Here is a 144,179-nt window from a genome sequence, read left to right on the forward strand (position 1 = left end):
GAAAAAGCAACTATATTTTATATAATTACATAGTTATTGCCTATGTTATGGGTTATACTTTGTGTTCCAACTTAAATTAATAAAACAATATCTTCTTGGAAGAAAGAAGAGAGGGGAAATTGTGTCCCTGTGCATATAATTTAAATTATGCTTACATGTTTTTAAGAAAATTTTAAAATTTTAAAATTTAGATGCCAAGAAACTCCTTGCTAAATGTATATGACATCTTGTAATTAGACATATTGATGTCTAGGTGAAATGAAGAAATTCACTTATTAACATATGCCATGATCCTGATTTAATATTGGGGGAGAAGGCATGTCCTCTGTTTTTTCCACAGAATGCTGCAGAAGATATGCTGACTGTGTGCTTGCTGAATGCCCAGACCATGGTAACATAAGAGCTATATTGGATATATGTTCTTGACTTACCTCAATTGTTAAATGTCCCAGGTTAGATAAATTGCCTAGCTTCAAGCTTTTAGACTTTGTGGGGCAGAACATGGAGACTGTTATGCTAGCTTAGGAAAAATTAATTAGAAGAGTTAAAATGACCCTTCTCCTTATTGTGCTCAGCTGACTCAACCATAGACTGGTCTAGAAATAATTCCAATTTTGAAGATTCCAATTTTGAAGATGGCTAACAATCTTCAGCCAGCTGTGTTAATTTAACATATAGTCTCCACTTTTCCTGAGAAGTAACAGCTTAATTCTTGATTCACAAGGCTACCTCTCCCACCTCAGAGGCCAAGCCTTGGGTCCTCAAAGTTGTTAATTTACAACTGAATTGGATACTTCTGGGACAAGTTAATCCTATTCCACCTTTAACTCTTGACCTTGTCTGTTAAGCAGACTGGCTGTCTCCACCCAGGCTCACCTGGATGGAGAGATTACATGTCTGTTAAAGACACTTGCAGACCCCCCTGGCTTCAAAACTTACACAAGTGGATCTCCAAAGAGGGAGCCACATAGAACTCAGATCTATGTGTGTTTGTTTTTGAACAAACATGGGTACCAGCGAGACGTGCGAGGCAAAGCACTGCATGGGGAGGTGAATTTCTGCTTCTGAGTCCCCAGGAAGTACACCTAATTGCATAGGGGTTAACGTCGAGAGGCTGTCCTTAAAATAATAAGGGAGCCTATTACCCCTCCTCTGAAAAAGACGTTATACAATATTTAAGAGGAATTACGGTCAATGCTTCCCCTCCTGGTTAAGGCCCGCCTTCTTATGAAGGATATTTATCCACTTGTTTTCTACCTCCTCGTGTTCAAATTAATAAAAAAAGGGAGGACATGTACAGAGCCATATTGGGGCAGTCTTGCACTTGGTCAGAGTTTGACTTTGGTCAAGGTTAACTTCTCCCAGTTAGCCAGGATCCTGCTCCACCTAGGGTGGAGTGCACGTAGTAAAGGTTAAGTTCATTGTTCTTCCTGGTATAGGAATTCCTGAATTAAACAGGTGACCCACCCAGCTGCCGGAGCAGTCAAGACGAAGACCTCCAAGAGAAGCTAGACAACTTCCACCGGAACTCAGCCTGGAGTCTGGGGGGAAGGGTTTGCCCGAACTGTTAAAAGGTCCGGCGCCATTAAAGTTTACGGCTTTGATCAGTGAACATTGACTTAGCCGTACTTTCTTTTCGCCGCTCTTCCCTATGACCCCAAAATTCTCTCAACAGGTAACCCAGTTTACATGTAGCTGCTGGCGGCTACAATGAACAACATGGTTCCTGCTTCAGAGGTTTTGAAAACTCGGGGCAGAATCCTATTATAATTAGTCTGTGGTCTTGAGTAGACAGAATCAGATAGATTGTCTAACATTTCAAGGTGTGTTTCTATCTGCAGTTCAATGGATAACCACTGAATAAATAGCACTGACTACAAATAAAGTATCGTAGTGAAGAAGTCCACCATACTGCTCCTTGCTATAGTCTATGTTCTAACTGTCCCCCAAAGAATCGGGTTTGAAAGATGGCAGCACAATGCTATTGGGTGGTGGGGGCTGGTGGGAGGTTTGCAGATCATAGGGTTGTGGCCCTGAGAGGTACTCCTGTACCCCTTCCTTTACTCTCCGTCTCTTCTAGCCTGTTGCACTTTGCTGTAGATGGTCTCTGTCATTACCAAAAACCAGTCACTCCACCAGAGACAGATGAACTAGAGTTTCTAAAGCCATGAGTCCAAATATACACCTTTTTTTTTTGGTAAGTTGGTTATCATATGCACTTGCTGTGGTAATGAAATGCTAAGTAACTAACACATTCTGTATCCCACCCATCTTCTAAACTTTGGCTGGAATATTCAGAAATATTGGCAATAGTGAGGTTCTTGTGACTTTAGTGGCCACACATTGCAGAATTTTAAAGCTCTCCACTTCCTTCTTTTAAAAAAGCATGCATAATCTTTACATAGTTGAAAGTTGCACATGAAATGTCTAAATCAACGATTTACTTAAATGTCCAAGTCAGGTAGGAGAGGATGAACCATGTAGTTTCTTATCCGGCAGTGTGAAGGCCAGACATCCCATCTCTTGCCTAGCTAGGACCTAATGTGAGACTTTTAGGACTAAACTCAACAGTTTAGCATTATACAAAATCCGTCATGCGTGTGCGTGTGCGCATGTGTGTGTGTGTGTGTGTGTGTGAATATGAGTGCTCAAATATGCATTGACATGATTTTCTTTGGGTTTAATCTTAGACATTAGTCAAATGGCCATTCAGATATTAAAGCTTTTTCCAGTTTGTGGCCTACAGAAAGTACCATCCAAGGGAATTAGTAACAAGGCATCAAAAAAATTAAACACAGAAAACTCCAAAGTTTGGTATCTGAATTGTTAAGTGAAAATGGAAAACTCTCCAGATAGAAATATCCCAGTAAACACACAGTTCAAGTGTTCTTTTCTGAAAGAGTGCTTTCCTCTGACCCCTAGAAAGAACACTTGGCAGGAGGGTTCCTCTAGGCTGAGGGGCTCATAGTACAGATGATAAGGGATTTTCACCTTGCCGGTTCATCTCTATAAATGTTCACAAAATTTCAGAACTTGTCTAAGGCACACTTCATTGTAAGACAACTTACTCTGAGTCCTTCAGCATCTAACTTCCTGCCGTGTAAGGGTGTTTGTGTGTGGAGCGAATGTATGTATGTATGTATGTATGTATGTATGTGTGGGTGGTTCACAAATGTCAGTCTGTGAGTCTGCATACACAGAGGGTATCTGCCTCTATCACTATCCACCTTACTGCTTTGAGACAGCCTCTCACTGATTCTGGAATTGTCTGTTTAGGCTGGTCAGTGAGCTCCTGGGATCTGCCTGTCTTCACACCCAATACTGGGGATAAAGACACTGCAGCTATGCCCAGCTTCTTATGTGGGTGCCAGAGACTTAATCTCAGAGCCCCGTGCATACACATACATGCGCTCACCCACCAAACCATTTCCTCAGGACCTAGACTACAACTCATTGAACCAAAAATGTCATAGGCTCATTTATGACCCAGGCTAATGACTGTGAGTGATTGTTTTTTTAGACTCAAACAATGAGAGTCCATGATTATATGATTATAGTTTTTTTAAAAAAAAACATTCCTACTCCTATATGTCATCATTTTGGCTTATAATTAAGTAAGCATGTTGGGAACTTTTTAATATTTATGCTACCTTTCTAGTAGGACTATACTTCAGTGTAACCAAAATCCTCATTTGATAAGAGAAACCATTATTTTTATAGAATAATGCCACTTATACGAAGAGATATTGGTGATCTCTAATGAAATCACCAATCTGAATCAAGGTTATCAATTATTTTTAGAGGATTATCAACCATTTTTAAAAGCAAAACCACAAGAGTAGTAGAGAATCAAGGATTCCAAACCTCTAAAATCATGCCAAAGATCTTTCTAGTAACAGGAGATGAGTGTACATGAACCATGGAAAAGAGTGGATTTTTTTTTGCACCCTGCCAATTGGGTTCCACTTATGGAAGCCATCAAATATTAGGTCTCCCACTGTGACAGACAATGAGATGGAACCCATCTGCTGTGAAGTGTCCTGCTAAAATGATTACAGTGAATTCAGCAAACTTTTGGGTCTAACTTGTAGTGTGTAAAAAAAAAAAAAAATAGAGGGGAAGTGAAAAAGTCAAATGGAAGTAACAGAACGCACCGAAAGAAATCAAGAAGGTGAATTTTCCCAGTGGGTGATTGGTCTGGTCAGTGCAGTAACCCTGTGTGTGATGGAAAAACCTTATGGATAATGCTGGCTTCCAAACAGAGAAACAATCACATTCAACGTGTGGCCCTGACTTTGACTCTCATTTGGAGACACTAGCCATAAAGGGCACTTGGAGGACAGGTGAAGACTGAATGCATGGACAAGACAACAAAAATAAAGTTTTTCAAGACTTATCTGACTCCAGGATTGATGGCACCCACCTGCAATCCCAGCATGTGGGAAGCTAAGGCATGATGAGGAATCTTAGGTCATCCTTAGCCACACAGTGAGTTCAAGGCCAGCCCGAGCTGAGTAAGACATACCTCCCCAGATCTCTCCATAAAAAGCTTCACTTATGAAAGTGAAGATCATTAATTTAGAAAAATATTGATAAAATACCCGTGTTTTTATTTAAATTGCCTGAAAAGGTAATCAAAATCATATTAACGATCCTTGGATGGTAGGAAAAGAGGTTTATTTTCTTATTTTGCTTCAGTAACTTTCAATTTACTCATTGAACACATATGGTTTTGTAACCGAGGTGGGAGCTCATTAACATTGAGTTTTAGGCCATTCTGCACCTGTAGCTAATTACTGCAGTCATTTTAAAAGACTTTAAATAGATTATTTTTAAAAGCCAGGTGTGATTGCTCTAACCTATAATCCCAGGAGCGAGAAGGCAGAGATCATGGAACTTTAATCCCAGCATGGTCTACCTAGTAGGTCCACCTAGCGCAGTCAAGCCTCATAGGGCTACAAAGTAAAACTTCTCAAGCAAAGAAACAGAAAGAAGTATACCACCTGGAATCGAGTCTCTATGGACTCAACGGAGGTCGTCCAGAGGACACAAATTCGTCTTTGTAGCAGTCAAAGAAAATTCCCTAATCATTAATGTTATATTTTAATGTGTTTATGTGTTCACAAAACTCAAAAACAAATCTTCAAGTGTGCAATATCAGTCAATTGATAAATAAATAAAATTTGAGCTCCAGGGAAGTGCACAGACTACAGGAAATCCATGCTCTACAAAATCATCTCACAGCTTCAGCCAGTCCAACCTCTGGTCTGCTTTGGAGGCATGCGCACAGAGAGCTTCAGAAGTGGGATTTGCTTCTAGGGAAGTTTCGGAGTTCGGGAAAGCTCCAGCCACAGTCAGCAGAGCCAGGGCCCAGCTAGAACTTGACCTTGTGTCTACCACTGACATCATTGCGTTCAAAACAAACATCCCAGCCTCTTAGCAGCTGTCTGACCCTGAGCACAGATTCTTAAGTCTATGGTCAGATAGACATCCTTAAAAGTTTTAATGCTACAGAGCAATAGTGTTAAAAACTACATGGTATTGGCACAGGGACAGGCAAGTGGACCAATGGAATAGAATTGAAGACCCAGAAATGAATCCACACACCTATGGTCACTTGATCTTCGACAAAGGAGCTGAAAACATCCAGTGGGAAAAAGATAGCCTTTTCAACAAATGGTGCTGGTTCAATTGGAGGTCAGCATGCAGAAGAATGCAAATTGATCCATCCTTGTCTCCTTGTACTAAGCTCAAATCCAAGTGGATCAAGGACCTCCACATAAAACCAGACACACTGAAACTAACAGAAAAGAAATTGGGAAAAACCCTTGAGGACATAGGCATAGGGGAAAAGTTTCTGAACACAACGCCAAGAGCTTATACTCTAAGATCAAGAATTGACAAATGGGATCTCATAAAATTACAAAGTTTCGGCAAGGCAAAGGACACAGTCAAAAGGACAAAAACGGCAACTAACAAATTGGGAAAAGATCTTCACCAACCCCACATCTGATAGAGGGCTAATATCCAATATATACAAAGAACTCAAGAAGTTAGACCCCAGGGAACCAAATAACCCTATTAAAAAATGGGGTACTGACCTAAACAAAGAATTTTCGCCTGAAGAAATTCGGATGGCCGAGAAGCACCTTAAGAAATGCTCAACATCATTAGCCATTAGGGAAATGCAGATCAAAACAACCCTGAGATTTCACCTCACACCAGTCAGAATGGCTAAGGTTAAAAACTCAGGAGACAGCAGGTGTTGGCGAGGATGTGGAGAAAGAGGAACACTCCTTCACTGCTGGTGGGATTATAAGATGGTATAACCACTCTGGAAATCAGTCTGCCTTTCCTAAGAAAACTGGGCATGACACTTTCGGAGGACCCTGCTATACCTCTCCTGGGCATATAGTCAGAGGATTCCCCAGCATGCAATAAGGACACATACTCCACTATGTTCATAGCAACCTTTTTTATAATAGGCAGAAGCTGGAAAGAACCCAGATGTCAATGGAGGAATGGATACAGAAAATGTGGTATATACACACAATGGAGTACTATTCAGCAATTAAAAACAATGAATTCATGAATTTTTTAGGCAAATGGATGGAACTGGAAAAATATCATCCTAAGTGAGGTAACGCAATCACAACAGAATACACATGGAATGCAGTCATTGATAAATGGATATTAATTAGCCCTGAAACTCTGAACACTGAAGATACAATTAGCATATCAAATGATTCCCATGAAGAAGGAAGAAGAGGGCCCTAATCCTGGAAAGGCTTGGTCCAGCATTGTAGGGGAATACCAGGACAGAGAAAAGGGAGGGGGAAAGATAGGAGAATGGATGGAGGGAAGAGGACTTATGGGACATATTGGGCAGGGGTGGGGGGAGACTGGGAAAGGGGAAGGCTTTTAGAATGTAAACAAAGAATATAGAAAATAAATAAAAAATTTAAAAAAAAGTTATAATGAAAACTGGAAAGCCCTGAAATCGTGTCTGGTGCCTGACCACTCCATGACTATCGTGACTATCGTGACTATCGGCTTTCTGCAGTGTTTGTTCCCCCACTTGTAAAGAAGGATTCCATCATTTAAGTACTCACAACTGCAAGTCACCCACCAGCGCCCCCACCCTTCCCAGGAAGAAATCAGGGCTTGGCCACAGACGGTTTCATTCTTATGTGTTCAATGAATATTTCAAATTTCATATGCTTAGTGACTGGTGGAAGCAGGGTCTGACTGGGGAGCTACCGTTGACTTTGAACTTGGAATCCTACTGTTTCAGCCCCCTGAGCTGTTGGCATAATAAAAAAACGAAAGATGCAGGTATGAGATCCCGACCTGTTACGCAGCCGGTCCGTGGCTAGCCAGCCATCTAATGCTCACAAACGCCTTTATCTCCTGCTCTCAGCTTAACACCACAACAAACTCTGCCTCCCCTTAAGACCTGACATTGAACAGAAATCTTACAGATATTTAAAAACAAGACAAAGAACAGAGAAAACACTCCTCATCTGTCCCCTTCAGGTAATTATGATATTTAATAATAATTGAAAAGATAGCTGTTTCCAGTAACTGATGACTTAAAATTGTGCCCATTATTGTAAGATTTTGCTACTGAAAATCAACTGAAACTTTTTTAAAACTTAAAATATTTAGGAACTCAATTTCTGATCCACTTTATACCCGCCCAAAGAGTTTTAGTGAAACAAAGTATTTTATGAAAATAAAAACATGGTTGTTCACTAGTTTTCAAGAATTCATTGCTACCAAGGGATATTTAAAAGTGTAATTTCAGCAAACCTTCTGCATAATTTGTGACTGGGGCTCAAAACTGTAAGCATAGTTTGAAACCCATTCCTTATTTCACCTTTTGTCTTGCTTTGAAATGTTCTTAGGGATGATGACATTGCAAAATTAAAATACTTACTAGTGGGATGGAGAGGTGGTTCAGTGGTTAGAGCACAGCTCTTCCAGAGGTCCTGAGTTCAAATTCCAGCAACCACATGGTGGCTCACAACCATCTGTAACAGGATTGGATGCCCTCTTCTGGTGTGTCTGAAGACAGCAACAGTGTACTCACATACATATATACAAATAAGTAAATATTTTAAAAAATGCTTACTAATAATTGGGAAATATTAAAGCATAAAACTCATTAACAGAAAAAAATAAATTCAGAATTTGAAACCAAATTCAGAATACCCTAATGTTAACAAAAATACTTAAAATCATAGTAATTTTTTAGGAAAGAAATATAAACTGTGACATCAAAAAGGTGGGAGTACAAAAGTATAAAATTGTGTGTGTATGTGTGTGTATATGTGTACATGTGTGTGCATGCGTTGTGTATGTAGCTATGTGGCTATGTGTGTGTACATGCACCTCTATGTGCATGCACAAGAGTGAGCATGCTAACAAGAGTGAGATATCCTTCTCAATAACTCTCCACCTTATTTTTTTGACAGGGTCTCTCACTGAACTTGAAGTTCACCAAGCAAGGCTATCTGGCCAGAAAGCCCTGGGGATCCCTCAGCCTTCCCTACACCCCACCCCAGTGCTGGAGATCTGGGCTCAGGTCCTCATGTCTGTGAAAGCACTTTCCTGAGTGGACCATCTCCCTAGCCCAGGTGAGAATTTTTATTTGTCATAAGTATCCACTTGCTGGCCTATTACAATTGCTATTAGATGTTCCGTGTAAGCCTCATGCTAACCACAGAACAAAATCCTGTTGGAGGTTTACTGGAGAGGTCAGCACTGAAAACAAGCCTTTAGAATTTGACCCTGGGTGTCAGTGCTTAGATCACCATCACACCCTGGATTGGAAAAAGAGCAGGAAGCAAGTTGGATTTACATAGCTTTCCTGAAAATATGAGTTTGTAATGTCAACAGTTCTTATTCTTCATTAAGGGCATTTTGTGGGAGAAAAATATTTTTGAATTAATGGATACATAAAAGTTCACATCTATAGTTAAAATACTGTTTAGTCTATCTTTGGTTTGATTCTGTTCTTTCTTTTTGCTCTGGGACTTGAACCCATGGCTTCGCCCACACTAGACAAGCACTCTACCGTTCTGCTATGCCTGCTCTCTAGTTTTGACATTTGAAAGGTTTCCTTTCCCACCTGCTTTAAAAATGTACACAACATATCAGTACAATGATACGCCTACTTACAAACAATTACTAAAGGTTAGAGCAGGTTTTTTTTTTCAGATAAGTATACCATCAAAGGGGTTAGTGGATATTTCCCTAGAGTTATTTTTTTTGTCAGCATATGGCTGAGAAAATAGCCCTCTGATAGTACTGTGCACCCTAAGTTTTACACACACACACACACACACACACACACACACACACACACACACACAACCCAAATGCCTCTGCTGTTTGGGATTTAGTACACAGATAGACACCGTGAGAGTGCATGTGTACATGTGTGTGTGTGTGTGTGTCCGTCTTTGCTTTCTACATTATTTGAGACAGTTCCTTTGTCTCCCTGTATTCAGGTTGACTGGTTCACAAACTTCCTGGGATTTTCCTGTGTCTGCCTCCCATCTCATAGGAACACTGGGTTTACAGACATGCAGTACTGAGGCCAGCCTGACATGGATTCTCGGTCTTTATGCTTATGTGGGTATCACTCATTTGAGTCTCCTCCTCATCCCCCCCACAGTGCAGTTTTAACCCCAACATGTCTTCTTTGTGACTTAACGCCATCCAGACCTCAAGGAAACACTTTTACATGTCACTGGCCTTCCTCGTCCAAACTCAAGCTTGATCACACTCTAATGCTGAAAAGATTTTTGCCACACAACCAAGAATGCCGGAGGGAAGCATGGTTTCTAACAACAGTGAAAAGCAACTCAGTGTATAAAGCCATCTGCATGGACAGTAGGAAGACAGCACACAGCCTTGCCTCATGCAACGTGATTCCCGTGGTAGCAATGGTGGGTTAGTCCCATTGCCCGTCCTCAGGGGTGGGGAGTAATATCATTTTCTTGCTTTTCCAATGCATGTTTCTGGAAGGATGTGGCCAGTCATTGCAAAAGCTGCACCTGGCAACAAAGAACATCAGGTGATGGTGAAGCTGGGGTGTAGCTTTGTCAGTAGAGGTCTTACCTTGTGGGCCCAAGGTCCAGCACTGCACAAGGCGAGCACGGACATGCCTGTAATCCCAGTGCTCCGAGGGAGCACCAGTATCATCAGGCGCTACCATGTGCACTTTGAGGCCAGGCTGGGATTCATGAGATCCTGTCCCCAGAAGAACATGATGTAACTTAAAACATCATCACAAGTAAAGCAGTAAACACTCAAATCTAGAGAAGGAATTCCTGAGCCTGGTATCAATACAATACACCGAAGCCAATTGCTCTTCAAGCAAAAATATTTTAAACTTAAAACAACTAAAGCAAAATAGCATTATTTAAATTATATGCTCATGATAATTTTCCTTTTCTCTGCTAATGTTGTGTATCATTTCATAAATAATACTGTAAAGATAATTTTATTCTAAAATTCTCCATGTTTATCACATTGTCTATTCCTTGATGAAAACTGTTTTCAGATTTTAAACACTTCCTGTAGATTTTTACTTGTTTCTAACCCTTTAAAAGTATTGTTTCTGATAATACAGTTAGTTACTTTGCCCAACGGAAGATTAAAATACATTTCATGATATAAATACATTGTGAATTATTATTTATGTCTTTCAACTTATTCCTCACTTAAAGATTTCAAGCCTAGCCTCAAAATACCCAGACACTCACAGTAACAAATTTATTTGTGTCTTGATATTCTCCCAACAAAAATCTTAATTTCATTTAGATCTTTCCCTGGCATGTTTTATTGGTTAAGAAATATTCTATTTAGTAGTACATTAGTTTGATGTATGACTTGTAAATATTCAGGCATATGGTATATGGGCATTCTATTGCTTTCTTGCCTTGGGCCCCACCAATGTTTAGCCACAGGCCTGAAGGGTCTATAATAAGTGAAAGCAAGACAAAACAAACAAAACAGACAAAACAATGTGAGGGAGACTTCCAAGTTGACAGCATTGCTTGTCAACAGGAGGTTCTGCATCAAGACGAGGCCACTTGTGATGAGGCTGTGTCTGCTCTCACAAGAAAACAACATCCTTGGAGGATCTCTGGGACCATTCTGAGACATACTGCTTTTTATTTTCAGTGGGAAGGATGGTCTTCACATTGCAGGGCCTTGGAATGCTCAGCTATTGGTCTGGAGAGTAAGCTCACAGTCAATGGGAAGCATGTGGTTCTTGTTTCCACGGTGTCAGAGCTGCACAAACCATCCTGCTCCAGGTGAAAATGAGATTCTATTTGCTCTTCACCTATGCAAGATATCACCTGCAGAATGAAGAATGAACTGTGTTAGCGATTTTTCTGCTGTTAAGCACAGAGCCCAAAGACAGGCATCTGCCCATTTACCTGTACCTGTGGAACTGCCCAAGTCCAAATGCCAGCTCCACTGATGACCACCATGGGCAATCCTACCACATAGGTCTAGTGACTTCATGCTCTGAAGGGTGGCTGGGTGAGTTGTATGAGTAGTATTATAGAAGTGTGTGGGAATACAGTCAGTGCTGTGTATGGAAAATTGTAAATTTTACATCACAAGAAGAGTCAACTAACCTGGGCCTATTGGGGCTCACAGAGACTGAATCACTGAGCAAACAGCAGCCTACAAAATGGGAAGAGATTTCACCAACTTCATTGGTGACTTTTAAGTGTGCTATGATGTCATAGGCACAGGAGAGCTCTGGATAGGGAAAAAAAGGTGTTGCTCTAATTAAGGGGCAATTGAAATGGCCTGAAGTCTAGAATAAGTGGAACCAATGAATATCTGAATGTCTGCAGAGCAGAGGTGTCATTCCCATTGCCTGTCCTCAGGGGTGGGGAGTAATATCATTTTCTTGCTTTTCCAATGCATGTTTCTGGAAGGATGTGGCCAATCATTGCAAAAACTGCACCTGGCAACAAAGAGCATCAGGTGATGTTGAAGCTGGAGTGTAGCTTTGTCAGTAGGGGTCTTACCTCGTGGGCCCAAGGTCCAGCACTGCACAAGGTGAGCACGGACATGCCTGTAATCCCAGTGCTCCAAGGGAGCACCAGTATCATCAGGCACTACCACGTGCACTTTGAGGCCAGGCTGGGATTCATGAGATCCTGTCCAAGAACATGATGTAACTTAAAGCATCATCCAAGATGTTTTAAGCAAGAAAGCAATAGAATGCCCTGGACTGAGGCCCCTCCATTTGTAGCAGATTGGACTTCCTGTGGGTTCCCTAACAATTGGAACGAGGGCTGTCTCTGACTCTGTTGCCTGCCATTGGATCACCTTCTCCTACCTTTACTGCTTGGTTGTGCCTCAATGGGAGAGGATGTATTTAGTCCTGCATGGACTGGATGTTCCAGGTTTTGTAAGGGCAGGACTGGGGGTAGAGGAGAGAAGAGGGCCATGATTGGGGTGTGATGTGAATAAAAAGTAAATAATGCGGTATCAAAACAAACATCCTGGAATGACACCTCTGCTCTGCAGACATTCAGATACTCATTGGTTCCACTTATTCTAGACTTCAGGCCATTTCAATTGCCCCTTAATTAGAACAGCACCTTTTTTCCTATCCAGAGCTCTCCTATGCCTATGACATCATAGCTCACTTAAAAGTCACCAATAAAGTTGGTGAAATCTCTTCCCATTTTGTAGGCTGCTGTTTGGGGCTATTGATATGCCCTTTGCCTTACAGAAACTTTCGGTTCCATCAGGTCCCCTTCACTGATGGTTGTTGTTATTGCTTCGGCAATTGGTATTCTGTTCAGGAAGTTGTCTCCTGTGCCAGTTCATTCAAGGCTGCTCCACACTTTCTCTTCTATCAGATTTACTGTTTTGGTTTTATGTTGAGATCTTTGATCCACTTAGATTTGGGTTTTATAGTGATAAATATGGATCTATTTGCATTCTTCTGTATGCAACATCCAATTAGACCAGCACCATTTAGTAAAGATGCTTCCTTTTCTCCATTGTACAATTTTGGCTTCTTTGTAAAAAGCCAAGTGCCCATAGTGGTTGGATTTACCTCTGAGTCCTTTATTCTATTCTGTTGATGAACTTGTCTGTTTTTATGCTGATATTATGCAGTTATTATTACTAATGCTCTGTAGTACAGCTTGAAATCAGGACAGCGATACCTTCAGAAGTTCTTTAATTGTACAGGATTGTTTTAGCTATCCTGGGTCTCTTGTTTTTTCATATGAAGTTGAGTATTATTCTCTCACAGTCTGTAAATAATTGTGTTGGAATTTTGATGGAAAATGCATTGAATCTGTAAACTGCCTTTGGTAAGATGGCTGTTTTTACTATATTACTCCTGCAGATCTATGAGCACGGGAGATGCTCTTCTAACATTTTCAGTTTTGTTCGTCAGAGACTTGTAGTTCTTGTCATACAGTGCTTTCACTTGCTTGGTTAGAGACATGTCAAGATACTTCATATTATTTGTAGTTATTATGAAGGGTGTTATTTCCTTAATTTCTTGCTCAGTCCATTTATCATTTGTATATAGGAGGGCTACTGATTTTTTTAGATTAATTTTGTATCCAGGCACTTTGTTGAAGGTGTTGTTGTTGTTGTTAATAATTTTTTTACAGTACAGTTGTTATCCCCCCCCTGGTCCACCCTCTGAGAGTTCCTTATCCCATTCCTCCTCCCCCATCTCCAAGAGAATGTCCCCACACACCCACACCCCTCCAGGCCTCCCCATTTCCTTGGGTCTCAAGTCTCTTATAAGTTAGGTGCATCTTCTCTCATTGAGACCAGACCAGGCAGTCCCTTGTTGTATATGTGTCAGGGGCCTTGGACCAGGTAGTGTATGTTGCCTGGTTGGTGGCTCAGTGTCTGAGAGATTTTGTTTGTCTAGGTTTGTTGAGACTGCTGGTCTTCCTATGGGGTCACTCTCCTCCACTTCTTCTAGCCTTTTCCTAATTCAACCACAAGGGTCCCTGACTTCAGGCCACTGGTTGGGTGTAAGAATCTGCTTCTATCTCAGACAGATGCTTGTTGGGGTTCTTGGAGGGCAGCCAAGCTAGGCTCCTGTCTGTAAGTAAATCACAGTGTCAGTAATAGGCCTTGGAGCCTCCCCTTGAGATGGGCCCCAATTTGGGCAAGAAAATATACTAGGCCTCCTTTCCCTCAGTCTCTTCTCTAATTTTGTCCCTGCAGTTCTTTTAGACAGGAACAATTCTGGGTCAGAGGTTTTGACTGTGAGATGGCAACCCCATTCCTCCACTTGATGCCCTGTCTTTCTACTGAAGGTGGACTCTACAAGTTCCCTCTCCCCACTGTTGGGCATTTCATTTAAGGTCCCTCCCTTTGAGTCTTGAGATTCTCTCACTTCCCAGGTCTCTGGTACATTCTAGAGGGTCTCCCCAAGCTCCTACCTCCTGAGATCACATATTTCCATTCATTCTGCTGGCCCTCAGGGCTTCACTCCTGCTCCCCGCCCCCAATACTTGATCATTTTCCCCCTTTCCTCTACTCCTCCCTCTCCCACTCAGTTCCCTCCCTCCCTCCCCTTGGCCCTCTTCCTTCTTCTCCCTCCCAAGTGGGATTAAAGCATTCTCACTTAGATCCTTTGTTAACCTTCTTCAGTTCTGTGGATTGTATCCTAGGTATTCTATACATTTTAAGCTAATATCCACTTAATAGTGAGTACATACATCGCATTTCCTTTTGGGTCTGAGATACCTCACTCAAGATGATATTTTCTAGATCCATTCATTTGCCTGCAAAACTCATGATGCCCTCATTCTTAATAGCTGAATAATATTCCATTGTGTAAATGAACTACATTTTCTGTATCCATTCTTCCATTGTGGGGCATCTGAGTTGTTTCCAGCTTCTGGCTATCACAAGTGAGGTTGCTATGAACATAGTGGAGCACATGCCCTGTGGCATACTGGGGCATCTTTTGGTATATGCCCAGGAGTGGTATAGCTTGGTCTTTACGTAGAACTATTTCCAGTTTTCTGAGGAATCTCCAGATTGATTTCCAGAGTGGTTGTACCAGTTTGCAATCCCACCAACAAAGGAGAAGTATTCCCCTTTCTCCACATTCTCAAGAACATGTACTGTCATCTGATTTTTTATCTTAGCCATTCTGATTGGTATAAGGTGGAATCTCGAGGTCATTTTGATATTCATTTCCCTGATCACTAAGGACTTTGAACATTTCTTCAAATGTTTCTCAGCCATCAAGATTCCTCTGTTGTGAATTCTCTGTTTAGTTCTCTATACATTTTTGTGATTGGGTTGTTTGGTTTTTTAGAAGTTAGCTTTTTTACTTCTTTATATATTTTGGATATTAGCCCTCTATCAGATATGGGCCTAGTGAAGATTTTTTTTTCCCAAATTGTAGGTTGATGATTTGTCCTGTTGATTGTTGTTTGCCTTACAGAAGCTTTTCAGTTTTGTGAGGCCCAATTTATCAATTCTTGATATTAGAACCTGAGCCATTGGAGCTCTTTGGGAAATTCCTTCCCACAGGAAGAATCAAAACCAAAAGCTTATTCTTTGAGAAAATCAACAAGATAGACAAACCCTTAGTCAGACAAACTCTTAGACTAACCAGACAGCAGAGAGACAGTATCCAAATTAATAAAATCAGAAATGAAAGAGAAGATATAGCAACAGAAATAGAGGAAATTAAAAAATCATCAGATCCTACAAGTCCCCTTCCTTTGAGTCTTGAGAGTCTCTCACCTGCCAGGTCTCTGGTACATTCTAGAGGTGTTGTTTGTCAAATGCTTTTTCAGCATCTAATAAAATGACCATGTGATTTTTTCTTTGAGTTTTTTAATATAGTTTATATAGTGAATTACATTAATGGATTTCCATACATTTAGCCATCCCTGCATTCCTGGGATGAAGCCTACCTGATTGCGCCGAATGATGGTTTTGATGAATTCTTGCATTCAGTTTGCTAGATTTTATTGAGTATTTTTGCATCGATATTCATAAGTGAAATTTGTCTGAAGTTCTCTTTCTTTGTTGGGTCTCTGTGTGGTTTAGGTATCAGAGTAATTGTGGCTTCATAGAATGAATTAGGTAGTGTTTCTTCTGTTTCTATTTTATGGAATAGTTTGAGGAGTATTGGTATTAGCTCTTCTTTGAAGACCTGGTAGAATTCTGCACTAAAGCCAACTGGCCCTAGGCTTTTTTTTTTTTTTTTTTTTTTTTTTTGATTGGGAGGTTTTTAATGACTTATTCTATTTCCTTAGGGGATATGGGCCTGTTTATATAGTTTACCTGCTCTTGATTTAACTTTGACACACTGTATCATTCTCAAAAAGCATCCATTTCATCTAGATTTTCCTGTTTGGTTGAGTATAGGCTTTTGTAGTAGGATCTGATGATTTTTTTTTTTAATTTCCTCTGTTTCTGTTACTGTGTCTCCCTTTTCATTTCTGATTTTATTAATTTGGATACTGTACCCTCTGGTTAGTATGGTTAAGGGTTTGTCTATCTTGTTGATTTTCTCAAAGAATCAGCTTTAGATTTTGCTGATTTTTCATAATGTTCTCTTTGTTTCTTCTCTTTGTTTCTTCATTGTGAAATGTGGTTGATTTCAGCCCTGATTTTGACTATTTCCTGCCTTCTACTCCTCCTGAGTGTGTTTGTTTCTTTTTCTTCTAGGGCTTTCAGGTTTGCTGTTAAGTTAGTGTATGATCTCTCCAATTTTTTATGAGGCATTTAGTGCTATGAATTTTCCTCTTAGTACTGCTTTCATTGTGTCCCATAAGTTTGGATATCTTGTGTCATCATTTTCCTTGAATTCTAAATAGTCTTTAATTTCTTTCTTTATTTCTTCCATGACCAAGTTATCATTGAGTAGAGTGTTGTTTAGTTTCCATGGATATGTGGGTTTTTCTGTTGTTTTCGTTGTTATTGAAGACCAACCTTATTCCTGGTGATCTGATAGGATCCATGGGATTATTTCAATCTTATTGTGTCTGTTGAGGCGTGTCTGTTGAGGCTTGCTTTTTGGCTGATTATATTATCAATTTTGGAGAAGGTACCACAAGGTGTTGAGAAGAAGGTATATTCTTTTGTTTTAGGGTGAAGTATTCTGGAGATGTCTGTTAAATCCATTTGGTTCATAACTTCTATTAGTTTCACTGTGTCTCTGTTTAGTTTCGGTTTCAATGACCTGCCCATTGGTGAGAGTGGGGTGTTGAAGTCTTCCACTATTATTGTGTGGTGTTCAATGTGTGTTTTGAAGTTTAGTAAAGTTTCTTTTATGAATGTGGGTGCCCTTGCGTTTGGGACATAGATGTTCAGAATTGAGACTTTCTCTTGGTGGATTTTTCCTTGGATGAATGTGAAGTGTCCTTTCCCATCACATTTGATAACTTTTGGTTGAAAGTCTGTCTTATTGTATATTATCCATGGAAGGCATCCCTTTTTCTGAGGAGAAGTGGGGGCATGAATGGGGAGATGGTATGAGGTAAGAGGGTGGGGCTGGGGGAAGAAGAGGCAGGGGAAGCTTCATGAGATGTAAAGTAAATAAATCACCGTGAAGATAAAAATCAAAAGAGGACTGAAAACTTTGGGTCACAGTGTGACTTTACAAGCTACTCAGTATCTGCTGCCTGCTCTGTAGGATTATGGTCCAAACAAGTGGGAAATGGCTAGTATCCTCATACTTGGGACAAATGGAATCATCTCTCCATAAGCTCCAATTGTTTTACTACCATGTTAACAAGTGTGTGCAAACACGTCTCTCTCCAAACCTGCTCTCTCTTCTACTTACAGGTACAAGAGGTTTGTGCTGGTGATAGGGAGAGAGAGGGGGGTTAGAGTTTAGCTTAGACCAGGGAAGAAGAAAAGAAAATCAGGGCCTGAGCTCAATTCATTTCTTGTTACCATACTTTATTTGTATATTTATTCTTTCAAAAGAAACCCTAAAAATTCTCTGTTGAAACCCAGAGGGCTTGGGCATAAAACTTGCAAAGGCCTGATGTGAGAGGTGAAAACACCCTTTCTCAATCAGGGTTAAATTTCTGAAATAATGTTCTCTCTTTGCATGTTTTGGGGAAGGATATTGGTAATATGGTTACAAAATCTTTAGCAGACACAAAATGGCAGTTTATAAAGGTCTCTAACTCCAATTCCAGGGGATCCATTGCTGTCTTCTGGCCTCTACGGGCACAAGACATTCACATAATGTACATACATACATCTGGGCAAAGTACTCAGTTATAAAATAAACACACACACACACACATGTATACGCACTTAAACACCACAACCTGGTTTGGCTCTTAAGAATTGTTTTTACATTTTAACACAGTTGCAAAAAATGGAACAATAATATTTGTGACATGGGAAGATTGCATAAAATTCAAGCTTCAGTGCCCATTTAAATAAAGATTTATGGAAACATACCAACACTCCATCATTGACTCATTGATTCATGATCAAGAGAGTTGGAGGGACAGGAAGAAGGCATAAATGGTTAGACACAGTGCTCAGGAATGAAATTCTCAAAAATAAAAACATTAAAGTTAAATTTTTAAAAAGACAAATTCTGAAGAAGCAAAGGGTCAGGAAGGGCTGCTTCTCTTCAGTTGATGTTCTCCATTGGATACGCCAAGACCAGGAAACAGCGCTGTGTGCTTCCAAGGTAGCCTTCCTACCTCACCTGACACAGTCAACATAAACTAGTCAAGGTGTTAGGAATTTTGTGTTTTCTTTGCCTCCCTCCCCCCCCCCCCCCCGCCAGTTTCTTGAAACACGGTTACTCTTTGTAGCCCTGGCTATCCTGGAACTTCCTCTGTAGACCAGGCTGGCCTCCAACTCAGAATCTGCCTGCCTCTGCCTCCCAAGTGCTGGGATTAAGGTCCTGTCCCACCACCGCCTGGCAAGTAACTACTAGATAAATACTCTAATAGAATTTTTGTGCCATAAGACAAGGAGGACTGTTTAATCCCCCGCTTCCCTCCAACATAAAGGAAGGGCCACCCAGAGATTCTAGGCCAACTCAGTGGGAGAAAATAACCTGTAAGCTGCACCGGCTGCTCTCATTCCTCCACTGATGGTCCTAGTCAGATGTTTTACACATAGATACTGGGCAAAATTATAAAATGGAACCAGGAAGTGCAGACTGGGGAGGTCATACAGAATTTTTGTACATAGTGAATTATAGACACAGGGGTTAAAATTTAAAGTCTTGTTCTCTGGAGTCCATTACTGGGCAGTGGCAAGTTTTTGCTATGTTACACTAAATTCCTTTCTTTCCTTCTTTTCATTGCTCTTTCTTTCTTTCTTTCTTTCTTTCTTTCTTTCTTTCTTTCTTTCTTTCTTCCTTCCTTCCTTCCTTCCTTCCTTCCTTCCTTCCTTCCTTCCTTTCTTACTCCCTCCCTCCCTCCCTTCCTTTCTTTCTTCCTGCCTGCCTCCCAAGAGCACCAAGGGGTTTGACTACATTTTCCAGGTCTTCAACTTTTAGGCTTAAGTAATTCTCGGTGTCCACAGTAGTCAGGACAACCACTTTGACATACGGAAAATTGTTTCTCAAGCTGAAATGCTGTTCTCAAAATCATTTTACTGTTGGAGTCTTTCCAGGTCTCTGAAGAACAGCAGTATGGCTATTTTTCACGTGCATGTATAGCAGGTGCCCAAGCATCTAGAAAGTTCTTAGGTACTTTGATAGCAAGGAGCTGTGATTCCTTCCATCATATTTCAGTAACTATGAAATGAAACAAGATACCCCACTTAGGCCTCACTTTATTGATTGCTCATAATTTGTATTTTTTAAAACACATTATAGCCATTTTTAAATTGCAGTGATAAAATACTTGCATGTTTTCAAAGGGACAGGGTAAATTTGACTCATAAATAATTATTATTGAAGATGGTTATTTTGCCAGACATTGTTGTACATAGCTATAATCCAGTCCTCAGAAGGATGTAATAGGAGGATCCTGAGTTTGAGGCCAGCCTAGGTTACACAGTGAGACTTTGGCTTTAAAAAAAATTAAAAATTATTGGGGCTGAAAGATAGCTCAGCAATTACCCTTGTAGGTCCTGCAGAGAACCCAGATTCAGTTCCCAGCACCCTTATGGTGGCTCACAACCATCTGTGACTCTAGTCTAAAAGAATCTAATACCCTTTTCTGACCTCTCCGGGTACAAGGCACATACTTGGTACCCAGATATACACATAGGCAAATCATTCATACATATAAAATGATAAAATAAATCTAAAATAATAATGATATAAGCTCTTGAATTTATAAGCTGCTTCGTGTGAAAGAAAAGTTAATATCCATGGGCAGTAAGCAGGAAGGCTGCAGCAGAGTCAGTACTGGTATGAAGAACCCCATCTTACCTACCCTTGCTGCTCACAGGAACCAACCACGTCCTTGCTATGAAAAGCTGAGTGTCAGTGCCCCTGGCTCTCAGAAACACACTGCTAACATTACTGTCCTGCTTCTGTGTTGACAGAAGACAAGCCCAACCACCTACATTAGAACCACAGACAGGAAGCATGTTCGAGCTGTGCCCTCGGATTACGTGTAATATTAAAACTCTTTGGAGCATAAGATGGCTTTTGAAATTTGAAGATTAAATGGATTAGAGCATCCTGGTCATTCTGTGGTATTTCTCAGTCTTGTTCGATCAGCCTATACCCTAGATGGGATTTCCCAGAAAGAGAAAAGTTACTTCAGATTTGTGGAGAGAGATTCCCTATTACATTCTGTGGATTAATTAGCTACTCAATTGATAACCTTTAACTATCAATTTTTGTCTCTATATCACAAGACAATTAAATTTCAGAACACTTGAAGAGCCAAGACTAAACAATTTTTAACTTTATTAAATGGAAGGGATGGAGGCTGGAGAGCCTGCTCAGTGGTTAAGAGATCATACTGCAGAGGACCCAAGTTCAATTCCCATGGCCTATTTGGAGTGGCTCACAACCACCAGATCCCCCAGTTACAGAGAATCCAGTACTTTCTTCAGGCCTCTATGAGTACCCTCACTCACTTGTGTACATTCACACACACACACACACACACACACACACCATGTAAAAAAGAGGAAATGAAAGAAAAATTTCTTCAGTAAGAGACAAAACCAAGTACCATGAAAAGAAAATCTGATATAACACACATGGGCCATGTTTAAACTTTCCATAGATAACATGGGTGAATATGGAGCAAAGACCCAGTAAGACATTTATTCTTTGTAAACTGCCCTCAGCCATCCATCCACAGAGTAGAGGCATGCTTGCTGAGGCCATTAATGACCTAAAAGCATATGCAAATGTAATTTGCTTTAAAAAAGTCAAAGAGCTCATCCAGCCACGGTGCTGCATGTCTGTCTTTTTAGCACTAAGGAGGCTAAAGAAGAAGGAGTCTCACAAGTTCAAAGCCAGCCTGAGCCACAAATACTCAAAACACTTCTATTAACAATAATAATAGACTAAGAAAGTTAAAAAAAAAAAAAGCCCCAAACAATGAGACACTTTTCACTCTCTGTCCAGGCAGACTACAAATACTGAACTACAAACGCTGCTTATCATACAAGGAAGGGAGGCCCCTTGAATGTGTGTGTGTCATCAGAGTGGGATGAGGGAGGGGAGGAAAGAGGCTTACACTAAAAACAAAATTGAGAATGTTGATCAGTTTATAATAAGAAACACGTCTCCTTCAACCTAGCCATTCTACTGCCATGTAACTGTTTCTAGAAAAATAGCATGTGTAGGAAGAGACATATACGAGGACATACAGTAATTAATAAGGAAAACCAAAGTAAAGTGCTCATGTGGGCATGACTGAATACAGTAAGGAGCATTATGCAACAGTTTAAAGGAAGTTACAGTACACCGTGTACAGGAAAGCTCTCTATGTTGTCACTTAGTGAAAAGACTATATTTCAGTTTAGTAACAAGCTATGAAGCTATTTTAACATTGGTGTGAGAGTATATGTTCTTGTAATCAATGTGGTATCATTTATTAATGAATCGAAAGAAAACTGTAATGTGTTTCTAATCACATATGTGAAGGCTCTGAGAGAGGTCAAAGGGATGTCCTTATGGGTGGGAGGGTAGCCACATTTTGCTGTGTCCTCTGCAGAACGCAATTTGCCTAGGTGAAGCTGGGTTGTCTGCTATTCTTTCCTTAAGAGTTAACTAACTCTTAAGTTTCCTTAAGAGTTAAAGCTCCTATAATTCCAGAAGTTGTTATTTACTCAGTTAAATTGGAAACAATGTAAAAAGCTTGTGAGAGGCCTTCCAGAACCTGCTCATATTTCCACCTTTCCCAATTGTACTGCTGTCCTAAAACACCAACTTTGGGGCTCCACAGTCAACTTAGTTAACTGTAAAGTGAGCCTGGTCATTGCTCACACACTTGCCGTCTCAGAACATCTGGGCAGAAAGGGAGTCTTTTATACCATTTGCTCATTCTCTGCCCATAAGTATTAACTGAGAAGGTGAGCTTTAAAACGCTTTTTTATCCCCTGCAAGCACTTGGAGCAATAACAATAACAATTCTGAAATGTCAAGGTACCTTGGTTAAAAAAAAAAAAAAATCCAAACACCAAAAGCAACTCCCCACACACTATAGGGGTAAAAATAACATATATCTATAATTATATCATAAGTTAAACAAAATAGATGAAAGATTTTGCCAAGTGTCCTAACAACTCCCTAGCTTCAGAAATAGCAACATGTTACTTTCAGGTTTTTGTGGGGGTTTTTTGTTTTTTTTTAAAGTATCTTAAAAATAGGGTTAGGTAAGCTTATGGAAAACTTATTATTTTTATTTTATACCTTAGTAAATTCAACAAAATCAAACCAAATTAACCAGAATTAAGTTTAGGGCTTTTTTTTTTTTTCTCTGAGCAGGGTTTATTTTTTTGTCCCTCCCCCAACAAAGGTGCCTTCCACACACTCAACAGGAGCTTCCCTCACCCCAAGGCTGCTTCAAAGGGCAACTCCCACATCTGAGGTTGATGCTACAGGTACACCACCACTTCACAGACTGGGAGAGTCTAAGTAAAAATCAATCTAGGAAAAGGTGCAATTTAATATGCCGATAAAGGTGTCTGAGCTGTTATAAAAAATAGATACTTCCCCTCACACACAGGCTGCATCCTGGAACATTTTCTGTGAACTGTTCGGAAAACACTTTCATTTTTAACACGGGCCTTCTACTGTTCTTGCACTGCAAAATAGACCCGAACCATTAAGTCCCCCAGTCCAATGGAGAAGTGATATATTAATTTTCAGTGACCTCATATGAGACTAAGGTGTGTGTGGGAAATGTATATTTGTTTAATTCTGTATCTCTTATGCGCGGCGGTGGGGGTCAGTGGGGGAGGAGGCTGTGAAACTAACGTGCCAATGTATCGCAAGTCCCCGGGATTTTTTTTTTTTTAACGCATGTAAACACATTGAAACACTAAAGATCCCAAAATTCCTTTGTTCTGTACAATAGCATCACTGTAGCACACAGTTCCGTAAAACAGTAGAATATTGTGAAATCAGAATCACATTTGCGATTACTACCTCGTCTCTGGGAAGGGCAGCTGGGAAGGTTGCACCCCAATGCCTACAGAGCGAGCATCTTTACACAGAGACCGCGAAAGAGAATGGACTCTTTCTTCCTACGGATTGTCCCGCCCAAACTTGCCCGCTGAAAATCGACGGTTGAAATGGTCGGATTTGTCCCTAGGGTTTAAGCCGCTGAGGTGGCATCTGTGAATCAGAGCCTACCCACAACCTACTGCCCAAGCGCAGCGCAAAAGGCAGCAAATGCAGTAAGGCCAAGAAACATCGTATCACAGAAACCCGGGAACAGCACAAAAGGCAATCAATCAAACCATAGTGCACATCTGCCTGGAGCGCAAAAATGAAAAGCCAGTCTCCTTGCTGATTTAGATTTTTGCCTTGCTGAGTTTCTTGCTAATTGAGGAGATAGCAATTTTGAAGAATCGAGGGTGAGATTAGTTCTGGAAATATCAGGTTTATTATATATTTTAGCCACTTCTAGACCACGTAAAAGGCAGATTCTTAGGTGGGGCTCTACATCAGCCCTGTGTGGCTATCCTTAAGGGAGAAAAATCCAAATGATGCTAATTCTTTCGAGTATTTTTCGTGTTTAAATCTTCTTTAGCTCTTAAAAGATAACCGGTACCAAGAACAGCGCAGGGGGAGGGGGGGAACCACCGGAGCAGGAGGCTTGGTGCTCCACCTATGTGACCCTCTGAGCTGTCACAATTTCTTGAAGCTTCTCCCATCCAACTGCGCAGTCTTTGGGAGGTTACAAATCACATCCTAGAGAATGTGGTAGCTATTCTTTCTTCTTGCTCCACAGGACTTTAGGCTCTAAGCCTGGGGTGCATGTAGATCCAAGTCTCCTCCTCGCACTCTGTCTTCTGCACACCTGGCATGGCAGCACCGGCACCCGAGCTCGCCTTGCTCCACCTCTGTCTTCCCGCATCTCTACCTCTGCAGTGCTATTCCCGGGAAGCGGAGGCTTGCCTGGCCTTGACCTCCATGGCCTGGACTTCGCTGGCCAGCCCAGAGACACCAAAGGGGGTTCCCAGGTGCAAGAGACTCTAACCGTCAGCTAACCAGGAGGGAAACACCTGGGGTGTCTCTGCCACCTCCTTGCTCCCGGCCTCGCTTGGTGACATTTCCGGCACTAGTCGTAGCTAAGACGCAGGATTTGCACCGCAACCTCTGTACCGGTGACGCGAGCCCCAGGATCCGGGCAGCTTCTCGGATTACTCCCTGGAGCGCAAAAGGAAAAGAAAGAGCAGGTCTTGCTAGGCGCAGCTAGGCGAAAGCATCCGGTAGCGGTGCCCCGCCAGGAGGACGCGACTGCCCCGGGCTCCGGCGTAGCCGGCGGCTGCGTCTACGCGCGAGGGGTTAACTGCAGCACCCGCGGCCCGGCGGGCGCAATCGCTTCCTCTCTCCCCGCCCGGGAACCTGAATACGGCGCCCGCGGGATGTTCGCAAGCTGGGCCAGGCAGTCGGGAAACATGAGAAGGCTTCGGTATTCCGGTTCCCGGGCCGCGCGCGCCCGTCTGGGTAAATAAAGCCGAGACGACGCCGGTGGCCCCGGTGAATGCGTCGGAGCCTGCGCCGAGAACATGCGGTGGGGATGGGAGTGTGCCTAGTCCCGAGCCGGGACAGTAAGCCGCTGGCTGCGGGCTCCGCGGCCACAGGTACGGCCCCGACTCCCCTTTCCGGAGCGCTGAACTCTAGGCTCACTGAGGCTGGGGCGCCACAGATCCTCTGCTCCCTGCATGCTCCCCCGCCCCCGCTCGGTTTTCCCCTCCCCCACCTCCGTCTGAGAGCCAGTTGGGGGGACGCGCCCGGGTGTCGGTCAAAGCTAGAGGGTGGGTCTGGGAAGCAGCTAACAACCCACCTGGCCGCCCTCGCTTTGCTTTTTAATTATCCGCCGGGCAGTTCTGCAGGGATCGCGCCAGTCAGCACTGCTAGGAGCGAATCTGGGTAAGTGTAGAGCACAGGGACTGATGTAGGGTGTTGGGGACCTCCAACAGGACCCCAGGGAGAATTAAGAACCGCAGGTCTCCACTGCATCGTGCCTTGCGCCCGTTGCAATAATTCAGGGCTCCCCAGCCACCGTGCCTGCAGTCGCAGAGCTAGAGCGTTGGCAACGTTTGCAGACTGTGGGAAAGGTCCTAGGTGGCAAAGCTCACCAAGGCTTTGCTTGGAAAAGCGCGCTGTTGAGTTTTCGACCGGGCTGGTGGAAAGAGGTGGAATGGCACCGGGGAAGGGTGCTTGCACCCACTAAGAGGAGTGGACGTCAATCATTGGGATAGGGGCGCCAGGCTCACAAACTTGCTTTGACACTTATCGACGAGGCTGGATGCGCACTCCAGGCCCGTACCTGCCTGCACAGGATCAGCCCTAGGACACAACGCAGCGGCCACCAGAGGTCTGACTTCCCTTTCCACACCAATACTACTGACTGTTGCCTAGTTGCTGTGACTTGTCCTAAATGTTGCGTGTAGCAGTAGCTACACTTCGATGACAAGAGGAAGGGGAGGGAGGCATTGGCGAGTGTAGGCGCTGCATCTTCGAGAAACTGTGTGTGTGTGTGTGTGTGTGTGTGTGTGTGTGTGTGTGTTTTGAGGGGGTGCTGGCAGAGAGTTGAACGAGCTACCGGGAGTTGCATACGGAGCGAGGAGGGTGTTGGAGGGAGATCCTGTTGGTGGGCATGTTCCGATTCTCGCAGCAGTATTGTGGCTGTTCTGCAGCCGCGTGGCCTTGCTCCGGATGTCCGCACCTGGCGGGCTGAGGACCTGAGGCACCCCAGCTCCAGAGGTGAGCCCTGGGCTGTCTCGGAGCCTACAGTCTTAAAGGTGTGCGGGGTCTCTGCCATCTTGGAGGCTTCCGAAATGGGCTCGAATTCCTGCGAACTGTAATCCCCAGAGAATTGGACTTGGCACCTTCGCTAGGAATTCCCTAGCAAGATTGGGGTTCGGGGGGGGGGGGGTGATCCGTGACATCTTTGTCCTTAGACCGTTTAATTTTCAGGTTTGGGGCTCTATTTCTAACTTCCCATTGCCCTTATCCCACCGGGAGAGTTTAACAGAAAGACGCAGGGGGTCTCCGTCATACTGTCCAAGATCTAGAAAACACGAAAACTCGGACGCCAAGATTTGGGGTGCATTGACGCGTCCTTGTGGATGCAATTATTCATTCATGTTGCTTTAAATCGACTCTTCCTTCCAACCTCCGGATACCCCAGAAGAGGCTTTAATCCGTGTGGTGCTTAAAGAACATTTCCCTCACTTGTTTATTCTGCTTTGCTGTCCTGATCGTGTCTCTCTTAGAGACCGAAAGTTCCTTTGGAAATTGCTTTTCCTCAGTAGGTAAATTATTTGTTTGAAGTTCCTAGAGATGTGGGAGCTTGCTTGATCAGAGGAGCAGGGTAGGGAACTGTCCCAAGAGCGCTGTATGAGTGTGTAGGTAGCTAGGTATGGAAGAAGGGTATTCCCTGGTCACTAGCAGCAATACAGCCCCTCCCTTCAGCTCAACAGCCCAGCAGCCCTTCCAAATTCTGGGCTCCTGAGTTGCGGAAACCTGGGCACGGTGGGAAGTAACAATGCTGCGTCTTAATCCTCTAGAACCCGAGCCCTGCTGCGGAGCTCCCGGTGAACTCCGAGGCTCTGCGGCAAGGCCGCGCGTCCCTGCCAGCCCTCACCATGAACACTATCGTCTTCAACAAGCTCGGGGGAGCCGTGCTTTTTGAAGACCGAGGCACCCCAGATCGGGAACGTGGCAGCCGGCCATACGGTGGCGTCCTGGACAATCCACACACAGGCCCGGAGGTGGGCATTCAAGACGGTCCGCCCCTCAAGGACAACCTCAGCCTGAGACACCGGAGGACAGGGTATGCTCATATGCCGGGGCTGGTTCCGAAACGGTAGGGGAGGCGAGAAGCGGGTGGGGAAGTGTAACAAGATCAGGAGTTCACAGCTTCCAAGATTTACCGCCTCAAAACTGGGAGGATTAATTCCTTAGAACAGTTCAAAAGAAGCTTGATAAAAATGTAGTTGGCGCCCTGTCTTCCCGCATCTTGGGGACCCGGTGTAGTTTCGTGCTTCCTCTGTGGTATAGCAGGAGCAGATTGTGCGCTATGCGCTGTGACAAGGTAGAGTCAAACAGATGGTTCCCAGGTGAGACCTCAGGAGCTTCCTTTTCTGTCGCCGGAGGATCTTAACCCGGCCTGGGACTGCGTGTTGGGAAAGTGTACTCCCCAAGGGCGTCCTTGGCGCACACGGATCGGCGGAGCCCGCGGCGAGCCCGGAGAAAAAGGCTGCTGACCTGGAGGCTTTCGGTTCCTCGGGCTAAGAGGGTTGTCGGGGCCCAGGAACTCCAGGGCGAGCCAGTCCCGGGGTGTGCGGCGCAGTGCGTGCCTGGCAAGGTCCTTGCGGCACTTAAAGCAGTCAGCCCTCTTTAGAACCACAGCACCAGATGCTTATTTCGCTGCGCTGCTGCTTAGTAAAAGAGATTAGGCTTTCTCTGGCAGTTACTACCAGTCAGCGCAGGTAGAATTGCATTTCAAAGAGTTTAAAGAGCCTCGCGCCCTTGGGGCAGGGGCTCAGTCGCTAATGCGGGAACTGGAGCTGGGAGTGCGGCGACACCTCCCGGAGCCTCCCGGGAGCGCAGCACCCAGTGCCTGCTCCGGGGCCAGCTGCTCTGATTGTACTTCTTAGGAATCGGCTTTCCTGGGGTCTTTTAGAAACCTTTAGCTGTTGGGACAACATTTTGCGCATTTCACGCTCTTAAAGAGGGAAAGGCCTTAGAGCGCTTTTCAAGGGTCTGCTAATATTCCAGCTTCTCGCATTTTCAGAGCATTAAATGAAACAAACAAGAGTCCCAAGAGCCTAGGCAGCCATCATCGTTTGCTTTGTTTCCGGTGTCCAGTGTGTGTTCCCTGACCACTGGCGACCTACAGCCCCAGGACCCGAGCAAGAGCACTCGGAGGGCTGGCTCTCCTCGGAGGCCAGGGCCACTCAATAGCCCGAAGGAGAGGTCGAAGAAAGTGTCTACTATAGGTCCAGATCTGCAGTCTAGTGACCGGTTTTCCAACCACGTGGCGTTCGTCCCTACCCCTACATCCCTGCCTTACTGGGATCAAAATAGCTGCCCCTTTCAGTATAAATGTAAGGCCTTGCATTTGATGCGTGGCCAGGTGGCTATTCAGAAAGAAGTAAAGGAGCCGGTGCTCACACTAAGAAATAGTGGGGTTTCCTTTTCTTGTTTTGCCCTGACTTTGGAGCCTGTTAGAGTGGACTTGCTTTAGTATAGATACCCTGGGTTGCTGGGAGGTTGTGCATTGGGGGCGCACTGAGGTTAATCCCTGTTTGGGTGCTGACATCACAGAAATGCGATTTATCATGGAGGGCCTTCAGGCCACCCATAAGGTCCCGCTAATATGTCCCTCTCCTCTCCTCACGCCCCAGGGCCCGGCAGAATGGAGGGAAGGTGAGGCACAAGCGACAGGCCCTGCAAGACATGGCGCGGCCCCTTAAGCAGTGGCTTTACAAGCACCGTGACAACCCGTACCCTACGAAAACTGAGAAGATTCTCTTGGCTCTAGGCTCGCAGATGACGCTAGTACAGGTAATCCAGACTCCTCCAAACTGGGTCTCCCCGCTAGCGCTAGCTGGGGAGCAGAAGCGCAGTGCTCCTGGGATTGTGCCTCATCCTTCCTAGGATGGTACCTCTGAGTTCAGAGGCCGGTCCAGATCTTTGCCTTCTGTTGCCACGGAGGATGAAGTCTAGGCACAGGTGCCAGGTCCTGTCGTGGAAAGGGATTTCACCGCTATCAATCATCTCAGTGTGAATGATTGGGTCTAGTAGGAGTTTCCATGATGCATTGTTGCGGGAATGGAAGGCCAGCTACAGTGTGATACAAAAATGGGTAGGAATCTGGATTTAAGAGCAGCGGTGGGTAGGTGGGTAAGAATGGTCTACCTACCGTTATTTTCAGCCATTAATGTGCATCAGTTACCAGGAAGTCTACTTAGAGCGCAGGTTAAATCCTGCTCTGCTCACCATTCCTGATTTTGTAGTTCTGGGGCGGGGCCATAATGTGCATTTCTAATGAGTTCCCAGGTGATGCTGAGGACTCTGGTTTGACTTTGAGAACCCAGGAGCCTGCAGGTGCATATTGGACCCCAAGTTAAAACTCATGTACATACTAAGTAAAATTAAATATTATTCAGAGGTAGGTCACAAAACAGGAAAGGCTGGAAGAGGCTTTTAAAGGCTGCCTCATCCTGGCACAGCTGGAAGCCATAGCACTTTGCTGCTGCTTTCTGTTAGGCTAGGGAAAGAAGGCTCCATAGTTCACAGCAGCCAACCACGCCAGCCTGTTTCTCTTCTAGTGAACAGACACCGCCTTATATTTAACTAGCTTTTTTTTTTTTTTTTTTAAAGAAAAGCACAACCGGTATTTGGTATTCTCCCAAATACATACGTGCTACAGAGTAGTTACTATCAGTGCTTTACCAAGTTGAGTGGAAGCTGCAGGCAGAGGACTCCAATGACAAATCCTGGATTAAACGCTTTCCCATCACACTGCAGTGTTCCTGACTAAATGTAGTGATGCAAACTTTTGTGTAAACAGCAGATTCAGAACGAGGAGTCCACGGGGTGAGCTGGAAAGTACTTTATATTACCGGAGCTGAGAATTTCTTTTATATTACAGTAGCACATGCCTGAAAGTTTGGACATTTCATCAACCGTATGACAAGAGGATACTGTGAGATCCCAGATAAAACTGCACTCGATAAAATAAAAACCTCTTTCCAGAGTATTTAAGAATTACTGGAAAGTCTGACCGAGCATTCGTGTTGGCTTGTAGCAACTATCCGCAAAATTCGACCATTTATTTTTCTGCTTATTTTCAGAATACAGTTTTAGAGAAAAACATCTGCTTTCCTTCCTATTAACAGGAAATTGTAATAGTGGTGATTTGCCACAGCACTGGAGGCAAAACCCAATTCTGTATTCTTGGCTTGGGATCTATTTAGCACAAAACTGTGAACTTTGCAAGAGCAGTTTCTAAATAAGTTATTACATTCAGAAAAAAAATTGACTTATGAAAATAAATGCATATGCTCCGGTGTCAATTTAAACAGGCCTGTTACTTGTTCTGGACACCTGCCCGCTTACGGAGGTGCTTGAATACGAGCCGTGAGTTCAACAATAAGGCAGGACATTATTTTGTTATGATATGGCTCTGCTGCTGTTCATATGTAAAACAAGTCTATTTGACAGGTTTTTAAAAACAGCTTTTAGTGAGAAATTTAAACTTATAACTGTTACCTTGGGAAAACTGCAATGCAAAGTTATATTTTAACCTACTTATGTAGTAGTTTGCCACTTATGATAATTTTAATACAAAGAACTGCTTTCACACTTATATTTTGGTAATGTTACATTTTTAAAAAAATTTATGTGAAATTTTTCTTCAAAATTTCTTTATTCTTTTATACAACTCAGAAAATAAAAATATGTAATTTTTAAATGGAGTAAAGATTGTTTAAAATAATAAATAATACACGTATGACAATGGCTTTTTAAATTATTATCAGTATGGTAAATTTCTTAAACTTTTTTAGAGTGGTAAGTGGAAAAACTTGAATGCATAAAATTACCACCCAGGGACCTTATTTATAATCCAGCTTAGGTTCAGTTATTTTCAACTGTGCACAATGGCATATGTAAAGAACATACGTCATATGCATATGTATACCCACGCATCCACCTATCTGTTTTTATATATAGCAATTTATGTAAGTCAAACATAGATTAAACATCCAAAGCATATCCAATTTTAGAAACTGTATAAATTATGCAAATACTTTACACTTCTGGTGGCGAAGCATGGAACTGTGAATCTGAGTCAAATTTTTGATCCTGAGAATTAGACTCTGAGTCCTGAGTCAGTCTCTCCGGGAGCCACTTTCCCCTGTGGGCCAGCCTTCCGGAGAAGAATGGTCTTCTCTTCCTCACAGGGTTTACCCCATAGCATGGCTCGTTCCCTACGAATAGCTAGCTTTCTTCTGGGAAATGACACTAAAGTCACACATAGCTTTCCAGAATGTCTCTCTGGCCATTCTAGGAACCCTTGAACTCTGGTTGGTTTTGGAATACTGTAGGAAACATGCATAGGGCAGCTTCCTAGATTCATCCTATAGGATGATGACCAAGCTCAAGTCGGACTCACTTGAATTGTCTACAAATCTACGGTGCATCTATGCCTGCAGGCAGTTATGGGAAGCTGCTTTCATTTCTGAGTGCTTGGGTCATGCTCACTGCAGGGCCTCCTCTTGCTTCTTCCTCAAGATTTATAGCAGCAATGTATCCCCCAAGACTATTTTATTCCTCAACAAGATGCTATAAGTTTGGACACTTATTCTGCATTTAACATTCTCCTCTGACTGTGTGCCAGGCTTTTCCTACACAGTAATTTTAAGTTCCTTTGTTCCTCTTACACTGCGGAAGCAGGCTGTGAAACATGCTTTTCTTAATCTCCCATGGGGCCCAGAAGGAAAAAGGTGCAAATATGTTTTAGGACTTTTTCTGCTATACAGAATTCCAGAGGACATTGGTTAATACCTGCAGTGTTCATCCTTGGGAAAATGCAACAGAAATGAGTGGATGGATCATGTGACTCTCATTTATTGTTCTTCATTGACCCTAACTGTTTGGCCCTAATTTGCTAGGAGTCTAACTCCTGTCTGTATGTGGCCTTATCCTCATGACATCATAAGAAGCATTTTGATCAAAATTAAGGATTTTGTGGCATGCTTTGATGTCAACCAAACAAAACACTGGGTGTGATGCCGATCACTAACACTGTTCATGTATGGTAAAAATGTTCTGTGTACTCCTCAAATAGCTTGTGTTGTTTTGTAGCAGTAACAAGTAGTATGACATGGGAAGTTGGTGTTATTATGAGATTTGTAGCTCACCAAGGAGTAATGACTGGGTGTCTGTGCCTCTTCTGGGACTATAATTTCACACTCCTGTGAGGTGCTCCTGTATGCTTTGTAAAATCACAGTACTATAAAAATCTTGCTTCCAACACTGGCATAGCTGCTTTTGCTGAAAGTTTAGTATTTATTCTAAGGCAATACTTGCAATAATCAACAAAATCTTATATAAGGCCTTACACATCATTCCAAGTGTTATAGGTATCGAAAGAAGGTTATTTAAATTAATAACTCAAGCTATGCTTCTTAATGTGATATGTTTAGAACTGGACAGACTCCAGTTTGTTCCTCTGGGTTCACGCTACAGTTTCTCTGTCTACATGACAAACCCAAGCTCCTTTGGTGAAGATGGCAGAAAACAGTTTTCTCTTCTCTTCCAGCTTCTAGATATTTAGTTCTGTAAGATTTCATTTTAAAATATGGAGTTTTAAAGGCATTTGACATTTAAATGCTGTTCCAGAACCCACCCTTGCTAAGAAAATATTTATGAATATGAAGGAATCTGAAGCAGGTGTAAAATGTAGAAAATGTGAGTTAATATTTGTATTTTTGTCAGTGACATATTTCCATTAAGTCATGAGGAAAATTGCAAAAAAAAATGCAAATTCATCAACCACCAGTACCTCTGCTGTTCATGGAAGTCAATATGAAACACCTCATCCTGCACCTCGCTGTTAAGTTGTACTGTACATTTCTATTGATGAATACAGTAGCATATGCATGCTAGTACACTGGCCATCAATTGAACTTAGAAAACCAGTTTCTAAAAGCTTTTGTTAGATAATACAGATAATTTTGGGAATTCTCCAATGTTATTATAATAGTTTAAGTACTATGAGTATATAACACATTAAAAGATAGATGGCTCCTAATTGTGAAAAGCCAATTAAGCCCCACGACATTTAAATATTCTTCCATTTTTAAACATTAGAGTCATACTGAACTAATGTTTGTTTTTGAACTAGAAGGCCATTCTTATTACATGAAGTGTCCTGAGAATTGGGTTTTACTCTGCACTATGTGGGTATAAAGCAAACTAGTGACATTGGTTAGGTCTAATACAGTCTCAATTGAATGCTGTTTAGTAAAGAAGATAACACAAAAAGGTTTGGTGCTGGGCCCTAGGAAATGTGATACAGTCACAGGAGAAGATGCCTCCTCTGTGTGAGAAGTGTAGGCCTAGTCACATGCAAATGGTTTTGAAGCTTCAGCGAGTGGGAGGCAGGCTGCACAGCTAGCTGCAAAATGATTGGCAGATAGACAGTGACAACTGTTTCACAGCTCTCAAAAATGTTAGGAAACATCACATCCATCTTGGAGTGAAGGCATTGCTTTTCTGTTTTGTATTGTTTTCATGCTAAGCCTCAAACCCAGAGCTTCGCATTTGCTAGACAATTGCTCTACCACCGTGTTACATCCCAGCCCCTAGATGTACACGTGAAGGTCAGAAAAAGTTGGAATGAATGAAGTAAGTCTACATGACATGGCATGTTTTTAGAAAATTCAGACCAAGCAGCCCAGGCACTTTTCAGAATTCTATAGTTACAGGAAAACAGGGCATTAATGACGATTTCAGGAAGTGAATTGATTAAGTCAAAATAATGCATCACGATTGAATTTGATAATAGTTGCTAAGATCCATGTAAGAGAACAGAGTGGAGACTAGGGAAGTTTAGAAGAGTGTTTCTAAAGTGCCTAAGCAGTAGTCAGGGGATTGCAGGAGTCTTTGGGCAGCAAGTGAGAGAATGAGAGGTGGGAAGGAAAGTTAGTGAACAAGAGACCAGGTGCTCCTGCTTCCGTGGTCAATGGCTGCCTTGGGTCTCAGATTATCACTTTTATTATAGGGGTTCAGGTGAGTGTGTGATGTTTGTAGATTCATGTGTGTTGGTATGGTAGTGTCAAGGCCTGCACTTCACAGCACAGCTAGTGCGCATTAGCTACTCACTGTCTGTCTGCTGAATGAATGAATGCTCCTAGAAGGTGCCTATGTGTGGAAAAGAAAGCCTGAGAATGTAAAGACACGAATACAGCTCAGCTTGACCTGAATAGAAGCTGATGAAGACTAAGGGTTTAGCTATGGCCTGGTACACAGTGTGAGAGGACGGCCATCTTGGCAGAAGGGACAATATGAGTGTGTCAATGTTGAATTTATGTGAATAAAACAGTATGTGCTAGACATGGAAGGAGAAAAATGTAATTTTGCTTTTTAAAGGAGAAATCACAATAGTTTCATATAATAATTAGGAATCAAGCAATTTCCAAAGCTACTTCTTTTGTATTTATAGCACTTACAATGACTGAGAAAGAAAAAGAACCAATTTTCCAGTGAAAACATTGTCACACAAGACATTGTAATAATAGGAATTTCTGTTCTGGGGCAAATTCACAGAAAAAGACAATTATATTTGTATAGTTTATGTTTTTAAAAGCAACTATTATTCTTTTAGGTTTTTTTCCTCTGAAAAAGTTATATGCTGTTGATATCCTGATATTTTATGAGAAAAGTACATTTTATCCTCAATGGCTCCTTGAAGAAAGTGAAAGTAATTTTTCTTTGCTTTCAAATATCTTTTTGTTGTTGTTATTGTCTTCACTGATGTACATAAGAAACAAGGACTTTCGGTTTCAAGCAGGATGCCTGTTGGCCTCTCTCTTCTCACTGCTCTGACTGCTCTGCCTTTGGTTGGTTTGCTAGCTCCTCTGTGAAGTGTCACGTGGAGCCTTCACCTCCCTCTGAGCCTGTGAGTCTCAAACCTCACCCTCCCTCTGTTTAAGTCTCTTGTGTGCCTTTTGTTCTCCTGTTGGATATTCACCCCCGTGCTTCTCTAGTTCCTTAACTTAGACATTGCCCAAGCAGGACACACCGGCACATCCTCAGAGTGCTCTTCTACGTCACAAAATTTCAAGAAAACAAGTTAGTCCACTCAATATCATTAACTTTTCTGCTCCTTGTGTTTGTGGAGTCTTGGATCATTTGTCCTTCCACTCCATCTCCTCCTCTTCCTCTCTCTCCTTCCCCATCTCTTTTGAGGTGACTCCTCACACTGTTCTCAAACCTGACTCCAAAATGTGGCCTCAAGTGATTCTTCTGCTGCAGCCTCCCAAGTAGCTAAGATCAAGGATGCATACCAGCAACACTGGGCTTGGGTCCTTTAAGAGAAAGCAATTGCATGACTACCATGTTTTTGTTCTCTTTTTTTTAATTGGATATTTTCTTCCTTCCTTCCTTCCTTCCTTCCTTCCTTCCTTCCTTCCTTCCTTCCTTCCTTCCTTCCTTCCTTCCTTCCTTTCTTTCTTTCTTTTTCTTTTTCTTTTCTATTTTTTTGTTTTTTTTTGTTTTTTTTTGGTTTTTTGGATTTGGTGTTTTCGAGACAGGGTTTCTCTGTATAGCCCTGGCTGTCCTGGAACTCACTCTGTAGACCAGGCTGGCCTCAAACTCAAAAATCCGCCCGCTTCTGCCCCCCAGAGTGCTGGGATTACAGGCGTGCATGACCACTGCCAGGATTATTTTCTTTATTTACATTTCAAATGTTATCCCCTTTCCAGGTCTGCCCGAAAACCTCCTAATCCATCCCCCTCCTCTGCTTCTATGAGAGTGTTCCCCCACCCACCCATTCACCCACTCCCACTTCCCTGCCCTCGAATTCATGTGAAGGTCATCATGCCTTCACAGGACTAAGAATGTCTTCTCCCATTGATGCCTGACAAGGCCATCCTCTGCTAGATATGCAGCTAGAGCCATGGGTCCCTCCATGTGTACTCTTGGGTTGGTGGTTTAGTCTCTGGGAGCTCTGGGGGGGGGGGTCCTGGTTGGTTGATATTATTGTTCTTCTGATGAGGTTGTAAACCCCTTCAGCTCCTTCAGTCTTTTCTCTAACTCCTCCATTGGGATCCCATGCTCAGTACAATAGTTGGCTGTGAGCACCCACCTCTGTATTTGTCAGGCTCTGGCAGCACCTCTCAGGAGACAGCTGTATCAGACTTCTGTCAGCATGCACTTCTTGGCATCCACAATAGTGTCTGGGTTTGGTGACTGTATATGGGATGGATCCCCTGGTGGGACAGTCTTTGGATGGCCTTTTCTTCAGTCTCTGCTCCACACTTTATCTCCATATTTTGTCCCATGAGTATTTTTGTTCCCCTTTCTAAGGACTGAAGCATCCATACTTTGGTCTTCCTTCTTCTTGAACTTCATGTGGTTTGTGAATTGTATCTTGTGTATTCCAAGTTACATATTTTGGGGCTAATCAAAATAACCCTGAGATTCCACCTCACACCAGTCAGAATGGCTCAAATAAAAAACTCAGCAGTTTTTTAACTAAAATAAAGCTGAAATTTATTTATTATTTATTTTAAATAATAATAAATAAATAAATTTTAAATAATAAACAAAAAATATTTTTTTTTATTTTAAGCTAAAATAAAAAAGACAGCAGATGCTGGTGAGGATGTGGAGAAAGAGGACCACTCGTCCATTGCTGGTGGGATTGCAAGCTGGTACAACCACCTTGGAAATCAGTCTGACAGTTCCTCAGAAAATTGGAAATAGTTCTGAGGACCCAGCTATAACACTCCTGGGCATATACCCAAAAGATGCTCCAACATATAACAAGGACACATGCTCCATTATGTTCATAGCGGCCTTATTTATAATAGCCAGAAGCTAGAAAGAACCCAGATGTTCCCTCAACAGAGGAATGAGGACAGAAAATGTGGTACATTTACACAATAGAGTATTACTCAGCTATTAAAAGCAATAAATACATGAAATTCTTTGACAAATGCATGGAACTAGAAAATATCATCCTGAGTGAGGTAACCCAGTCACAGAAGAACACATGTGGTATGCACTCACTGATAAGTGGATATTAGACCACCATGTTTTAATGCACTGTTAATTGAAAAACTAATGCCGTTTTAGGTGTCAAATTGGTTCGCTAATGCTAGACGTCGGCTGAAGAACACTGTCCGGCAACCAGACTTAAGTTGGGCCTTAAGAATAAAGTTATACAACAAGTATGTCCAGGGCAACGCTGAACGGCTCAGTGTGAGCAGTGATGACGACTCCTGCTCTGAAGGTTCGATCAGGTTTTTGTTTTCCTGTCTTTGTTTTGCAACAAATTCTAGGTGTGGTCTTAATGACCCACAAGATATGCTAGTCCACAAATTGTTTTCTAGTGCATGAGGAAACTTCATCTTTAGACTTTTATTATGTAACAGGCGTTATAGCCATTTCTGCTGTTTATAGATCTGTCATGTGGGGAGAAAGCATTTTCATTAAAATTAATACTCTAGGGAACAGTTACATAGGTTATTGCTTCTCTTTACCTAAAAATTAATCATATATAAAAATAATCTTACCCATGGCATATATTCTTATGTTGTGTGTATTTTTTAATGACTAAGTGTGACAGTTGAGCAGCTGGGGAAAGTATGCACAAATACTAGTTGGTGATATTTCCCCCCTTAGATGGAGAAAATCCCCCAAGAAATCACATGAACGAAGAGGGCTATAGCACCCCTGCCCACCACACTGTGATTAAAGGGGAGAGTTCAGCAGTGAAAGCTGGCGGGAGACCAGAGTCACGGGCTGCTGAGGACTACGTGTCACCGCCCAAGTATAAGAGCAGCCTGTTGAACCGTTACCTTAACGACTCTTTGAGACATGTCATGGCCACCAGCACTGCAATGATGGGGAAAACAAGGCGAAGGAACCATTCGGGGTCCTTTAGCTCCAACGAATTTGAAGAAGAGCTGGTGTCTCCGTCATCGTCAGAAACTGAAGGCACCTTTGTCTATCGCACAGGTAAGCTCATGCATTCTTGTAATTATGGTGACCTGTTGTAAGACAGATAAAAAGCTGTGGCGTAGAGGTTTATTGTAACAGATATAAGAAAGCTGTGATACGTGGACTGCTATAACTTTCACGCAAAACTTGTTTTAAACTGGCAATAGGTACATTTGTTCATAGACGATGGTGTCAGAGAGCCTTGAGACTTTTCTCTTTAATAGTAAGGATAAGCATCTTCATTCTTACTGATAATTTTAGTCATGATGACATATGAGTATGTCTTTCTTTGTTGTGTGTTTTGTGTGTCCAGCTGTGCACAAGCCCATGTGTGCCAGATGCCTCCTTCCTCTATGACTTTTGGCTTTATTGCCTTGAGACTTGGTTCCTGTCTGAACCTCAATCTAGGCTTGTAGCCAGTGAGACACTGAAATATTCGTGTCTCTGACACACGAGCACTGGTTACAGGCACAAGACCCATCACGATTGACTCTTTTTCTGTTGGGGCCAGGGATCGGAACTCAGGTCTTCATGCTAGTGCAGCAAGTTTTCTTGTGCTCGGAGCCATTCCACCTGCCTGATGAGAGCAGTATTAAAGGATGTATATGTTCCCTTCATGAGTAATCCATACCGTGGAGAGACATGCTGGATCGTGGCCAGCCATGCGAATGTTTCCTGTTTCTTCTCCTCTTTTCCATACTTTGATTGCTAGAAGTAATAGGAAATGAATACAAAGTAACCCGAGGGCCAGGATTTTCAGAGGGGAAAATGAAAGCCTGGATCCAGTGGCTTTGGAAATTTCTCTTTCATTCCTGGAAAGTACAAGTAGGGCTGATAAATAGCTTTGAAGATTTTATATTCATTCCAGAAATAGTGAGCCGGTTCTACCTGTCCAAAGCATCCAGATGGAGTCGCAGGTTGGCAAGAAGTTGTACTCTTGACTTTAAGTTCAGAGAGATTTATATTTAAGAAGTATTTGAGCAGGGTTACTTTGGAAGAAAGGATAGGTGAGATCTACAGCTGGTGTATTTGCCGCCTGGCTTCTAAAAACAACGGTGCATGAGCGTTAATGTTAGATCTGCAGACAAGAAAGCACTCAACCTATCCCAGGTGAGGAAAACAACCATGAACACACAATGATTAATCACTGGCTGAACAGCACAGCTGAGCCTGCACAAGAGGCTCCAGGAGCAGCATCTCTGCCAGTGCTTTGATTGCTTCTACTGCCACCAGTCACTGCCTGTAGTTACCCTTCCATTACTCAATGCCTGTAGTTATCCTAGTACCACCAACCAGTGCCTGTAGTTATCCTACCACCACCAACAGCCAGTGCCAGTAGTCATCCTACCACCAACAACCGTTGTCTGTCATTATCATACCACCGCCAACAACCAGTGTCTATAGTTATCCCACCACCACCAATTATTTTCTCTATTACGCCACTACCATCGACAATCATGCTATTTTCTCCAAGAATTTGTTGAGTACCATGTGGCCAGCAACATAGCAGGTGTGACATCTAAATTGCGTTTTTAGAGAAGAATGAGGTAGGAAATTCCCTGTCTCTGGAGACTTTTCCAGTCAGATTTAGTTCAAGCCCTTTCCTTTATTATAAAACTCATTTTTCAAGGTATGCCATAGGACAGGGACCAAGTCAGAAAGACCACAAGGTGGAACTTGCAGCTGAAGTAAATGACCTAAGCAATCTTCCTGGAGACCAGCAAACATATGAAGATCACAGTCAGGGATGCTACTTCGCCATCAACTCCCATGACAAAGATGTGACTTGTGTGTAGCAAGCTCTTCTCTGTCTCCTGCGCTCCCCCTGTATCTAATAATGGTATTTGTTAGCTCTTAGTGACTGATGAATTCACCACTGCTACTCATTGACTAAGTAGGAATAAAACACTTGGCCCTACAACTAGGACTGCAAACCTTTACACAGCCTGGTGCCACTGAGGGGTCCACATGGCAGCAGCAGCAGAGTGTGAGGAAGGAATCCACAGTTCGCACACGAACTTCAGCCTTCCAATTGGTTAGCCTGAAATCTCAAGTGTGTGCAGATGTCAACAGTGGTCCATTCCTAAAGCGTCAGGACACCCTTTAGACCCAAGTCAACAGTCTTTAGGTTGCATCTCTACCTCCCACATGAAGTAATCCAAAGCACACAGAAATACAAAACCACCCTCAGATGGAGGGACTGGGTCTAGGAAGAAGTTAAAATAAAGAGCCACTTAGCCAATAATGAAAATGAAGAAACAATATGTTAGCATCTGACCGCTATGATCTGAACAGAAGTTGGAGTTAATTCAGAGTTTTAGAAATATTTTCAGAGAAAGGGAAATAAATCTAAAAGAAGAATGAAAGTAAAAGGGGATAAAAATGAAAGAAAACAAGTTAACCAAAAGTTTGAAGGCAGTAATAGATAAACAAAAAAAGTCACAAATTAAAATTGGAGATGACAAAGGGGGTTAGAAACATGCATAGTTATTAAGCAGAATATATATATATATACATATATATGTATATATATTATCATGAAGGGACTGGGAGATTACTCTGTAGCTAGGGCACATTACACAAGCAGGAGGACAATAGTTCAGATCCCCAACCCCACATGATATCAGTTGGGTTTGATGGCTCTCCTAAACTCCCAGCAATTAGATGGCAGACAATTTCCAGAGAAAGCTAGCTACTGAGCCAAGCTGGATCTACAGGCTTGTGAAGCCCTTTCATAACAGATAGGGAGGCAAGTGATTAAGGGTGAGTCCAGGTATTAACCTGGAGCTGTTATATGCACACACATACAGTGCAAACACAGATGAACATGTGCATGCAGACACATACACAAGCACACACATGTACGCACACATGCACACATATCATGGATAGCTGTGAACAGTTGTTAACAGTATACCATCGTTAACTGAGTATGTACATTTATATTAGTCTTAAAAATGAATGATAAAATCATAAATAAGAAAGTCTTACAAATGATAAATAACTCAGGAAAAATTCAGGTTTTTAGTAAATCCAGTGCCCCAAAATTGTGAATTGATGGAACTATTAAGGTTTTGCTTTTTAAAACTTCAAGTAAATGAATTCTCTACTTTACACATTTTTCTGGAACATTTCAAACCATAGAAAATGTTCTCTGTTTAAAAATGTAAATATAATCCTAGTGTCAGACCAGATTAAGAGAAAATAAAAGTCTCTTTATGGTACAGAGCACTGAGCTAGTTGCTCAGTTAACCAAAAGTTTGAAGGCAGTCATTCAAACTGCAGGAATATGGAATACAGCTATGATAATACAAATAAATGTGCATACACAGGTACAGCAAAGGTTTCATGGAAGAAAAAAACAATTAGTGAGGTGAGTTAGGTAGCAACTGCTTATTTAGGGAAAAAAATGTTTCTTATAAATGTGTTTATGTTGACCAAGGCCACGCACCTGTAAATTGTCTTTGGGTTGAGGCTTTGAAAAATGCATGCTTTTTTTCAAAGGTGACAAAATACACTGTCGGAAGAAATGCAGGTGATGCTTTTCAGACTTAGATATTTTGGCTGTTTATTTTTTTAAACCATTCCTAAAGTCCCTGTTCCATATTAAGCACTGTCCATCTGCCAAGCTCTCTTTAGAAATAAAGCCCACCTTTCTCTTATTCAGCCAGTAAGAAAGCAACCTAGACATGTGCATAAACTTTCCATGGATGTGCATAAACTTAAAAAGAGCAATCTGATTTTTCCCTCTTGATGTTCAACCTTGGAGAATTAAGAGAGACTAGGGGCCTAAAAGTGCTGTGCAAAAGTTTTGGGCCAAGCACTAAATGACTGTCTTTGGGAACTAGTGGGGGCAGGGTGGGGGGCGGCTGAGCAATGGCCCTGTCATAGCCAGCTTACCTCATATGGAAACAGAAGCACAGAGCTGCTTTCTGCGTAGGCACTGTGGCTTTCTTCGGCGTTCAACCCTACTCCAAATTCCTTTATTTCCACCTAATTAAATCTCTGTCCTTATCAGAACAGAAATGTTTAAGGTCATTCACTCATTCTCCTAGCCAACCAGCAGTAATCCAAAGACTTTAACTCCATTTTAAAAGACCACTTTAACAGAGATTTGCTCATTTGTCTAGACTAAGCAATTATATCTCCCTGCACCTTTTTTCCTGCTATTTAAGAATATACTTCATTAAGAATATGGAATCAGAAATCAAGATGAAAGTTGGTGTATAGAAGGATCTCAGGGGCAATGAGTTATAGTTCACACTTTAATTATTATTATTATTATTATTATTATTTATTGGACTGCTTTCTGAGTGCTTGGCTTGAACCACTCTTATTAAATCATCAGAAGGAGGAGAGAATCTGTGGGTTATGAAACAAAAGCCATCAGTACAAAGATATTTTGTTGACCCTAACATAAACTTTGTTTCTCTGTATTTTGCAGCCTTGAATATTATGCCAAGGACGTAGTAGGTCTTCAGTAAATATTCACTGAAGTATTTTTAATAAAACTGATTTGATTCCCAGTGTTCTAAATGAATTAAGGACACTGAAGGCAAGCAGTCATTCAGGGTATCCCCAGGAAGAAGTCCTGTGAATTAAAACAGTGATTCGTTTTCATTGTGTTGGGCTGGTGAATAAGAAGGAATGTTCAGATACTTGCTGGAGTGAATTTCTGTTAGAATCTGACACCCGGTGCTGAGGTGTGTCAGAAGCATCAGAATGGAAGTCTCTAGTATCATTTGTCCCTCTATCTAATCTCTTCCTCATATTCTCTACACAAGACCAACTTACACTATGCCACCTTATAAACTAAGTCTTCATTAGGACCTTGCCTAGATGTTTTAATTTTGACTCATGCTTCAAAACCAAATCCACTGAATTTTCTTCTCTGTGGATATAGGGAAAGAAATTTCTCAAAAGTGTGGTGATTGGAAGATATCAGGAAGCCTGTAAATAAAAATTTAAAAACTTCTACTTTCCACTTGGCTAGAAAACAAGGTATGTGTGTGTGTGTGTGTGTGTAGTGTTTGTATGTATGTATGTATATGTGTATGTTTGTGAATGTGTATTTGTGTGTGTCTGTGTCTGTGCGAGTGGTCTTGGCTCACAAATGAATCTCTTTGTAAGTGACTGGGACATACAGACATTTCTCTGAGCTCCACTGTCAGTATGTAATTCATCAGGGAAGCCTGCTCCCAAGAGAATGAACATTTTAACTTACTCTTGTTAAGCTAACTTAATTAGACACATCTGGCCTAGAGAAAACATGTAGGCCACTGGGACTGTGGGATGCAAATCAGTCATGTGTAGCTTTTCCTGTGCTTGACTGAGGTGAATGTCTCCAAATAAAGGGAAACTTTTGATGGAGAGAGAACAAAATAAAGCCATGTTTTGAGGTAGGGACTATGTAGACTTCCGGCCACGGTGGCAGGTGTGGAGCCTGGCACTGGAGTTGCCACAGAAGGACACAAAAGATTGTGGAGGCTAAGGGCCAGCTGCCTTTGCTATTGTTCATCGCCGAAGGTGTCCCTTGAAGGGATAAGATGTTCTTTTCTGTCTCGTTTCCTGCATACTCAAGTAGGTCAGAATCTAAGCTGGTGTCTGTAGCAAGGTCCAGGTGTGCTAGTGAGCCCAGTAAGCCATTGGGTAAGCCGGGGATGTCACCTAGGTTCATACGCTCTGGTTCTGACAACCTATGAAAGTCTTCAAAAGTCTGTCCACCCTTCCCAAGGTTCTCACTTACCTCAGAGGACATGAGGGCCAGGGCCCCTGTGCTTTGGCCCAGCCCACTTCTCAATGGAACTTGTGTCGATGAACCAGAGGAAACATTTTAGAAGACACCTTCACAGACATTTTTCAAGGGCTAAAATCAATTGTATCAGGTCTGCATCAGTAACTTCAAGATTTGTCCTGAAGCATTGGCCAATAGAGGAGTGATGGGACTTTGTGAAGGACAGTGTGTGTGTCTCTGTGTGCACATGAGGTTTCTCTTTGGATCATGTATACCAGAATTTCTACTTTGGGTGCAGCTGGTTTTTTTGTTTGTTTGGTTGGTTTGGTTTGGTTCATGTGTATGTGTGTGTTCATGCATGCGCACTATCATTTGTGTGTGTATGTGTGTGTGTGTGTGTGTGTGTGTGTGTGTTACAGTTTGCCTGCATCTTAGTAAAAGTGTTGAGTTTTGCAATTTTGGATTATTCAGAACAGTGTTTTTCCTGGCAGGGCAACAGTAGTTGATGGAATACATCAGAAAAGGATAAAAACATCTTCCTCTGGTGCAGCCAGTGACATCTAAAGGAGACTTGAAATTTTACTTAGTTGGTTTTGGGCTTGTAACTTACCTATCAAATACCACTTGGGAAGGAGATAGTAAACTATGAAAGTCCAAGGTAGCAGAAATTTAAGTACAAATGTAAAAACTCAGAATTATCTATTCTCCTGGCGTCATAATACTTGACACTGCTTTCAGGATGTGTTCTAAGGACCCTTCTTTTGTCTTCTTATGCTTCCTTCCTCCACTTATTTTCTACAGCTGAGTTCAAACCCAGGCCTTATGCAGCAGGACAGCTGGTCTACCACTGAGCCACACTCCTCTCCCCACATTTCTTTTAAGGACTTTGTAACTTTTTCTAGCCATAACCCTCGGGGTTTATCTCAACACTAAGTGGACTTTACCTTCTTTTGGTTAAAAAACAATGACTTCTTCATAGATTTTGAAAAGGGGAACTTTTTTAGTTACTTATTTCAAGGCAATAATATTTCAAATGAGATTTAAAGACATTCTGACCACTGGGTAAGATCAGGGCAACATGAGAAGATTTGTAGGTTCTCAGTAAAATTCAGTAATGGGCAAACTTGCAAAAATCACAGCACTCATATGAGGATGAAACAAATTGATGTTTGAATTTGCATATGCTTTACAAATTTATTTGAAAAATATAAATAGAGTTATACCCATTGTGCAGAATTGAAAGGGGCACCAGCAGAAGAGAAAGAGGCAGAGACACAGAGTGACAGAGACAGACAGACAGATAGACAGACAGAAACTGAGACTCACTCACTCCCAGAGAGACACATTCTTTGCCATCTTACAGGTGCCTAAGAAAGGCAAAATGAAGGCTTGAGACTCTCAACCTCAGCAGGAGTGTGGCTTGTAGGTGAACCTAGAGCACCTTCTTAGCTTGGAGAATGTATGGATATTTTTTAAGAGCTGGGGTTGATCCAGATGTGTGTATTTTTTTTTTTTGCATTGTAATATACTTAACACATAACAATACTAATTTCATACTTGTCTTAATGTAAAAAAAATGTGTTTTGTGGGGTTTTTTTCTCAAAATTCTTTCTCTGTTTCTGTGGTGTGTGTGTGTGTGTGTGTGTGTGTGTGTGTGTGGTGTCCAGGGAGCGATTTTGTGAAGTTTGAGTCTCTTGACCTTTTTGTGGGTTCTGGAGTTTGAACCAAGGTTACCAAGGGGTGAGGGGCAAGCACTTTACCTGCTGAGCCATCTTGCTGTCCACAAAAGGTGTTTGGAAAGGCAGTCACATTTTTTCTCTCATTAGGTAGTGGTTCCTAGTACCTTGCTTGCTTTATAAGTTCTCAGTAGCCCTGAATGGGTGCTATATTGTTTGAGTTTTACGCTCCCTAGAATTTCAGATAGCAATATATTCACTACATAAATGTTTCTTAAGTGAATGACTTAAGTGTCTGTTCTTAAAATATTGACAGAAATAGTTGTATGTCGGTTCCTATTTATTTGCAGAACAAGAGAAATAAAAAAAAAGACTCTGAATAAGTTTCACTTAATAAAACCCTAGATTTTTAAAGACAGATATGTACAATTTTGAAACCAGAAAAAAATCTTAGATAAAATCAAGCTCCAAAGAGATTGTAAAATGAAAGTAATTAGATTTTACATAAAAGAGAAACTTCCAGGAGATTCATAGGTAATAAGTGGGAGAGATTGGCTAGTCTGAAGAAAGTCCATGGTGAAGGAAGCATGGAGCAGATATGTTTCTTCATCAAGTACACCGTCTTGGAGACAAGGCTTCAGGGACAAAGGGAGACTCAGACCATTCATTAAAGCTCTTCAGCTCTTCTGTCAGTCTCAGGGTGACAAGATCTAGAATAGAGTTTTGCCTTTGTAAGAATGACTGTTGGGGGTTGAGGCTGTAGCATAGAGCACACAGCTGCCAGGTGTGAAGACTTTGGGGGTCTGCGCACGCCCAACCCACTGCAGTTACATCTCAGAGCAGGAGAACGATTCTGCAGAAATCTAACATTTCTCCCCTCTAGTATCTTTAAGAATGAAGAGCCCATGCATTTAATGCATTTTCCTACTAAAAACAGTTTGTGAGAAGGGGGCTTCGATCCTGCAGGGGCATTCTCTCTGTTCATCCTGATTCCTCTCCTGTCAGCAAATCTAGCGTGACTAGTTTCTGATGCTCGAAGCTGCCCAGCAGCCAGTCACCTCCCGGGTCAGTTCCTTGGATGTGCCCGTCCATGTCAGGATGTCTAAGGCTGTGTCAATGTTTCCATTAAGAGACTTTTCATTCCCTGGGGTTTCTAAATAAGTCATTAAAATTCAAGCCAAATTCCAACCCTGGTGTAAAAAGAGTCTTTTCCCCCTTGCTTTATGCATAAAGGATATAGGCCAATAACCCTCACTAATTCTAAGTTTAGCTAGGTGCTTAAACTTTCTGCACACCAATAAGACTAAATAAGTGACATCAATACCACTCTGTAGCCTGAGACTAAAGAAGATGTAAAACACTTTACTGCCTTTGAAAAAAATGTCTGTAATGAGTGAACATGACCCCCCCTCTCTGTGTGTGTGTGTGTGTGTCCTGTCTGTTCCCCTCTGTCTCCCCCTCCCTCCTTCACTTCCTCCTTTCCTCCCTCCTTCTATTTCCTTCCCTGCTTGATCAGTTACACTTCATTTCCCTATTCCTTCTCCCCTACTTTGTTTCTAAAATCCAACAGGTAGTTTTCTTTCTAAACCTAGCATTGCTGTTATGGAGGCCTTACTCTGGGTAAATGTGTGCTTTCTGCCAGCGCTGAATATTTCGATCCTTTGAAGTTTTAGGGCTTCATGTTCTTGTTTTCTATGATCCGTTAGATCATGGATAACTGTGAGTCTCCAGGAAGCAAAGGTGGATAATAAACTTATTTACCCTAAGTAGTATTTTCTTTTCTCAGAACAGTTTTCCTTGTTTTTTAGTGTTGATGGAGGGTGCCATGTTTGAATAGCAGTTATGTATTGAACTGTCCTTCCTCCGTGATAGAAGTTTGTAACAGTTTCTCTCAATGTGGTACACTAAAGAGTCAGGTGGACATGGACTTTCACAAAGGGTCCTCAAATTCCCTCTCTTACTTTATGATGACGAAATGGCTTTGGGTGCTGTCATAGGACCCGAAAGGTGCATTTTTAGATATGAATAGCTTATTGCTTTCAGTGATTCCAAGTACTTGGTATTTCTTTAAGAATTCTTAAATCGTCAGTGTTGAACTTTTGAGAACTTAGAATGAGCAGGCTGTTGTACATTTCTACCAATTTCATTGTAATTAAAAATAATTTTTTATTATTGTGTGTGAGAGGGTATGCGCATGTATTCAAGTCAAGGTGTGTTTCTGTATGTATGTGTGTGTGCACTTGTGTTTGTAGGTTAGAGGACAATTCTGTGGACTAGATTCCATCTAGTTTGTGTGCTCAAGCTTGCCTTGTCAGGAATAATGCCAAATGCTTTGTTCATGGAGTCCTGCTGGCCCTGGTTCTTTCTTTTAATGACTATTGTGGAATGGTCTGTTGACATTATAAATGTAGATTGTGATGGTCTGTCTGTCTGTCTGTCGCTCTGTCTCTACCTTTATGTCTATGGTACCTGGATATGATATTTGGTTAGTAAGAGGAAATAGATCACTCGTAGTTCACAGTGGTGGCTAGAGGTCTATGTGGAGTGTGTGTATATGCTTGCTTGTAGCAGCAATGATACAGAGCACATGGGGGAGTATAGTAGCTTTTGAAAGTGATGCATGTCATCTTCTGTCTACCTTTGCATTGTGGGAGCCTGAGACTGATACTAGGAACAACTCCAATATTAATAGCATCCTAGTTTGTGGTTTCTAAGATGTGGCTTTGTCTCAGGCTTAAGCAATAACACTGCTCTTCTGTTTCTAGTCATCTTGAGACTTCTCAGTCAGACAAATGAATCCTGAACTTTCTCCTGGACCAGTAGGACAGAGCAGCTCATGGCACCAGAGCCATGTAAAGGAATTTCTTGTGGGCACTTCCCCAGGTCATATGGAGAATGACACATCAGGTCTGTCTTAGTCAGGATTTGTTCTTGTACAAAACATCATGACCAAGGAGCAAGGCAGGGAGGAACCACACTGCTGTTCATCACCAGAGGACGTCAGGACTGGAACTCTAGCAGTTCAGGAAGCAGGAGCTGTTACTAATTGGCTTGCTTCCCTGGCTTGCTCAGCCTGCTCTCTTATAGAACCCAGAACTACCAGCCCAGAGATGGCACCACCCATGATGGGGCCTCCCACCCTTGATCACTAATTGAGAAAATGCCTTACAGCTGGATCTCATGGAGGCATTTTCTCAAGGGAGACTCCTTTCTCTGTGATAAACTCCAGCTTGTGTCAAGTTGACACACAAAACCAGCCAGTACAAGGTCAGTTTGTGAACATTTTCTCAGATCAGATTGGGAGCACTCCCTCACATAATATTGGGAGCACTTTCTCGGGTTTGTTTGGGAGCACTCCCTTAAGACAAAAGTGGACCTCAGATTAAAAATACTTCCCAGAGTCAGATTGGGAGCAACCCCTACTACTTCTAAGGGTAGGGTCTAAGAGAACTAGATAATGTTTAAACTTCACTAGCTCAGGACAGTGGGAAGCATCTTATCTACTGACCCTGTAACTTTCATGTTCTTCAGTATCTTCCAGAATTGCTGGACTGCAGATAGGGTTGAATACTGCTTCATTGCTGACATTTGAAACATTTTCAATACAGCGATAGAAGTAAACATCCCTAGTGGTAAAAGTGTGTGTGTGTGTGTGTGTGTGTGTGTGTGTGTGTGAGAGAGAGAGAGAGAGAGAGAGAGAGAGAGAGAGAGAGAGAGAGAGAGAGGGAGGGAGGGAGAGAGTTTTCACTTGTACACATGTGTGTCATAAAATAAATTTTGCCATTGAACAGTTTTCATTCAAAGAAGTGGGTTGTTTGTTGTTTGTTTGCTTAACAATAGCAATGCAGAGAGAGAGGATTTGAGGAATGAAAACACCAAGAACTCAAATGGAAATCAAACATTTTAAAACACTGAAAAGTGGTGGGTGATGCCTTCTGCACAGTGGAATTTCAAGGGAAAGACTGCTCTGGGTTTTCCCATTGCTGCCTGTGCACTAAGAACTCCTTGTCCCTTCAGTCAAGCCAGACTCGGGCGATGGTGGACAAGGCTCAGTCTGCAGAGCTGTTTGCAGTAGGAATGCCCTGTTCTGCCAAAACTCTCATTATGACCCTTTAGCGAAGGGCCAGATTTCAGAGTCTGTCCTTTCAGCCTCCACACTGATTTAGACAGCAGATGCATTAAAAAGCAACTGGTATTTAGAATCATTTGTCACATGGTAAGGCAAAAAAAAAGAAGAGAGAGAGAGAGAGAGAGAGAGAGAGAGAGAGAGAGAGAGAGAGAGAGCTAGCTAGCTATCTGGCTAGAACAAGAATTCCTTAAGTGTTACTAGGCCCCATATTTCTAAATGTGAATTCTGAGGCCAGACGTTGCTGGGTGCCTAGGACCTCTGCTGTGATGTCTTAGCCTAGAGTGAAGGGGACCACTGTGCTGATGTGACTGTTTGCAGCTCACGTGGCCTCCCAGAGTTACAGCGGAGAGTCGCGTCAGAAGCACTGTTGGTTTTATTTCAGTTGTTGCATCTCCTAAGTTTCCTTATTTTAGATCTCTTAAGAAATATGGCCCCAATTCTGAATTGTTTTTTTTCATGTCTTACAGGGACCATGTCTCTAACCTGTATCCTTGCCCTTTCAGATTTTTTTCTTAATATATACTTTTCCTTTTTAAACTCTGCTTGGAAAATGTAAACATAAATATCTGGAATGGTAATGATCAACTATGCTAAAGATATTTGAGAGCTATGTCACTATGGTTGAGACTTTAAGATTTCAGTTATAGATACAAAAACTTTCTTTTCATTAGAAAATTATATATATATATATATATATATATATATACTCAATGCTGTGTCATCTTACCAGCCCTGAAGCACAATTCCTACTCGCACCTGATCACGTGGAGTGTAAGGTTTCCCAGGAGCCCAGGGAGGAGCCCAGGTAGCAGCATTGGCAAGGACCCAGCTTGTACTACCTTGTCCCTCACTTTTATTAAAGTAACAGTATACCTGGCCCAAAGAGGGACTCTACTGACACATTCCAAGTTGCATCAATAATTTTACCATAGTTAAGCACCAGTAGCTTCTGCTGAGCTTTGGAGAACAACCTTACTGGACCCAGACTTTCTCTCTAGCCCAAAACTCCTTACCTGACTATAACAAATGATTCTGTTGAGCCAGAAATGCTAGCAGTCTGTTTGTGTCTAAGGTAAGTCCCATTTATCAACCCAGGCCTCCAGTTCCTTCATTGCGAAGTGCAGGAATGTGATGACATAATCTGTAAGCTGCATCCCCCTAAAAGTCTGTGTCTCTGCGAGAGGAATAGGAGAGAAGGAAACAAACAGCTTGCAGAAAGGCCCAGCTGGATGGCTGCGCTCTACCCAGGATGAGCAGAACTGGGGCTCTGAGCATCAGGCCAGGAACACATTGGAGAATTGTTAGGGCTCATGGCAGAAAACTTTTATGCGGGAGGTAAAGAACTCTCCACTGTGGGAGGATGTTGTGCCCAAGGGTGGGCTAGGGGGCTCAGGGAGCTCAGTTGCCTCTGTCATGGTGGGCTTTATATGATCTATCATTTTAGAAAGGTCTAGTCCACATTTATACACATCTGCTTCCATGCTTTCTCTAACATTTTAAATATTTAAATTGTATAGTACAGCTCATACTCTATCCTTAGAATTTATTTTTGTAAATCACTTGAGGTAATGTTCTGACTTTTGTGTTTTCTTGTTTATTTATTTTCTGTTTCTTTTTTTCTTTTTTATTTTTTTTTAGACAGGGTCTCAAGTAATCCCAAACTCTGCATAACCAAGAATAACCCTGAACTCCTGATCATGCCTCTTACTCCCAAGTGCTGGGATTTAACTTGTATTTTTATTACCCAGTGGATAGGCAGTTGCTTCAACATAGTTGACTTGATTCAGCAGAGTTCCTACCTAACTTGAAAGGCTACTTATATTCTATGCTAACTTCATTGGGATGCCTACATCTAGATGATGTTGTATTTGGCCACACTTGATACAGTCAAGTACTAAGAATTTAGCTGCAGTCTGCTTTCCCAGCTCTGGCTTTAGAGACCATTTTGACATTGAGAAGCATATGTACGTTTTCATTTATCCTCAAGACATTCTCATGTAGATTCTCAAAATCAATTTCCAGCTGAGCTTTTGAGTAAATCTGACAAGTTCCATTACAGAATATTCTTATTAGAAATTAGTTTGGTATCACATTGGATATTAGTCTGACTATTAGCATTACTAATTTGTGGAATATTTTTGTCTTTTAAATATAGCAACTCTTTCCACTAAGGAATATTTATTGTGGTCAACTTTTATGACATTCAATAAATTTTTATACTTTATATATAATGTGCATATTTCTAATGAAGCTAATTACTAGTATTTTGTGTGTTTTTAGTTGCTTTATTAAAAGAATTCCTCAGCCATTCCTACAATAGTTAATAAGGGCACCTGCACCCAGCAAGCACAGGGGTGTGTGTTACACTTACCAAATGCCATCTCTACAGCTTAAGATTCTTCTCTAGTTATATTTTAATCTATTTGTATTGTTATCTTAAAAGAAAACTTGCTATATTTAAGTGTCCTTGAATTCTTGAGGAAATTTCCATTTTCATCACATTCTTTTAACATATTTCTGGATTCAGTTTATATTCTATTAGTGATTTACGTCACTTTGCCTAGAATTTTGTCATTCTGGTGCTCTTTCAAAACTTTAGTCAAAGACTTGGTGCTTATCTTGTGGAAAGTGATGGAAACTATTTTTTTACTTTTGTTTTTTTATTATTCTGGAAACATAAATGATATATTAGTGTTTCTTCATATCTTGAAAGTTTTACCTCTGAGATGGATGACTTTGACCTCTGAGTAACTGAGATGGTCTTGACCTTGAGTCACTGAGATGACCTTGGCCTTGAGTCATTGAGATGACCTTGGCCTTGAGTCATTGAGATGACCTTGGCCTTGAGTCATTGAGATGACTTTGTCCTTGAGTTATTGAGAATACCTTGGCCATGAGCCATTGCTTCTGCTTTTCCTCGTTATTCATATTTCTCCTGTATGTCATGAACAGTTTCATAATTTTATCCTTCAAATCCTATTTTGGGCTTCAATCCCATTCCCATTTATTAAGCAGTGTTATACTGAAGTTGGCCTTTTTTAAATTTTATTTTAGTGTCTTATTTTCATTCTCCAAGAATGTCATCTTTTTATCTTCTGTTTCAGTGAGGAGCTTAGGTATTCCTCAAAACTCTTATGTAAAGGTAGGCTTAACAGGGTAGGGGAAATGATGGGACCTTTGGGAGATGGAGCACAGGGCAAGGAAGTTGGGTCATGCAAGCTTCCCTTGAAGGGACTATTGGGATTCTTTCACTCTATCTTTCTTGCTGCCATGAGGTGAACAACATTGACCCCTCAGTGTGTTTACTGCTGTGATGTTCTCCTTTTCCACAGGCTTCTCTTCCCCCTCCCTGCTCTCCCTCCTCCTCCCTCCTTTTCTATTTGGTGATTGGACCCAGGCTTCATGCATGCTGAGCACACATTCTACCACGACACTCCACTCAGTCCCAGCCCATGTGCAACCACTGAGGATTTTAAAGCCTTTTTTAGAAGTCCTTCCTACCTTTTCAACACATTTACTGACTTGCTTAAAGAATATTTAGTATATTAGGGGTCAGGTGACCCATTAATTGATTGTTGAGTCAAGAAGACAAAAGACATGACCTTCTTCTGGAGGGTGTCCTTTAGCTGGTGCCTCTCATGCTCCCATTTCCTCCCCTCAGTTCTGTGTGTTAATTTCTGGCCTGTGGTATGTTTTGTGTTCTGTTAGGACAAGCAACTGACAGCCTGTCCTCCTAGCTGAGCTGTGAGTCCCTGTCCAGACTTCTATAACAATGTGAATCTGTGCCTCCTCCTCCTTGAATTTCTCAACTTTTCTGATTTGACAATAATTATTTTGATTGTTTTTATGCACTGCTGTGCATATATTTGATTTTGAATCTACATCCTATTATTTTAAAAGACAAATTAATCAAGCATTCAGTACACTAACTTAAACGAGAATTCTGTAATACAGATTTAGTAAATGCTTTTATCATAAAAAGTATTTCCTTTGTGTCGGATAGTTTTTAAAGTGAGACATTGGACACTCTCACAATTGTGCATACATATGCAAGGTCAAAAAATAATAAATTTAAAGTAATTGTCTGAACTATCACAGAATTACTAATGGGAGGAGAGTCAGATGGCTCAGATGGTCAAAGCTCTTGCCAAGCAAGCCTGACACCATGATTGGAGTACCTAGAACTGATGGAAATCTCCGGGTTGTAGCAACTCAGATCTGCCACATGTCCATGATGTGTCAAGAGATGAAGATGGGAAAATCATCCAAGTCTTTAGGCAGTCTAGCCTGGAGAATGCAGCAGAGCAAACAGAAGAGACCCTGCCACAGCAGGCTTTAAAGAGAGAAATGAATCTCTTAAGGTCTTCTGACTCCCATATGCACATCATGGTATATATGTTCTATGGCATACCTCCTACACATGCACAATGACACATTTTTTTTAAAAAAATTAAAAGTTTTCTAGAGAGATAGATGGAATAGTTATTTATAAGGCTTGCTGCTGTTCATGAAGATACATCTTCCATCCCAGCACCTGTGTTGTACTCACAGCTACATGCAACTCCAACTTCAGCGAATATGACACCCTTTTTTTTGGTCACTGTGGAGACACAGACACACACACACACACCACACATGTGTATATATAAATATGGCATATACACACACAGGCACAGAGATAAAAACCATCTTTTAACATTTCTGGTAGAATTCATCTACATAAATGTGGTTTGTTCTAACAACAAAGATTCCCTATGTTACATTTCTCCTAGAAAAATTTTAAGTATAATCGATTGAATTCGATCAACATACCTGTAGTTATGACAGTATGGTGAAGGTTTCTTGACAGCCTCGCTCCATAGACAAACAGTCCTTGAAGTGTCCTGGGCTGCGGGGGCTCTTTACTCTTTAGTTAAGTCGGCAGCACAACGTGTTAGAAACATACAATTCTTCTTGTCTTTCCATGGAAAACTTTAAGCTCTTTAAGAGGAAACCAGTGCAAAGTTTTGAGTGAAACAAGTAACTATGAATTCCACTGCTTTTGCCAACGTTTCGTTCAAGCAAAATGACCAATAAGTAGGGCATTAAATGTCATGGGCTTCAAATGTCTTCTTAGCCTTTTGTACTTGAGTTACTTTTCCGATTTTAGCTGGTGCTGTTAGTGTAGTTGGTGACAGTCACACAGAAGCAGCAGCAGGAGGAAGGGGGTCATAGTGTTTGGAGAGCATCATATTAAATAAAAGGTACCGCACGTTTGATATGTGCACTTGACTTGTTTTGAAAATGTCAAAAATCTATTTTCTTTCCCCCAAGACTTCTATCGTTTCTCTCTCCTTCCTGCCATCCAACAACTGCCTGTATTATGTCTGTGCAGAGCAGCCCTGCTTAGATCTCCCCTGGGGGGGGGGGTTGATTGTGCTGGTCTGAAGAAGGATTCCACAGTAATTCTGTGTCTCTGTGCACTGATAAGCTGACCTCAGGGTATTTTTCTGTGTTTTCTCTCCTCCTTCAGGAATAAGCCCGATTCTCCTTCCCTGTCTGCATACACAGCAGCAGCCCTGGTAACACGGTACTATTTAGACAGACCACAATCCCCAGGTCCTTCCAAGGCTGGCTCTTCCTTTCACTGGAATACCTGATATTTCTTGTGTCTTTCACTCGCTGTGAATTATGGCCATCTTTCTGTGGCATGTGCTTTAGCAAATGAGTCTTTCTCTGCATTGCATAGCTATTTGCTTTATCCTTGAAGACTGGCGAGTTCACTAGCTTTGAACCCTTTCATGACTAGCTGCTTTGGCCATTGGAAAGGAAGCATGAGCACGTGTCTCTCTGGGCGGAGATTGTAGCATTCTCCTCTCCAAAGCTTTTCCTAGGAAAGGGAATGGGAAGTAATTTTTTCTTTATTTTTATGCCCTTTTATTAATTGACAAATAATAATTCCATACATTTACAAAGTATGATGTGTCTGGTACATATATACATGTGGAATGATCAAATAGTGCTAACTAACGCACAAATATTTATCAGTTCGTTGTGGTGAGAGCAGTTAAAATCTCTCATCTCTTCTGACATACACAGCACATCTATTTCTAATCATGCTTGATTCTCAGTTTTGGAATAGCTTGATATCATGGTAATTCTAACCAGGCCTTTTCTGGAATCTCAAGCTGTTTCCTCTGATGGCTTAGGTAACTTACATTCCTATCAACAACACACAAAGGATCCCTTTTGTCCACAGTGTCTCTAATGTTTGTTACTTTTATATTTTCTATAATAGATTCCATAACTGATACAAAGGGACTTCTTATGGGTTTAATTTGCATTTATCTTATGCCTAAGAAACATTGAACATTTCTTAGTATATCTTTGTTTGTTTGTATATCTTCTCTTGAGAATATCCATACAAGTTTTTTATTTATTTTATTTTATTTTATTTTATTTACTGTTTCAGGGAGTGGTTTTCTTGCTGTTGAATAGTTGGTGTTCTTTCTGTGCTTTGGTATCAGATTCTTCTCTGATATGTGATTTGCACTTTTCTTCCATGTTCATCATCTGTCTCTTTACTCTGTTATGTTCCTTGTTCTATGGAAATATAGTATGCTAATACCCCCACTTGCCTAGTTTTCCTTCATTGCCTATGCTCTGGGATCATATCCAAAAATCAGTGCCTTGCTGCGTCACAGAGCCTTCCTGTTATGTTTTCTTCTAGTGGTATGACGGTTTCCGGTCTTTAGTCCTAAAAGGGATTTCTTTCCTAATGATCCCACACACCCTTTGTGAGAGATGCATTTAACAGTGGCATGCCCCAACATTTACCCCATAAGAATAGCAGAGGAGACTCCTAAGCCAAGGAGGGCAGGGACATTGCCAGAGCACGGCTTTAGATAATCACGTGCACGTTACCATGCGTGTGAAATAGCGTGGCATGCATCAGCCAAGGAATGAGGTAGCCAAGGACACGAGGCAGTCTGTGTTATCGTACTAATGATGTGGTGGATGTGAGTCTGGTTACCACCAACCCAGTTCTGTGCCTGTGTATTTGGTTTCTACTTTCATATAGTAAGTTACCATAAGTGTTATATGTAACTCAACTCTGTTGTATGATGTCACAGTTCTGTAGGTCAGAAACCTGGTGCAGAGTCTCTGCCCAGGGTCTCACAGGTTAACAACAGGATGCCAAGTCATTTGGCTCCTACTGGTACCACAAGCAAAGACCCCACTTGCAGATTTACTCGAGCCATGGGCAGAATGTATTTCTTTGTGGTTATAGGACTGAAGTAAACATGGCCTTTCTGGTTCTAGAGAATTCCCTTGCCCCTTCTCTGGCTTTTTGCTTTTTTCAAAGAAAGCCATGAATCTCCAGGGGATGAAGAGGGTGTTTCCTTGGATTCCTTGGCTACTGTGAGCATCATTCCTGAAGATTAGGGCCATGCCTGAGAGCTCCTTCATTTCTGCCCTCACCTTTAGCTTTTAGAATGTATTCCACCCTTCTGTCCTCTGCTTGGCTGATCCTTTCCTTGTAGAGCCCCATGTGAGACTGAAGACAATGCGGTAGAGTCAGCTCAGGACGGACAGTCAGTGGCACTCTGGCCTTAGCATTCCAGTGAGAAGACAAAGGAGTCTTTGCAAAGAGGACTAGGAATTTGGGGACATGAAAAACTACAGGGAGGCAAGTACCTGGAGCAGCGGCTTGTCAGAGAGCTGTCCAACCCCAAACTGAGGAAACCAGAAAAGACAATGAATAAGCTTCAGTGACCTGCTATCTGGGGCCAGAGTACCGGGCAGAGCAGGCCTGGAGAGGCCAGACCTGGGTGGAGCCCGTGACCACGAGCAATGCTAACTGCCCTTGCCTTGTAGATTGGTCTTAAACCTTTCATGTCCTTCTTGACAAATGCACAGACTGTGAAGGCATGCCTTGGTTTCCAAAATAGATTCCCAAGTTTTAGAACGCTTCAATGAGGTTAAATTATAAGGACCGTACAGGTGGTGTTTCCGAATAACCCTGCAGTGAAAGTGAAGCCCTTTGTCCTGTGAACAGTTTTTCTCAATTCTGAAGATTTGGGTCTTTTCTTAGATTTAGGGTAAAGCCTCATGGTCAGCTGCCTTCTCCGAGGTCTGTCCCCATGTCAGTGGTGATGCCTGCTGGCATGTAATGTCCCAGGTTTAAAGTGTGACAGTGAGTGAGATGTGAGTGCTATAGTCAACAGCCACAGCAGGGTTGACCTTATGTGTGCTGTGTGTACTATAGTAAATCTTCCTATATCAGGGAAGTTGGTTAGATTAACAAAAGGATTATTTTTTTTTTAATTTTAATGCTGTCTCCAATGGTGGGACTCAATAGCATTCTTTGGAAACGACTTTCACTCTTAATCCGTAATTAAAGCCAACATATTCTTTTAATTTAAAAGCTTGTCCTTGAAGTAAAATAACACAGAGCATTTTAAGCATGGCTCCAAGCACAGCGGTGGCAGTTAGATTTCTCAGGGCCAGACAGACTGCAAATTATACCTGCAGCCAAATCAGAAGTGAGTGCTCCTCTGGATGCTGTCGGATGAATGGGGCTGGTTGGGATTTTAGCAGTTGTCCCTGCCTTTGGACAGTATCTACAGATGACTTAATCTTTGCCTGAGATCAAGTAGCATGACCTTAGCCACGTTGGGAGGCATGTTCGGCCTCCTCTACCACATCTTGCACAGATGCTGTGCTCCCCTCCAGGGGAGGAAGCCATGTGGACAAAGCTACTAGACAGAAGTTGTAAAGTAAAACCAGAACACACTGAAACACCAAGGCTTGGATGTGTGGTAAAAATGCCATTGAAAGTGAAGGTGATTGTTTACCATGGCAGGAAAAAGGGTTACAATCCATGATTGAACTGTAGAAATATTTTTACTAAGTTCATTTTCATACTTACTATTCTGGTATTTGATTAGCCAATCTCATGCCAGATTAGGTCTAATAATATCTTCCATTGTGTTGCACTGTGTACTGCAGAGTGCATGAACATCTGTTATTCTATTTGATCCTCATTATGACTCTATGAGGTAAAAGTACGGATAATTATTCCCATGTTCTACAGGGTGGGAGGGAGTGACCTGCTGCAGCTACTTAATGGCAGAGACAGAAAGAGAAATGAACTCTATCAGTGCCTGATTTAGGTTCTTTCTGTCCAAATTTATGGCATTTTCCATTCTGGTTAAATGAACTAAAATAATAATAGTGATTTGCAGAAAAATCTTGAAAATAGTGACTGAGTTTATCCGAAGCATTTTTCGGTAAATGCTTTAAAGTTATGTAAGAGGTTCCAGAAAAGGGCATGCTGTCTCCTGCCTGCTCCAGATTGTGTAAGGCAGCTGTGTCAGGGACATCTCCCGGCTGGGTGGCTAGTGGAGGTCAGGTGCTGTTATGGCCTATGGTGCCTGTACATCCTAAGGCACATTCATCTCTGGCTATGGTGGTTCTATACATAAATGGTCTATACATGCACTCCTATTCTGCAGCATGTTGATCCAGACACAGAATGAACCTCTTCTTCCAAGTGTCTGAGGCGTGCACACACGATTGTAGGCTGGATGGAAAATATGGAGACTATAAATGAGGACATTCTGGTCACATGACTTCCCGACTTACAGAAACAGCACTTCCTCTTCCTCCTGCCTGCCATCCTCTCCCACAGTACAAGCACATCCCTACTTCCTTCCTTTCTCTACCCTGTTACCTATTCCAAGGGCCTGGTGTAGTCAGAGAGGCTGGTCTAGAGTTCTGTGAGCATCCGCATTTGTGGGCCTGCTCATTTCCTATCTAGTTAAGAGATAGGGGGAGTAAAAAATTAAAATAAAATAAAATAAAATAAAATAAATCATCCCAGGCAGAAATAACTATGATTTATCCTTACCAGTCCACTTGGTCCTTATCCTCTATAAAAAAAATAAAGTATTCATTATAAAGAAAAGCAAACTTACGTTACAGGAAGAGAAAAATGGTATAAAAACATGACATGGACAGAAAATGGTAAACATAGCTTTATTCTATTTTTATTTTTTAGTGGATATTTATTTTTAAAGTTAAATATAATATTTTAGTTCTTTGAGACTTTATATATTGATGCAGTATACTTTTATCATATGTATCTGCACTCTTCCCTCTGATTCCTCCTAGGTCCACTCCTTACCTCCCTTTCTGATTTCCCTCCCCTTTGTTTCTTTAATCTGAGCCCAATTTGTGCTGCCCATGGGTGGGGAGCCATCCACCGGATCCCAGGTGACCTACCAGGGACCACACCCCGAAGAAAACTTAGTCACCCTCCTCTAGTAGCCAACAACTGTCAATAGCTCCTCAGGTAGGATTGGGGGCCAATACGTGAGCCCTTCTTATCTCTATGCTAGAATGCTGATTGGCTTGGTCTTGCTCTGTTCCCATGAAGGCAATATCCAGAAGACACTCTTTTACTCAGTCTTTCCTGTCAACATCACAAAGAGACTTCTCTGGTGAGGTCTGAGAGCTGCAGTGGTGTATAAGTATAGAGAAATGACATTAGAAGGCAGTTTGATACTGTGCCTACTTAGCAAAATAACAATAGTAGATTGATCCTATGTGCTCCCTAACTAAGAGTTCTTGACCAGATTTACAGTACCAGTGCTTCCTCCCGCAGAGTGGGCTATAAATCCATGTAGTAGCCGGTTGGCTACCTCAGTAATATTGGTACCACTATTGTACATAGGAATATATCTTGCCAGACTGGTCATTGTTGTAGCTCACAAGACTCACAGTTGAGTAGCACCATCAGGTAGTATGGAAGCTGGCCAACAGAGAAGAGCTTTCTGGTAAGTACCAAGTTAATTTCTCTTTGTACCATGGCCAATTTATGTGGTATCTTCAGCAATATAATCTGATATTCAAGTTCTGATAGGCAACTAGGACCAATGGCAGTGACCTATATTTTTTGAGATGGGGTCTCTTGACCAACACCTCAAGGGCATGTATCCCATACTGGTACTGAGTTTTTGTTTGGCAACTTATGACTTCGTAGAGGTATCCTCTGTATAGGTAACTCCAATTAATCTCTTTTAAATATTAGTATACATACACACATATAAATGCATGCATGAGCGTGTGTCACACACACACACACACACACACACACGCACACATATACATCCTACATAATAGAATGTTTCTGTGGGCTCCCTGCAAACTCCACTGCTGACAGTGAATCAATAGAGAGGCAAGAATGAAAACTTGGTTCAGCTAAACTTTGTTAGCCAAGCTGGATCAAAGTTCTGGAATCCGACACAAGGTAGTTTATTTTTAAACATATTTAAGTACAGTATAATCTTGGGAGTAAATGTTGCCTGGTAAATATTATACCAATCCTATGTGTACCATAAAGTTTAAGGCATGGCTACATCAAACCCCTTTTGCTAAATACATGAGATCTCTACTATGAAGATGGGTTTTTTAACTTAGGAATTTAGGGTTTGGTGTAGTCTCTGACCAAGATAGTGTTAATCACAGCAGAATATAAAGTATATTATAAATAAAGTTATGGGATATAAATATAAAGTATATTATAAAGTTATGGGATGCTTTGTTCTGCTGTTACAATACACTAGGGTAGCATAGTTCACAATGACACAGATATTATGAAGGGTTAGAAGACTCTGAAAATAAAGCAATAAAAAGGATGCAAGTACTAATTATCCTGATTTAATCAGAGCAGGCTACATGCATGTGTTACCACTATACAGCACACTAGAAATACATACAACCATATTTTCAGGTATGGAAGGTAGCTATGGAAAAAAAAGATAAAAAATAAAGGTATAGGGAGGGAGAGTCTAATATAAACATTCTAGGTAATTTGGATGTCCAGCTTTACAAATATCTAAAGGTAACCAGGGTACTTAACAACATCCATCCCAAGAAATAGAGGAAACAACTCTTCATAATTAATATTCCTGGTTTCTCCAGTGCTTATCTGTGAGCACACTGCCTTCTACTGGGTTTTTTTTTAAGTGCTGGGCCTGCTCCCCCCTCCCCTCCAGTCCCTCTTCTCACTTAACCACTATTCTCCGTTCCCCTTTCTTATTTCTGTGGTGGATATTGATTTTAATTACATTGAGTTTAAGTGTGAGATTTGTTCTAAGTCACCTTCCTTTCCCAGCAATGAGCATCTGTTCTAAGTGAGACCTGGTCTGTAGCTCCAGGGCAATCTAGCAGCTATGGCTTTAGTTTTAGCAGAGACTGGGCATTACAGTAAGATTACTATCATCCTATTTGAATGACATACTTGACTAGCATCTATCACATTTCTGAAGGAAACATTTAAATACCCAAGACTTACACTTATAACTTGTCCATATGTATTTTTAAAAAACTGTTAAGACTTGTTATCTCACCCTGTATTTCCACCTCCACCTTCCCAACCCCTACTAATAAAGGGTATCAAAATAAGTTATGGGATGCTTTGTTCTGCTGTTACGATACACTAGGGTAGCATAGTTCACAATGACACAGATATTATGAAGGGTTAGAAGACTCTGAAAATAAAGCAATAAAAAGGAAGCAGGCACTAATTATCCTGATTTAATCAGAACAGGCTATATGCATGTGTTACCACTATACAGCACCCTAGAAATACATACAACCATCACAGACATGCTACACTGACAAGAAAACTGGCACAGTTTAAGGATTGATTTGGGCTCCTGCTTTCAGAGTATTTTGGTGCCTCATGGAGAAGATGTGGCAGAATAGCTGTTCTCATGAAGCAAATAGGACACAGAGAAGGTAGCTAGAACCAAGGAGACTATGGCATTCCAAGGTCCAACCCTGATGAGCTACCTCTGCTGGCAAGGCGCCAACCTCCTAAAGGTCCTGCAAGTAGTGCCGTGAACTGGGAGCCAAGTCACAGCATGAGATGAGCATCCCAGATTACATTTCTAAGTAATGCTAATTCAGACTTTTAAAAAAACAAAATCAAGGTCAATAACCTGAAAAGAAGGAAAGAACCAGGGAGAAAGGGTAGAAAGGAAGCAAAGATTAGTAAATTAGGGATAGGCAACAAGCATCACACAATTGTTATCTCTGAAGTCGAGAAGGTGGAAATCGCTGAACTGGAATTTAGGTTCTGACCCCACTGTTCCTGCTTTGCAGTGCAGTCTGGTGCCCTTGAGGCTTCAGTGTGTGTGTGCACTGGATGTGATAGAAGCTAAGTCCGCACAGTGATCTGCAGCATACTTGGCCTTCTCTAGTGAGTTTGTCAAGATCAGAAATGGCTCCCCCCCTCTCAGGGAGACTCAGCCAGGGTCAAGGGCTCTTGACTCTCTATACCACTCAAGTACTACTGTGTATTTGCATCTGGCTAATTTGAAGGATTACTTGTCATCTTCTTTCCTGGAAAATATGGATGTCTTCATAGTGGAGGTCAGGTTAGATAATTCTGCTTTGATATAGGAGTTAGAAGATCCTGCCTGGTGTGGTGATGTAATCCTGGCACTCAGGAGCCTGAGGCAGGACTGTGAGCTCAAGACCAGCCTAGGCTATGTCATCAGACCCTCTCTGAAAAAGTTAACAGAACAGTTGGAAGATCTCATTTTAAGACCAGATGAGCCAGAACAAAACACAAGCGACAAATGCAATTACCTGCCAGTTTAACCCTTGATGGTAACTCATTAATAGAAAGACAGAAGAAACAGAAAAGGGAAAAAATCTGGAGGTGGGGAAAAGTTACAGCCTCTTAGTGCTGGAGAGAAAATACATGTGTTGACTCAATTAAAGTAATAAACTAGGGAAGAAAAGGGGAAATAGGGGCCTAAGCAAAAGAGACTTTTAGAGTTGGTTCTTCATGCTAAGGATTAGAGTGCTTAGGTACAAGAAAGTAACCATTGAGAAATGGGAATGAATGATCTGAAAGAAACTAGATTCCATGCTGAGGAGTTCTGGGCAAGTCTTTCAGTGGAATTCTCTATTGTACCAAAATATAATGTCGTAGTGCAATAAATGCCTCCTTTTACTTCTTTTACACTACTCTTTATTTATTGGGTACTGGGCACTTGTTCATAAGTGTTATCCAGTGTTCTCCCGGAGTCCTTAAGTAAAGTAGTGAAGGAGTGAAATCATGATGAGGCATAGCTTGATTTGGCATTGCTGGGAAGGTCTTAGAGGCCAGGCTGACCCCATCCAGAACCTCTCTCCCCAACTCTCTTACCCTGTTGTCCCCCAGAACCAGCTCCTGCAAGTTATCCTCTTACTCCCACACCCTCACCTTGGTCATGCTGTCCTCTCCCACAAATAAATAAATAAATAAATAAGTAAATAATAAATAAATAAATAATACATCAAAGAACAAGAAGAATCAGGTTTTCCATGATTCATGACAAGCACGGGAGTGTCTGATTCCATGGAAATGCTGTATGTGGCAATGACAGGCCTTCCTGTATGGTCTACATTACAAGACAACGTTTGTGTGGTCTTGCGGGCATGAGGTGTCTAAACTAGTCAAATTCATAGAAACAGGGAAAGTGCTGCAGGGCCTAAAGATGGGGAACCATGAGGAGATAATGTCTAATGGGTGTGTGTTTTGTGTAGATTTAAAAAGCACGCTTGCTCCTTGCCTGCTCAGAATCCGCCTGTCTGCATCCCCTTCTCTTCCTCCTGGAACCTGGAAATCCCACCTTATCCTTAGCCCAGAAGATGGCTTCTGCTGTCTTTATTGACAATCAAGAAACAATTAGGGAACCAGATTTTAGTTAGCAGACCCTCCCCCTACACCTCACTTTTCTGTCCAAAAATAAAAAATAAAACATAAAAAATAAAAACCTCTTCTCCCAGAATAAATTGAAAAAAAATCATGACAAGTAAATTACACAGTAATTTATATATAAATGACATCCAGTCCATCAATTTGTCAATTTACATACTCTATCATCTACCCTAACTTAAAAGGCTTACTATTCTACACCTGAGTTATGGCCTGATTTTAGCTTATAGAACACCTGAAAACCATCCTCTCAAATCTGTATCATCTCTCTCAATGCTTGGGTTAGCTATGAGACTACAACCAGTCTTCAACCCTGCCAGAAATCCAAGAACAACTTAAATATTACCTGAAAATATAGGAAGCACTAAACATAGCTTCCAAAACTAAGTCAACATAGAGACAGCTGGCTATCTGGGCAGTCCCCCCAAATCCAAGAGCATCCATCTCGAGCCTTCTGGCCAAGAATCATCCATCTGACAGAAAATTGAAGGGCCATGGTCCATCTTTACCAAACCAGTAGTCAACTCTTCTGCAACGTGTGTCTTTCTCTGGACAGAACTGTCTGTAGATGAGACAGGCAAAATAATGAGCAAGCGTGTTTTTAAAATTACACACAACAGGTGTGGACAATCAGTTTGGGAAATTGAAAACCTTCGTGAGATGGATGGTAGGTAATGCCACTGTGCTGAAGCTACTTACTCGAACACTTAAAAATGCTTAAAACGGTAAATGGGTTAAGTATGTATTACGCTGGGAGAGGGCACGTTCACCAAAACTCTTCCTGAGCAGTATGCTAAAGTGTTAGTTGTGCCTCTGACTCAGACTTCTTATTCATATTCAACAGGTTAAAAAAATGTCCATCAGTTCGTATTGTGTCTACATATCAAGAATAAAGCGATTACTTTGTTTTCCCTGGATGTAGCAGCAGTACTTGGGGTATTTCTGCATCATGTAAGATGGTGGTCATAGCTTGTCAATCACTGTCTACTCCCAATAAGATTATGGTTTTCACTTTTGAAGTACTGAGTTCTGCTTTTCCATTACCACTTATTAACTGTAATGCATTAGCAAATTCACCTGACTCCCCTAGTTTATTTTTATATAGGTATATAAAAAGAAAAAAAAATCTCACCAAACTCTGCTGAGAGTCAAATGAGGTCAGGCCCTGGACAGCAGGTGCCCCATGTGCTGTGCTCGCATCTTGTTCTTTCTCCTCTTGCTGTAGATACTTCCCACAGTTATAAAAGCTGGATTCTCCTCAGTGGCTCTCAGCCTTCTGTGAATCTACTCACGATATAGTTTCTGCAGATACTCCAAGGGTGAAAGGAAGAAAATATTCTTTGAACAATGGGTGAATTCTTTTGTTGACATTTACCAAGATAAATTCCAACCTGAAGCTTTTTGTAAGGCTAAGGAAACATTGTCACCTTTTTGTAAAAGAAAGTGAAATAAGATTGTTATGTAGCTCAGCCCTTCCTCGATGAGCTGGGGGCAAGAACAGGGGGCTTTTTACTTTGTGGTGTTTCGATTCCAGGAAAAAAATGAAACCAGAAAACAGAGCGGATTTTTCAGATTTTTTTTGGGGGTGGGGGGGGGTTAGGAAACCTTTCTTATTCTTCTTTTTCCTTTTTTCTTTTCTTTGTTTTGTTTTCATTTTGTGATGTCTATGCCAGGATTGCTTAATACAGTGAAAGTCAGAGGCCTCCAGTTGCATACAGATTTTCAGCAGACTAATTCTGGTTAGTGATTCACGGCTCTCTCTTCTGAATTAACGGACTTCAGAGAACGGGCTGCCAACTATTTCCTGTCTGAGACACAGCGCTGAGCACTCGTGACAATCCAAATGAATGGGAAATAATTTGCATGCATAGGATTTTTGTGTTTCCTTCTGTGAGTGAAGATCCATTTCTGAAGTTTTATAGCGTGGTCCAGTTTGACTATTTACTTTTATTTTGTAAGAACCCAGCCAGCGAGGTTCTTCTAAGGAAAGGAGCTTACTTTGAGTTTTGAATATCAGCTGACCCTTCTGGCCCTCTGGCAAGGAGAGCGACTACTCCTTTGCTGCCTCCATGTTTCCTTTCCCATGTTACCTTACTCCCAGGCTGTTCTGCCGAGCTGTAAAACTGAGTTCTTCCAGAGAAGCAGCTTAGGCCCTGCTGCCTGGCCCTACAGTTGACTTTCTCCCATGGCTGGGCCTTGGGAGAAGAATCCGCATATCCCCATTTCCCTAAAATCTGGTACTTCGACTGTAGTTAGAATCTGAGGTATCGCCTAGGTCTCCGAAGACTGTGGATCAGTTTTACATTAAAAGGAAACGAGGCCTCATTGCATTCTCTCGCAGATATGGGCATGAAGACCTTGTTCTCATCTTCCACATGTGGGCAGATTTGTTTGCTGATATCAAAGGCAGGAAAACACATCCCTTCTTTTATACATAGGCATGTATGATCTTATATATTTATATATACAACCTTTTATCTATCATCTTATAAATACCTATTATATAATTCATTTATTGTGAACCATCACGGGGGGAGACAATGTGGGAATGTGCTGGAGAACCTCCTGAGAAGCCTCCAACAACAGCTGTTGCCCCATTGCTGCAGGACTATCACCTTATTAGCTGAATTTACAGAATGCTTATTTAAGCATATAAAAGTCAAACGCGTCAAAAGGAATCCTCAAAACAAATGAGTCTTGAACTCAGAACTCCACAGATGTTGCCTGCATCCCCAGAGTACTATAGTGCCTGTGACACCCTCCTCCCGCAGAAGGGGCCCATTAACTCGATAGGACACAAGTGTCATGCAAGAGTGTAGTTCTGAGGTTCAGGAATTGTCTCTTTATAATATTATAATTAAAGTAAACAAACAAGGAAGTGTCTTCTCTCACTTGTTAGTCTTCAGATACTCTCTGACTAGTTCAGCAGTTCTCAATTTGTGGTTTGTAGCCCCTTTGGGCAACCCTTTCACAATCCTAACACCATTGGAAAGCACAGATCTTTACATTGCAATTCATAACAGTAGCAAAATCAGAGTTACGAAAGAACAACAAAAAATACTTTTATGGTAAGGGACTGTATCAAAGGGTGGCAGCATTAGGAAGGTTTGAGAAACAGTGTCCTAGCTGTTAGCAATAACAATGTGACAAAAAAATGTTTGCTGATTGACAGGTTTGTTGATTGATCCCTGGGGAATAGCGGTGGTGCTTCCGCCTTCTCTTGCTGCTCTGTTTGGAGAGGAAAGTTTGCATAGCTTTTGGTGTGCAAATCTGACAACAGGCAGCGTAAACATGACAGGCTAGAGAAAATTCTCATCTAATTAGGAACAGAGCCTGGGCAAAGGAAATGGTTTATGTTACTGTAAAAGCAAAACTCTGCCCTCAGTGTCAGATACGGCGGTAAGACCTGGAGCGTTTGCCTTCTGCCCCTAGCACACAGGATTCCGAGCCATCTCTGGAAGTCATTTACTCAATTCTTATTTCATATGCATGTTCTGTTCTGGGGTTTGGTGCAGAACTTGATGGAAAGTTATTTTCTTTAAGTGACAGCTTGTTTACAGAAATTCCTTGAAATCTGCACGGTTATTGAAAAGAGTGAAGTGAATGTTGCCTGCAGCTGCCTGTCGCAGAGCTCGGCCACACCTTCCCAAGTGCCCCCATGCCTGCCAGTAAATCATCTAACATCCATAAAGGTCATGGAGACGGCTCCCTTTGTAATATGAAGAATTTATGTTATTATTGCAAAAAAAAACATGGTGTGAATCATTTTGGTGTTTTTAGGTTGATCATACATAGTAAATTATTCCAAAATTATGGGGGCCAAATGCCTTTCCTTCCAGAAGTTTGTGTAATATCTATTTATCTGAGGGCAGATGACTGCTCTGGATAACCAGCCACAGACTTTGTCAAGTTAACTCCAAGTAAACACAGCTGAGCGTAAGCCGTTGGGCTACAAGGGTTTCTTGAGCTTTGCCAATAGCATATGACCTTGCAGAATGTTGATTTTTTTTAACTACAATCTGCTTTCAATGGAAAAAGGAATTCTTTTTGCTTTAAATTAACAAGTGACGATTAGAAGTTTGTTATGTTCTAATTTTTAGATGCAAGGCGAATGAACATGGGCACAGGCACCCAGCAGAGCTGCCCTCCTGGGAAAGCTGTCTCTAGTCTGGGAGCAGAAAATGGCTAGGATGCAAGGCAGAGGCTAGCTAAATAGAGTTTGTCTTAGGCAAAGGGGCAGGACCGTCATCACTTGTTTCCTTCAAGTCTTTGTGCTTTTCAACAGATTGAAATTGTGGTTCTAATGGACACTAACAAATGAGAGTTACTGATTCATCCATTCTTTTTTAAAAGTGTGTGTGTGTGTGTGTGTGTGTGTGTGTGTGTGTGCATATGTGTACATGTGTGTGCATGTGTGTGTATACATGTGTGTATATGTCCATGCATGTGTCACACACAGTGTGTTTCTGGAAGTCAGAGGACAGCTTTCTGGAGTTGTTTCTCTCCACCAATCAGGTAGGTTCTGAGGATGGAGCCCACGTTGTCATGCTTGGCTGCAACAAATTTACAGACTGCCCTATCTCATAGGCCTGGTTTTGTTCTTTAAGAAGTACCTGGCTTTAGTGGGAAAGGAACTGCTAGTTTATAGCAGAAATTCCTGTCATTAAAGATGTTGGTATTTTATTTTAAAAATCACATATTAGGTGAGCACATGACAAATGTTCAGCTCTTTCTACTGATATGTTATATTCTACAGTTAAATCCTTTATTATCTACTTATGCATTACTCCACTCACCTACCTTTCCCGGGATTTCCACAGAGAAAAATGCCTTCAGGAGAATCTTTTGAAATGTGCTGCTAGCCCAGCATCACAGTTGGGCTTAGTACTATCATAGATCTCTAATGGTCTGCCCACACCTGCACTTGAATATCACAGTACATCAAACTCTGGATTACAGGAACCAAATCCTGCATCTTGCCTGCTGAAGAGAGAAACCTAGCCTTCTTCCTCTCCTCTCTAACCCAGAGAATGGCATTACCAGTAATCAATCCTCTCAAGGCAGGGTCTTGAGAAATCATTTAGCTTTTTGCCTCCTACTCCCAGGTCCGCTTGGTCACAGTTCCCCAGTCTGGCTGAGCCTGCCTTTCCATCGGTACTGCTACTTCCAGGCATGGTCTCCTCATTTCTCCCCTAGATCCCTGCAAGAATCCTCCCTGACTCCTTGCTCTTACACCACAGCAAGATGAATCTTTCTAATGATCAGATAGGATCCCATTTAACTATCCGTGCTGTGTCAGGTACCTTTCAAAGGAGAGTCCACGTTCCTTATATTGCAAACAAAGCTAGAACCTTTGGCTTGTGTTAACATCTCCTGATTCACTCCCAGATGCCTCTCTCTCCATCTGTAATTCAGAAAGGTTATCAATTGGGTCATGACACTGCACTTTAGCCAAGCCCTTCTCTTCCTATGGAACGTGCTGTGTTATATTATTCACCCCAGGAGCTCCCTTCTTCTGTACCTTTGCTGTGTCTTGGCACTTGCATAATGACATCATGGGCTGGATACATGGCATGGGGAACTGAGATTGCTTGCTGTGCCGGGTTCGGTGGCATGTTTGTCTGTCTGCTACAAGCTCATCATCCTCACGTGACCCACATTGCTCCACCCACATCTTCGTGGCATCACCGTAAGCTCCTATCATTCCTCCTGGGATTGAGTCTGCCACAGCATCTGGTATGGCGCCTGCCTTCAGAGAGTGTTTGCTGTGCAGTGTCTGGTGTAGGTGTCTGCTGAGTAAGCCATTGACCATGTACGTAGACATGCATATGAAGACAGCATAAAGGAAGTTCTACGGCACTTGAAAGAAGAGTAGGTGCCCAGCCCTATTGTTATTACCAACTGAGACATGGGCCTGCCAGAGAACTTTCCTGAGTAATATTTCCCACAATGGGAAATGGGGCATTTTCCCTCAGAGGTAGAAACTGAGCCTGGAGCCTTGCTCATGCCAGACAAGCACTCTGTCAGTGTGAACCCTCAACCCAAGAATATGTTAAATCATCTCAGTGTGTGCAAAACCAGATTAAATAAATCATGTGGTTGTGATAGGCCATGATTCACAAATGTTGTTATTATCACCATAAATCATATCGATATGTCCTGGTCCTTAATTATTCCAAAAAAAGAAGAAAAAAAGGCAAAATTCTATGTACAAAATATAGGTTTTTTTTTTCCCTTCTGGCACTCAACAAAAGATCATTTGTTTTTCACTCAGGCAAATTCAGATTCATTAATATATGGTTATATATTTTATACCAAAGCACAAAAGATGGAAAAAATTCCAAGGGAAGTCAAACACTATTGATTAGACAAGGTGAGGCAAAAGCAATGCAGACTGTCTGTTTATAAGGTATCAGGAGCACTGGATAAGTGGCACATTCCTGCTCCAGTCAGAAGATCCTGAGAACTAACTGCTTAGCTTAGCACAAAACAATGGCACAAGTAACACTGCTTAGTGGCCTGTGTTCACAGAGGTGGTCTGCACCTGTGCAAAGCGGATGCAGGACTGAATCAGATCCTCAGAAAACCAGGGAAAAGCTGCATTGTTAAAGTGGGAACTCTCAAATGTCTCTCTCTCTCTCTCTCTCTCTCTCTCTCTCTCTCTCTCTCTCTCTCTCTCTCTCTCCTCTCTCTTTCTCCCCCTCCTTCCCTCCCTTCCTCTGCCCCTCCTTCCCTCCTTCCCTCCTTCCCTCCCTCCCTCCCTCCCCCTCCCTTGTAAGGGAGGTCTTCATACTTAAAAGTTGCTGCAAGAAATTAAGAGTAAAACACTCCTGGGTCTATAGCTCAGAAGTAGAGCTTACCAACATTCCCAAGGCCCTGGGTCCAATCCCTAGTGTTTTGGTTTTAAGCACAACCTTCTAACAGAGTGACTGCATTGTGCATGAGCAAGCTTCTGGTGTAAAGGCCACTACAGGTGTAAACCCAGATAGTGAGGAGCAGATTGGCAGCTGCCGTACGCCTGTTATACGCTCCCATTCTTGGGGTCCCTGAAGATTCTTTCCTAATGGACTGTGTATTGTGGCTGTTCACCAACGGAAGTGACCTTCTCCAGGCTGTTGCAAAACTGAAGCTCCCACAGTTATGTATCATGCCTTTTTGAGAATTTTCCACAATGGAGCAGCTGCGTAGACATAACATGGCTTAGACAATTCGAACACAAACTATGAAGAACTGTTGTGTTTCTCATTATCTGTTCCATTTCGAGTAAGTCTTCAACAGTCTTCAACTTTTGCTACAAAAACTAGCAAAGCCGACTGTAGAATTGCCTTTTATCACTATTGGGTGCTTAGCGGCTTACAGAAATAAACGTCTGATTCTTACACTCTTTGTGCTTATTTTAAAAAGAGAGACCAGAATGACTAAGGCCAGCCGATAAGCAGTGGCACTGGGGTGGCTTCCTGGCCTTCTCTGTCCTCCTTTTTGGTGTACCTCACTGTTTCAGGACTAAAGTCCTGTGCATGCACGGGCCTACGCATTTGCAGTTACTATAGGTAAACAGGCTGTCCCATTCGAGGTAAGCCAACAGAGCCTTGGATCTCACTAGGAAGTGCCTTTTGAAATCTGAGTCATTGTTTGCTTTCTCTGCAAAAAGGAAATTAACAGAGTTTCCACTTGGGTATTTCTTCAATCAGTTCTATCTGTAGCTTCCAGTTCTTAAGTGCAGTAAGATTCTGAAACCCTCAGTAGCTGAAAGCATGGGCTCTATATATACATATATACATACACACATACATACACACATACACATTTACACACATATACAGATATATACAAATATAGCAATGATAAAGCTTAATTTCTAATTGCACAGTAAAAGATTAATAGAATAACTAATAATAAAATCAAATAATTATAACAATATAGTGATAAACCATTATTTCACCTTAAAAATACTTAGTCTTTATATTTTTGTGTGTGCCTATGTATATGCTTGCGGTGTTTTTGCATGTGGTGTATGTGTAAGTATGTACTTGAGTGTGAGCTTGTACTGAGCCAAGAGGAGGGACATCACATGGCCTCCTCTACCTTATTTCTTTGAGACAGGGTATCGCATTGAACCTGAAGCAAGGCTGGCAGCCAGCTAGTCCTGGGGACCCTCTTTTCTGCCCTCTACAGTGCTGGCATGGCAGTTGTGTGTGGGCAGTGATGTCCAGTTTCCTTTCCTGTGAGTTCTGAAGTCAGAAGACACATGCTTTCTCCAGGAGCACTCTTCACAGAGACCATCTCTATCCCCCCACTTTACCCTTTTCTCTGAAAGCCAACTTGGAAGTTTCTCTACAAGGCATATCCAAATCCTTGGTGTCAGTACACTTGCACTACATTATAATGTCAAATAAAGGTTCCTGGCCCACATGGACCACACCACTGTGTTCCTGGGTAATCTGACACCACTGCGTGTCCCTGGTAGGTAAAGAAAATGCAAATATCCTAGGAATGGGAACTGTTCCCCCTCAGGTGAAATATGGTGACATCACATATTGTTCAGAACATTATATACTCTGACCTACAAGTGTTTATTTCTGGAATTTTCTAATTAATTTTGGGAGAGTGAGGGTAACTGGACTTGTGGATCGTGAAACCACGGACAACAGGAGACCAATATGAACTGTAATTCATTGGTAGATGCTTTCAATATGTGCCCCATAGAAACTCCTGTTAAGATCTTCCTGTCCTCTTTTATGTTTTAGTCATCTTCCCAACCAATTTGTGTACTAAGCTGTGTCTTCTAAGATGACTTTTATAGACCTCTGAAAATGCACTGTAAATCAGCTGAATGAGGTATCTAGTTACCTAAGGCCTGGGAAAGATGAGAACATGTTTTCTCCAGGAAAGTCTCAGTGTCCACCTTCTCTCTCCTGCTCCTATTCTTGTCTTAGGCTGGCACTGCACAGATGAGCTGAAGAGATGCCCTGGGGCCTGAACATCTGTGGTAGTTTTTAAATGCCTTGCGTGGGACTCCTACTGTGGGTGGGCTGGGAAAGAACCTCTCTCCTGTGTCTGGTAGATGTCTTTGGCTCCAGTGGACCCTTCTTAGCCCATGTGCAAACACTTTGAAGCTCAGTGGCACACTCCTGCAGGATGACAACTAAGGGTACGTTAAATTGGACAGGCATTTAAACTAATGGAGACCATTATGAGCAATGGCTTTGGAGAGTGTTTCTAGGTTTAGGAATCTTCATAGTCCTTGGTTTCTTCCAAGCTATTCAGTCCTTGAATTCTGGCTTATCTGTACAGACAACCCTTGCTTCCATCCTCCAACTGATAGACACATGACTAATATAACCATATTCTGCTAGGAAGGGGGATATGCCTGTAAAAGCTTTGGAATCTTACAAAGAATGTCTGACTTTCATGGTTGTCAGTACACTCAAGCACAAGGACATTTGCTTGTAAATCTGTGACAAAAGTATGTTATCTGCTTACTCCTGTGTAGGAGAGCCAGGCTCAATTGTGTAATGCTTGATCCAAGAAAGTGGCTGTTACTGGCTTCACATTGCACATTCACCAGTTCTGGATGTCTTAGAAAGATGTAGGGATTTGAGATCATGATTTTTAAACCACTCTTCAGTATATCTAGAATGTATTCCACCACCAGACCCCAAATGTCTGATTTGGTAGATATGATTGTCCTGAAAATATAACATTTCTGACTCTCTATGTGTCTTTGTCTCCGTCTCTCTCCATCAATTTTAATTTATTATCTGCCTATACACTCTTGGCTGTGTGCTATACACTGAAGCATATCCAACTTACCAAGAAAATTAGCACACACCCTTTAAAAATTGACTCTTCCTCTCTCAGAAGCTATCAATTGCTGATAGCTCTACAGCTAAGGGTGGAACTTCATTCCAACCTCCCCTCTCCATTTCTGGGATTTTTTTTCTGGCTTGAACTTGTGTAAGCCATGCACATGCTGTCACAGATGTGTGGCTATTTTGTAATGTTTTATAATGTCTTGTACCAACACAGAACTACCCTCATGGATTAAATTGTTAGAGTTGTTTTATGAAGATGTATTAGTCAGAGTTCTCAGAATAATAGAACTTATACAATGGGAATATATTCATATGGAGAAAGGGGATTTATTAGAATGACTTACAGGCTGTGGTCTACCTAATCCAAAAATGGCAGCCTGAGGATGGAAGGTCCAAGAATCTAGTAGTTGCTCAGTCCACAAGGCTGGATATCTCAATTAGTCTATGATGGGATCCTGAAGAAGTAAACTCTAAAGTAAGTGAAGGGATAGACTTGCTGGGGGGGGGGGGGCAGGTGAAAGCAAGCTGGCAAAGAGCAAACTCTTCTTTTTTCTATGACTTCATATAGGCTTCTAGCAAACGATGTGACCCAGATTGGAGGTGGCTCTTCTTACCTCAAAAGATCTGAATTAAAGATGTGTCTTCACACTTTGAAGATATGGATTAAAAATATGTCTTCCTACTTCAAAGATCCACATGAGAAATGGATTTTCCCACTTCAAACTAAGCAAAAAATGCTTAGCATTTAGGTTTTAAATTTAACTCCAGATGCAGCCAAGTTAAGAACTAAGCATAGCCATCACAGGAGCCCTGATGACTCAGGCTTGCACCTGATTTCTGGTAGAGCACTGGAAGAGATGCTGTGAGCACAGGATGGCTCCACTTGCTCTGGTGGAGGCATGAACTCGTCCACCTTTGGACCAACCCTCCACGAAGCACTCTCAGATCTCAGTCTCTGTCTCTAGAATCTTTAATGGGGACTTTGCTAGATTCGATCTCAACAATTTAGTCACAGACTGCAAAGAAAATCAGTGCATTTTTATTATCACAAGCTGGAATGTTCAGTACCCAGGTACTGGCATCTAGTGAGGGCTGTCTTGCTGAGCCACTTCATAGCAGAATCCAGGAGGCCAAGATAATGTCAGAGAGAAAAATTAAGGGATAAACCCATCTTTCCTGGAGAACCCCACACCAACAGTGACTAACCCTCTGACCCATCCATGAGGAAAGAGCTCTTGAGAACTAACCACATCTCAAAAATTCCCATCTCCGAGCAGCGCTGCATTAGCAGTTAAGCTTCCATAGTAGGAACTTGAGGGATCATTCAAACCACACAGGGCTCAACTCTTTGGTTCCAGATGATAATCGATTGTTCATATTCAAAAGTGAACAGCAGCCTGTGTGGGAACCACTCAATCCACCTTCATAGCCTAATTTAGTATCTTGATCCCTCTGTTCCATGCCCATGACTTTAGGCTTGACAACTGCCAAGTTGACATCAGGATACTGCATGAACTTTCCCCAGGGAAGATGTGAACAAAGGTCTACTCACCCCAACATACCAACAAACCAAAGTAATAGTTTCACCATAGTCCAACTAAGTGAGCAATGAGCTAATAGGGGTCACAAGAGCAACCGTTAGGAGGAGGAGTTGGATGACCATAAAAGCAACTGTATCACCAAAAATTCTCACCCTAGTGTGGATGATGACTTCCCTGTAGCTGCACAGGTAGAGTTCCCCCTTCCCTTGATTTTCTACCCTCTATATTTCTGACACATCCTAAGACCACAAGATCATACTCAGCTGGGGTGGAGCTACATCTAGCTGGAAGAGAGATGTAGGGAGGACTAGCCTGCATCTCCAATGAGGGTCAAATGACTCCCCTAGTGCTCCCTCTGTGAGAGAAGGTCGGCAGTGCAGACATTTAAAGTCTCTTGCTCTCTCCTCTTCAGAGACCAGCTAGTCCCAGCTACCTCCCAGGGATGCCATAGAAATGACAGATTAAAAATAACCCTGTTTGGAGATGGGGAGACAGCTCAGTGGTACTGGCTGTACAAACGCAAGGGCCTGAGTTTGAATCTGCAGTTCTCCCGTTAAAAAGTCACATGTTAATGAATATGCTTGTAATTCCAGTGCCAGGACCGACACTGGAGATTAGGAGGATCTGTGAGGTTTGCCTGCCACTTGCTCAGCTCCAGGGCTTCTCAAATGTAATAGATAATCCTTATTCACTTGTGGGCATGTGTATCCACATGTGGAATCTTGCATATACCACACACACAAATAAAAAATACAATAAAAAATTTAAAAATAGTGAAAAAAGAAAGAAAGAAAACAAAGAAAGCAAAAAGGGGGGGGGGAACGTTTACATTGTGCCTTAACTTTGTGTCAGTAGAAAAAGAAACCTGTTGATTAAGTATGCTGTAGGCTAATGATAGCTTGGATTCCTTGATTCTGAAGTTTCTATTACTAATAACTCCCTGTTTAAGATGTCATGGCATAGGAAGATTATAGTAATAGAGCAAAGTTATAAAACTGGAGTGGATTGCTTGCCACCAAGGGAGCATTTTTCTCCATTCCATTCTGCCTATGTCTAATCAAAGACAAGTGGGATCAAGTGTCCTTTTCCTCTCCTAAAAGGGCAACCTTACAGAACTGTTAACAGAGCTGCTGTAGTCAAAACTCTCACTAAAGTGAATTCAGTGTGCTGTGCTCAGCCATAGACTAGTTGATGTTTGTCAAAATCCTGGGAGCCCAATAGTGATTTTTTAAATATCAAAGAAGAGCTGCCTTGTGCTGCCATGTTTGCGTGAAGGCCCAGATGTTTCTGTGTGGTTTAACTAAAAGTAGCATGCATCCCTCTACTAGTGTCCCACTGGGCCAGCCTCTGCCTTCTGTGTCAGAACTCCTGAGATGTTTCTTCCAAGTCAGAACCATCAGTTCCAGACCTAGGATCCAGGGATCTTGCCCTTTGGAGATAACCCCTACCGAGTCCACTCCCACACTCCCAGCCACTGGGGTTTCGTACTCTTCCTTACAAAATTCCCCCCAAAATGGACTAGAGCCCTAAAGAATGGCAGAAGAGTGTCAGAGGTAGTCTGGGTACCTCCAGGGTTGTGGGGCAGCTCCATGCTTCTGAAAAGTAGCTACAGTGTAGCTCAAAAACGGCAAGAGTCATGACACCATGGCCCTAACCCCACCACATCTGCCTGGCATCCTGCTCTCCATGCCTTGTCTTCCAGAAAAATCTTAAGAATGAGATGTTACTGTCACCCTATTTTACAGGTAAGAAACTTGGGCACCGTGTGTGAGCCACCCACCTGATGTCACCTCCTTAGCCAGTCTGATCATTTTTTTCCTATGATCCCAGTTCAAATCTTCTGCCTTACCCAAATTATTGCAAAGAATATGGTTTGTTACCTATAAAACACATTTTCTGAGCCAGCCAGGTAGATCACCTGGTCCCAGAGGGCGACATCTGCCGTAGGCGCACAGGTGTGGCCCATTCCATAGGCATGCAAGGGCGGCTCTCAAATGAGATGGAGGTGACTCATGTCTTCTTTCCTGGGGCTTTCGTTTCTGCCTAGCTTGGAATATACATCGCTGGGCAAAATGTAGAATGAATTCATCTGGTAAGACAGACTTACGGTAGAAAGGATTTACCAATGTTCTTTTGGTCAAAATGGGTCTCAGATGCCCCTGTAGAAGCTGTTTGTCCTCTAGCCACAGCTACTACACAAGGACCAGGCAGGCACTCACCTTTATGCCTGGCTTCTTTTCCCTTCCACCCTTCAATGTGAGGAAGGATGTCTGCACAGCACATATAAACAAAAGGCCAGAGTCATCCCCAGGGTCGGTCCTCACCTTCTGCTTAAAGACAAGTTTTCTGTGTTGTTTGCTCTTCTGTATACCTGGCTGGCTGGCCCTAAAGCTTCTGGGAATTCTCCTGCCTCCATACCACCTATCTAGCCTTAGGGGAGCTGGGATTGCAGATGTGTGCTGCTGTGCCCATCTTTACGTGAGAATTCTAATTCTGATCTTCAGGTCTTTATGGCAAGACAACCTTGGAACCAGCCCTCTATGTTTCATTTCAAGTATACCTTCATTCCTGTTTAAGTTTTACAGTGTTTTGGAATTGTGTGTGTGTGTGTGTGTGTGTGTGTGTGTGTGTGTGTCCCCAAATGCTAGAACACAGAGCACTTCTAGGATAACTTTATTTTTAAGGTTCAAGTTTATCAAGAATGTGCAGTGCATTTGGAATGTAGGAAGGCTGCTGATAGTCCGCCTTACGTCTACAACATGTTTTTTTCCTTTTGTAATAAATATAGCAGTTAAACTGTAAATATAGAGCAACTGTCAATTGCTATTTTCCTGAAAGAGCCAAGATGATTGTGCATGTCATCTTTTTATTGTGTCATTTCTGGTGTTAATGGAGTCAGACAGATTTAACCCCGAGGTCCCACAGTCTGAAGTATCATTTCTGGAGACGGAGATGTGTGGAATTTGAACACCCTGGCAACAGTGCGTGCCAACTCAGAGATACACTGCAGTTCATATATCAGAGGAAAAAAAAACTTTGATGGTTTTTCAGAGATTCTGAACAGTTCGAAAATGCACGGAGGGAGCCAGACGTTCCAGTCCATTACCAGATTATTACAAGTGAATATTTTTCCATTTAAAAGGCTTTTATTTTGCTAAAGAAAGCCATATTAGAAGTTTGTAGCGTAATGTTATTCAGCTGTGTATTTGGTAAACAACATTACCCTTCTGGTTTTACAGTGGGCAGCTATAAGCTTGCTCTTGTGGAGAACAGTGCTGTGGAAGAACACAGAAGACTGGAGACCAGTTCAAATACGAGGGAACAAAATTAAGAGCACGCCAGTTTCAGGACTGGTTGCCCAATTTGTATGCAGAGTGGATGCCTTTATAGACGATGAGTACTTCTGCAACATGTAGTCACACAGAAGCGATTCATGCAGAGCTAGGAAATCATTTTCCGAGACTTGGCTGGAAACCCGGTTTTCATGCATGAAGCATTTTGGGTAGTATCTCCAAAATTCCCTTTGAGAAAATGAAGTAACAAAACCCATCAGACACTCGAGGTCAGGAGCTCTTTAATGTGGCTCCAGGGCTCTGTCCCGGCGTGCTGTGGTGTTCCGGCACACAAAAGCAACAACACCATCTTTGTCTTTGAAGATGATAGATTCCACACACTTAGCTCATTAATCTGAGTTGGTGGGCTTTGCCTGGAGTTAAATATTCTCTCCTTACACGGTGGTTTTCATATTAATCTCTTAACAATACTGCTTTTCTCAGCGACTGCATTCAACTCCACTTTATAGATGTAAAAGAATAAAGTGAGATAGGAAGTTAGCATTTTTTTTTCACAAGGACCCTTGTACTTTGTGTGCGTGTGTGTTCAGATCCTCTTCTGATGTTTTACGAAATGTTGTCATGCAGTTTTTATAACCACCCCACAAATCTGTGATCCATTTTCTAAATGAGAAAGTAGAGATGCAGAAAGCCACACAGCTGGTAATCCCTCAGACAGCAAGAGAAGAGAAGGGTTGTGCTATCAGGTGAGTCCAGACTCTACCTCTGTGTTACCCTTTGTCACTGTGACCTTCTTTAGATCACCTTCATAGCTAATACAAGAAGCCAGGGAAAGTGAGTATTCATCATCTCAGACCCCCTGCCTGGTCACCCCCAGCTTCTCCCTTCCACAGACTGCACTCTAGTCTTCAAAGCAATGTTTCAGACTAGAAGCTTTCAACTTAACAAGGGCGGAGCAATCTTGGAAGAAGAGACTATGCAGAATAACTTCACATCAAGAACATTCCAAATGGTTAGTGGAAAAGACTGAGAGTGAACCAAAACTTTATCATTGGGTGATACTCTGTTTATTTTAAGAAGCTACTTTGAAGTTACAAATCCCATTCCCTGAATGTTCAACCCACCAGTCCAGCTCCCTGAAAGCAGAATGGCTGCACATCTTAAAAGAATAAAGACAACCAGGAATGAACGGAGCCAGAGTAGCCGTACATCTCACCAACACAGAAGCACAGGGGAATGAACCAAGATTTACCTGCAGAATCCCATGTGCTCTGCCCAATAGGGAAAATCCATTAAGGCCAGTGTTCCCCAGTAAGGGGCTACACAGCACATTTACAGGGATATCATGGCATTGGTACTTCCTCAAGGGGAAAGATGCTGTGCATTCTTGTTAATGGCAATACTGTAGACCCTGGAAGTTTTGAAATATCAGTGTCTCTAGATAAAGAGTTCTTCACCACTGGTCCCCCAGTAATGGGTGTGGCTTCTATATTTTATATTCTGACATGACCCAAAGAGGATTGTGCACTGACAAAAAGGCAGCTGAGGTGGGGATCCTACAGACCCAGGACATCTGGGCATCATTAGCCTTAGCTGGAGCCAGCCCACATGAGAGGTAGCAGGAAGGAGAAGAATGTTAGGCCAGATGTGGAAGCTATGCTATGGGAAATCCTGGCTCAATTTTTGGAAAGATTTTTTTCCTCCAACTATTAAATGATTTTGGAAGCCATCTAATAGTGGCCCTGAGATGAATAATTTAGCTAGAATATTGCAAAGGAGGGGAAGGGCTGTAGATCTATCCATAAAGATGAGATTGGTTTCATTTTCTAATTCTCCCAAAGTAGAAGGTTTCCAATGGGCTCTACCCCACTGCTGGCTCACTGAACAGACACCTCATGACTCTTACAGAGGCAACAGACCAGCTAGTGACCCAGTATCACTCCTGAGTTCAAGGCTTGGAGGAAAGCTCACGCAGGAGTGACTCTCAGCAGTTTAGTCCTCTAGGCATGGGAGTGACATTGTTGGGCTTTTCCTTCTTTCTCTTCCCTTTTGGTCAAAAGTCATTTTAAGTGATTTACTTTGACTCTGCAGAAACTCTAGCTGCCCCCAGGAGATAACCACAATTTCTTTTAAAAGTCCTGAGACAGGGGCTGGCCTGCAGTGATGTAGCAGCAATTCCTTCCAAGCTAGAGGAAAGTGATCACAGAGCTAGCATAGCTCTTAAAACATCGCTCTAATTAAAGCCTGGGGGTGCTATGGGGGCTTGTTTACCCTTCCTTTTCTGAGACTTGGAGAGATGCCTTGATCCCGGATCAAATCACAGGGAGAGAAAGAAAGCCCTTGTTGGTGTCCTTGTGTCCCTGGTCTACAATTCTAGAAAAAAAAAGAAAAAGTGTTGAATGGTTGTGTATCTGTCTGTCTATGTATGTTTGTGCATGTGTGTATCTGTGTGTGTGTCTGATTGTGTTTATGTGTCTTTGTGTGACAGGTGGAATCTTGGTAAGGAAGAGGTCTACAATACATGCAGTGATAAAGCTGGAGAGACGGCTTAGTGGTTAAGAGCACTGATCAATCTTCCAGAGGACGTAGGTTTGATTCCCAGCACCTACACCATAGCACACAACTGCCTGTAAATCCAGTACCAGAGGATCTGAGGCTTTCTTCTGGCCTCTGCAGGTACCAACACACACACAATACATCACAAACATACATGCAAGAAAATCACCAATACACACAGAAAAAAAAATACTTTAAAAAATGCATGTACTGAATATCCTGTTTAAAATGGATGAGTACTAATTGCCTAGAGAGCCATCTCTCTTCCTCTCATTTGCTTTCTGTTGCTGTGGTAAACATCATGACCAAAAGCAATCTGGGGAAGAAGAGGTTTATTTCACCTTACAGATTATATAGTCCATCACCAAGGGAAGACAAAGTAGGAACTCAGGGCAAGGCAAGAACCTGGAAGCAGGAACTGAAATAGAGACCATGAAGGAACACTGGTGTCTACCTTGTGTCCACGGCTTGCTCAGCTAGCTTCCCATACACCCCAGGATTGCCTAAGGAGGGGTGATGCCACTCACAGTGGGCTGGATGGACCCTCCCACATCAGTCATTAACCAAGAAAAGAAACTTAGGGCATACATATCCACAGGCCAACCTGGTGCACTCAACTCCCCAACAAGGTCCCCTCTTCCTAGATGACTCTAGTTTCTGTCAAGTTGACAAAACTAACCAGTGCACAAATGCCACTCTTAGGCCTGAATGTCCTGTCTTAGTCTATTGCACACCATTTCTCAGGTTTTACACAGTAACTTTTATTACTATCTTCTTTTGATATATGAATGTTGAATTCATTTATTTTTGTCTACAATAAATGAAATAGAAGTATCACCTGATTCAACCTATTAGCAGTATACACACACACACACACACACACACACACACACACACATATATATATATATATATCCCTAGGAATAACCCAGAACAGAACCATCAGCAGACCTAGTCTGGAAAATCTCAGATTGCAAGAGGGAACTGTCATGATTTGAGTGGCAGCTAGAACATACCTTTCATATGAGTGTTCACACGCGCTGATTATATAGTCTAATAATATAGAATTTTCATTCAGGGATCAATGAACACTATGGCACAGCTGTTCCCTATTGCATTACTTTCCTATTAGGGAAACATAAGAAAAGCTCTTTACTTTTTTAATTACATTTATTTGTGTGTATGTTGTGTGGGGATCAGGGAGCATGAATGCTACTGTGTGGGTATGGAGGTCAAAGGATACGCCAAGCCAGTTTGTGCTCTTCTGGGTCCTAACTCAGACTGTCAGGCTTGGTGACAATCACTTTACCCCCTGAACCATGTTGCTGGCCCAATAGCTTTTATTTTAAAAGAGAAAAAAGTGAAGGCAGCATAGAAGCATCTATGTGGGCAGAGGGGCAGTCATGTACCCTGAGATGTGGAAATAAACATTCCAAGGATCACAGTGCGATGAGACATGTGGGTGGTGGCCGCTGCCTTCCCTAAGGTCCTACTGCTTTGGAGCAGTCAGTGTTTTATGTCTTCACGGAGGGTTTCTGTCCTCCATGTTTGCGGGTCTTCTTTTCTTCAGTCTTCCCATTCCTGTAAGAACCAGAAGCTGTGTCTGGTGTCCCGTGTCTTAATTGTTCTCACCAGCCAGGGCTGCCAATGTGACCACCTTGGTGGAAGCCCGGTTATCAGACACAGGGATTTGTGGCTTGCTTTAGAGCATGGACATAAGCCCCAAGGCTTTAATGTCCCTGCGAGGACATGAGGCTGGGTGTGATAGGGAAGGTGGGTGCCGTCTTCCATCCATCGCCTTAGAACACAAGCTATGGCTTCCTCTCCCTGCCCAACTGGTCCAGTGGCCTGCTTTGCTTTCCTCTGGGCAGCGTTTCCCCCTGGTTCTACTCCCTATATCCCACAGTTTCCTATCTTTTACTCTTTCCATTTTAATTTACGGAAATGTCTGTTATGTGATTTCATATTATTTAATTTGAAAAATAGTCACATGCTTAATCTTCCTTAATTTCATTCACATTGTAGTGGCACAAGTACTATTTTGTGAAATACTTAACAAAACGTTTCCAATTTTAGGATTTATTTAGTCTGTTTGAAAAACACATCCCAGAGAGGAAAGACACTACTTTCTAGGTCTTCAGATATTATTTTAGGAACCTATGTCCAAATCCGAGTGCTTCTGACTGGCATTCATGGAAGATGAAAGGACCCTTGACCACTGGACTCCACACAGAGGCAAGCGGTTGCCCAACTGACATTTCTGTAGGATTGTTTCTCTGCTTAAGTCCAAACTGAGGATAGCCCTTCTTTAAGTTTCAACATGCTTTGTGTTTTACAGCATCCAAGATTTTCCTAACTGCCCACCTCTTTCTTTCCTTTTCTTTTCTTTTTGGTCTTAAAACACTCTCTTTTGGCTGGCTCCGTAAGCAGAGCCTGCCAACCAGTTGCTTTTATGGTAATTGACAGCATAGCTGATTTTTGGAACCTTAGAATCTAAAAAGGCATTTAGCCCAGACTGCGGGGAGGCTGAGCCAAGCTACTTGCAGAGTGAGAGGCTGCTGAGCAAATGTTAGCGGTCAGACCCAGCCCTGCAGATGCTGATACACTCCGCCAACGAGCCTTGCCGCACCACTGTAGCACCGGTCTGCTTTCTTCTCACGCTCAGCTGCATTTGCCCTTCTCCTGTCTGGAGCCCCTGGTACTCTTACCAGAAGGGAGCTCCTGGGACCTGCTGTAATAGGGTGGACAGAAGTTACCCGAGCTTTACGACCACCAATGACTCCTTGAACACTGACTATGGACTGCAAGGCATAGAAACTTGGATTACCCAAGACATAATCCACATATCAAATGATGTCCAAGAAGAGCAGAGGAGTGGCCCCTGGTTCTGGAAAGGCTCAGTGCAGCAGTGTAGGGCAGAACAGGGAAGTGGGAAGGGGTGGATGGGGGAACAGGGGAAGGGAAGAGGGCTTATGGGACTTTCGGGGAGTGGGGAGCCAGGAAAGGGGAAATCATTTGAAATGTAAATAAAAAATATATCGAATAAAAAGAAATCAAAAAAAGGAAAGGAAAAAGACAACATTAGGGAGAAATGGTAGCCTTTAGTAGCAGCATTTCGTGTGAGCCGTGGATTGCAAACTTGTTGAGCATTCCTCGGGTCGTATTAATCTTTAAAATGTCTATGGCATCTCCTCAGACCCCATCACAACATAGTAAACAGAAGCCCACAAACTAGCAGATCTTTAGAGTTCTTGCCGTCCAGAAAAAATACACAAGTATCTCCAAGAAAGGGAAGGTTGTTTATGAACTTCCTTTTGTTGTTCACATGGAAACCAGGTTCACCACTACTCATGGATGGTCCTAGTCATACCGGGAAACCCCGAACAACAGCCACTCAAGCCACCATAGATGCAGAAAAGCTTCTGGGTGCGACAGTCACCTTCTGCACCTGGTCTGAAATCCTCAAGACCTTAGAACACCTTAGGACAGTTTTAGCCTTGATAGAAACACAAGCTGTTTCCAAGATATTGCAATGGGTGCATTGACAGACCCAGTCAGTCCTACTTTACAACACCAAGTGCATCCACAATCCTTAAAATAAAGTGTAAAGTTCAGCCTTGGGACTAGGACCTCAGACCTGGTTCTAGGATTTGTAGAAGTGGGGGCTAGCAAGAGGCCTCATTGGATACAAGTAGAAGAACCCAAGTTCAAATCCTCAGGACTCATGTAAAAGCCAGGCACATAGTGGGAGCATCTGTAGTATTAGTGCTCCCGCAGGGAGGTAGGAGGCAGAGATAGAAGAAACCTTAGAACTGGAAGAAAACCTCGAGCCAGGTGTGCAAGACAGTGAGCAAGCTGTTTTGTTTTATTCAAGGCAAAACCAATATCAGAGGTTAGAGGTCGCCCTACCATTCCCTCTATGCATCATGAGCACATATTCACACCCACAAATATGAGTGTGCATACAGACTCGTTTTACAAAGAGAGAGAGGGGGGGAGGGAGGGAGGGAGAGAGAGGGAAGAAGAAAGGGAGAGACAGGAGAGGGAGAGAGAGAGGAGAGGGAGAGAGAGGGAGGGAGGGAGGAAGAGAGACAGACAGACAGACGGACAGACAGACAGAGAAATGGGATGTTCTGAAACTAATTAGAATGCCCAAACAAGGATATGAATAGGTTTTTACACATCAGAGATGTTTTCATAGGCACATTCACCTCTAAGTAAGCAGAATTTCAGGATTTCATAGCTTGTTACAAGAATCTCTGTTCTCAGAGGCTGTACTTTAAGGAGCCAGCCACTGTAGGTGCCATCAGCATCAACACTGTGGGGCTGCCGAGCATAGACTTCCTCCTCATCTTGAAGATTTGGCATCTTCAGGATTTTGCATCACATTACATGTCTGACAGCAGCAAGCTTCCTTCTTGTCCCCAGTCACCACTCAGCTGACTTGTCAGGTAGGAAGCCATAGTCCCTTGCCTTCAACAAGGTTCAGCTGTGAACCTGAGTGTTAGAATGGAGTCTTTTCTAAGTTTAGTTTTCTCATTTCCCTAATGTTTGCACTTCATGGATCCTAGTCTGCTTTTGACAGATCATTTCATTGACTGAACAGCCCCTAACCTATTGTTGCACTTTTAGGTGCACTCTCTCCCCTCCCCCTCTTCCTCCTCCCTCCCTCCTCTCTGTAAAATTTCCAGTGTTGCTCACTTACCCTCTGAAAGGCTTGACTTGTTCTCTGGTTTTGGTAGCATTTTGTACCTGTCACTACTGAGCGAAAACAGATGACAGGGGAGACTCCATGGGCACCAAAGAGACCCGGGACCCTGTCCAGAGTCGCTAATTCTGAAAACCTTGGGCTGGAGATGCTGAGATAGCTCAGTGGCTAAAGGCACAAGCCATCTTGCCGGACAAGTTGGCTAAGATCCTGGGATTCCAGTGGTGGAAAAAAATAAATATCTGTCCTCTGACCTCTCTATATATGCCTCATTAATAAATAAATGTGATTTTTAAAAATGTTATAAAGCAACACTGAAGAGAATCGACTCATAAAAGAATCATCTACAAATCAGGATTATTGGAGTTCTATGGGCCAAAAATTATTTCAGTTTTACTATACTTTAAGTCACTTTCAACCCCAAATTATCCAACACAGCAAGCAGGGTGGGGCTCTGACTGTCCAGGCTAACCCAGCATGATCAGAAGATCCCAAGCTGAGGGCACTCCAGACCCAAGCATTTCTCCCAAGCCTTGTTAAATGCTACGTGAATGTTCAGTGGATGCACCAGGAGCTAAGGCTGTTCCACAGTCCTCTGTACACAGGTCCTGCCAGGAGAGAGCTGGTCTCCCAGGAGTGCTCTCGCTCCAGGGCTCAGTGGTGAGATCGCGACTTTCTCTCCAATAACTGTCTAAAGTGAGACCAGCCAGGAGGACACAGGGCACAGGAACAATGTAGCAACTGAGAGTATTCTTCCAGTCTCCATCTGCACCCAGGAGCTGGGGCTATTCCACAGCCCTATCTACACAGGTCCGGTCAGAAGAGAGCTGGTCTCCCAGGAGTGCTGACACAGGCTTACAGGCCCACAGGAGGGACAAGCTCCAGCCAGAGACAGCAAGAACAACTAACACCAGAGATAACCAGATGGCAAAAGGCAAGCCTAAGAACCCTACCAACAGAAACCAAGGCTACTTGGCATCATCAGAACCGAGTTCTTCCACCACAGCAAGCCCTGGAAGTCCAACACATGAGAAAAGTTGATTTAAAAATAACATTTCATGATGATGAAGGACACAAATAGCTCCATTAAAGAAATACAGGAGAACACAGGTAAACAGCTAGAGACCCCTAAAGAGGAAACACAAAAATCCCATAAAGAATTAGAAGACAACACAATTAAACAGGTGAAGGAATTGAACAAAGCCTTCCAGGATCTAAACAACAGAAGTAGAAACAATAAAGAAATCACAAAGGGAGACAACTCTGGAGATAGAAAACCTAGGAAAGAGATCAGAAGTCATAGATGCAAGAATCACCAACAGAATACAAGAGATAGAAGAGAGAATCTCAAGTGCAGATGATACCATAGAAAACATTGACACAGTCAAAGAAAACACAAAAAGCAAAAAGCTCCCAACCCAAAACATTCAGCAAATCCAGGACACAAATGAGAAGACCAAACCTAAGTATTATAGGCATTAGAAGAGAGCTAAGATTTCCAACTTAAAGAGCCAGTAAATATCTTCAACAAAATTATAGAAGAAAACTTCCCTAACCTAAAGAAAGAGATGATCATAAATATACAAGAATCCTACAGAACTCCAAATAGAGAGGACCAGAAAAGAAATTCCTTATGTCACATAATAGCAAAACACCAAATGCACAAAACAAAGAAAAAATATTAGAAGCACTAGAGGAAAAGGTCCAGTAACATATAAAGGCAGACCTATCAAAATTACACTGGACTTCTCCCCAGAGACTCTACAAGCCAGAAAATACTGGGCAGATGTCATACAGACCTCAAAAGAACACAAATGTCATCCTAGGCTGCTAAACCAAGCAAAACACTCAATTACCATAGATAGAGAAATCAAGGTATTTCATAACAAAACAAATTTACACAATATCTTTCCACAAATCCAGCCATTCAAAGGATAATAAATGAAAAACTTCAAAAGGAGGGAACCTACACCACAGAAAAAGATCAAGAACCAAGAAGATAGCCACATAAACGTAATTCCACCTCTAACAACAAAAATAACAGGGTGCAACAATCACTATTCCTTAATATCTCTTAATAACAATGGACTCAATTCCCCAATAAAAAGGCACAGACTATCAGACTGAATATGTAAACAGGACCCAATATTTTGCTGCATACAGAAAACCCATCTCAGTGACAAAGACAGTCACTACCTGAGAGTAAAAGGCTGGAAAGTAATCTTCCAAACAAATGGTCCCAAAAAACAAGCTGGAGTAGCCATTCTAATATCGAATAAAAATGACTTTCAACATAAAAGTTATAAAAAAAAAAAGATAAGGAAGGACACTTCATACCCATCAAAGGAAAAATCCACCAAGAAGAACTCTCAATTCTGAATATCTATGCTCCAAATGCAAGGGCACCCACATTTTTGGTTTGTTTTTTTAAGACAGGGTTTCTCTGTATAGCCCTGGCTGTCTTGGAACTCACTCTGTAGACCAGGCTGGCCTCGAACTCAGAAATCCTCCCACCTCTGCCTCCCAAGTACTGGGGTTAAAGGTGTGTGCCACCACTGCCCAGCTTGCACCCACATTCTTAAAAGATACTTCACTAAAGCTCAAAGCACACATTGCACCTCACACAATAATAGTGGGAGACTTCACCACCCAACTCTCATCAATGGACAGATCATGGAAATAGAAGCTAAACAGAGACACTGAAACTAACAGAAGTTATGAAACAAATGAATTTAACAGATATTTATAGAATATTTTTTCTAAAACAAAGGAATATACTTTCTTCTCACAATCTCATGGTATCTTCTCCAAAAATGACCATATAATCAGTCACAAAACAGGCCCCAACAGATACAAGAAGGGATTGAAATAATCCCATGCATCCTATCAGACTATGCAGACTAAGGCTGGTCTTCAATAACAACAAAAACAACAGAAAGCCCACATACACATACACATAGAAGCTGAAGAACACTCTACTCAATGATAACTTGGTCAAGGAAGAAATAAAGAAATTAAAGACCTTTTAGAATTTAATGAAAATGAAGGCACAACATACCCAAACTTATGAGACACAATGAAAGCAGTGCTAAGAGGAAAACTCATAGCTCTGAGAGCCTCCTAAAAGAAACTGGAGAGAGGATACACCAGCATCTTGATAGCACACCTGAAAGCTCTAGAACAAAAGGAAGCAAATACACCCAAGAGGAATAGATGGCAGGAAATAATCAAACTAAGGGCTGAAATCAACCAAGTAGAAACAAAAAGAACTATACAAAAATTCAACAAGACCAGGAGCTGATTCTTTGAGAAAATCAACAGGATAGATAAACCCTTAACCAGGCTAACCAGAGGGCACAGAGACAGTATTCAAATCAACAAAATCAGGATTAAAAGGGATACATAACAACAGAAACAGAGAAAATCCAAAAATCATCAGATCCTTCTACAAAAGCCTATACTGAACAAAACTGAAAAGTCTGGATCAAATAGACAATTTTCCAGACATATACCAGGTAACAAAGTTAAGTCAGGATCAGATAAATGATCTAAACAGTCCCATAACCCCTAAAGAAATAGAAACAGTCATTAATAGTCTCCCAGACAAAAAAATTTACAGGAGCAGATGAGTTTAATGCAGAGTTCTATCAGACATTCAAAGAAGACCTAATACCAATACTCTTCAAACTATTCTAAAAAAAAAATTAGAAACAGAAAGGACACTGCCCAATTCATTCTATGAAACACAATTACTCTATACATAAACCATACAAAGACCCAACAATGAAAGAAAATTTCAGACCAATTTCCCTTATGAATATTGATGCAAAAATACTCAATAAAATCTTTGCAAACCAAATCCAAGTACACATCAAAATGATCATCCATCATGACAAAGTAGGATTCACCCCAGGGATGCAGGGATGGTTCAAAATACAGAAATCCATCAACATAATCCACTATATAAACAAACTCAAAGGAAAAAATAGATTATCACTTCATTAGATGCTGAGAAAGCATTTGACAAAATTCAACACCCCTTCATGATAAAAGTCTTGGAAAGAACAGGAATTCAAGGCCCATACCTAAACATAGTAAAACCAATATACAGCAAACTGGTAGCCAACATCAAACTAAATGGAGAGAAACGTGAAGCAATCCCACTAAAATCAGGAACTAGACAAGGCTGCTCACTCTCTCCCTACCTATTCAATACAGTACTGGAAGTTCTAGCCAGAGCAATGAAACAACAAAAGTAGGTCAAAGGGATAAAAATTGGAAAGGAAGAAGTCAAAGTATCACTATGTTCAGATGATATGATAGTATACCTAAGGGACCCAAAAAATTCCACCAGAGAACTCCTAAACCTGATAAACAACTTCAGCAAATGGCTGGATAAATCAACTCAAACCAATCAGTGTCTTTCCTCTACTCAAAGGATAAACAGACTGAGAAAGAAATTAGGTAAAACAACACCCTTCACAATAGTCACAAATAATATAAAATACTTGGTACTAACTAAGCAAATGAAAGTTCTATATGACAAGAACTTCAAGTCTCTGAATAAAGAGACCAAAGAAGATCTCAGAAGATGAAAAGATCTCCCGTGATCATGAATTCGCAGGGTTAATATAGTAAAAATGGCCATCTTGACAAAAGCAATCTATGGATTCAATGCAATCCCCATCAAAATTCTAACTCAATTCTTGATAGAGTTAGAAAGATCAATTTGCAAATTCATCTGGAAGAACAAAAACAAAAACCAAAATCCAGGATAGTGAAAACTATTCTCAACAATAAAAGAACTTCTAGGGGAATCACCATCCCTGACCTCAGGCTATACTACAGAACAATTGTGATAAAAACTGTTTGGTATTGATACAGTGATAGGCAAGTACATCAATGACATCGAACTGAAGACCCAGAAATGAATCCACACACCTATGGTAACCTGATCATTGACAAAAGAGCTAAAACCATCCAGTGGGAAAAGACAGTATTTTCAAAAAATGGTGCTGGTGCAAAGGTGGTTAGCATATATTAGAATACAAATTGATCCATTCTTATCTCTTTGTACAAAGCTTAAGTCCAAGTGGATTAAGGACTTCCACATAAAATCAGATACACTGAAACTAATAGAAAAGAAAGTGGGGAAGAGCCTCAGGTGTATGGGCCCAGGGGAAAATTTCCTAAACAGAACATCAATAGCTTATGCTTTAAGATCAAGAATTGACAAATGGGACCTCATAAAATTGCAAAGCTTCTGTAAGGCAAAGGATGCTGTCAATAGGACAAAATGGCAACCAACAGATTGGGAAAAGATCTTTACAAATCCTGCATCTGATAGAGGGCTAATATTTAATATATACAAAGAACTTAAGAAGTTAATCTCCATAGAACCGAATAACCCCATTAAAAATGGGGTACAGAGCTAAACAAAGAATTCTCAACTGAAGAACACCTAATCACTGAGAATCACCTAAAGAAATGTTCAACATCCCTAGTTATCAGGGAAATGCAAATCAAAACAACCCTGAGAGTCCACTTCACACCAGTCAGAATGGCTAAGATCAAAAATTCAGGTGACAGCAGATGCTGGAGAGGATGCGGAGAAAGGAACACTCCTCCACTGCTGGTGGGATTGCAAGCTTGTACAACCATTCTGGAAATCAGTCTGTCAGTTCCTCAGAAAAATGGAGATATTATATTACCTGAGGACCCAGTTATACCACCCCTGGGCATATACCCAGAAGATGCTCCAACATGTAATAAGGATACATGCTCCACTATGTTCTTAACAACATTATTTATAATAGCCAGAAGCTGGAAAGAACCCAATTGTCCTTCAACAGAGGAATGGATACAAAAAGTGTGGTTCATTTACACAATGGAGTGCTACTCAGCTATTAAAAAAATAACAAATTCATGAAATTCGTAGGCAAATAGATGGAACTAGAAACTATCATCCTGAGTGAGGTAACCCAATCACAAAAGAACACACTTGGTGTGCACTCACTGATACGTGAATATTAGCTCAGAAGCTTGGAACACCCAAGTTACAATCCACAGACGACTTGAAGCTCAAGAAGAAGAAAGATCAGTGTGGATATTTCGGTTCTTCTTAGAAGGGGGAACAAAATACTCATGGGAGAAGATACAGAGACAAAGTGTGGAGCAGAGACTAAAGGAAAGACCATTCACAGACTGCCCCACCTGGGCATCCATCCCATATACAGCTACCAACCAATACTGTGGATGCCAGCAAATGCTTGCTGACAGGAGCCTGATATAGCTGTCTCCTGAGAGGCTCTGCCAATGCTTGACAAATACAGACATGGATGCTCTCAGCCAACCATTGGACTGAACACGGGGTCCCCAATGGAGGAGAAAGAGAAAGAACTGAAGGAGATGAAGGTGTTTGCAGCCCCATAGAAGGAACAACAATATGAACTAACCAATGGCCCCAAAGCTCCCAGGGACTAAATCACCAACCAAAGAGAACACATGGAGGGACCCTTGTCTCCAGCCACATATGTAGCAGAGGATGGCTTTGTCAGACATCAATGGGAAGAGAGGTCCTTGGTCCTGTGAAGACTCAATGCTCATGTGTAGGGGAATGCCAGGACAGGGAAGAAGGAATGGGTGGGTTGGTGAGGTAGGGGAGTGGGGATGGGATAGGGGGTTTTCCAGGGTAAAACGAGGAAAGGGGATAACCATTGAAATGTAAATAAAGAAAATCTAATGTGTGTGTGTGTGTGTGTGTGTGTGTGTGTGTGTGAGAGAGAGAGAGAGAGAGAGAGAGAGAGAGAGAGAGAGAGAGAGAGAGAGAGAATGCTCAGTGGAAGGAAACAGAGCTAACATGAGCCCGGAGTGACAGATCATCTCATGTGTCCTGCACAGCGGCCTTGAAGTACCTTCATCAAGTACTTTTGCTTTCCTGCTTGTGTTTTATTTTCAACTTTGCTGATTCCTCAGATTATAAGTAGCTCAGAGCAAGCTATCTCCATATAGAGACCTTCCCTCTTAGCAGGCTTCTATGCAGAGGACCTTGAATCTGGCCCCAGTTCATGGCCATGCAGTTATTTTCTTGGGCTCTCTTCCTCGTCCTGTGAACTGCTGCCCAGGTTAGACTGCATTGTAACCTCTCCTCCCTCTGAGCTTTCCTGGGCTCTGACGCTTAGAGCTCTTCGTTGGGAATGAAATTGCAATGCCTGGCAGATCTTGAACATGTCAGAGAAATTGCAGGAGGTCTAAAGAAATACTGAATAGGAAGAGGAGAAGGCAAAATGAAAGACTGAGGCCAAGAGGGACAGTTTTTCAGAGATCATAGGAAGAGGACTTTGAGTACATTGTGTGCATTTTCTGCTCCCTTTCTGTCCTGAGATGCTTCCGTAAGTAGATCGTTTATTGTGTCCTGGTTACTGCAGACGGTGGTGGCAGTGGCTGTGGTGACCAAAGCTTATCCACTACCTAGATTCATAGTTTTCTGAGTTTATAGGGAGACCCTGTTCATTCCCACTCCTGACCTACACATTTTTATCCCCAGGCCATATCCCTTAAACCAATAGAATGAATCAGCATCCAGAACCCATTTCAGTCTTCCATCATGTTTTCATGGTGGTGGAATTAATTAGTGATCAGGGAGCAGATTTGCCCATCTCTGGCATAAGCCAGCTGTCTCCCTTGTTTCTCACGACAGCAGGATGAGGAGTTTTGGAGAGTGAAGACTGGTTTCTTCTGGTGGACCAGGAGCTCCATACAGTGTCAGCATTAGGTCTGTTACTCATGTATTGGCTATCCAGACTATTAGTCTCACCTGCCCCCCACCCCACCCCCCAAGGCTGGAGTCTCAGGAAATTGCAGAATATGAAGGTTGAAGGAACCCCAACAGCTTCTAGGAAAGTCCTTGTTCTGGAGTTGAGGAAAAACGACATCTACCTTGTGGGGCATGGTGATGTGCTGATGGCTGCTGACAGCTGAGAAATGAACAAGAACGTTGATTTACCAGTCTCATCACCACGCCTCCCTGTACAGTCTTTGCAAGGCTTGGCTTCTTAATAATCTTAATAACTCATGGGATGTCTGTAAGAAAAATAATATCAGTCATTTTCTGGATAAAATTTTATTCTTATCAATAATGAAGAAATTCCTAAGATTAAACAGGAGTGGAGATGTGGCTCAGTGTTCAAGAGTGGTGTCTGCTCTTTCTGAGGACCTGCGTTTGGTTCCAGCACCCATATCAGATGATTCACAGCTGCCTATATCTCCAACTGTTGGAGATCTGATGCCCTCTTCTGTCCTCTCAGAGCAACTGCATTCGTGGTACATACACACACACACATACACACGCATACACACACTCACACACACACACAGAAGGAGAGAGAGAGAGACAAAGACAGAGACAGAGACAGAGGAGAGAGACAGAGAGAGGAGACAGAAACAGAGAGACAGAGAGAGACAAAGACAAAGAGACATAGAGAGAGGAGAGAGACAAACAGAAACAGAGACAAAGAGAGAGACAGAGAAAGGAGACAGAAACAGAGAGAGACAGAGAGACAGAGAGAGACAGAGACAGAGAGAGGAGAGAAAGAAAGAGAGAGAGGAGGGAGAGAGAGAGACAGACAGACAGAGAGAGAATAAATCTTAAAAGACAAAATCCAAGAAAGAGACGAGTGACTGAATTTGTGCTTCTTTTACAGACACCCCGGACCTTGGATCTACTAAGGGTGACAGGTGAGCAAAACGAATTTCCTTTGCCTGGATGCTGACTCCGGGGCACGTAGTGGTGGGTCTGATCTCTGATCCTCCCTCTTCTTTTTTGCACACATGCAGTGCTGTGAACAGAAGAGGGCCAAGCAAGGATGACACATACTGGAAGGAGATCAACGCAGCCATGGCCTTAACAAACCTGGCCCAGGGGAAAGATGAGGTGCAGGGGACGACCACCAGTTGCATCATCCAGAAGTCTTCCCACATAGCGGAAGTAAAGACAGTCAAGCTGCCACTGGTGCAGCGCTTCTAGAGCAGCCAGGGAGTGCTGCCTGTGTCAGTGGGTTGCTTTGCTTGTTTTTTGGTGTTTGGTTGTTTTTTTTTTTTTTTTACCTAAATCCTCATCCTAAGAGCCAAGCAGAGGTGAAGAGGACTTCCATTCAACTATCTTAAATATATCAGTTGCTTCTATAAAAAGACATATAAGTTATAAAAACTTATTTTAATCAAAAATATTAACTTATTTTATGTTACTGAAACTATGCATAAAGCGTCTGCATTACCATTACAATAAGTGCCTTGCTCCCTGAGGTAAGCTCCAACGTGGGCACAGAGGAGAGCTGTGCCTCAAACCATCACCACCAACACTTGCTGCACTGCATCATTCCAGACTGGTCCAGGACTGAAGCCAATCGCTGAGAGCCCCTGAAACAAATTCAATCCGTCACACGTTCAAACTCGGAGATCTGTTCAGCCCAGATGAGGTGATCTTTTATTTTTATTTTCTTCTTTTTTTTTTAATGCCTACAGGACTGGAAACTGTTCTTTGTGCCTTCCAGGGTGATGGTGAGAATTTTCTGTGTGGGTTTTGTTTGCATATCTGTTAGTGCATCCAAAATGAAAGGTGCAGCAGGACCACGTGATGCATACATTTAAAAAGAGACGCTTTCCAACTAGTTTAATATTGCAATGTAGTCAGAAATTGTTTTCCCAAGCACTGTTGGAAAGTATGCCAATGCCCTTTACAATTAATTGGGATTTTTTTCCCTGAAAAAAAAAATGTGGGTCATGGATTAGGACTGCCACAGTTTTTAAAAATGCCTTATTATATAAATCTTTGACTTTTTTCCTGTGTAAAACTAAACCTAAAGTTTAGTTTTAAATCGTAATCTTGTTTGCATTAGAATTCAGGGTTCCTTTGTGATGGAAGCTGCTTTCATATGGAGTGACTAAAAGCCTTTTATTTGGTTCATTTCAAACCCAATTCAGATGGACAATTTGTATTGCAATGAGAACAAGACAATGAAGGAAAAAATCTGTGTGTGGATATACGTACACATGCAAAAAAATTGATTTTTAAAATTTAAAACGTATGGGTAGCAAAACACATTCATGTAGCCTACACTGTTCAGTCTCTGATTTTTTTGCCAAGTAGGACATCCAAGTAAAAATCAAGTGAAGTCTTGCATTGAAAGAAAGAAAGTCTTGTTTCTAAATGTCACTACCACAGAGTGAGAGTAATCACTATCAAGGAAGAAGAGTATCTTTTCCATCCAGCAATAACATCCTACCCAGCTTGGGAAGACTGCAAACCAAAGGAATGTGGAGACGCCCAATAGAAAAGGAAATCTGGAGATACCCAACAGAACAGAGCAAGCGTTCAAGAGCAAAGTGAAAAGACTAGGCTATGGGGGGCATTTTTTTCTGGTTGTATAATGTATTTTCTAATTGTTCTAAGCTGGAAAGCATTTTTGCAAGTGTGAATGACAGACATCTGGGTTCACAGCACACGCTGACGTTTTATCTTTATTTTACAAAATGCTTTAAACACCGGAGGTTAATCTGGTTGCTGAGCAGACGTGATGGCCTTGATGGCCATTGTAGGATACTTTCTCCTGTATCATAGCATAGTGGGGTGGGAGTTATCTAGTGTAATGAAGATAATTTGATATGAAAATATTTTGTATGTATATTTTTACTTTGTTTTCTTAAGTACCATTGGCAGTTGCAGTAAGCCCTAGGAGAATGTGCTAGAAGTGCTGACTGTATGAGTGGATGAAGTATTGGGTTCTTCCGCTGCGTCCCTGATACGCTGAGATCCAGGATGCAAAGCGGGAGTCACTACAAGACAAGCCTGCCCAGATGTGCTCGAGGCAGCGAGGAACAAGAACAAATACTTCACTCTTTTTCATACTATTATAAGTTATTCTGGTATTAAATATTTTAATAAAAGTGTTCTTGTTTTAACATGTTGCAATTAGACAAGTGAACTCTGGGTTGTATTTTATTTGAAATTGTCATGTTTTATTTTTTCCATCCTTTGGGGGGGAAATATCAGCTAATTTGTTCTGTATTATGAACACAAACCAATGATAGGATACTATCCACATAATTTCTTTAAAGTACCAAAGCTTGGAGTCTGGCCTATACACACATGAAAAGTAGATAATTAGCATATCCTGAGCAATGTCTCCAATTACAATCATTTTAATTTATTATTCTTCTTGTGTTACTGTTGTTTTATCTGGAAATCAGAGCCCCCTGTCTCTTAAAAGCACTTTGAACAATCCAAGCCAGCAGCCGAGAGCTTGACTGACATGTAATTTATATTGACGAGAAAGAGACTCACTTTTATTTTACAGTTGTATTTTAATAAAATTAAAGTCTGTCAAGAGTTCTTGACAGATTTAAAATAAAAGTTCGTTTCTAGACTTCAGTGATCAAATGGATTTGTTTGCCTTTGAAAGCTGGCCAGGGCGAGGGAGCAGGAGACAGGAACAGCCTCGCATGTGGGTCATGGATTGGGCGTGCCACAGTTGGACCAAGTTTGAATTCTATCACTTTAGGCCACCAACCCACCTGTTAAGACCAAGGACAGGAACACAACACAGACTGTTCAAATACTGGGTTGTGCTAAAATCTTTTTCCATGGATAATACAATAAGCATTCCTCATCCATATTTGCACATTCATGGATTTTAATTGCCTTAAAAAGAAATTTTTATTAGCATACTAAATAATGGGTATTGTCATGACATTTTCATAGTTATGTATCTTTAAATTTTGTTCATACAGAGCCTTTGTCCATTACCAATGTGTTCTGTACAGGCGAGGAGCTTAGCTTGGAAGCCAGGCAGAAGTGCACTGCACCTTCCCTCCACACACAAGTGCAAGATTTAGACACAGTCTTCAGGTGTTCTACATGCAAAACATGAGGAAGGAGCTAGACCTTGTAGACTCTGAGGGATTGAAACAATGCATGAGACACAAAATGCAGGGGCCAGCAAGATGGATGGGTGGGAAAGAGCGTTTGCTGCTGAGCCTGACAAAGTTTGCTCTTCATCATTGTGAACTTCTGCAGCAAAGCATGAAGTAGGGCAGAGAGAGGAAAGCAAGACAGCGTGCTTGGTGGTGTCCTTTACTCAGATGACAAGAACTGCTTTTGCTCCTGTCCCCTCCTCACAGTGCTCAAGATGCCTACACTCAGGCTGTTGCCTGTGTTCCTTGAATGCTCTAAATAGTGCCAGCGGTCACTGTCCTCTTTTAAAACTCATCAGCTCAAGTGGCATAGGAAGCAAAGACTAATAAACAGAGTAAGAATGAGCCAAGCAGCCTCCCGTGGGGGTGTGGGAGATTACCTGTGCCCTAGAAGGCATCATGAGGCAGGCGGGTGGAGTGGAGGAACTAGCAACTGGGGAAGAATTATCACCAGCCAAACCTACCCTGGAGTTTCATCGGTCTCTGCTCTTCACCAAAACATCAGGTGAAACACTCTGCAAGCTGCACCCAAGTGTTCATGGGGCTGTGATTAGAACTGTGTGCCTCTGGACCACTGGGCACAATAGCCATCCTTTCTTGGCTGTGATTACAAGTGTGTGCCACCAGTCCCATGGACATTATAGCCATCCTTTCTGGCTATAGAGGCTGTGGTTTCCATGGAAAGAATAGGATTGCTTGTTTTAGTAGACACATGATATGGTAACAGGTTCTCCTATGCACAAGTTGATTCTTGGATCAGGAATTCTTTGTGATAGAACCAGGAAATGGCAGGTGCTTGTTAGTCCCTGGGGAGGCTAGCACTGAGACCTGTCTTGGTTTGGGAAAAACAAACAACAGGAAAATCCTGTATTTTCTAAGGTGAAAAGACTTCTGGGATCGGAGACAAAAAGACCAGTGGTTCCCACAGGAAATCTATAGGAATCCATCCATATAAAGTATGCTACGAATCCCTTCGAAGATTTGTTTCTTTGTGGCAAGCATTCCAAGTCCTCTTATCTAGATATTTTCAAGTATTTAGGTATTTTGAAGTTTACAGTAAGTACGTTATTACCAACTAGAATGGAGCTCTACCACCCATTCTTGTCTATCATATCTTTCAACCATACCTCTGTTATCTCTCTGCTTCCATACCCCTAACGCTACGATGATGATGATGATGATGATGGTGATGACGACAATGATAGAACATGGGAACACATGTCTTCAACACACCAACTTCATTTCCTTCAGACATATATCCAGGGGTCATGCTTGCATCATATTGAATAGCTATTCTGAGTACATAGTATTTATTTTAATCTATTTTGTTTGAGGGGATACCATGCAGATTTTCATAACTATCCCAACTTACCTCCAGGAGTATGGATGGATTTCCTTACTTTCACATGCTTGTCACCTACCTTATGGTTTCTACAATAGCAATCTCTTCTGGACTGAGCTGATGTCTACCATGGTATCCCCTAGTAATTGATGATGACAGACTTTTGATGATGATGATGATGATTGATGATTGATGATGATTTGGTCTCTTGAGAAATGTCTGTGTTACACATATCAATTCCCTGAGGAAGATATATGAACCTCTACTTCTTCATCCTAATGCCCTAACAACAAACCTAAGTAGAATCCTACCACTATTCCCCCTGGGAACCATTGGATCTTCTGGGCATGGGTGAGGGGCTGCTGACAGGAGCCCAAAGTATCTGCACTGGAAAGTCTTTACCCAGCATGGATGATGGCCTCCCCAGACTACACAGGAGCCCCTTTCTTTTATTCTTCCCAGCTTCTCACTCATATCCAAGGCTATGTGCAAGTAGGACACAGTTTCATCAGTGTCTGGGGAAGGAGTGGTCAGCTATTCACAAGAGCATGATCCCCCCAAATCCCCAGTCCCCTCTTTCTAGAAACAAATGTCATCAGTTTGTGTTCTCCTTCTATGGAGTGGAATCCTTTAGCCTTCATATCCTGTACTTTAACACAAGGTGAGGTGCAGTTTGCATAAATCTGAGTCTGTGGATCATCTCTTTTTTCTGCTGACTGGTTGCTTTGAAAGTGGTTTCTTAGCTTGATGTAACCTAGTTGTTCTATTGCTCTTGTGGCCTGATTTTGGGGGAGTCCTGCCTGAAAGCCATCTCTACCTAGCCCAGTGTCATGAAGTGTTCCTTCTGTTAATTCCATGGTTTGCGGTCTTATGCTCCATTTTAAAAAAATGTTTTTAGTTCATTTTTATACATTGTCAGAGATTCAATGATCGGTTCATTGACTTTAAATAAAACTTTAAACTTTAGTGCTTTACAAGATTGTAGGTATAACTTTATTTCATTAATAGAAAAATTTATATAGTTTCAAAGCCAGGAGATAGAAGCTCCTACACCCCACTCTCCAGGGTCATAGTCCCGTGTCTGAAGACAACCATGACCACATGGTCTCTCCTAGGCCTCTGTAATGCAGTCTTCTTTTCACCTTGTGCTTTTCCTGTGTAGGCGACCTTATCCCACTTTTCCATGTCCATGTTTATCTTTCCACCTCAATGTATAGATTTCATTTTTTTAAATAGTGGATGAGATTTTATTTTTGGATCTTTTATAATCTGTTACCAAATGCCCCTTGGTAGGATTTGGGTTATTGGTACTCAGTTTTATTCCACACCAAAATAAGGAGCTTGTTCCAGAAGATGAGTTAATATGCTATTTTTTTTCCATCAAGAAAACCTTCCTATGAGAAAAGAAGTGAGGAAAACCAAGTGCCCTTGAGACATCTTGTTCACCCTGAGCAAGGCTATCATAACACTGGCTGCATAGGTGGCCTGTGTTTCGGGCGCCTTGGAGTAGGAGCCTTTGGACTAGTTACTCACATGGTGAACTAATGGGCCAAAGGACAAGTATACTGGGGTTCTCAAGAACTTGTGACAAATTATCATTTTAAAATTCTACTGGTTTACCTTTTCAACCATGAGTTGTTCCTGAGTTTCCTCTGTTCAGTCAGAACACTGAAGGGAATGAACTTTTCCAGGGTCAACAGCACAGTGAGTCATTGGTGAGAATTTGTGAAGATAGCTGGCCCCAGATGAGGGTATTAGCATATCTTTTCTGCTAACTGTTTGGTTGTGGCTTTTCTTCTTTTGACTTTAATTGTCCCATTTGTGGGTATTTTAAAATATATTTAAAAAAACAGTACCTTGTCTGAAATGAGATGGGAAAATTTTTCTGTTGTTTTACATTTTAAACTTCGCATAGCATCCACATATGCGTCCAGTTTGTGTGGAGTGTACCACACAACTCTGCGCCCAAACTGCTAAGAACCATGGCTGTCCTTGCCTGCTCAGGGACACTGAAGTCTTGACCTTGACAGCCATCTTGCCTCTGTGCACCTGTCTGGGACACACAAATCAGAGCTGGAACTGTTTCTTCTCACTGTGGGGAATTACAGCACATGTGATGTCTTGAATAAAAATTGTCCCCACAGGCTCATATATTTAACCTCTGGGTTCCAGCTAGTCACACTGCTCCAGGGTTGTGAAACATTGGGATTCAGGACCTAACTTTATTTTGTTTTGGAACTTGATGAGGGCCATTAGCCAGGCCATCTGTGTGACTGTGAGTGTAGAGTTACCTGTTGGAACCTGACAGGCTACTTGGTATTGTTTCTCTTTATTGTCACCTCACTTCATGTTTAATAGTTTCATCCCATTTTTACATTCTCTTTTACATCTTTGGTTGATTTTTGCTACTCTGTAATCTGTTTAATTTTAAACTTATGTAGCCTCATAGTGTCATGGTCTTTAGTAATGACCTCCTCCTTCACAGAGCTTCAGCCTTGACTTATAAGAGCCGGAATACTCCCAAGTCAATAAAGATGGTGGAGAACTGATAACCCTCCCGTGTTTACCCTCTCACAGGCAGTTAAGCTTAAATGTGCACTATAAAGTCTCTTCAAGCAACCATTAATCACTAAAGCCTTAACGATCTCTGCCTTTTGGATACCCTAACTCCCTGAAGGACTGTCAACCATAACTACATAACAGCCACCAAGCTAGACTTCACAAGCTGCTATTCAGAGTTCAGTTATTTAAAAGTTCAGTGATTTTAAAAATTATTGGCAATTCATGCCATTTACTCGATCACTAGTGCTCTCAGTAACCACAAAGCAGAAAAATTTATTTTCCTGCAAAGTATGGGCAAAGATCGCTATGTTATCTTTCTCCATGTGGTTAGCTCATTGCCTGCTCCTTCCAAATTTGCCCAAGCCAAATATCAAAACAAGGTCAGCTCTCAAGGGGCTGTAGGATTTCTAGGAAAAAAGCTTAAAGGCTGGAGGCCAGGTAAGGTCACTGGATCTCCTGTTCGAGTTACAGTCAGTTATGGCTGCTCAAGTAGGCTTGGGGAACTGAAGTCCAGTCTGCTTATAGCTCTGGGAGGACTAAAAAAGGTAGCTGAGCATGAAGACCAGCAAGCACTCTTAACCACAGAGCCATCTCCACACTCTCCCTGCTTCAGTCTTGCTGTCCCATGTGTTAGGACTTTGTCTTTTGTAGGCCTTCCTAATACTCAACTTTGCTTGCTTATTTTGTTTGTTTGTTTGTTTTGTTGTTGTTGTTGTTTTCCGGGGGTTTGTGGTTTTTGTGGTTTTGTTTCTTTGTTTGGTTGGGTTCCCCCACACACACACACAGCAACTTAATCTTCCTATTTTGAATATCTTTGGAAAAAACCCAAACTATGTGATTAAGTACACAAAGCCATGGATGGCGTGTCAAAGGCTTTCTCCGAGATCCTGGGGATAGGTCTCCTTGCAGGGTGATGGCCACCAGGAGGTCTCTACTGTTCTCAGAGCCTTTTTCCTTTATGAGACATGGTAACATAGATTTGAGTGCGTCGAAAAGGCTACCCACTCTGAGACTTACCAAGACTCAAGGTTGTTGCACACAGTCTTTCTGGGACACCAGGGTACAACCCACTCACCCCCAACTAGGTGGAAATTGGGGAGTTTTCAGCTTTTTGAATGACCTTGGCCTTGAAGAACCACAGCCAATGTCCCACACCTGCTTGGGAAGCAGGCCACATCAAATGGGCCAAGTCACCAGTTGATGACTGTAGACCTCCAACCTAGCCCCAAGCCATTAAACCATGATAAAGAATTTGCTTTTGTTCCATTGCTGCAAGTAGAGACAGGAATCGGATGCTGTGAAGGCCTGGTGGGTAGAAAATGCTGGGCAGACAGTAGGACTAGGGCAGGCCAGTTTTCCTAATGTTTTTATCCCTAAAGTGCTATAGATGCAAGAGGTGATGAAATGAGATGACTGGAATGTCAAATGCCAGGGCAGGAATAAAGTCAGCCAGGATGGAAAAGGCAGTGGGTAGGCTCAGGCTCCTTGTGTAAGAGAGGTGGAGACTTAGGAATGCCTCAGTCTTTCAGGAAACTCGTCATCTGGGGAATTGATTTGTGGCAAAATGCTTTCAGGAAAATGGTTTGAAGCAGTTCAACAGTCTGTCCAGGGACTCCTTCAACTCAGCACTCTTTAACAGGGACCTGTGGCTTCAGTTCACCGCTTATTTTCAGAGTTCTCAGAGACTCACAAGTGTTACACAGTTGGAAGAAAACCCTGATGCGGCTGGCATGCGATATCACATTATTTTACCTTGTGATTTTTAAAAATGTGTAAATGTATTATGACTCCAGCAGACAATGAATGTCACTGCATTTATCTGCTGAGAATCTTGTGAGGGACCCTCTCAGCCATGGGCAAAGCTGCTTATGACAGACAGAACCACAGTACCATTGGGCTGAGTCAAGCAGCAACTGGGCCTACCTTTTCATTTAGGGGCTGGAGAGAGGGCTCTGCAGTTAAGGGCACTTGCTGCTGTTGCAGAGGACCTGAGTTCGTTTTGCAGCACTCACATGAGTGTCTAACAGCCTCAGCTTCAGAGGTTCTGAAACCTTCTTCTGTCCTCTTTGGCTACCAGTACTAATGTGTGCATGCAACCATGAACACATATGAGCACACATGTGTGTACAAATATTTTTTTAATTGCATTTAAGTAAAAAGAAAAAGTCATTAGGAAGAAAATATGCTTTCAAACCCGGTCGTTGTATATATAGTATGTATGGCTGAGTCAAATTCAGGGCAAGTAGTTTTGTTTGACGTTCTTCCACTTTCTGTTGCTGAGATGAAACATCCTGACACATAGGAAAAGAAGAAGTCAAATGATGCCTTTGCAGAGGATGTGCCATTATTCAGAAGAGATCCACAAAGCTCTACCAGATCGGTAGACTTTAAATACACCAATAGCAAATGATCTGAGCAAAAGATTTTGGACAGACTCCCATTTATGATAGCCTCAAAAAAGAAAGAAAAAAAGAAAGAAAGAAAGAAAGAAAGAAAGAAAGAAAGAAAGAAAGAAAGAAAGAAAGAAAGAAAGAAAGAAGAGAAGAGAAGAGAAGAGAAGAGAAGAGAAGAGAAGAGAAAAGAAAAGAAAAGAAAAGAAAAGAAAAGAAAAGAAAAGAAAAAATCCAAGAATAAACCTAACCCAGGAGATGAAAGACATCCACAATGAAAACTTCAAATCTCTGAAGAAAGCAATTAAAGAAGATAGGAGAATATGGAGACATCCCATGTTCATGGATTGGCAGAATCAATATTGTAAAGATGACCATTCTTCCCAAAGTAATTTACAGTCAATGCGATCTCAATCAAAATGTCCATGATGTTCTTTAAAAAAACAGGGATGTGGAATCCTAAAATTCATATGAAAGCACAGCAGACCCCAGACAGCCACAAAAATCCTGAGCCAACAGAGCAATGCCAGAGGGGTCACCATACCAAGACACAAAACCATGTAGACCAATGGAAAAGAATAGAAAACTCAACATCACATAAGTATAGCCACCTTATATTTGACATAGATGCCAAAAATACACATTGAAGGAAAGACATCTTCAAGAAATGGTGCCGGGAAGACCATCTATCTACACGCAGAAGAAGAATGAAATTAGAACCATATCTATAAGCCTGTGCAGGAACACGGTCAAAAGAAGGAGCCACGGTGAACAATGCCTTAGGGAACTGTGAGAGAGGCTCCAGAAAAAAGGCAGAGGGCCTTTACCTCCAGTGCAGTTTGTTCCCTGGACTGTTCTTGGAAGTGATTTCGTGCTTCCTGTGACAAGCATTTACACTCAATTTAGAAGACATGTTTATTCTTGATGGATGTCAGATCATAGCTATAGAACACAATCTGATCAGTGTATCCTGAATGTGGATATGACTTTCTGCCTTGCTTTCATGCTTTCCTAGCAATATATAATAATAAATCTATGTATAACCTATATATAGGTATAATATATGTATACATTATATAATCTATATTGTGTGCTAGCAATTGTGTTTAAATTGATCTGTCCTGAGAAAGGACTGCTCTATTAATACTTAGTATGTACTTTCTGATGTTTATTTACATGTTTTCTTGACCATGGGTTTTTGAACTCAAACAACCTTCCAGGGATCATTGCTTTGTTTGTTATATTTGTGTATGAAAATACATTGAAACTAAAATAAGTTTGTCTACAGCATTAGCCTGTGGTCTGCCCCATTCTTTCAGGTACTCAGATCCCAGGTCTAGCAAAGAAGATCTATACAGGCTCAGCTGGAAAGTGAGCAACCCTGTATAAAAATCAACTCCAAATGGGTCAAAAATGCCAGGGGGTAACCTGACGTTGCTGGAAGTGTCTGAAGAACTTTCTGACTAGGACTCCCTCCTCGAGAATTCAAGCCAACAATTGACAAATGGAAATTTATTGAACTAAAAAGCTTTTGTGCATCAAAAGAAACAATAAATCAATGTGGCTATTAGAAAGCTCACAGAGAATCTTTGCCAGGTATACATCTGATAGAAGGTTGGTATTAATAATAGACAAATAACTCAAAAACTACATTTTTTTAAAACAGGGAATAGTGATCTTAACAGAATGCTCAGAAGAAGAAATAAAAATGGCTAAGAAGTGTCCCAAAAAGTGCTCATTATTCTTAGTAATTAGAGAAATGCAAATTAAAACTATTGAACTACTGTACAATTTTACCTTATCCAAGTCAAAACACTGAGATTGAGAAAATACTTGCAATTGCTGACAACAATGTTGGGAAATGACAAATCTTCATTGGCAAACTGATGAGGCCACTATGGAAATCAGTGTGGAGAATCCTCAAAATATTAAAAAATAATCTAACATTCCCCAGCTATATCATTCCTTGGCATATGCCCAAAGGACTCAATAGTCCTACCACAGAGATACCTGCTTTCTCATCTTCGCTGCTGTTTTATTCACAACACACAGGAAATGGAAGCATCGGCTGTTTAATGAATAAGAAAAATGTGCACATGCGCAATAGAATTCTATTCAACTGTAAATGTAAATGAAATAATGAAATTCTCAGGAAAATAATTTGGTGAGTGAAGCAACTCTGATAAACAAACACCACGTTTTCTCTTATTTGTGGTTCCTACTTCTGAATCTTTATATTTTAGTACTGCCTTGACTAGTTTTAGGTCAACTTGACACAAGCTGGAGTCATCTGAGAGGACAGACTTTTAACTGAGAACATGTCTCCATAAGATCAAGCTGTAGACCATTTAATTAATGGTTGATGAGGGAGGACCAAGCCCATTGTGGGTGGTACCATAGCTGGCTGGTGCGCCTGGGTTCTGGAAGAAAGCAGGTTGAAAAAGCCAGGAGGAGTAAGGCAGTAAGCAGACCCCTCCATGGTCTCTGCATCAGCTCCTTCCTCCAGGTTCCTGCCCTGACTTCCTTTGATGATGAACCACTTATGGAACACTTATGGAAGTGTAAGCAAAACAAACCCTTTCCTCCCCAAGCTGCTGTTGGTCATGGCGTTTCATCACAATGAAGACAAATATAAAACCTGAAGTAACGAAAGAAGCCAGAAAAGATAGAAAAGGATAATGGAGGAAAGGGGGAAGGAAACGGAGCTCTAGAGATGGGGAGAGTAGGATACAGGTGCTGTGAAGGGAGAAGGGAAAATGGGAGGGTGTAACTAGGAAGGAAGAGGTGATACATGGGACAGGGGTGGGGAGTATGCAAAAGATGCTTGAAATATAGCCTTACTTTGTGATATGTGTATACACACATTTTAACAAATATCTAAAAGTAAGAATTTCATAAGAAGAAAAGGACCAACCATGTAACTCAGTTGGAACCAAGTGCCAAGCCCAACGACCTGAATTTGGTCCCTGGAAACACGTGGCGGAATAAGAGAACCAGCTCCCACAAGTTGTCTTCCAGCCTCCAGTCTCATGTTGTAGCACACCCATTCCCACACCCCAAATACCCCACGCACAAACACTGTTTTCATTGGGTTCATGGTTTCAGAGATTCCAGCTCATGGTTGGATGGCTCCCTGGATCTGACTTGAGGTAAGACAGAAGATCATAGAAGTAAGAACATGGTAGAAGATAGCCACTCACCTCATGGTAGCAAGGAAACAGAAAAACATAGAAAGGAACCAAGGCTACATTACTCTTTTTAAAGTCACACCCATGACCCACTTCCTCTAACTGGACACTACTTTCCATGGTCCCATCATATCTAAAAGTCTACTCAAATCTGACCCATGAGTGAATTAAACCATCGAATTGGACATAGATCTCACAATCAAATTGTCTCTGGACGTGTACACACAGATACATGAAGAGGTGTGTTCTCCTAATCCCAGAGGCAGATATCTCTCAATATAACAAAATCAAGATTCACTTTTATGTAAAAAAAAAAAAAAGTGAGAGAGGGTTGTACTTTTCTTATCCTGGACATCACAGGGCCTAATATGGAGGAGACCACTCTGGGATAATTCCCTAATGGTACCTATGAGACCTGGAACATCTCAGCTCAAAGATAAACTGGATACCAGAGTGCCACACTGAACTGTATTTAACCTTCTAGTTACAAACTACCTAGCATGTGGCCTCAGTTTTCTGCATACAACTCCAGATCTATAAATACATTTTTCTCATATAATCAACTAAAGAGCCTCTTTTAAAAATAAATCTGTATGTTCAACTTTATGGTGATCCTCTGAGGCCAGCAGGATCTAAAGAGAAGAAATTCTGGGAAACACAAAATTGGGGTTGCTCTGGACTGGAGAAGACTCTTCTCGTGCTAATTTTAGAAGGTATTGGGCAACTTTTACTTGGGAAGTGGGAATTTCTTCTGCCTTTTTTTTCAGTTCACTTACTGACCACAAACTTACCCAAACACATGGGATTAGTTTTTAATTTTGCTCAATAGAATGAACTCAGTAGGGAAGAACTCAGCTGCTGGCTTAACCAGCAACTTTCCCCAAACCCCAAACACAGTAGCTGCAAATAGGGTACACTGCCACAAGATGGCGCAGTCCTGTAACTCTGATGCTATAACTAGTAGCATTCAAATCTAACCCTGACCAGCTGTGTCAAAATGACCTGGTATTATTTTTTCAAATGCAGATTATTTGCCTCTGTCCCAGACTTACTCAAGAAGTTCTCTGGGGACAGTATTTGTAGCATGTCTGTTTAATAGTTTTCAGATAAGTGTCACATATGGTTGTCAACATTCTTGATATAAACACATTTAGATGTTGCTAAAAATTCAACTGTTTCTAGTGAATACTGACTTGATTCCTCCATGTCCTGTGACCAATGTGTGTGGTGTCTTCAGCAATAGAGTCTTATCATCAAGTTCTGGTGGGCTATCAAGAACAATGACAATAGCTTAAAGATTATGGAAGTCTCTGGGATATCTCTGACCAGTCAGTCAAAGGGAGTGTCCTGTATCTAGTACTGGGATCTTTATTTGGCAACCTATGGATTCTGGGAGCATCATCCTCCATGTAGGGTAACTCCAACTAACCTCTTTCATATAAACACACACACACACACACACACACACATGAAGCTTACATGTTTCCATATGCCTTTTTCAAATATCCTAGAAATTATCTATCTCTTCCTCCACCAAAGATTTCTCCCTGCTACCTCTCTGTCATAATACCTGAAGTGTTACTCAAGCTTCTGGAAGTGAGGATTCAGTGCTCAACAGTCTTACACAGATGTGAGCACTGTAAACTACGATGATGACCACATGGCAAAATATGCCCATGAGTGAAATGGCGGGCACAAATGTTATAAGAGTAACCAACTGCTGATGATTGGATTTAAGACCCACTATATAGGAAGAAGCTGCAAAGACCCACTATATGTTATGGGGGTAACCGACCACTTTCTAATTGGAGTTAAGAACTACTATATGAGAGGAAGCATATTGTTGATTGGCAAAGCTGGCCAAGAACCCATGGTTGGAGAGATCACCAGGTCCAGGAATGGTCCTACTACTATTAATTTTCTAAGTGAATATAATATGAAATAACCTCTAGATCCACATGTCTCTAGCTATAGACTATATGAAATAGCCTCCAAATCCATAGGTCTCTAATTATAGACCACTGCAGCTCTCAGCTCTCACTTTATCAGAAAAGTGATGATGTTAACGCAGAAACTCACAACCGGTCAAAGGACAGAACGTAGGTGACTGGAGTGCTCTGCTAGAGAAGAGACATCTACATCACCCTCCTCCCCACAGCTCAGGGACCATCATGGAAGAGGGAATAGAAAGAAGGAACCTGGCCAAAAGAGGGTCTTATGTACATAACAGGACCACTGCAATCACAGGCTTATAGTGAATGTCTTCTGTACATAAGAGGGCCACTGCACTCACAGGCTTACAGCAACTGTCTTCTGTATATAACAGGGCCACTGCACTCACAGGCTTACAGCAACTGTCTTCTGTATATAACAGGGCCACTGCACTCACAGGCTTACAGTGAATGTCTTCTGTATATATCAGGACCACTGCACTCAGAGGCTTACAGTGAATGTCTTCTGTATATAACAGGGCCATTGCACTCACAGGCTTACAGTGAATATCTTCTGTTTATAACAGGGCCACTGCACTCACAGGCTTACAGTGAATGTCTTCTGTATATAACAGGGACACTGCACTCATAGGCTTACAGCAACTGTCTTCTGTATATAACAGGACCACTGCATTCATAGGCTTACAGCGACTGTCTTCTGTATATAACAGGGCCACTGCACTCACAGGCTTACAGTGAATGTCTTCTGTATATATCAGGACCACTGCACTCAGAGGCTTACAGTGAATGTCTTCTGTATATAACAGGGCCACTGCACTCACAGGCTTACAGTGAATATCTTCTGTTTATAACAGGGCCACTGCACTCACAGGCTTACAGTGAATGTCTTCTGTATATAACAGGGACACTGCACTCATAGGCTTACAGCAACTGTCTTCTGTATATAACAGGACCACTGCATTCATAGGCTTACAGCGACTGTCTTCTGTATATAACAGGACCAATGCACTCACAAGCTTACAGCGACTGTCTTCTGTATATAACAGTGCCACTGCACTCACAGGCTTACAGTGAATGTCTTCTGTATACAACAGGACCAATGCACTCACAGGCTTACAGTAAATGCCTTCTGTATATAACAGGGCCACTGCACTCACAGGCTTATAGTGACTGTCTTCTGTATATAAGAGGGCCACTGCACTCAGAGGATTAAAGTGAATGTCTTCTGTATATAACAGGACCAATGCACTCACAGGCTTACAGCGAATGTCTTTTGTATATATCAGGGACACTGCACTCATAGGCTTACAGTGAATGTCTTCTGTATACAACAGGGACACTGCACTCACAGGCTTACAGTGAATGTCTTCTGTATATAACAGGGCCACTGCACTCATAGGCTTACAGTGAATGTCTTCTGTATACAACAGGGACACTGCACTCACAGGCTTACAGCGAATGTCTTCTGTATATATCAGGGACACTGCACTCAGAGGCTTACAGTGAACGTCTTCTGTATATAACAGGGACACTGCACTCACAGGCTTACAGCACTGTGGTTACTTGCACAGTCTGTACAGAATCAAGCCAGGCAATATTCTAGCATGGAATGGGAAGAAGGTTATGAAGTCCCCACCTCTGACTGAGGAGCTATGGACAGTTGATGGATTCTTGGAGGGAGAGTCAGTTGTTGTCATGTTGTGGATCCTGGTAGGTTAACCATGCTCCAGTTCACACTCATACCCACAAGTATATGGGCAAAACAAATTGAAATTTATGGTCTAGTAAATAAAAAACAGAGTACAGGAATTCAAGCATACTAACATGGGGGGTCTGGAAGGAGTTAAGGGGAGCAGTGGGTGCAGATGATCAAAATATATTGGATAAAATTCTCAAAAGATAGCAAAAGTGTTTTATAAAAAATGCTTTTAAAAGAAAAAATTTGCTTCAACTATTTCTTCAACCAAGGCAACTTCAGCTCTGTAATAATTTTCCTCAACTTGTATTTTCCAGAATGTAGGACTCATATACTAAGTTTACAAAGTTGATCTCCAGGGCCAGGCTGTGGTGGCATACACCTTTAATCCCAGCACTTGGGAGGCAGAGGCAGGTGGATTTCTGAGTTCGAGGCCAGCCTGTTCTACACAAAGAAACACTGCCTCAAAAAACCAAAAATAAATAAATAAATAAATAAATAAATAAATAAATAAATGAATGAATGAATGAATGAATAAATAAATATTTAAAAAAAAACAAAGTTGATCTCCAGAATGATGTTCTCTAAGAATATTTTTTCAACTTCTCTCTATTATGGAAATATTTGTGTATTAATATATGGCAGTGGTTCTCTTCCTAATGCTGTGACCCTTTAAAACAGTTCTTCAGGTTGTAGTGATCCCCCAATTATAAAATTATTTTCATTGCTACTTCATTACTGTAATTTTGCTACTGTTGTGAATCATAATGTAATGCATATTATGGAGGATATGCAGATGGTTAGATAGCCCCTATGAAGGGGTCATTTGGTTCCCCTCAAGAGGGTTGTGACCCATAGATTGAGACCCACTGGGATAGGATATGCGTTCTTACATGTGTATGTGCATGCGTGTGTGCTGATGCACTTATGTGTGTGCACATATAGAAGCCTGACATGGCATCTGATATATTCCTCAACTCTCGTCATTTCACTCGAGAGCTCTCCAATTCAGCTTGTCTAGGTAGCCAGCCTTCCAGAGGGGCCCCGGGCTCTGGCTCCCAACTGCTGAGATTACAGATGGCTGCCATACTCACTCAGTTTTTTTATCACATGGTTTCTTGGGATCTGAATTCAAGTCCTCATGCTTGCAGCAATCTCCCTGGCTTCCCTGGGATGTTTTCTCAAGCCTGCTTTGCACATTCAAGTCATTAGTTCAAATCTTTTATCCCACCTTGTAGGTCACTGCAAAACTTCATTACTTCACTTCTGTTTTTGAAAGTTCTCTTCTATCATATTCAACAGTGCTACCTTTTCTGCAGATGGTACTGCCCACAGATGACTTCCCTTTCAGCACTAAATCATTTATAAAGATGGTTTCTCTGCGTCCATTAATGTTAGCTGTTGAGCTTTTTCCTCCTCCTCCTCCTCCTCCTCCTCCTCCTCCTCCTCCTCCTCCTCCTCCTCCTCCTCCTCCTCCTCCTCCTCCTTCTCCTTCTCCCTTAGGGAATTTCTTCCTTGACCCTCAAAAGGTCAAAGTTTAATCAGGAAAACACAGACGCAAGTCATTTTGAATGGGGACGTTTTAAACAGAACTGTGGTTCAGTGTTCGTTCAGGAGGTGATGTGTGGGGAGGTGAAAGGGATATTCTTAGCAGAACCCAGGAGCAGGGTCACCTGAAGAAGCTGGGACTCGACCAGACTGGTACAGGCTGTAGATAATTCGGAGGGAGAGCCTTTCTTGGGGAACTGGAGCCACAGAGGAAGTGTGACTCTTGCTGGAAGAGCCTTCTGAAGCAAAGTCAACCTTGCTTCTTGGTTGGAGGAAGATTTCTCCCTTCCTCCAAGTGTCCCATCTCTGAGCAGTGTCTTCCAGAATCAAGAAAAACTTTCGGAACAAAGTGGTGGCGCACACCTTTAATGGCAGTACTTGGGAGGCAAAGGCAGGCAGATCTCTGAGTTTAAGGCCAGCCTAGTCTACATAGTAAGTTCCAGACCAGCCAGGGATACAGATCTTGTCTCAAAAGAAGAGGAAGAAGAGAAGAAAAAGAAGGAAGAGGAAGAGGAAAAGGAGAAGAAGATAGAAGTAGGAGGAGGAAAGGAGAAGAAAGAAAGAATGGAAAGAAGGAAGGAAGGAAGGAAGGAAGGAAGGAAGGAAGGAAGGAAGGATACTTGTTTTTCTAGTTCTAACTCTGTATATAACTGATAGCAAAAGTGAAAAATCCATTTTGAAGCTCTACAACCTGTGCTGACTAGTTATTCTAATTGCATAAACCTTTATTGGGTTGTATAGTTATTGGATCTGGGGGTGATGGTGGTGTGATTTTCAACTGTTTTATAATCAAATTTAAAGTAACTTTTTTCTAAGTTACAAGGACACCCCCACACACTCTTCTGAAGGCACCACAGAGACCAGGTTGGCAGGAACCCCTCTTGTGGAAAAGGAAAAGGACACGTGCTCTCCTCTCTCTAACCATCCCTGTCTCAGTGTCCTCCTGGGTCTGGGCTACTCCATCACCCCCAGATCATTTTTTACTGGGAAAACAGCAATCATGTCCAGCCCAGACCAACACCCAGTGAGACACCTGGAGCCTTGTGTACTCTGTTATATAAACTTTGTGTCGCAAGAAACAAGAAGTTAAGACGTCTGAAAACACACCCTGGAATTCCTTCCTGATCTTATTCCCAAGCTCATCTTCTCTTGAGCATGACCATTGTGATTGGAATGTACCTCACAATGATACATAGGAAGCTTCAGTGGCCAGCTGGTCTCCTAGGGTCAGGAGGCTATTTAAGACACAGGCAGGCACAGATTCAGCACTGGTAATGTGCAGTCCTTCATGAAGCAAGCTGCCTTCAGAGTAAGCCCTTCTCTCAGCCACCAATAACACAAACAGGACTATCCCTGAACAAATGTGGCCATGCCAGGAGCTATGGTGAGGTTTGGTCTCTATCGGAAAGTCTCCAGAGAGGCTGAAACACACTGTAGGTTGTTTCATAGAAATCCTGCTCCAGGCACCTTTAAAACAGTGACTTTCCATTATGCTGTGAACACTAAAGAAAACATTCTTTTTCATGAACATTTTTTTAACCAACCTCCAACAGTGCGTTGGCTTGTTCTGCCTTCCTGCTGAAATAGTGCTGTCATTATGTGAGGAGCTGTGGGGTGTCTTACAAACAGATCTGAGCATGTTTTCGGGGCTGGGCTCTACCCTGGACCTTTTTCTAGGAACAAAATGGAATGTAAATTCTCAGCATCACTGGATGTGTGAAATATTCTTTGGTACTGTTTGGCATGCTTGTACCCACATGCGCATGCACACACACACACACACATACTTTCTATAATGATAGTAATAATGAGGTGAATATACACTGACTACTGATATTCCATTTTTCTCTTTAACATGTCATATTTAGTGGGCACAGGTCCCAGTACAGGACCACAGGCACCAGAAAGGAGAAGTCTCCTTTCTGCAGACAGGGCTGCTCTTACCCTGGTCAGGCTGCCCTTCAAATGTGAATAGATGGGCAAGCAGCAAGCTATTAAAATGACATCCACCTGTGCTGAGAGATACGAAGACCTGACTAGAACCAGGGAGGCAGGGATGAGATGGGAAGACTTCAATGAGTTTGGAAGAGAATTATGAGGTATAGTAAATTCCAACGTGTCTCTGAGGAAGTGTTTGAATCAGACCTATATGACAAGGAAAGCCAAGCACATGAAAGCTGAGGGGAGGGCTAACGTTGTAAGAAAACTTACAGTGCTCAAGTTGTTGTATGTTCTAAGAACCAAAGGAAGAGCAATCCAAGATGCGGCATAGTGGCTCACCTTCACCAACAGCTTGACTGGACTCAGAATCATCCAGGAAGTTAGTGAGGTGCATCCAAGGCTGTGTCTGAAGGCAAAAGGGCATCACTGGAGGTGGGCAATTTCATCCCACTGGCTGGGGCCAGAGAAAGATCCAAGGCAAAAGCAGAACAAGAACGATAGATGAGAACTTTCCCTTGCTATCTGTTAAGAATTTCCTGGGCCACACATTTCCACCATCAGCTATGAACTAAACACTGTGAAACTGTAAAGCAAAGTTAACTCTTTGCCCTTGTTTCTGTTGATATTTGGTTACAGTGACACAACAATACTGACTACACAGCATGCATGAATATGGGATAGGAAAGATGTGAGGTTACAGGGATGGACACATCTGTTATCTTAGCCACGGTAAAGACAACTGGATCCAGACCTAAAAAAAAAAAAAAATGTTGTTTGATGATGACAAGTGTGTTGGCCAGAGTCCCACAGGAGACAAGATCCCTTTCAAAAAGACTGTAATAAAGTAATTTCTGAAAAATCAATGTTAAGAGAACCAATGGGCATGGCTTAGGGTTCAGATTATTTGAAAAGCAAGAAGACTCGTGGGAAGAAAGACAGGGAAGGCCAGGGAAGGAAGCACGAAGAGAACCCACTCACAGAGGGTCACTGGGATAGATGCGGCATGGCTTACCCTGAGGGAGGAGGAGGTGATGGTTTTCATGTCTTCACTCTCTTCCCCACTTCTGAGCTCCTCCTAGTGCCTCCCTTTGCATGAGCCTAAGTCAGAGCAGAGGGAAGCCACAGCACAGAGTTTCCAGCGGTCCTGCTCACAGGTCAGGATTTGGCAGACAGATGCAGTTTGGAGATTTGGTGTGAGGGAAAAATGACTTGGCTCAAAGCTCTCCACATCACACCTTTTACCAAACAGTCGTGAGCCACACAGAAACATTTGCTAGCATCCATTCAGTCTGTTTCCAGTCGAATACATACCCAAGACCCATGGTAAGGAGACTGTACTGGGGCCCCCAAGCTCACACTTGTGTTAGTAAGAGTGGGACTTTTTTCTTGGAAATAAATGTTTAGCCTTCTGTGACAATTGGTGGTATATAAAATTGATCTAGGTATTTACTATACATAAGTAATGCTACTAAAATAGGTCAGCACGATGTTGTAAGTTTACAGGGGCTTAATCTTTAGGTTTGGTCCTGGAAGTGCTGTGTTAGTGTTGAAGGTGGTTCTCCTGTGATTTGATGGGCCATTTTATGAACTTGAACTGGACCATCTTTTCAGGTAATTTCATTGAGTCTTCATACATTCTAGTCCATTCACGTGTTATTTTTTACCTGCTACCTATTGCATTGTGGTGCTGCCACAATGCTTAAGAACATACAACATATTCTGCCTCTGCCAGTTCTGCACACATTCAGTTAGGTTACAAAGATCGTTGGTTTCTTCATCTTCCATAGCATTGATAGCATTGCAGGTGAGACACGGGGAGTCTGAAATCCAAAATGTGAAACTCTTTGGTAACTGGCATAATAAAAATATTACACACCATGATAATGGTTTATGTCAAAAATTGTTACAAATGTTCCACATATTTCCCCTAAGACTGTGTGTATTGGTTACTTTTCTGTTGTGATAAAATATTGCAGAGGGTTAGAGTCCATCATGATGAAGAAGACACAGCAGCAGACAGCAAGAGACAAAATCTGAGAGCTTGCATCTCAACCACACAGGAAGTAGAGAGCACAGGAAATGGACTGGAGCTATTAACCCTCAAAGTTCAGAGTCCCTGCAGCAAGGCCACATCTCCTAAAGGTTCCATAGCCTCTCCAAACAGCGCCATCAACTGGTGATGTGTGACGCTATTCCTAGAAAAATATTTGCTCACCCTATACAAAGAACTGACATGGCGAACCAATGAATCTTATTGGAATTATTTACAGCAATATGGGCCAGAGTTTGCTTACAGGAGCAAAAATGACTCAAAGGAAGCTACATATCACCAAAGGGCTACACACCAACATGGGTGACAGTTCACAAAAACTGGAAACCCAGGACACACTGCACAGCCTACATGTAGTTCAGAAGGTTGGAGAGTTGTCTTTCCAAGGGATTCATGTATAAACCTCTTCCGGGAAGCTAGCTGGTCTCTGCTTCTTCCATGCAGCTCAATGGGTGTGAAAACTTTTGCACCTTGGCCTGTGAGAGCCTTCCTTGCAGCTTGGCTTTCTGAGAGTGACTTGGCAGCCTTTATTGCTTATATTCTCTTGGGGAGGGAGGGACCCAGAGAATTTGGTTAGACTTTCTGTCTTAAAGAGCTTTCCTTCAGGATGGGAGGATTGTAATAAGGCTTAACATCAGAGACACTATTTCAGTGCCTTAGTGATGTTGCTTACAAGTTTTGATTCCTCACACAGACACACTTCTTCTGGGAAGACAAATACATCATCTTCTGCATTTCCAACAACTTTGTACCAGGTCATATTAGACACTGTGCTCTTGGGCCCTTATTTGGAAACATTTAGTCCTCACCCAATCAACCCTATTCTATACCTTATGAAGTAAGCTTCAGTAACTCTGAGCCTGCATTCTCTTGCCACACTGAATGCTGCCTGGTAGATTCAATGAAAGCCTGTTGCATTGCACCTCCTTAGTTTCTTCCTAAGTATTCTCTTTCAGTTTCAGTTTCAGATGCTATACCATATCTGGGTACCAAGTGTTCAAATACAAGAAACCATGGGAGTCATTTTTTATTCAAACCACTACACAATGAATTTCATGTTTAGCCTTAAGTCTTGTATTCGTTATTTGTCTTATTTCTGTGGTAAAATACCCCGACAATAGCAATTTTAGAGAGAAGGAACTTATTTTGACTCAGAATTTAAGGGTGCAGTCCACCATGGAAGAGGAATCATGGTGGTAGGAATTGAGATGGGTGGACCTAGTACGTCTGCAGTCAGGAGACAGAGGTGAATGTTACTGTTCAGCTTGCCTCCTCCTTTTGTTTCAGTCTAGGAGTGCCGCCCATGGGATGTCACTGCCTATGTTAAGGAAGATCTTTCCACTTCAATGATCATACTTTAGATAATCCCTCACAGACGTTCCCATGGGATTCTAGGTCCTGTAAAGTTGACAATCAATATTGATCATCACATTCCCAAGATATCACATATATACACCAAGAGGAGGGAGAGATAAAGGGAGGGAGAGAAAAGGAGAGGAGAGGGGTCACAAAATAATCTTTAAAGCTCAACAAACCAAACGCATGTCGTCCTAATAGTTTTGGATGTGGGATACTGACTTTTGGCATGCATGTCATCATTTTGTCACAAGAATTGAGTCAGTGTTGTCTTCTGAAGGTCCAAGGAAATGTCTGGCCTAATGTGAGCAGCAAGATGCTTGTCCCTGTGTAGATCCAGAAGAGTCTATGTGGTCATCTGGGGGCACCACTCAGGTCAACTCTGTAACCATGTGTGGCTGTATCTTCTCCACCAGAGCTTCTGTCTCCTGAGTGCTTCCTTCATCCCACAAACAGATGAAGAAAGTTTATCATGTTCTCAGCCTACCTGGGGATAAAAAAGAGGTAGTACACTAAATTTATCTTAAGGATCTCTAAATTGTGTTTTCTATATCTGACCTTGCTTTACGAATGTCGGTGAAAGAGTGCCACAAATTAGCAGTATGCCTTTGACAAGCATTGAAGAGATAAGATGCTGTAATGTAAGGTGCATAGCATAGAATGCTGGGTAAAGCAAGAGGAGCAGCCCTAGAAAGAGCGGGATCTGTGGTTAGAAGGCCTCATCAGTAAGCATCTTGGGCGATAAGTCATAGAAGGTAGGCATCATACAAGCTTACATTAAGAGGGTTGAGTCCAAAATAAAGAATTCAAGAGCAACTGGGCATTATAAGCCCCTGAAGTAGGATTCAGCAAACTAAGGAAATTCCTCCACTTCAGTACCACCCAGACCTATTATTATCCATGTACATCTGATGGATTATTTTCTTGTGCTTCAGGCTACATTTCCTGTTTCTCTCCATCCAGCGTCTCTGAAATATACATTTTATAATTGCAATCACAGCTGATAGTAACTGGTCACCTCACATTCTGAAATCCAAGATCTTGGAAAAAGAATCAGACTTTGTTTGGAACAGCAGAGCGGATGTCAAGGGAATGGTGAGAACTCAGACAAGGCTGCTGCTTCGAGGCTGAGGAGAACTCTGGAAGGCAAAGTGTCTTAGGCCTCAGAGAATGACAGCATGCTAGAAGTAAGAACAACCTCACGTGGGGATGTGTTCTGCCAGCAGGCTCATCTGCAGTCCGGAGACCCAGGGCCTGTCCAAAGCAGCTCCACTCCTGTTTATAAGATCCAAAAGCTAGCTTTCCAAAAATCCTGTGAGACACGATAAACACAGCCATCATTAAAAATTAAACTACACAAATTCATAACTCGAAATTATATTAAAGATGAAGTAGTTTAGAAGACTGCTTCCAGAATCCAAACTCTTATCACAGAAAATGATGCACTATTTGTATATAGCCACACCCCCTTCCAAATGCCTTAAATCGTTTCTAGGTGACTTAGGATGCATAATGCAAAGTAAACACTTTGTAAACATATGTCTTATTGGATTGTTTGGGAGACAATAACAGGAAGGAAGCCTGTGCAAGTCCAGCACAGGTGCCATTCATTCATTCATTTACTTGTTTATTTGTTTCGCTATACTTTTCATCCTGACTTGGTTGGATTCTCAGGTGAGAAGATCCAATGTTCACACTCATAGCTTCCTGGCTGTTTTCTCCCAGTTAACCATCAGCTCTGACTTTATGATTCTTTCAGTCCCTCTACCTGTGCAGTGGCAGGACTAGGCACAGCACTGTGACAGCGAGGTGCTACTGCTCAGCCTGTGGAGAACACATCAGCAGCAGATGGGAGGGAATCAAAACCAGCAACGCTGAGAAGCACACACTCAGTTCTCTCCTTCCACCTCTACATGGGTTCTGGGGATCAAAGTTAGGTCACCAGGCTGTGAAGCAAGTGCCATTACCTTCTGAGCCTTCTTGCCAGCCCTCAAATGAAGCCTTATTGGAACAAGGCCATTCTGACATATTCTCTCCTGCTAATTTCTGCTACAACAGCAATGCTAAGTAGTTGCAAACAGGGACCATATGGCCTGCAAAGCCAAAATATTTACTGTGTGGTTCTTTAAGACAGAAATAGTTTTTCTGATCTGGTCTAGATTTAAGAGAATGAGAAAAATGCTAAGAATGAGAAGATTCTTAAACTTTAAAATTAAAGATGTGCTGTGTCTTGCAGTGTTTCATTATGAATAGCAGACAGACCGGAGGAAGAACCCAAGAGCTTTTATCCAAGTCAGCGAAGAAACTTGTCCCATTCCTGACAAGCTGGTGACGTTCTGACAGCTTTTCATGGCTTTACTTTGTAATTAAGACAAACGGAGCTACCAGCAGAATCCTGTGATATGGATGGACTTTGCTCAATTAGAACACAGACATTTATCCACAACCCTTATGTTATAACGCTGCTGCTGTCAATGGCTCTATGAAATCAATACTGGGGAAAGTCAGCAGGTAGGTAGCAGAGAGCAGTGCCGAGAGCCCATCTCGTCAGATATCCTGTGGTAAAAGTGTTTGGGATTCTGGATTTTACTATTACCTTCCTAGACAGATTTGTCCAGCAAATCTTGCTTGTCCAGGCCACCCCAGCAGTTAGCATCACTGTAGCTCTGATCGCTGTCTCCGGACCTCAGCCTCCAGCCCCACACCACTCAACTTTGCTAGCGTTTCTGGGGTACCAAGCACTATCGCAAGAAAGCAAGGAAATTCTGGTGCTTGAATATTTGGATCTGAGGCTACATGCGTGGCTGCTGTGCCTGGGTGCAGAGGTGCAGAGGTGCAGGGTGCAGAGGTGCAGAGGTGCAGAGGTGCAGAGGTACAGAAGTGCAGAGGTGCAGAGGTGCAGAGGTGCAGAGGTGCAGAGGTGCAGAGGTGCAGGGTGCAGAGGTGCAGAGGTGCAGAGGTGCAGAGGTGCAGAGGTGCAGAGGTGCCGGCACACAGGCCAACAACCTGATGCAATCTTCTTCTGCCAGAGCAAGGATTCCCAGGGAATCGGAAGAAATCCGGTTCTCCCTTTCATTTCCCAGTTTCTTTCCTTTAGGGTTTACATTTAAGTACGAGGACACAATAAAGCACATGCAGAGGTCTTTGAAAGTGGTTGCACAGGCTCAGAAGATGAGAAAGACCCACAGAGACCCCAAATTTACACCTCGGGCTGATGCCCAGCACAGACATATACTAATAATTAAAAATTAAATAAGCAAACCAGAACGGCTAGAAACACAGCCCACTCTGAAGCATAGGCCAAGCCACATTTTGCAGAGTTACCGTTCTATCAGACTCCAATGTCCAGCTGTAAACAGCAAATCACGAGGCATATCTAGTATCAGGAGAGTACGGCTCCTTGGAAGGGAAAACACTGAACATAACTGTCCATAAGGACTGAGAGGGTGGAGTCACTAAGCAAACATCTGTGTTTAAAGATCAAGATGTGGACAATGTCTGGGACACAATGCAGCAAAGAGGCAGAAAGCCTAATCACAAACAAAGGAATTCTGGAACTGGGGGTTGCAATGGCTGGAATAAAACATTCTACAGACAAAGCAGATTCAACAGGTGAGATAATCAACGAACTCACAAGTCTTCACAGACAGTGAATGTAACACACACATACCACACCACACACACCACACACACATACACATACCACACATACACACATACCACACACACCACACATACACACACCCCATACACACACACCACACATACACACACCACACACACACCACACACCATACCACACACACATACACACCACACACACCCACACACACACACACAGACACACACACACACAGGCACCAGAGCCCAAGGAAATAACAGAACGTTACCAAGCACATCAATACATAGTGTGATACTCTCAGGAGGAACAGAAGGAGGTGACAGGAGAGGCAGGAAGAGAGGGGAGACAGCAAAGAAGGTGAAGGAGGAAGAGAATAGAGAGGGAGGGGGTGGGAAGAAGAGAAGTATAGTGGTTTGAATAAAATGGTCCCCACAGGCCCATAGGAAGTGGCACTATTAGGAGATGTGGCCTTGTTGGAGGAAGTGTGTCATTGTGAGGGCGGGCTTTAAGGTCTCATCTGTTCAAGCTATGCCCAGTGTGATGCAGTCTCTCCTTCCCGGTGCCTGCTGATCTGGATGTAGAACTCTCAGCTTATGTTCTAACACTGTACTGTGTGTCTGCCACCATGTCCCATCATGACAATAACGGACTAAACTCCTGAAACTGTAAGGGGGCTCCAATGAAATGTTTTCCTTTATAAGAGTTGCCTTGGTCATGGTGTCTCTCCACAGCAGTAGAAACCCTCACTGAGACAGAAAGGAAAGAGAAGGAAAAGGGGAGAGGGAGGAGACTGAAAGAACAAAGAAATAGAAAGGAAAGGAAAAGGCGTGACTGCTCCCAGGTACGGTGGAGGAGAAAATTTATCGTCAGTATGTAGGAGAGCAGAGCTTGCAGCAGAGGCAGAGAGAGACATCTGGGAGAATCCAGAGTGGCTGAGACCCTGAACCATGTGGGGCAGGGGGAGGGGAAGAGAGAGAGACAGGGAACCAGGTGCAGCAGTCTGGAGGCCAAAAATACAAAAAAGGGTGGGTAACCAAGATGTCTGAATTATATAGGGAAGAGCCTCTGGGAGGACAGCCCAGCTCCTTCTGGAGAAGTTTAGGGTAGGGGTGGGGTATGTCAGCCTTACCCACCAGTAAGAAGTAGGGACTGAGGAATGCTGGGAGAACCCAGCAGCTAGGTCTACTTTGATATGTTGAATAGCCACCTTAGTCTTTTGTCCTGGGTTTGTAACTTAGCCAAGGGCCAGGCGGGGACACAGAAGAAGGAAAGGAGGAAGGGAAAGAGATGAGAGGGGAAATGGAAGAAGAGGGAGGAGGGGAAAGAAGAGACGGAGGGAAGAAGGAAGAGAGGGAAGGTAGGAATAGTGGCTCAGACACTATATTCAGGAGGCTGAGGTGGGAGAAGCGGGAGTTGGAGGCCGGCTTGAGCTTTGTATGCAGAGAAACGTTGTTTCAAAAATAAGTAAATGAATAGCTAACCCAAAGGTCTAAGACATCCCTGTGGAACTGAGCAAGGACAGCCACAAGCCAACCCTCTGCCCCAGGGTAGCCCTCAGGGGAACTGGTTTGTGAAAGTACACCCCCACTCACAGACTTTGCTTTCACTCCTGACCCCAGGGCCCCAGGGGGCGCTCTGCTCTCAGATGACTGCACTGCCGTTTTCCTCAGTCTGCTGACTGCTCCACTGTTCTAGAAGAATTACTCCATACATCCTCCCCCCTCTCCTCCCTCACAGTGAACGGTCTTGATTATTCCCCCAAGAAAACAGAAGCGACCACAGCAGTCTTCCACAAGTTTCAGCAACCACACCCATCTGCAAAACCTCTTGGCTTTCTGGGTTTCACTAATCCGGCTGCCTGAGGCCAGCTGCTTTACTATGTGAGAGCTAGGGATATTGTGATAATAGCCTGGCAACAGGGTTTCCTTTCTCTCTGCCTTCCTCTGGGCCACTAGACAAGTAGCTTGGAAGCCAGAAAAATGCATGCACGGAAACAAGGACCTGCTGTCAAACACTTCCACTGTGGACTTGGGGTTGGGAAGACAAAGAAGCGTCCCCATGTCTTTAAGCAGGTTGCTAAGAAGGGATTCTGTAATCTCTTGAAAGGAGAAATCATTCCAAGACTTCAAGAACTCTACAAATGAAGACAAAGAGAAGGTGACTCGATAGACCATTTTGAAAAGGGTATTTTACTATGCATAGTAGCACATGCCTGTGATCCCAGCATTCAAGAGGCTGAGTCAAGAGGACCATGAATTCAAGGTCCACCTGGGCTATTTAACAAGATTATGCATTTGAAAAATAAAAGAAAGGGGGAAAAGAGGGGGACAGAAAACTAAATGCATACTTTAATGATTTATTTTTATTGTCCATGTGCATTTGTGTCCATGCAAAGTAGTGTGGGAGCTTCAGAGGTTTGAGAACACAAGCCAAGACAGAGAGCTAGCATGTGATAAGACTGGTTTTAAAATGTATGTCTGTTATGACATTAGGCTTGTTAGACTTACCATTCCTGTAGCCTGATGAACGTGGAGGGCAGCGGCTGCCCTAGAGCAGGAGTTACAGGCTACAAGCTGCAGGACTAACTGTACTGGTGCTGGGGATTCATCACCAGTCCTCTCCGAGAGCAGAAATCTCTCCTAACTGCTAAGCCCTTTCCCCAGCCCCTAAACGGATGCTTTTAAAATGTGTTCTCACCTGTGCTAAGATTCAAGGAACCAGTGAAGGCAATTGCAATCGTGTTGCAGAGAACAGTGAGTGAAGGGAGATCTCTCATGAAACTGTCATGGCAAGGCGAGAACCAGGAGAGAAGGACCAAGCCTGATCCAACCTTTGTTGTTTGTAGTACAACCAAGGATGGCAGGAGCCTGCCTGGCTGGGCCTCAGCACAAGCGTTTCGATCCAAAGAACCACAGCGCTGAAAAAAAAAAAAAACATAAATGCAATCAGTACCAATGTTTACTGAGAAAAGGCGGGTGAATCTCCAGAAAATGTGGAGGGAGCTGCCCTTCCAGAGCCCAGACAATCATCTCAAATCCTCGCTGAGGCTCCTTCCGCCCAGACGCACTGCAGAAATCCCTGATGGCCCGAAGGCTGCATCTGCCTCACAGGCAGAGGGCAGAGGGCAGATCCTCTCTCCCGCTCCCTTACTGGGCTTAGCCCCTCCCCACCACCACCACCACCAAAAACCCCTTTTCTTTTCCAAGGCAAACACCTTGTCCTCACTTCTCCAGTGATAGCTAAGGGAACAGTTGCCCCAAGTCTCCATTATAAAACAACAGAATTTTCTTCAGAGAGGGAGAAGGATGCAGAAAGGGCTGGGACCACAGAACATTAATGATTTTCTCCCATCACAGTAGATAAAGTCTCCCCCCACTCCCAACCCTCAGCCTTTCCAGGAGAAGGGAAAACACCCTTGGAAATACAGAAACACTGGTGAAGACAGAAATCCCTCTCCTGGAGTAGGGACAGCAGCCCAGGCAGCTGAAGGGCTAGGATTCTTTTAAGCCATCCAGGCCGCAAAATGTAAATGGATCTATTTACTCAGCAAAATATTTCCTTATTACATTTTGAGTAATTTCCCATTGAAAACAAAACAGTGCATGTCAAAAAGCTTGAGGCATCCCCTAGGCCCCGGAGGTGCAGCGCCGGCCCACTTCAGCAACCTTTCATCTTATTTCAAGACAGAAAGGCAGACTGTTTATTTTTGTGTTTGTCTTGATGTTTTGATTTGGCAACTGCTACTGCCCAGTTGAGCTTTGGAAAAGACAAACAGCAGCTGCCCCTACCTCTGCTCAAACTGACTCCACGTGAACCCAGACCAAATCCATAGGAAAACCAGAGCTGCTTCTGTGACAGCTTAGCATTCAGGGTGCTGTGTGCTGTACCTTCAGGATCAGTGCTTGTGTATAAAGGGAAGGTGTCACAAAGGTACCTTGGGGTTTACAACCTCAGCCAAATGCACAGGGAGCTTTGGACCTGGAAGGATGCATCCCCACTGCCCTGTGTAAGATCACCCGGGTTCATCTGCCTTTATGCCCCAGCAAAATCTGCAACAGGGTGTGGCTCACCCCTCAGAGAATGTGGTTCTCTCTCTCTGATACTTAGTCTGGAGCAGCTGACAGCCAGAGGTTTTCATGTGTATGTCTGTTCAGAGATGTACATGCATGTTTGCATACATGCTGGAGTGTGCCTTGGGAGGGTGTATTGGCATATGTGTATAAATGTTCCTCTGTGTGCCTATGTGTAGTGTTTGTGTGAAGGTGTGCCTAGACACGTATTTGTTTGTTTATTTACTTAGAACCATCTTTCTATGAACCTGCAGGTCCCTGATTCAGCTAGACCAGCTAGACCAGCTAGACCAGCAAGCTCCCACTGACCTTCCTGCCTCTGCCTTCTCATCTCTAGGACGACAAGCGTTCACTGTCATCCTTGTCTTTTATTTAAGCTCTGGGGACTAAACTCAGGTCCTCAGCCTTACACAGTAAGCACATTACATCCTGAGATTCCCTACACCCCTGTTTAATCTAACTTAAAAAAAAACCAAATAACTTATTCAATACTTTGTGGATGTGTTTCGTTTCTCATTTGAATAGATCTACCTTCTAGCTATGATAGTGTAACTGCTTGTTGTAGAAATTGCCTAATCCTGTACCAGAGTTTCTAACCTGCCCTTAACCACTTAATTCTGGATAAAAGACAAACACAACCTTTATATTTACAATAAACCTTAATCAGCACTAGAGTAGGGCAGATAGATATCTACCCTTTATGCTATAAGAATCTTCTTTCCTATTGATAACCCTGAATTCTTACTTATTAGTTCCTATGTTTCATCTGAGCTGCATTAAATCCAATTGGCCAGCCTCAGTGCCATGCTCTCAAGACTCACTTAACCTGTGAGTTAAGGGGTTAACCCTTCTCCTGCCTCCTTTACCTTCTCCTCCTGGTTCTTCTCTGACCCCACGCCCAGGAAAACTAAACCCCATCTGTGTCTCTTCTGCCCAACTACTGGCTGTTGTCATCTTTATTCACCAATCAGAAATGACCTGAGGTCAGGGTCACTTGGGTCTACTTGTGGACTCCAGGTCTTGGGAGCCCCCACTTAGCATAGCAATAGACAGCGAGACCAAACCTCCACCCTGCTCCTCAATGCACAGCATTAGCTCTGTAGCTCTGCTGACGGCATTTAGTGGGAAACCTCTCCACGCTCCTGTCAAGTGTTTGTGTCTTAAGCTTTCATGAGGAGTTTTTGCTTCTTAAGTCCTTTGTGAACACCAGGCCAGATGTGTGCACAATCCTCATTAAAAAAACAAACAAACAAACAAACAAACAATCCCCAATTTTTGCATAGACTTTATTTTATGTCTCTCCCACTGTCTAACTCCACTGACTTCTGTATACCCCAAATCTGCCAGAAAAGATATATTTGGTTTTAGACTTTATAGTTATCAGATAGTTATACCTGTGACTAGATTTCAGAATGTCCCTCATTTATCTCTATATATTAAAAAGAACCAAAACAGTTTTATTCTTGCTAACATAACTTACACTCAATTTTTGTAATTTGTTCTATAGTAGGCTTCCTTTCAAAAATATTTGAGGATCTGTAAAGTGCTTGCCACATAAGCATGAGAACTTAAGTTTAATTATCCAGCCCAGAAGACACATTTAAAAATATCCATAAACTGTGCACACACTTGTAATCTCTGTGTTGTGGAGACAGAAACAGGAAGGTTCCAGAGACTCACTGACCAGCCAGCCTCCTTTACTCAGTTTACTCAGACCAATAAGAGACCCTGTAGCCAAAAAAATGGTGGACAGTATCTGGGGAATGATGGTGGAGATTGACTCTGGCCTTCACATGTGCGCGCACACACACACACACACACACACACACACGCGCACATACATCCACACCCACGTGTATATGTACCCACATATACACATACACACATTAATCATAATTATAATAATGGCACACACCTATTATCCCTGCATCCAAGAGGTCAGTCTAGGCTATATAAAAATACCTTGTCTGAAAGGCACAGTGTGACACTATAGCTCAGTTGGTTGTGTAACCTACAAGATGCTGTGAGTCTGACCACCAGCTCAGCAAAAATGTCCCTCATTAAAGAAAGTAGAAGTTGTCCTGATTTACTACATTCCCTGATGCCCCTCCCCCTATAAAGCAAGACATTGAATGGCTTTTACCACCTCTTCTCCAACACCCAACTTCTAGTAATATGATTTATAGTTCTAGATATAAATAACTCACATTAATGTGTTAGTTTTCTTTATTCTTGAGAACTTCACACATGTATATACTTGAAATGTAATCATAGGCAGCCCCTGTTCCCCCTCTAGCTCTCCTCAGCACCCAGTTTTTAAATCAAGAGTCCTTCTATGCCTCTCTGTTTGTCCCCAACACTGACCCTGCCATCAGTCTGAAGTTGCTGATCTTTTTGCCTACTAAAAGTATATTCAAAGAACAAAAAACATTTGAATATTCATCCAATCTGTTTTCATTTTAAAATGTTGAAATATTTCTGCCATTTAACATGGTCTTTACTCCTAAAACTGTTTAAAGTTAAGTGTGTGTGTGTGTGTGTGTGTGTGTGTGTGTGTGTGTGTGTGTGATTAAGTGTACCAGCAGGATGCTATTTAAAGGAAACTTAGAGTGAATTTATTTTACAAACTGAAGGATTTTTCACCTTTTTGCAATAATAATCCACTATTATCCCAACCCACTGCCACCTCCTCTTCCCACTAACTACAATGACCCTAAAAATTTTGTTTTACAAATTTGGATTTCTGAATAAGTATATGGGGCTTACCATATTTCATTTAAAAACCAAATGCAAACATCATGCATTCTGCAACACAGTTCGTTCTATCTGTATAAAAATCACCCTTTCTCTGTATTCCAGAACTTGCTGTTTCTTTTTCAACGATGTCACTATCTTTTATTTCTACCATCCCACAGACTACACCTGTGCAGGGAAGAACAGAGATAGTTGAGAGGAAGACCTAACAGGAAAGGTCATTTTAAAAATTCAAAGATGTCTTTCTTTGTGTATGTTCCAAACCTCTTGATTCTTTCCTGGGCTTAGAATACCTTTAAGTTCTTCCTCCTGCTACTTCCTTCGTCTTGGAGTTGAAGCTGGTGAGCTAGATTCTGAGGGTACTTTCCCCAGTAATGTCCCCTGTACAGTTTCTAAGGATGGCCTAATGGACAAGTGCCTGAAACTTAGAAAACCTTGCGGTGAGAGGCGAGCGTTCCTGTTTGTCTAAGAGCCCCAGAGAGGCTGCTGAGGGGGTGTTCAGGGCTGGAGCTGCTTCTGGAAGTTGGAGGAGAGCCTGGTGGGACTCATGCTGCAGCCATTAGTGCGCTTTTGATTATGTTCTGACAAGTTCAGCACTGAGTTATTTGGTTTCTCTCTGCAGTTGCAACACACATGGGAGGCACATGTGTCCTCAACTGGCGTTTTTCGGCTTTGGAGGTGTTGATAAAACATCTTTGAAAATGTAATTCACAAGCCTGTAACATTCCACATCCCTACAGGATGTAAACCCTACTCGCAGTCAAAAGGCAATGCTTTGGCAGAGAACCTGCCTACCAAGATGTTCCTATTATCCAAGCCAGCATTAACTGCCCAGCCCTGACCTTCAGTCTGGGCAGTTTGCTAGGACCTTGCCTGGCACAGTGGCGCTGCGTGGACCAGAGAGTGTCACCTTTAGGGTCTTCTCTCAGCATCTTCTCACAGTTCTTGCTAAGTTTTTTCTACTGGAACCAGCCAGACCACCGTCAGAGTCATGTGTTCAAACCTTAGGGGTCAGTGTACACATAGTAAAGGGACAGAGTCAATGTTGTCCAGTCTCAGGCTACCCCTTAGAGTATCTTGTACATAGGGAACCTAACAATCATTGTCCACTTCTTCCCTTAGGACCTTTACCTGGCACTGATACAATAACTGTTCTGATTCTCAAGGATTCTGGTGTTGCTATTTTCAACACAGATCTTCTACTATGGTCAAAGTTACCTTTCTAACATGCAAATGTGATTGTGACTTCCCTTCTCAAAGCTTGAACAACTCTGTTCCTTTCTACCTACTCCACCCCAGACAGCTCTGATTCCACTCAGCTCGCTGTAGGAAGCTGTCATAGACCTCTTCAGACTCACTCAGTACTTCCCTTTGAAGCTATATCTATCTCTGCTGTGTCGTTCGTCTGATTTCCCCTTGTCCCCCTTGGAGCACTAAATACTTTGAGGACTGGGATCCTGGCATCGGCTGACTAGCAACACATACAAGTGAATTAATGAATCCTGAATGCTAGCAGGACATGGAGAGGGAGAACATGAGAGAGGTTGGAAGAGACTGGGTGACGTCAGTAAGGTTGGAGGTTTGAGGTACAGGTACAGCATGGGAACTTCGCCTAGGCAGAGAACTGGTTGCCTGACAGCCCAACATTAAGGACTTGGGTTCACTTTGTTCTGGAGTTCTGAGACAAGTAAAAAACAAAAGATAAAACAACAACAGCAACAACAAATTCCATTGGTTGAGCAGTAAAACACACCTTACAATATAGTAAACTGTAGGGCAAGGATCATGAGTGATGCCTCTAGGATGTGAATTGTTTTCGTATGACCTGGACACTGGATCCACAGACATGTTCAGTTTGGGAAATTCTTTGCATAGGTACTATAATAAGTTAAAAATAAAGTGGATAGATCCTCTTCCCAGACTGAATAACTGAGGTCTCACAGGGTGTTGCATGTAGAAAGCCTCACTGTCAGCCTGTCTGTCTGTCCTTCCCAGTCACAGCTCAAGCCTAGAAAGTTGCACAGAGGAAATGCGTCTACAAACCTTCAGAATTCTGCCAGTGCACCAAGATGATGAGTACACAGCAAAGAGCTAGCTTGTTTACGACCAAGGCGCCAGTTTAATTCTGAGAGACACTTTCATTTTCATTAATTGTGCATGCGTTTGCGGTGGACATTTCAAATGTGTATTTATTTGGGCTCACCATCCTTTTGGAGATGGCTAAAGACACACTACAATGCACCCTGTGTGCATGCATTAGCACACAGTTTGAAACCTGCCTTGCCGGGTTAGCATGCATATTCATAGTCCTGTGTCTCTGTTCTGTGCACCCTGACCCTCCTCTCCCCAGCTCCAAGCCCCTCATTTCCAATTTTGCCACCCCCCACCCCCACCCCAGAAGATGACCTCCCTGGAGACATCTGAGCTGTTGCTCGGCCCATCCCCGTGGTTTTAAAGTGACACTAACTGCTGACATCCAGTGGCTGCTTGGCTTTATTACAGATGTGTGTTCAGTCTGCTAATGTTGGCCCTGTGTGCCTGCTGTTTGCGTGCTCTGAACTGCTTAAGTGGCCCCAGAACTGACAGGAGGGTGGAGCACGAGGACTGTTGCTTTGTTGATGGCAAACTTCTGCCACAGGTTGGGGATTTGCACGCTGTCAGACTCTGAGGAAGAAGTTGAAGGCATGGTGACCTCTATGAGTAACAGTGGGCATAAGATACTTCAGCTTTCTGACCTCAGCTCCTCCCTCCTCCTGCCTGTGCTTGGCCCCGCCTCCTCTCTGCCACCTTGAAGACCTAATGGCTAATCCTTACAGAATGCTTGAATTGTGAAGCAGGGGCCATTTTAAAAGCACCCAGCTCCATACTTTATTATTTTTCCAGGAAAAAAAAACAAAACAAAACAGGTTTAGCCTTGGCCAGCCTTGGTGCTGTGGTAGGATATGACTTGTGACAGGTCTGAAACGCCTTCAGAACAGTAAACAGAGGGCCAGCCACGGCTCCCTAATTTAAATGGGGGGAGGGAGAGCAGCACAGGCTGTGTTTACCACGCTCAGGAGCACACGTGGCTTCACTTCAGAGGAAGGCATGCCTTTGAATCTGAGACTGGGACGGAGAGACGGTATAAGAAGGAAAAAAGTTTGGTTTCAATATGTGAAATTGGTGCCCCTAGGGGAAACTTTAATTCTTGTCAAATGTTTAGGGAGAAGTCAATGGGAAGGCTTCCATGTCTACAGATGTATCCCTTGGCGTGAAGTCTGTGCTAAGCCTCTCTCTGTCAGCTGAGGTGCTTCTGGAGGGCACCGGTGCTAGGCTAGCCTAGGAGGAAACAACCAGCACCTGACAAGATGACAGACTGGCCATCCAGTCACAGGCAGTAAGATGCCTTCTTTGTCTGTTTACTGGGCGTAGTGGCTCACTCTTGTAATCCCAATACTGAGGGGCAGAGGTAGGGAGACTGTGAGTTCTGGGCAAGCCTGGGCTACAGAAAGACACTGTATCAACAAACGAGTAACAGTAACCATCACAATTATTGAAAACCACATACTTAGCCCTAGCACCTTAGAAAACCAATGTCTCCCAAACCATTAGAACTTTCAGTCCAGCCTAGACTATACAGTAAGAGCCTGTCTCAAAAGAAAGAGCAAAAGAGGACTGCAGGTAGGGAATGGAGACCAGGCTTTCCAACAGGAGAGCCTGGGGCAGGGGTGGGAGAGGCTCAGGGGTGGGCTCTGAGCCTCTTCCTAAGCTGTAGGGGGCAGGGAAGGATGAGCCTGAACAAATTCCCTTTATCGAGCAACTTTAACCTTCCTTACCCTGGCTACCAGAGCTCTGAGGGCCCTGGGCCCTGTGGTCAAAGGTAGGCCAGGCCAGGCCACCTTAATCCTTCAGAAGCTGGGAAAACACAGTGCTCTGCATTGATCTACCAGCTGCATAAATGTAGCTCTGAGATGGTCATCAAAAACACATTTCCAGTGCCCTTGGGAGGGAAGTCAAAAATTCTAATTATAACCGGCAGCTTCTGCCTTTCTGGGCATAGCCGATGTTTTGAAGAGGAAGGGGAACTCCATGGGTAGGGCTGGCAACTGTGGCAAAGGATGGAAGCTTTACAAACATCTTCCCCACAGGGCACAAATGACCCTGCAGCTCAGGAAGCATCATGGGTAAACCACGGCTAACAGCCACAGTGTGAGTGGAGCTGGAGTCTAAAATAGACACACCTTCCCTGGTGCAGACAAACCCTCAACCTCTGGAGCATCCAGAAGAGCTTCTGGGACCTCACTCTGGTTCCCAACAGCATGTGACCTAGTGGAGGCATACCTTCCTGGGCCATCTTCTGCACCCATGGCCCCGACTGGGTGCAGGAAGAACCAGAACAGTCTTTCCAGTGACCTGACAAGAAGTCCTATTGTGTACTTCCTGTCTTTCCAGGTAGAATTTGCAGCATCAAGGATAAGGCTTCTGACTGTGCTGCTGGCCTCTGAATTCTGTGTGGCTTAGTAGGTGCTTAGTGACTCTGCTGAGTAAACTTTGGCCCACTGCTGGGAAGGAAAGGACTGAAGAAAGAAAAGGAAAGAAGATATGTGTGTTGGAAAGGAGGCTCAATCCCAGAAGACCTTGCCACAAGCATAAGGACCTGGGCTGGATCTCCACAATCCATGTACAAAAGGCAATGTGCTGGTTCTGTAAGACTCAGCCTTAGCTTACCAGGGACACCCTCCTCTCCCTACAGTGAGCAACGTGGAGCTGGGGATCAATGCAAAAGCAAGAGGAATTTATTGTTCCAGCATGCTGGAGTCATCATCCTGCTCCCAAAGGAGAGGCAGCCACTCTGGGCAGCCCATTTGGCAAGTTTTTATACAGTTTCCAGGAGCAGAATAGAGCATCAACAGCTAGGCACAATATGATTGGTGGAACTGTGTGCTCTTTAAACTGATTGGTCTTTAGGGAATGAGGTAGTAGGGACTTGATTAGCCTCTTCCTTCTGGCCTACATGCTCTCTGACCTGTCTCTTCCAGGAGGGGAGGGGTGCCGGTTGGAATTTTCCAACATCTCTGAGCTGACATCTTCATTCCCCCCTTTTCTTTGTGCATGCTTCAATCCTGAAGCTATAGCTGGTATTCTGATAGCGCAAACTCCTGGTCTTCTGTATCTAGATCTTTGTATCTCTGCTTTAAGATCATTAGCTATGTGTTCCTTAATAAAAGCGACCAAACAGTTAAAAATGCAGGGGCCAAAAGTCAACAATAGCAAGAAAACAATTAGGGGTCCTCACAGGGTGGATATGAGGATAGTTAAGTAAGGGGAAGAGTTAAACCAAGACTTGAACCAGCCCTGACTCTGTTTGCTCTCTCACTTCCGCTTGGCTAACCCTTCTGTCACCTTGGACATTGAATCTTTTTTTTTTTTTTTTTTTGACATTGAATCTTTAACAACCCCAGAACAGTCTATATAAAGGCAACACTCCTCAGCTAAGGCAGCACAGAGCCCTCCTTGCTAGAGGAAAAGCTAAGTCTAATCTCCTCCTATTCTGTAGTACTACTTCTGATAATGAAGTCAATGATTCTTTAAAGTGACTGATGGAAGTTTCTATTCTATCTATATCAAAATCGACGGCTTCTCTCAGACTGTAAGACCAAAGCAGAGGTCCCAGTGATTGGGCTCCCACCCCCAACCCCAACAGAAGAGAGACAGTGAGTGCTGTAACAGGTTTGGTGGACAGGAACTTAGGATGGGGGAAGGAGCCAGAATCCAAAGGTACCACCAGGCACTCATCATCAAGGTTATGTGATCCTGAGCTTGAGCAGATTGTCTGTCTTCTGTACTGTCCAGCGAGGGTCTCTGGGGAATGGGGCATCTGCAGGTTTCACATGGGAAGCATGCACCCAAGCTGAAATACTGTCCACCTTGAGGGCTGTGGGAGTGGCTAGCAGTGCCAGAAAGAGGCCCTTCCACCAGGGTTCCAGCAACTGGGCCTGAAGCCTCCTTACATAGATCCAGTCACCAGTCTGGAAGTGGTGAGGGGTCTCTGGCATCCCTGAAGCATTTAAGGCAGTCAGTTTGGGTCGAATCTCACGTTGTATTGACTTGGCTTGGAGCCTCAAGAAGAGGTTCCTATCAGTGAGTTGGGCTACCTCCCGGGAGGGCCTAGTGGACACTAAGGGAGTTAAGGTACCAAACAGGATCTCAAAAGGGGTCAGGTTAGAATGGTAGTGGGTGTTCTGTCCAGGCTTGGAACAGGGCCAAGGGAGAGAGCACCACCCAGTCCGAGCCAGTCTCCAAGGGCAATTTAGACAAGGTATCTTTTAAGGTTCTGTTTATTCTCTCTACCTGCCCTGAGCTCTGGGGCCAGTACACACAATGGACTTTCCAATTAGTCCCCAATATCTCTGCCAATCCCTGACTTACCTTAGAGATAAAAGCAGGACTGTTGCCCATTCCAGTTACCTTGGGCACTCTGAACCTCTGGAAAATTTCCTCTAATATCTTCTTAGCTACCATGGTAGCTGTTTCCTGCTTGGTGGGGAAAGCCTCAACCTATCCAGAGAAAGGATCCACAAACACTAGAAGGTATTTGTAACCATATTTTCCTGGATTAACTTCTGTAAAATTAACCTACCAATATTCTCTAGGCCATTCTCGCCCAGGTCTTTTGCCCTGTTTACTCTTGGCCACATAAGTATTCACCTGCTGGCACACCTTACATTGTTCTACTATCTCTCTGGCCCAGAACCTGAGGCTTATTATATATACGTTAGGTCCCTTAGCTACTTGGCCAAGCTTTTTCTCCCCTAAATGAGTCTATCTGTGCATTTGGCCTAGTAAGTCTTTTGCTTGCTCTCTGGGGAGTATAGTTTCTTTTCTGTGTGTGCCACTGCTCTTCTTTCTCTATGTAGTAGTTGGTAGGGTGGCTAGCAATCTAAGTCCTTTCTTCTTTAGTGTATTCTAAGTAAGGCCATCCTTTAGTCCCATTTCCCAGCAGGTGTTTCTTGCAGGCCCATAACTAGCATAGGCTCCTGCATAGCCACGACTCAAGCCACTTGATCTTCCTGGCTATTATTGCCTTGGGTCACTGAGTCTCTTCCCTTCTGATGTCCTGGGAAATGAATAATACAGTTTCTGGCATCACCAGGGGATCCGAGAGACTCAAGATTTCCTGCTAGTTTATTTCTTTTTTCCTCTGAGGTGAGCAGTCCTCTCTCTTGGTATACAGCCCCATGGACATGGGCTGTGGCAAAGACATCCCTGATATCTGTGTAGATGTTTATCTTTTTGCCTGGCTCCAGGTCTAAGGCTTTGGTCAGAGCTATCAGTTCTGCCTTTTGGGATGACATTCCTGGAGGATGCGGTTCTGCCCAGACCGCCTGGCACCTGTCCACAATGGCAGCCCCTGCCTTATGTTGTTCCTTAACCAGGTCGCTGCTGCCATCAGTGAACCAGCATCCGGGAGTGGCCAATCCAACAGATCCTTTCACCATCCCTGCTCCTCAGCTAGAATCTGCTGGCAATCATGAGCTGCCAGGTCGAGGTTGGGTTCGAGTAACAGAATGGCTGGGTTGAAGGCCACTGGTGATGTAAAGGTCACCAGATCTGAATTTAGCAACAGAGTCTGATAATGATTCATGCAGGTGTTAGTCAGCCATCGATCCAGGGGCTGGAGAACAACACTCTCCAAGGCATGGGAAACTGTCACAGTCAGGTTCTGCCCCAGAGTCAATTTATCAATATCTTTAACTAGAACCACCACTGTTGCCACTATCCATAGACAAGCAGGCCACCCAGCAGTGACAAGCTCTAGTTTCTTTGACAGATAGGCAGCTGGGTACTTCCAGGGGCCCAGTTGCTGAGTGAGTACCCCCTTGGCTGTCCCTCTGTTCTCTGTCATATAAAGGTGGAAAGGTCTGCTGGCATCAGGTCGTCCTAGAGCAGGGGCCTCAAGCAGAGCCTGCTTAATGGTGTCAAAAGCCTATTGCTCTTCTTCTTCCCAATGAAAGGGCTGTTTGTTTTTTAACCAGGGGGTGGAGGGAGCCAGCCAATTCAGCAGACCCTGGGATCCATAGCCAGCAGAACCCAGCCATGCCCAGGAATTCCTGTACCTGCTTGGGGCTCTGCAGAGAAGGGATGTACAAGATGGTCTCCTTTCAAGCATTAGAGAGCCAGTGCCAGCCGTCTTTCGGCAGGTAGCCCAAATAACTTACTTTTCTCTGGCAGATTTGGGCCTTCTTGGCTGAGGCTCTGTATCCCAATCCTCCCAGCTCCTCTAAGAGGCATTTAGTCCCCTATAGACAGTCCTTCTTAGTCTTGGGTCCCAGGTTTCTTCACAGGCAGGAGGGGAGCATTCCAAGCCAATTGGCACTTCCACAGGATCCCTTGTTCTAGGAGCCTGGTAATGTGGGGCCTGATTCCCTCCCAGGCCTCCCTCAACATTGGATATTGGTGCACAGACACGAGGGAGGCTTGGACTCTGAGCTCCACATGGATGCAGGGCTGGTTGGTGACCCTTTCCATCCCTTCCATCAGAGCCCAGTCCTGGGGAAAGGCCTCAAGCCACCAGTCTAGGTCCTAGGGTTCCCTATCCAAGGTCTCAAACAACTTGTATTCATCCTCTAGTCTGAGAGTCAGGACTTGGAGTGGTTCTCTATGTTATGGTAGACTTTCTCAGCAACCTGCACTAAATCCCTCAACGGCTTATCCTGTCATCCCTCTAGCCTCTGAAGCTTTTTTCTGATATTTCTACTAGCCTGGTCTATAAAAGCCATAGTCACAGTAGCTTTCTTTGTGCTTCTTGCTGCTGGGATCATAGGATGTATACTGATGGAATGTTTCCATGAGTCACTCTAGAAAGAGAGCAGGCAACTCATCTGATCCCTGTCTAATCTCATGTACCTTGGACACATTTGTGGGTCATCGTGCAGCCTCCTTGAGACCTGCCAATGGAGTCTGGCGGTAGACCTTCAGATGCTCCTTACTTTCTACCATATTAAAGTCCCAGTCAGGTTTAGTCAGAGGAAGCCTGTTGTTGACCACAGCCTGATCGATCAATGGTGCCCCCATGTCTGAAGGGGCATTCTTTCTGGCTTCCTACATTATAAATTTAGCAGTCTCAAAGAGATTAATCAACCCCTTGGAAAGGGGGAGGGAGGGGTTGGGCCTTCCAGTTGTACAAGTTGGCCAAAGAGAAGGGCCAATATTGCAAAGCCTGATTGCCCTTTTCTAGAGGCCCATATGCCCTCCGTGGAAGAGTCACTGTGGTATCAGAGGAGGTGGCTCTCAGACTTTGGGTCCCCATGGTGGGACAGGGAAGTTAGGGGTCTCCTCCTGCTCCTCCCTCAGCCCCGTCCCGTATGGGCTGAGGATCCTGGAGCAAGTTCTGGCACTGGTGGGGCCATGGAGGCAAGGGTTGGGGATATGGAGGAGGAGGGTCTTGGAACTACAGGTCTGCTGTTGAAGGATCTTGGAGGACTGACTTCTTCTCAGGATCCCTCTTCCTGTGTTTCCTTTTTTTCTTAATGGCCAGAACCTATGAGGTAGGTCTTGGGGAAAGAAAGGTTTTATCCATGAGGAGGGGGTTCTCTACTAGATTCTTCCAGGTTACTATACAGGGTACTTGGTCTGGGTGCCCAAGGGATCCTGGGCTAAAGACTCTTTCCTCTACTGCTTTGATCACCTGCAAGTTGAAGGTCCCTACTCCGGCCACCCTACTCTGAAGGTGGACCATTTGGAGAAGCAGAAAATAACTAACTTTCCCTTCTTTGCTACTACTGACACGTTTTTTTCTCTTCCAGTGGTTAACTAGGATGTTTAACAGGGTAGATTCAGTCTGTCCAATGTCCAAAAAGTTCTTGTCAGTCCAAGTCCAAGAACACAGAACAGACACAGAGAAAGACAATCAACACGTTCCACAGCTGGGTACAGAAACCAGGTTATATCAAGATTTGATCAGCTGTGTCTTGCTGCTTACAGACAGTTCGCCCCTTCCATGTGCAGAAACCAGGTTATAGCAAAATACAGCTCCCACTGATACTGTCTTGCGGTTTCCAGAAGAGCGGAGTCCTCCTTCCCCGAGGGTTTGACATTAAGGCATTTCTGCCTAAGGCACTTGACCACAGCAGACACCATAGCTCTCCGAGCCCCCAGATGCTTACAAGTAAACTGGAAGTTCAAACAGACTACAGACTCAGACTTTGACAAACAGCAAGACAGACAAGAACCATGACAATATGATTGGCAGAACAGTGCACCCTTCAAACTGATCGGTCTTTAGGGAATGAGGTAGTAGGGGCTTGATTAGCCTCTGGCCTACATGCTCTCTGACCTGTTTCTTCCAGGAGTGGAAGGGTGCCTGGTGGAATTTTCCAATGGCTCTGAGCTGACCTCTTCAGTTCATGCTTGTAATTCCAACCCTGGGGAGGGAGAGGAATTTAGATAGCCAACGTAGCCTACAGTGAGCTCCAGGACAGTAAGAGACCCTGTCTCAAAAACACAAACAAAAGAAAAACACAGTCTGAGCAGAGACGAACCTGAGGAATAACAATCTTTCTGACCTCTACACACAAGCACACACATGTCACATCCACAGAAGGAGGGAGTGAGTAAGGGAAGGAGGGACGGGGAGAGAGAGAGAGAGAAAGATAGGTGGTTTTTATAACTGACCTAAATTAGATTAGCAGAATTTACAAATAAATAAATACTTAGCTTTGAAGGCACAAATGTTCCTTGAAGCCACCCCTGTCCTTTCCCTCCTTTTCTACTTAAAAACTGTGAACATAATGCTTCAATACATGAGCAATGACTGAATCAGAGAAAACATATCTACCCAAATATTTACAATGTCTTTATGGCAAAGATGTTTGTTTAGAGCTATTTTGAAATATGCATGTTTCCCCATATCACATCTGCTGAAGCACACACTGGAACTTTTTGCCTATTTAACTGTACCTTGGTAACATTGACTAACCTCTCTCCATTCCTCCTTGGTTTCCTTCTCTCCCTGACGTCTTTGAGGCCATTTTTAAGACCAGCCTACCCTAGGCCTGCTGGGGGTGTGCTCATGTTTGCTAGTGTTGAACTATTAAGGGTTGGGAGAGACAGTCATGGGTGCAGAGCTCAGAGGCACACTGTTAAATGTGGAGCAGGCTGGGGTGGAGCAGATGTGGAGTACTTGCCTGGCACTCACAAGACCTGGGATTTGTGGGGGAAAAAAGATAGTGAAAAGCAGCTTTAAAAATGGAGGCTTTGTCTCTGAGAATAGACTTCAGAATATGAGGAAATGAGTTCAGATAAACTCTTTGATGGTTAACAAAAGAAATCTTTGGTTCTTGGAACTACGACAAAGGGAGTTCCAGGATCAGTCAATCAGGGAGAGGCTTCTTTTCTATTTAGAAAACCTTTACCTGTGGTGCTGAGGTAATTTACTATAGACACCAGCAGCAGCTCCATCTTTGGCTTGGTCCCTAGGTGGATGGAGGGAAACTCAGCAGACATGATATGTGGCTATTCAGCAGTGCACATGGCAAAACATCTAACCACATCTTCATAGAATGTACACCCGGTCTGACAAGATCCCTGGCAGAAACTAGCAGAGGAGCTGTTTATCTTTGGAGCAACTGAGGCAGTTTTATAGTTTGCTGCAGCATGAGTGAGAGACAGCAGCTCACATCAAGTCCTTACACTGCCAGGGAGTCCACAGCAGGGGCTAGGAAACTTTATAAGCTACCCCCAGTGACCCATTTCCTCAAGCCAAACTCCAAACTTTGAAATGTTCCAAAATATCACTACCAGGTGAGGACAGACCACAGGAGCCTGTGGGAGGGGGCTCACTTTCAAACCACAATCAAAGGATAGGGAAGTGTAGGCTGGGCCTGAGACCAGTTGAACATTCAAAAGTGAGGAGATTCAGAATGAAAGTGTGTTTGAAACTCAACCTTTTTATCAATGACCATTTTCAAAGACTGAAAGTACAAACTAAGCTTTGGGAAGAAAAGTCGAGAGATGGCCAGTTCTCTAGACTATGGGTCAAAGATTCACATTTCCACACACTGTCGAAAGTGTTATATACTGGCTACAGTTCACAGAATGAGCCTGAGCTGGGAAGAAATGTAATCTCATGTCTCATATTCCCCAAAATCAAAAATAGATGGAATGGACGGTACTCCAGCTGGTATTGATGATCTGGAAAAGCTATGCAGATTAGGAATATCTAGGACACACAGTGCAGATTCAGTGTACACTTTGGATGGAGAAGTTTCTGAAGAACTGGAGAAATGACTGAGGACAAGCAGATCTATCAAGAGTGTGAATTTAATTCTCTGAAAAGAAGCTGTATGTAAACCGAACCTTCTACAAAGTCTGATTGACTGACTAGTTAGAGCCGCAGTGACTGTGGAGAGGTTGGGATGTCACTAGTCCAGAGCTAGATGGTCCTTGCCCACCACTGTGTCTAACCCAATGTCCTTGGGCTGTCCTTTAGGGAAAAAAAGGAAAGCTTTCAGAATGTCCTGTATGAATAGATCCACAAGAGAGCACCTGAGATCTACAGCAAAGGATTCTTCAGTTCGCTGTAGCTATATACCGAATACACCCATTAATGTATTCAGAAAGGGTGCGGATTTATGACTTTCTTTTTTTCTGTTACTACAAAAACATCACAGGATTGTTACCTCACTAGAGTATGGTATTTGAAGCAACCTGAATCTGTGCCTAGGGCCATGGGGGTCTGTACTTGATGCTAGAATAAACTATTGCTTTCTCACTTTGGGATGAGAGCTGTGTTTTATGTTATCAAGGGGACAAGGAAACCATTGCAAGAGGGAAAGGTCAGAAGACAAAAAAAGCTGTATAACCACAGTCTTGGTCAGCTGTATAACCATGCCACAGGCTGCCTCAGGGCACAGTAAGATCAGAGGCAGCTACTGAGACACTGCAGAAACATCCCACGGTGTGTCACTGAGCACACAGAGCCCACACAGAGCCCAAACAGGCTTCATACAAATGCACAGAATACAAGACAACCTAGGTGGCCACGATGAACACGGATGTGGGTGGGGGAAGGTGCCTCTCTGCAGACAAGAGTAATGAAATAATGCGTTTGAGCTACTGGGCAGCAAATGAGGAGACTCCCTTAGCTCTCTCGCCAAGACTTCTCTGGGGACTGGCATCCCAAGAGACTCCCTTGTTCCTCTTAGCATTTTGACCCCAGCTCACTCCTCTCTTACTGCTTTCTATTCCCCGATCTTGGATGGGTTTTCTTTTTATTTTTTTCATCCTTCTCTTGCACTAAATCTTGGCTCCCTTTATTGTAATTTTTTTGTTTTTTGTTTTAATCTTTCTCTTCCTAGGCCTTGGGTCACTTTTTAAAAATTCCCTTTTTTTCTCCCTAGGTCTTGGCCAGGACAGGTCATCGACTGTTGAGTTCCATGAATCACTCATAGAACAAGTGTTTGTTCAACCATGTCATAAAATATCTCTCCACTTGAAGACACAAAGGGATTTGTTGTAAACACGGAGATCCTGACCTTCCCTCTTGTGAAAAATCCCTGAAATGGTCATTCGGAGAAAGACCCAAGGAAGGGAATAAGGAAAGGGGTGTGTGTGTCCAAGCTTTCCAGCACAAGGCTGATTCCTGGTAGGTCTGATTCCATCGTCTGGCTGGCCTCGTGAAACATTCTCCTTTGTACCTTCTGGGGCTGCTGAAGAAGGCAGAGTTGAGATTTATAACACCCGTTGTTCGCTCCAGCCCAAGCAGCTTGGCAGCCACGGGGCTGTGTTCCTCAGCACAGCTATCCACATTCCTGCCTGAGCAGAAGCGCATGACAATTTCAGTTTTGAAACAAGCAGATGTCTTGTCAGGAAAGAAATACATGGCCCACGGGAGCTGGGAAGACAAGCCCCAGGGCCGGGGAAAATGCGCTACGAAGAGCTCACATCTCACAGCGCCAAACAACCTCTCGCCACCACTAGGCTGCTTGTCTGGAAGCCAGACTCTTATTTAACTTTTTTTTTCCTTCTCAAGGATTACTCTCTTGCTGCAAGGAACCAAAGGTTCAGAGTGAAGAAGTAGCCTGCTCCCTCGAGCTGGAAATGCAGGCATGGAGGGCTGGGTTCCTTGTAGCAGAGCTGACCTCCAGGAAGCATGTTGAACGGGTCACCGGATGTAGTAGAAATAATCCTGGGCTTACCTGTCCTGTTCTTTCTTGGAGATGGAGGAGGCCATGCCTTTTGCAGCCCCCGCCTCAAAGGTCTCTGTTCTGCAATCCTTACCAATATATGATATGCTGAACTAACATCTCTGTGATCAGTGTTTGGAGAAAAAATATTAACATTTTCCTAATAAAAATGCCATTAACTAATTTGAACTTCAAAATTGCTTTGTTTCATTCATCGAAATAAACCTAAATCATTACACTGACCAATGTAAACTCAGATAGAAGGAAAGACAGACAAGGGAGTGGGCTTCTCAATGACAGCACAGGCTTTATGCTGGGAAATGCCTGCAGAGAGGGTGCTGGGGTGGGGTCTGGAGCCAGGAGGTGAAGTCTGGAGCCAGGGAGTGTGGTCTGGGGCCAGGGGGTGTGGTCTGGGGCCAGGGGGTGGGGTCTGGAATCTGGGGGTGGAGTCTGGGTTCAGGAGGTGGGGTCTGGGACTAGAGTCTGGAGCCTGAGAGTGGGGTCTGGGCCCAGGGGGGTGGGGTCTGGGGCCAGGGGATAGGGCCTGGGACCAGGGTCTGGAGCCTGGGGGTGGGGTCTGGGCCCAGGGGGTGGGGTCTGGTCCCAGGGGGTGGGGTCTGGTCCCAGGGGTTGGGGTCTGGGCCCAGGGGGTGGGGCCTGGGCCCAGGGGGTGGGGTCTGGGGCCAGGGGGTGGGGTCTGGGGCCAGGGGGTGGGATGGGGAAGTAAATGAAAAGAATTCATTTTCTTCTCAGGGGAAGACTAGGAATCCTTCCTTCTGTGGGCTACAAGCGTCAAACTGAACACGCTCAAGAACACCCCAACACACACACACACACACACAGGTAGGAAAGGCCATTGCAATATAAACAAACTTCAGGCCCCAGGGTTTTTTGGAGTATCCTCTTTTCCCAGCTCACAAGCCCACTCCATTCTCTGGAGGGCTTTCTCATTCTTAAGAAAGTATCTCTATTTCTATTTCTAATCATGTGTCTCT

At 42.8% G+C, this 144,179-nt stretch overlaps 1 protein-coding gene across 1 annotated transcript; it reads left to right on the plus strand.

The window, feature by feature from the left end:
* The first annotated feature begins 24,364 nt into the window (after positions 1 to 24,364).
* Mkx (mohawk homeobox) lies at positions 24,365 to 97,901 on the plus strand. The gene is made up of 7 exons (XM_052157370.1): positions 24,365 to 25,263; positions 27,196 to 27,461; positions 29,038 to 29,197; positions 37,502 to 37,658; positions 38,051 to 38,386; positions 95,281 to 95,314; positions 95,414 to 97,901. Exons 2-7 carry the CDS (start codon positions 27,274 to 27,276, stop codon positions 95,601 to 95,603), a joined length of 1,065 nt encoding a protein of 354 aa, XP_052013330.1. The 5' UTR covers positions 24,365 to 25,263; positions 27,196 to 27,273; the 3' UTR covers positions 95,604 to 97,901.
* Positions 97,902 to 144,179: the final 46,278 nt, after the last annotated feature.

This window comes from Apodemus sylvaticus, chromosome 14 (genome assembly GCF_947179515.1).
Source record: "Apodemus sylvaticus chromosome 14, mApoSyl1.1, whole genome shotgun sequence".
NCBI lineage: Eukaryota > Metazoa > Chordata > Mammalia > Rodentia > Muridae > Apodemus > Apodemus sylvaticus.

Bases quoted from the DNA above. Each gene is read 5' to 3' on its own strand.
- Mkx (XM_052157370.1), top strand. From the start codon at position 27,274: ATGAACACTATCGTCTTCAACAAGCTCGGGGGAGCCGTGCTTTTTGAA. The intron at 27,462-29,037 runs GTATGCTCATAT...CTCACGCCCCAG, and splicing joins CTGAGACACCGGAGGACAGG to GGCCCGGCAGAATGGAGGGA. The intron at 38,387-95,280 runs GTAAGCTCATGC...CTTCTTTTACAG, and splicing joins CACCTTTGTCTATCGCACAG to ACACCCCGGACCTTGGATCT.